Here is a 121896-nt window from a genome sequence, read left to right as displayed (position 1 = left end):
GGCTACACAATTAAGAACACCATTCCTCCTGACTTTTTTTTCCCTTCAAAATCCCACGCTTTATTCCAGTTTTAATTGGGCCTATAAATAACCTGCCGCAACAGTCATTTTAAGGCATGGGGGGGGGGGGGGGGGGACATACACACACAAACAGTGACCAACACACAGAGATAATAAATGCCATGATACAGGAGCAGGGGGAAGAGGAAGAGATGGACGTGGAGTAAGTACTGCAGTATTTACATACAGTAACTTTTTCACTGTTTCTTACGGTGGAGTCATGAACACCGGCCTTAACTGAGGCAAGTGAGGCCTGCAGTTTTTTTGGATGTTGTTGTGGGGTCTTTCGTGACCTTTTGGGGTCATTTTGGTTGACTGGCCAGTACTGGTAAGGGTCACCACAGTTCCATCTTTCACTGTTTCTTACGGTGGAGTCATGAACACCGACCTTAACTGAGGCAAGTGAGGCCTGCAGTTCTTCGGACGTTGTTGTGGGGTCTTTTGTGACCTCTTGGAGTCATTTTGGTTGGCCGGCCCCTTCTGGGAAGGACCTTAACTGAGGCAAGTGAGGCCTGCAGTTGTTTGGATGTTGCTGTGGGGTCTTTTGTGACCTCTTGGGGTCATTTTGTTTGGCTGGCCCTTCCTGGGACGGTTCACCACAGTTCCATGTTTTCACCGTTTCTTACGGTGGAGTCATGAACACCAACCTTAACTGAGGCAAGTGAGGCCTGCAGTTGTTTGGATGTTGTTGTGGGGTCTTTTGTGACCTCTTGGGGTCATTTAGGTTGGCCGGCCCCCGCTGGGAAGGACCTTAACTGAGGCAAGTGAGGCCTGCAGTTGTTTGGATGTTGTTGTGGGGTCTTTTGTGACCTCTTGGGGTCATTTTGGTTGGCCGGCCCCTTCTGGGAAGGGCCTTAACTGAGGCAAGTGAGGCCTGCAGTTCTTTGGATGTTGTTGTGGGGTCTTTTGTGACCTCTTGGGGTCATTTTGGTTGGCCGGCCCCTTCTGGGAAGGACCTTAACTGAGGCAAGTGAGGCCTGCAGTTGTTTGGATGTTGTTGTGGGGTCTTTTGTGACCTCTTGGGGTCATTTTTGTTGGCCGGCCCCTTCTGGGAAAGACCTTAACTGAGGCAAGTGAGGCCTGCAGTTGTTTGGATGTTGTTGTGGGGTCTTTTGTGACCTCTTGGGGTCATTTTGGTTGGCCGGCCCCTTCTGGGAAGGGCCTTAACTGAGGCAAGTGAGGCCTGCAGTTCTTTGGATGTTGTTGTGGGGTCTTTTGTGACCTCTTGGGGTCATTTTGGTTGGCCGGCCCCTTCTGGGAAGGACCTTAACTGAGGCAAGTGAGGCCTGCAGTTGTTTGGATGTTGTTGTGGGGTCTTTTGTGACCTCTTGGGGTCATTTTTGTTGGCCGGCCCCTTCTGGGAAAGACCTTAACTGAGGCAAGTGAGGCCTGCAGTTGTTTGGATGTTGTTGTGGGGTCTTTTGTGACCTCTTGGGGTCATTTTGGTTGGCCGGCCCCTTCTGGGAAAGACCTTAACTGAGGCAAGTGAGGCCTACAGTTGTTTGGATGATGTTGTGGGGTCTTTTGTGACCTCTTGGGGTCATTTTGGTTGGCCGGACCCTTCTGGGAAGGAGCTTAACTGAGGCAAGTGAGGCCTGCAGTTCTTTGGATGTTGTTGTGGGGTCTTTTGTGACCTCTTGGGGTCATTTAGGTTGGCCGGCCCCCGCTGGGAAGGACCTTAACTGAGGCAAGTGAGGCCTACAGTTGTTTGGATGTTTTTGTGGGGTCTTTTGTGACCTCTTGGGATAATTTTGTTTGGCCGCACTGTCCTAGGAAGGTTCACCACAGTTCCATGTTTTCACCGTTTCTTACGGTGGAGTCATGAACATCGACCTTAACTGAGGCAAGTGAGGCCTGCAGTTGTTTGGATGTTGTTGTGGGGTCTTTTGTGACCTCTTGGGGTCATTTTGGTTGGCCGGCCCCTCCTGGGAAGGACCTTAACTGAGGCAAGTGAGGCCTACAGTTGTTTGGATGATGTTGTGGGGTCTTTTGTGACCTTTTGGGGTCATTTTGGTTGGCCGCCCCCTTCTGGGAAAGACCTTAACTGAGGCAAGTGAGGCCTACAATTGTTTGGATGATGTTGTGGGGTCTTTTGTGACCTCTTGGGGTCGTTTTGGTCGGCCGGCCAGTCCTGGGAAGGTTCACCACTCTTCCATGTTTTCGCCATTTATGACTAATGGCTCTCACCGTGGTTTGCTGGAGTCCCAAAGCTTTAGATATGGCTTTATAACCTTTTCCACAATGATAGAGCTCAATTACTTTCAGTTTTTCCGATTTATAAACATGTGAAAACATGGGACGCTCACCCGCTCAAGGCAATGGGTAGACAACCTGCGCCACCGTGAGCCATTTGTCCTGTACATCTGCATGTATGTGGAGAAAGCCAGCCTGGTCGTGAAGATGTGCTAATGTTTGCGAGTACGAGACAGACACAAAGTGTAATCATTGCCATGCAGGGTGTTGCCTCTACGGGGATGTGCAGTAACATGGCGTCTAATTAAGAGTGTACTCTCCTCGGTGAGACTGGTTCCCAAAGCCCCCGGCAGCCATGATTAAAAGAGAAGCTCTCAAAGGACGGCGTGCTCTTCCAATCCACTCTAGATACTTCCTGGATGGCATCCATACGCAATCAACTATCTCATCTTGACCAGAACGGACGCTCTTTCAACTTCCCCGTTCTCAAGTACGCTCGCTTTTCTCTCTTGCTTCCTTCATCTGTTTACAGCTTCTTCTTTTTTTTTTTGTGTGTGTGTGTGTGTGTGTCTTTCGCTCACAACTTCTTCTCCCCTCAAACAGCCGTTCTCTTCCCTCCCCTTTCACTTCTCCCACCCCTCGTCTGCCAAGGCTTCACATCAAAGCCGCTGATTGGTTTCTGACTGTTCAGCAGGCAGCATTTAATCCCGCTTTGTGCGAAAAAGACCAAAAATAATCAGCATGAATATGGAAAAACCTGCTTCGGTGGTAATATCCAGCCCAGTAATATCCATATCAGTCAAACTAACTTGGCTTCATTTGACTTGCAGACAAAAGGGAAGGCCACACTTTTTCTCCAAAGTCCCCTTGGCCGGGAGTCACATTGTGTGGATAAATATACCAACTTGACAAGGTTGTTGATTCAGGCCTGACATTGAGTCATGCTCACAAAGCAACAATTTAATACTTTAATTCTCTTGTTTCCTTGGCACTATCTCCACCTTCTGATGTACAGTCCCTTCACCTTGGTTTGACTGCTCCATACAACACTGCCGCCCAAGGTTGTTTAGTGCTTTAAAAACCTCTGACTTTCACCAAGTTTGAACGATCGAGCCTGTTGGGTTTCGCTCATTAACGCCTTGTCCTTCAGTTGTGATATTAATTACAGCAGAAACAATATTTCAGCATTGCATGGCAGGAGAAATCCATTACCTCCGTAGGAAACTAATGAGAGGATAATAATCTACATGAAAGTACATGTGCTGGTAGTATCGTAACGATTGCAGAAAAAAATACGAAACCTTGGTTAGCGTCATTCAAACCAAGGCATTCAAACCAAGGCAAGTTTTCCCAAAGAAATACTCATATAGGAGTCAAGCTGGACTGCAGAACAAAATACGAAACCCTAAAGCTTGATTGAAAACATTACAATGGTGCTTTGGTTAGCGTCATTAACCTGTGCCGGAGGGTCCGACTCAAACCAAAACAGACTCAAACCAAGGCAAGTTTTCCCATAGAAATACTCGTATAGGAGTCAAACTGGACTGCAGAACAAAATACGAAACCCCAAAGCTTGACTGAAAACATTACAGTGGTGCCTTGGTTAGCGTCATTAATCTGTTCCGGAGGGTCCGACTCAAACCAAAACACACTCAAACCAAGGCAAGTTTTCCCATAGAAATACTCGTATACGAGTCAAACTGGACTGCAGAACAAAATACGAAACCGCAAAGCCTGATTGAAAACATTACAGTAATGCCTTGGTTAGCGTCATTAATCTGTTCCGGAGGGTCCGACTCAAACTAAAACAGACTCAAACCAAGGCAAGTTTTCCCATAGAAATACTCGTATACGAGTCAAACTGGACTGCAGAACAAAATACGAAACCCTAAAGCTTGATTGAAAACATTACAGTAATGCCTTGGTTAGCGTCATTAATCTGTTCCGGAGGGTCCGACTCGAACCAAAACAGACTCAAACCAAGGCAAGTTTTCCCATAGAAATACTCGTATAGGAGTCAAACTGGACTGCAGAACAAAATACGAAACCCCAAAGCTTGACTGAAAACATTACAGTGGTGCCTTGGTTAGCGTCATTAATCTGTTCCGGAGGGTCCGACTCAAACCAAAACAGACTCAAACCAAGGCAAGTTTTCCCATAGAAATACTCATATACGAGTCAAACTGGACTGCAGAACAAAATACGAAACTGCAAAGCCTGACTGAAAACATTACAGTAATGCCTTGGTTAGCGTCATTAATCTGTTCCAGAGGGTCCGACTCAAACCAAAACAGACTCAAACCAAGGCAAGTTTTCCCATAGAAATACTCATATAGGAGTCAAACTGGACTGCAGAACAAAATACGAAACCCCAAAGCTTGATTGAAAACATTACAGTGAGGCCTTGGTTAGCATCATGAATCTGTTCCGGACGGTCCGACTCAAACTAAAACAGACTCAAACCAAGGCAAGTTTTCCCATAGAAATACTCGTATAGGAGTCAAACTGGACTGCAGAACAAAATACGAAACCGCAAAGCCCGATTGAAAACATTACAGTGGTGCCTTGGTTAGCGTCATTAATCTGTTCCGGAGGGTCCGACACAAACCAAAACAGACTCAAACCAAGGCAAGTTTTCCCATAGAAATACTCATATAGGAGTCAAACTGGACTGCAGAACAAAATAGGAAACCACAAAGCCTGATTGAAAACATTACAGTAATGCCTTGGTTAGCGTCATTAATCTGTTCCGGAGGGTCCGACACAAACCAAAACAGACTCAAACCAAGGCAAGTTTTCCCATAGAAAATAATGTCAATCCAATTAATCCGTTCCAGACACCCACAAATTTGAATACAAAACATATTTTATAGACACTAATTGTAGTACCCCGCCTCTCGCCGGAAGACAGCTGGGATAGGCTCCAGCACCCCCGCGTCCCTCTTGAGTATAAGCAGTATGAATAATTGTAGTCTTACATTCATAAAATAATGCAAAAGTAATTACAAATGAATACTGGGCTGCACGGCGGTAAAGTGGTTAGCGCGCAGGCCTCACAGCTAGGAGACCCGAGTTCGATTCCACTCTCGGCCATCTCTGTGTGGAGTTTGCATGTTCTCCGCGTGCATGCGTGGGTTTTCTCCGAGTACTCCGGTTTCCTCCCACATTCCAAAAAAAAACATGCTAGGTTAATTAGCGACTCCAAATTGTCCATAGGTATGAATGTGAGTGTGAATGGTTGTTTGTCTATATGTGCCCTGTGATTGACCCTTGTGAGGATAAGCGGTAGAAAATGAATTAATGATTATTACTACTACTAGTAGTAGTAGTAGTAGGCTAGTATTAGCCTGCTTGTTGGCTTGCTTATTAGCCTGCCCTATTATATACAATTTGTCAGACATTTTTTTTGTAAAAAAAAAAATGAAAAAAATGAAAAAAAAAATCTATTAAAAATATGAAATTATTTAGGGGGTCTTAAGAACATTTTTAAAATAGGTCTAATGATGCAACTGGCTCTTAGAAGTAAAAAAAAACAAAAAAAAACATGCTAGGTTAATTAGCGACTCCAAATTGTCCATAGGTATGAATGTGAGTGTGAATGGTTGTTTGTCTATATGTGCCCTGTGATTGGCTGGCCACCAGTCCAGGGTGTACCCCGCCTCTCGCCCGAAGACAGCTGGGATAGGCTCCAGCATTCCCCCACGACCCTTGTGAGGATAAGCAATTTTGGATATTTATCAACGTTTTTTTGCGACCTGTTTTATTGTATTGTTTTACTTTAGTGAATCCTACTTTTGCCATATTGTGTCTTTTCCTGTTGCTGGTGAAATGAACAAATCATAAAGGATTTGATGATGTATAAAATGAAAGATGTACAGAAAGACTTTTGCAGATTGAGGGAGAAAAAAAAAGGGGGGATGGTGAAAAAGACATATTTCCCCATCACAGAGATTGATAAAAGGAAGATATTTCTGTAACTCCGGGCTAATTCTGCGAGTAGCGGCGGATCTCGCCAGGGATTTACAAGGCTGGCTTCAAAACAATTAGTCGGAGAATGGGAGCCATTTAAAAGACAAGGAGACAGATCTTAATACAGCTGTGGGCATTTCCCCGCGGAGGACTCATTTTTACAACCTCCTTACTGAATCTCTCTCCCAGCTCTCTGGCGCTAATACTCCAAGCCAATCTCCTCCGTCTCATTTCACACAGAAGAACCTTTTATAAAAGAGAGAAAAGGACAAAAAAAAAAAAAAAACGAGATAGCCCGAGTTGAGGAAGTTTCGGGAGGCGGAAGTACAACAGATTAAAAAGAAGCTTAAACCGTGAGACAAACAACACGGAAAAAAAAAAAAAAACACACATCCGTGAGGCTGCGAGATATTAAACATCCATCTTTTTTTATGAGGACTGTCTTCCCGCTGCCCTGTGTATGCTGAGGACCAATCAGTGAGTCCATGTGTCCGTGGGGGCCAATCAGTGTTCACACGGAAGGACTTACTCAGCATGTCCTTGCATGCAGGTAAACGACACCGCTAAACCTTTCTCATCTATGCAAGCACTCAAAGGAGAAACTGCTTCCTCTTATGCAGGTGGGGAATAATCCACTTCCTGTTAATTAATGTGTTTTGTCAACCCTGAATTTAATCTCGGGGCTACTATTACATTCATTATGAGATTATTCAAAGTAGCGGTTGCAGACATCCTGACGTGACACTATTTACAGTTACATCGTCTCACAGGAGGGTAAAGTACTTCACATTCATAACTGGATTTTTTTTTTTTCCACATGAAAATCATTGCATCGGAAGCTTCGGGTATAAAACTCTCCGCAAGCAATAACACGCTTGCGGTTATTGCACATGTGTAATAATACGGATAATACTTATAGGTGGTGTTTGTTTCTATGCTAACTTGGAGTAAAGTGAGATAATGGGGATATTTCAATGCAAGGCATATTTACAATTGACTGGGGCACTCGCACAAACTAAACAGGGGCCCCAGAAGCACCCAAAAACGGCAGAAAATACCAACGTTGAGGGGCGGTGATTTTTGACAAAAACACGTAAAAACGTGACAAAAAACATTTTTTCTGTTTTTTTCAACTTGCTTCTAACGCACTTTTCTGGTCAAAAAAAAAAAAAAAAACAGGATAAACCTCACACACACTAAACAGGGGCCCCAGAAGCACCCAAAAAGGGCATAAAATGCCAATGTTGAGGGGCACTGATTTTTGACAAAAAACGTAAAAACGTGACAAAAAACGTTTTTTTCAGTTTTTTTCAACTTGCTACTAATGTACTTTTCTGGTCAAAAAAACAGGGGAAACCTCACACACGCTCAACAGGGGCCCCAGGAGCACCCAAAAAGGGCATAAAATGACAATGTTTGAGGGCGCTGATTTTTGACAAAAAACGTAAGGGTATGTCGTTTTTTTCTGTTTTTTCAACTTGCTTCTAACGCACTTTTCTGGTCAAAAAAACAGGGGGAACCTCACACACGCTCAACAGGGGCCCCAGAAGCACCCAAAAACGGCAGAAAATGCCAATGTTCGAGAATGTCGATTTTTGACAAAAAACGTAAGGGGTTAGTTAGTATGTCGTTTTTTTTCAGTTTTCTTCAACATGCTTCTAATGCACTTTTCTGGTCAAAAAAACAGGGGAAACCTCACACATGCTCAACAGGGGCCCCCAGAAGCACCCAAAAAGGGCATAAAATGCCAATGTTGAGGGGACTGATTTTTGACAAAAAACGTAAAAACGTGACAAAAAACGTTTTTTTCTGTTTTTTTCGACTTGCTTCTAATGCACATTTCTGGTAAAAAAAAAAAAAAAAAACAAGGGAAACTTCACACATGCTCAACAGGGGCCCCAGAAGCCCCCAAAAAGGGCATAAAATGCCAATGTTCGAGGGCGGTGATTTTCTGACAAAAAACGTAAGGGGTTATTATGTTGTTTTTTTTCAGTTTTTTTCAACTTGCTTCTAATGCACTTTTCTGGTCAAAAAAACAGAGGACCCTTCACATATGCTCAACAGGGGCCCCAGAAGCACCCAAAAAGTGCATAAAATGCCAATGTTGAGGGGCGCTGATTTTTGCCGATCAGTAAGAATAATATTACAATATTACCTTAATATCATCATCAGACAGTACCACTGAGGAAAAGACAGGAAGCAGAACTGAAATGAGGATGCAGAGGTTCTCATTGGGAGTGACCAGGATGGATAGGATCAGGAAAAAGTACATCAGAGGGACATTACATGTTAAGAGGCCTTGGATATAGTAGTCATAGAGGCCAGGGTGAGGCCTCTGAGGGTAATGAGGGTAATGAGGGTAATGAGGGTAATGAGGGTAATGAGGTGAGAAAGAAGAAGACCCTAATATCACCATCCATCCATCCATCCATCAACCATCCATTTTCTATGCCGCTTATCCTCACTATGGTCGTGGGGGTATGCTTGAGCCTATCCCAGGCGGGGTGCAACCTGGACTGGTTGCCAGCCAATCACAGTACCCCAATATCTTTACTGCAGTATTTTGATTATTTATTCTCAGTATCGATTCTTTACTTGTATTCATCCTAACTACTACACAATCGGTGGGTATTTGGGGTACTGCCAGGGAATTGAACCTCGACTGTAAGAAAAGCAGCAGCATGTACTTCAGCTTCCAGGTTTTCCCCAACCGTTCTGAAACCATACCGTTTCAGGTAAAGCAGAACGCCGTATCGGTGTGGGCGGCCCCCTATAACAGCCCCAACAGACTCATCAACCCAAAGCACGACAGTAAAGTTCCACTTAAAAGCCTGGATGGACGTTGGTCCTGCTATCAGCATGAAGAAAATTGAAAAGTCTTTAAGCAAAGAGGACGGCTGTTGTCAAAGCACTCACAAATGCCCCATTCATGTCCCCGCTATTCTGATTTTAATTCAGAATGTCTGTATTATTTGCATGTTAAGGTGTCGCTCACACCGGGGAGCAATTAAATGATAAAGCGTCGCTGTTACAGGTTTATGTAAATGTCCTCCGCTTCAGGCTTGTATGGAGAAAAGGCGTGGAATTACAGCCAAAGCAAATAACTTCAGATTTGCGTTCCTATTTTAATGGCGACGGTGGCACAGAGGAAAAAGTGGAATCTTTTTTTCAGGGGTAATTTGTCATCAAATAAGAAAAAGGGTAACAAATGAAATGTATAGTATACCGAAAGTACATTATATGTGATCGACCACCTATCGGGATCGGGCGATACCAGTGAAAAAGCACAGTATCGATATCGGCCGATACCTGCTTCATAACAGCGATCCGACACTATTAGTACAGGAGGAACTTTTGTTGTGTGCGGGGCTGAGCGTTTGTGCACTAGAGATGGGATTGTTTGGCTCTTTGAGGAGAGCCGGATCTTGGTGAGTCGTTCCTTTCAAAGAGTCGTTCAAAAAAACTGTCTCATATAGCTAATTTTTATATTTATTAAGTTTTAAAAAGCCAGTCTGGCCTTAACTCGGTTTATCTTAAAAAAAATAATCACTGGGAGGAATGAATTTGGATATCCCACCAATATGAATTGGAATTATCGAGTTCGATTCCACGCTCGGGCATCTCTGTGTGGAGTTTGCATGTTCTCCGGGTACATATATTACATAAATTTTCCAAGTAGTAAATACTTTGTTCATTCAAACATTCCACCCAGCCTTGGTTAGCGTCATTAATTTGATCCACAAAGTCTGACTCTAACTGAAACAAACGCTAACCAAATAAATGTTTCCCATAAGAAATAATGTAAATCCAAATAATTGGTTCCAGAAAGGGGCTGCACGGTGGACAAGTGGTTAGCGCGCAGGCCTCACAGGAGGCTAGGAGACCGGAGTTCAATTCCACCCAGCCTTTATTAGCGTCATTAATTTGATCCAGAAGGCCCGACTCTAACTAAAACAAACGCTAACCAAATAAATGTTTCCAATAACAAATAATGTAAATCCAAATAATTGGTTCCAGAAAGGGGCTGCACGGCGGACGAGTGGTTAGCACGCAGGCCTCACAAGAAGGCGAGGAGACCCGAGTTCAATTCCACCCAGCCTTTATTAGCGTCATTAATTTGATCCACAAGGTCAGACTCTAACTGAAACAAACACTAACCAAATAAATGTTTCCCATAACAAATAATGTAAATCCAAACAATTGGTTCCAGAAAGGGGCTGCACGGTGGAGGAGTGGTTAGCGTGCAGGCCTCACAGGAGGCTGGGAGACCTGAGTTAAATTCCACCCAGCCTTGGTTAGCGTCTTTAATTTGATCCAGAAGGCCCGACTCTAACTGAAATGGACGCTAACCAAATAAATGTTTCCAATAACAAATAATGTAAATCCAAATAATTGGTTCCAGAAAAGGGCTACACAGTGGACGAGTGGTTAGCGCGCATGCCGCACAGGAGACTAGGATACCCGAGTTAAATTCCGCCCAGCGTTTATTAGCGTCATTAATTTGATCCAGAAGGTCTAACTCTAACTGAAACGGACGCTAACCAAATAAATGTTTCCAATAACAAATAATGTTCATCTAAATAATTGATTCCAGAAAGGGGCTGCTGGCGGCCGAGTGGTTAGCGCGCAGGCCTCACAGCCAGGAGACCCGAGTTCAATTCCACCCTTGGAAAAGTTTGCGAACGGTTCCCAGCTGCCACTCGGTTCCCATCGTTCATGTTAATGAGGCGTTCAAAAGAACAGATTCGTTTGTGAACGTCACAACACTATTGTGCACACTCCACAAGGCAGCGGATGGGGCTGGAGGGACCCGACAGAGGTGGAAAAACCTGCTTTTTTCAGGTTTTCAGAGAAAAATGAGTAGAAATAAGTACATTGTGAAATACAAAAGTTGCGGTTATCATCATTTTGGTAATATTCTGATAAAATAAGCTAAATAATTCTGCTAAAATAATTCCACAGCAGATTAAAAGGGACAATAGCAGACAGTCTGATTGGTGTGAAATATGTCAAACGCCAAAGCACTTGTGCCACAGGTGGGCACTTTTTTTTTTTTTTTCCCCCACTCGAGCACCGCGAGGGTCCTATGCATGCGTGCGTACAACCTTCATCTTTTCCAGCTCATCAACTCCAAAAGGTTGGCTTGGTATTTCGCTTTCAAGTCACCTCTGAAACCCAAATGAGAAAGAAGGTGATGCAGCCTCCTTGACGCACGGTAAAACGGAGAGACCGCCATTGTTCTCTGACAAGTGGCTCAGGATCAATAACGCAACCCGATCTACAGTAGAGTGATGCAGTGGAGCTGACAGCATCGGGGGCTGATTTAATTGGCTTAGTTTTCGCAGAGCCTAGAGTGGCTCCGTCCTACAGGTTTGTCCTTCTTGGTTATATTTCGCTAACTTTACGACAAGTCTGGGAGATTTTATTATTGTCTAAAAAAGCAGTGAGATTCGTTGTGTATCGATCATGACAAATCATTTTCCTTACAGATCAATTTGCCCAGTTTGCTGGAAATTCTATCGCCGAGCTATTGAATGCATCTTTGCAGCATTGCCAATAAAGTTTTCCGGCCGCAATGGATCTTTATGTAGCGAAGAAATCAAGAAGTGCATTTTGAAGCATTTGCCCAAGGCTTCTCCATTGGCGAATATATTAATAATACACAAAGTCTGTGTGTTTTTAAATCAATGGTAACATTTATAATAACACAAATCTATTTTCCCACATACAAGTCCACATGAGAAGTTTAGTAAATAGTGTGGGATGCCTTTAAGGGCCTACAGTCAAGTATCTGACCAGAACTTTGCTAGTTTCAGAAGGTCTAACGGATGAATTAATGCAAAAAAACAACCTGTCAAGTCACTCCAACTCGGTGAGCATTTATAAAATCATGAATTTTGCTTTTTCTTTGGCTTATTTTGATGTGAGAAAGTGTCTCCGATGTACCAGTAATGCCGCTTGAACAGTTTTGACTCATCTCTATGTGCTTTGTTTTCTATAAACCACTTAGTTCTAAACAGTAATGGTCATTAAACGCATCACTCACTTATAAACAACAGGTTCTTTTGTACAGTAATCCACCATTTAAGATAAGTGACTTTCTGCTATAAAATATAAATAGAATATTTTCACAACTAGAGCGCATAAAACCTGTTTACAACTTTCTAAATACAATTTTTAATATTATTAGAGCCCTGCAGACATGAACTAACAACCCTATAGTCACATTTGTTCTCGTATTACCCGATGTTCATTCATTCATTTTCTACCGCTTTTCCTCACGAGGGTCTCGGGGGAAGGGGGGGGGGGTGCTGGAGCCTATCCCAGCTGTCTTGGGATAGGCTAACCCGACCAGGTCATTTTTGACCCACTTATGGAAGGTTGGGGTAGTAACACAAAAACAAAAATTTCTTAAAATGTATAAAAGATACGTTAAAAATGTGAACGCCATGATATCAAAAACATGTTTTTTGAGGAATACCGGGAATATGAAATGATAAAAATGTTTCATTCCAAACATATTTCAAGAAAACAACCTGACCGGGTCATTTTTGACCCACTTATGGAAGGTTGGGGTAGTAAAACAAAAACAAAAATGTCTTAAAATGTATAAAAGATAAGTTAAAAATGTGAACTGCATGATATCAAAAACATGTTTTTTGAGGAATACCTGGAATATGAAATGATTAAAATTTTTCACTATGAAGATATTTCAAGAAAACAACCTGACCGGGTCATTTTTGACCCACTTATGGAAGGTTGGGGTAGTAAAACAAAAACAAAAATGTCTTAAAATGTATAAAAGATGCGTTAAAAATGTGAACTGCATAATATCAAAAACATGTTTTTTGAGGAATACCTGGAATATGAAATTATTAAAATTTTTCATTACGAAGATATTTCAAGAAAACAACCTGACCGGGTCATTTTTGACCCACTTATGCGTCTAAGGGTTAAACAAAAAGTTGCACTAAAATACAATAGCGTTTTGTGCTTTAGTGAAATTGGGTTAAGATGTTTTGTGCGAGCAAACATCCATCAATGATTCCCACAATCACCAGTAGACAAAACATTGCCTTCTTGGGAAGTGACAACGAGTGCTAAAAACGCAGATTGCGGCGATGCTGAGATGGAAAACAAAGCCAGTGAAGCAAGAGATCAATACCTCACTGCTGAGTGTTGACACCGCGGTGCCAACTGTCTCCCTTTGTTTCCTTCCTTCTTTCCACGCACGCTCAGAGATACAAGACAATAGTGGGAAAAAACACTGGAAAAACACATACACAGATTTTAAGGAGCATATTAACAGACTTTGGGATTTCATGATGACTGCATGTTAACCCTTAGATGCATAAGTGGGTCAAAAATGACCCGGTCGGGTTGTTTTCTTGAAATATCTTCATAATGAAAAATTTTAATAATTTCATATTCCAGGTATTCCTCAAAAAACATATTTTTGATATCATGCCGTTCACATTTTTAACTTATCTTTTATACATTTTAAGACATTTTTGTTTTTATGTTACTACCCCAACCTTCCATAAGTGGGTCAAAAATGACCCGGTCAGGTTGTTTTTTTGAAATATCTTCATAATGAAAAATTGTTATTTCATATTCCAGGTATTCCTCAAAAAACATGTTTTTGATATCATGCTGCTCACATTTTTAACTTATCTTTTATACATTTTAAGAAATTTTTGTTTTTGTGTTACTACCCCAACCTTCCATAAGTGGGTCAAAAATGACCCGGTCAGGTTGTTTTCTTGAAATATCTTCGTAATGAAATTTTTTTTATCATTTAATATTCCATGTATTCCTCAAAAAACATATTTTTGATATCATGTCGTTCACATTTTTAACTTATCTTTTATACATTTTAAGAAATTTTTGTTTTTATGTTACTACCCCAACCTTCCATAAGTGGGTCAAAAATGACCCGGTCAGGTTGTTTTCTTGAAATATCTTTGTAATGAAAAATTTTATCATTTCATATTCCAGGTATTCCTCAAAAAACATGTTTTTGATATCATGCCGTTCACATTTTTAACTTATCTTTTATACATTTTAAGACATTTTTGGGTTTTTTTGTTACTACCCCAACCTTCCATAAGTGGGTCAAAAATGACCCGGTCAGGTTGTTTTCTTGAAATATCTTTGTAATTAAATTTTTTTTTTATCATTTCATATTCCAGGTATTCCTCAAAAAACATATTTTTTATATCATGCCGTTCACATTTTTAACTTAACTTTATGCAACACACAATGGATACTCACATTTTCTATTGTTGTACGGGGTCATTTTCTTTTTCAAAGATGGAAAAAAGTGAAAAATTAAGATGTTTCTGACATGAAATAATTCTTGTGTGGTACTAAATATGATACTAAATATCATACAAGTGACTTTTCCTAACCAAAATAGCAAAATTGGCATAAAAAGTCCAGTCACTCATGCATCTAAGGGTTAAGGGTATACTGCATTAATGTAATAGCAAATGTTAGTACAGTGTATATTCGGTGTTGATCCCTTTTTTTGTACTGTTTGGCCTTGAAAGAATGTGCTCTACTGAATCCAATCCTGGCTACATTCTTTTTTCTGCAGTAGTTTTGGACAAAATCTCTTTTTTTATATCACCTTTTGATCTCCTGCGGTGCAACAAATAGTAAGCGTGTACGCCACATTCGCTATGTTTTCTCAGGTTACAGCAAGAGTAAGGGGATATAACCGTGCAGAGCTCACAACTGCCACCCTCAGGCGATGCTGGGAACTGTCTCGGCCTGACTTGATGATTCATGAGGTTTTATCTGCCATTGGTATGTAAGTAGTAGATAGATACATCATTCTTCTATGTGCATTGATAATGTTGGGAGGAGGAAAGTGGGGTCCATCCTGTGTGTGTGTGACAGACAGAGGGTGAGGGACGGAGAGCAAATGAGAAAGTGCAGGTTTGCAATTGTGAGGCTTATTGCACTTTCGGTTTCCGTGCTGTCAGTTTGCGTCCGTTACAACCTTGGAATTGGCATTCGAAGAGATACACACACCGACCCACCGACCACACGCAGAGACAAAAATACTACTAACCAGATTCATTCATTTTCTACTGCTTATCCTCATGAGGGTCGTGGGAGTGCTGGAGCCTATCCCAGCTGTCTTCAGGCGAAAGGCGCGGTACTACAATTAGTGTGTATAAAATATGTTTTGTATCGAAATTTGTGGGTGTCTGGATTAATGGATTAATTGGATTTGCATTATTTTCTATGGGAAAACTTGCCTTGGTTAGAGTCCGTTTTGGTTTGAGTCAGACCCTCTAGAGCAGGGGTCCCCAAACTTTTTCCAGTGAGGGCCACATGACTTTTCTTTCCTCTGAAGGGGGCCAGGGTCAGGGTCGTATGTTTGTTTATGTTCTATGACTGGGGCAAAGTGTGGTTGTAGCACGTCACAATAGGTTACCATTTCTAGTTCTATGACAGAAAAATGACCATGCTTTATTGTTCAGGGGGCCGGGACAAATGTGGAAGTGGGCCGTGTCCGGCCCCCGGGCCTTAGTTTGGGGACCACTGCTCTAGAGCCTATCCCAGCTGTCTTCAGGCGAGAGGCGGGGTACTGCAATTAGTGTCTGTAAAATATGTTTTGTATTCAAATTTGTGTGTGTCTAGATTAATGGATTAATTGGATTTACATTATTTTCTATGGGAAAACATGCCTTGGTTAGAGTCCGTTTTGGTTTGAGTCGGACCTTCTGGAGCCTATAATTAGTGTCTATTAAATATGTTTTGTATTCAAATTTGTGGGTTTCCGGAACAGACTAATTGGATTTACATTATTTTCTATGGTTTCTTGGTTAAAGTCTGTTTCGGTTTGAGTCGGACCCTCTGGAGCCTACAGTTAGTGTCTATAAAATATGTTTTGTATTCAAATTTGTGTGTGTCTAGATTAATGGATTCATTGGATTTACATTATTTTCTATGGGAAAACTTGCCTTGGTTAGAGTCCGTTTTGGTTTGAGTCAGACCCTCTTGAGCCTACAATTAGTGTCTATAAAATATGTTTTGTATTCAAATTTGTGGGTTTCTGGAACGGATCAATTGGATTTACATTATTTTCTATGGTTTCTTGGTTAGAGTCCGTTTTGGTTTGAGTCGGACCCTCTGGAGCCTACAGTTAGTGTCTATAAAATATGTTTTGTATTCAAATTTGTGGGTGTCTAGATTAATGGATTCATTGGATTTACATTATTTTCTATGGGAAAACTTGCCTTGGTTAGAATCCGTTTTGGTTTGAGTCGGACCCTCTGGCGCCTACAATTATTAATCTCAATTAACCTCAGTTAAGTTCTATTTTAATGGGGGGGGGGGGGGGGGCAATCACTTTTTCACACATAGGGCCATGTAGGTTTGGATTTTTCTTCCCTCCATTTAAAAACTGCGTTTTGTGTTTAGTTGTATTGTCATTGATTAATGTTAGGATTTTTTGATGATCTGAAAGATTAAAGTGTGACAAAAAATCAGGAATTAAAGGGCAAACACTTTTCCCCACCACTGTAAACCTCCCCCCCCCCCCCCCCCCCCCCGAAAAGAGCGGATCTACACATACAGTACATACTGTAGTAAGATGTTTCTTCTGACAGTGCCAGCCCGTTTGCTTGTGACTTATTAAACCAATTAAAATGCCTGAGATCCTGTGTGTCACTCTGGATTAACATTACTCATCACCGACATTCGTTTTCCTTGCTCTGATTTAACTGTAACACCGCACACACAAATCCCGCTTTAATTGGCAATTTAAAGGGGATGAAAATAATCAAGAAATTTAATTCCGGCAGATTTAAGGCTGTTAGCAACAAAATCTCTACGATCAAGTCGCCCCTCGTAAAAAAAAACAAACAGGAAATAATCCATTCAAGATTTGCTTTAAACTACACACACACACAATCACATGTAGTACATATTTGAACACCGAGGAAGAAACAAACACGTGCATGACACACACACACACACACACGTGTATCTCTTCTGGCAGCAGATCTACAGTGTGTGTGTGTTTGTTTGTGTGTGTTGTGTTGTGTACAAAGTAAAAAGAACAGCTTCTTGGACAAATCCAGTCTAAATAATCATCCCGTCCTGGCTGTTCAGATACCAACACTGTGTCCCATGTGGCTTCATTACTGTTGCTGCTAATTAAGCAGCTCCAAATAAACACCATCTTCAGCCTTCATTAACACAAACACAGCGGCATCAACACATGCTTCGACCGGATAGCTCCGTCCGTGCTGGCATGGATGGATATGGAAATGTGTCATACTGTATATATTGTTTTGAAATGCGAAAAATAAATAAATATATATTAGGCTAGTAGATTATTATATTGTGATACATTTAGATTTATAAGTAATGTATGAATCGGTTGATGGGAATTTGTTGCAAATGCTTCGTTTTTACTGTTAGTGGATATAAAATTCTTGGGATATTCCCTTCTTGTGAGCTCCGGGCAAATAGAAAGGCTATTTCTGCAGTCAATTTAAGACCTACCGCTGTTTTATAGCCTTTAATTGACTGTAATCAGTGATTTCCGGTCAAGGGAGGCACAACATTTGGCCATAGCTGGCCAAAAAAATGGCTGAATTAGCATATTTCCTGATCAAATTCACAAATACTCTAAGTGTACTGAATGGTGGCCCTTTTCTGAGAGAGTCGATAAATCATAATTATGAGATGACGAGATAAAAAGTCAAAATCACAAGATAACAAAGTCATAATTATGAGATATAAAGTCGAAATTATGAGAAACTACATTTTTTTAAGCTAACCTCCTTAAGAGTCAACAATGCAAAATTCATTCATTCATTTTCTAACCGTGAGGGGTGCTGGAGCCTATCCCAGCTGTCTTCGGGGGCGAGAGGCGGGGTACACCCTGGACTGGTGGCCAGCCAATCACAGGGCACATATAGACAAACAACCATTCACACTCACATTCATACCTATGGACAATTTGCAAAAAAAAAAAACCGTGAAAACATGCAAACTCCACACAGAAATGGCCGAGGGTGGAATTGAACTCGGGTCTCCTAGCTGTGAGACTTGTGCGCTAACCACTTGTCCGCCATTCAGAGGTATTTTTGGTATTTAGGTATTTTTGTGAGGGCATCAAAAGCATCAATAGCATCAAAATAGGTATTTCAGTTGTTAGCTAGCTCCTATTAACTCTTAATTTAATTTTACTCATTTAGAGTCGCCAATTAACCTAGCATGTTTTTGGAATGTGGGAGGAAACCGCAGTACCTGGAGAAAACACATGGGGAGAACATACAAACGAGGGTGGAATCGAACTCGGGTCTCCTAGCTGTGAGACGTGCGCACTACCCACTAGCATGTTTTTGGAATGTGGGAGGAAACCGGAGTACCCGGAGAAAACCCGGGAAAACATGCAAACTCCACACAGAGATGGTCGAGGGTGGAATTGAACTCGGGTCTCCTAGCTGTGAGGCTTGTGCGCTAACCACTTGTCCGCCATTCGGAAGTATTTTTGGTATTTAGGTATTTTTGTGAGGGCTATAGCATCAAAATAGGTATTTCTGTTGTTAGCTAGCTCCTATTAACTCGTAATTTAATTTGACTCACTTAGAGTCGCTAATTAACCTAGCATGTTTTTGGAATGTGGGAAGAAACCGCAGTACCCGGAGAAAACCCACGGGGAGAACATGCAAACGAGGGTGGAATCGAACTCGGGTCTCCTAGCTGTGAGGCGTGCGCGCTAACCACTCGACACCGTGCAGCCCCACAATGCAAAATGTAATTTCTTAAAATTAGTAGGTACACCATTTTTGTAACTTTAATAATGATTTGGAGTGCATGAGAAAATGGAAAGGAAAACGTATGCTCTCTTTGACCACATAGTCCTCTATTAACAAGTACTATGTTGCGTAATGTGGAACGCCAGATCGACAGGCGAATTGGTGCGGCGTCTGCAGTGATACGGACGATCAAGCTAGTTGATCTACATCTCGACCATCATCTATGGTCATGGGATTTGGGTAGTGGTCAAAAGGACAAGATCTCCGTAGGGTCCCTTAGAGGACAGTAGACCTGACGAGGTGGCTTGGGCATCTGGTTAGGATGCCTCCCAGTCACTTCCAGGCCACGTTCCCAATGGACACCTCCATTTGCTGGCTGGAACACCTCCACAAACCCCTTCCCGCCTCCCCTGGTTCAAGTCTTTGAGTTCCTATGTTGTAAAGTGTGCTTATTTGTACCTATGTTGCCAAGTTTTTTTTTTTTTTTTTTGCGAGTCCCATACTATACTCCCATACTGTATTCCCGTTTTTCTCCTTCCCTCTCCTCTGGGATTCCCAGATCATGTCAATACCGTAATGAATAGTGATTTTGTAGCAGCCGACAAGAGAGCAGACAACACCTCTAAAGATCTGCTTTAATTAATTATAATCTGCGCTTAAAGTGGAATTACAAAAGCGCAGAGTTTCCACAAATCGCGGAATTGGGCTGAATTACATCAGGAATGTTGGTGCCAAAGGCTTTGAAGTCTTGCGAGGACAAAACACACACATTCTTTTTCAAATTGTGTGTCTGCTAACACGTGTCTGCGTGTGAAATAATGAGCAGCAGATAAAACATAATTGTATGCCGAAAAACCCGGCAACTTCAATTTATTCCTCCATTATGACTCTTGAGTTCAAGACAAAGCCTAGTGGGGGGTGGGGGGTGGGGGGCTTTTGATTATGAAGCTGTTAAAAAGTGGAGCACGAGTGTAAACAACTGGAGCTCGCTAGACTGAACTTGTACATTTTCCTCCATCAAAAAACGGAATTCATTCTCGATACAAAGACAAACGGGGGCTACAAAATGTTTGGGATGTGCAAATGTTGGAGGATTGGAGTGCAGTTTTTTTTGTTTTTTTTTTGCACCAGGTTTTACTTTCACAGGGCTTGATGAAGATTATAGCAGCGATGCGGCTTAGTGGCTTAAGTGGACCGCTCTTTTCCGGTTAACCTTCCAAACGTATTTGTATTTATATGCATTTTGGATTGTTTTCTGCATGTCTAAGTATAATTGTAAAACTATTTTGTGTTAACATTTTGGCTTCCTGGAACAGATTAATTGCATTATTTATTTAATTATTATTTTTATTATTATTTTATAATTTTTTCTTTTTTTTATTTATTTTATTTTTTGTTATTAATTTTTATTATTTTTTATTTTTTTATTATTATTATTATTATTTTTATTATTATTTTTATTATTATTATTTGACCTGTCCAGCCATTGGGGCAGCTAGTACCTACAATAGTAAGGTACACCTTCCCTGTTACAGTATGTATTATTTCGCTTTATTTGATGTTTTGTTGGGTATGCAAATTTGGAGTGGCCAGATCGGAGCATGAGGGGATAGAAAAAGAAAGAAAAAAAAAACACAGGGCAGCACGGTGATAGAGTGGTTACCGCACAGACCTCACAGCTAGGAGACCAGGGTTCAATTCCACCCTCAGCCATCTCTGTGTGGAGTTTGCATGTTCTCCCCGTGCATGCGTGGGTTTTCTCCGGGTACTCCGGTTTCCTCCCACATTCCAAAAAAAACATGCTCGGTTAATTGGCGACTCCAAATTGTCCATAGGTATGAATGTGAGTGTGAATGGTTGTTTGTCTATATGTGCCCTGTGATTGGCTGGCCACCAGTCCAGGGTGTACCCCGCCTCTTGCCCCAAGACAGCTGGGATAGGCTCCAGCACCCCCCGCGACCCTCGTGAGGAAAAAGCGGTAGAAAATGAATGAATGATGTTTTTTTGGGTATGCAAATTTGGAGCGGCCGGACCGGAGCATGAGGGGATAGAAAAGAAGAAGAAAAAAACAAACATAAATTGCAAATGACGGGGCGGCACGGTGTTCGAGTGGTTACTGTGCAGACCTCACAGCTAGGAGACCAGGGTTCAATTCCACCCTCGGCCATCTTTGTGTGGAGTTTGCATGTTCTCCCCGTGCATGCGTGGGTTTTCTCCGGGTACATTCCAAAAAGCATGCTAGCTTAATTAGCGACTCCAAATTGTCCATAGGTATGAATGTGAGTGTGAATGGTTGTTTGTCTATATGTGCCCTGAAGACAGCTGGGATAGGCTCCAGCATCCCCATGAACGGCCACAGTACTGAAATGAAACAGTCAAACATATTAGTAGTAATAGTAGAAATGAAAATATTCAATTATTATTAGAGTCAGACCTTTAGAAAGAAAATTAGCGATGCTAACCAAGGTTCCACTGTACTATAATAATCAATACCCGCAGCCCTAACTCCCATGGGGCTACAAATACATCACAGATTAAAGGCGTCTCCACTTGGTTTTAGTGCAAACCCATTTCACTCCTACATCCCCGAATCCGACGAGCGAACGGTGAACGACATCCCCCCCCCAGGCCCACTCTTTCCTCCCGCACGCACAGATGAAATACGTGTGTATGGGAACACATGCAAACGTGTCCATCCCCGCTCACTCTCTGTCTCTCTTTGTCCAACTCCCACGTGTGCCCTTTAGTATTCTCCAGCAAGTCAAACTATTTTAGGTGGCCTTTAATTCTGCCTGCCGCTCGAATGACTGGAAGTCTCCAGAGAACATCACAACGTCTCTGGAAGGCTTTCAACATGAGAAGATGATCTTTGAGTTGAATATTTTGTCATGTTTTTTTTTTTTCTCTTCAAAATTGCCACACGGGGGCAAAGTGAGGTAATGAGGTAGGAGTTTCGGAGGAAGGGGGGGGGCATCGTGTGACAGGTTTGATTCATAGTCAGGCTGACAACATTGTCAACATGTAGCATGTGTTTGCGGCCAATGTGACACGGGTTTTTATCATCAAAACCCAGCGTGCATGACAGTAGGGGGGGGGGGGGGGGGGGGTTCACGTTGGCACACATTTTCAGGCACCGTGATGACCTTTTTCTGAAATAGGCCCGTGCACGAGGTTTGTCTTTTGTGGCGGTCCTAGCTTCAAGCTTGTGAGACCTCTTTTCGGGGGGGCGTGTCCCTGCATGGCGCACTTATGTCCTCACTTCCTTGTTTACATTGACAGGGATGTCGACTTGTGTGTATCATCTCTCATTATTACATATTTTCATAATTAAAGCATAAAAAACTGTTTACAACTTTCTAAATACTGTTTATAACATCATTAGAGCCCTCTCGACATGAACTAACACCCCTATAGTCACCTTTATACTCGTATTACCCAATATAGTAGACATAATAAGTATAAATAAGTAAATAAGACATAAATAAAACTGGTAGTACTGGTGTGTGTCGCTATAAATGTGTTCCGGGTTGTCATGAAAACATTGAAAATATTGAAAACGTGTTTTAAAAAAAATGTAAAGAGCACAATTCCGTTATTTATAAATGAAATAGTTTCATAGTTAAAGCATAAAAAACTGTTTACAACCTTCTAATTACCGTTTTTAACATATTAGAGCCCTCTCGACATGAACTAACACCCCTATAGTCACCTTTACACTGGTATTACCCAATGTAGTAAACATAATAAGAGTAAATAGGTAAATAAGACATAAATAAAACCTGTACTAGTGTGTGTCGCTATAAATGTGTTCCTGGTTGTCATGAAAACATTGAAAATATTGAAAACATGTTTTAAAAAAATGTAAAAAGCACAATTCCGTTATTTATGAATTAAATATTTTCATAGTTAAAGCCTAAAAAAACTGTTTCCAACCTTCTAAATACTGTTTTAAACATCATTAGAGCCCTCTCGACATGAACTAACACCCCTATAGTCACCTTTGCACTCATATTACCCAATGTAGTAGGCATAATAAGAGAAAATAATAGAGTAAATAAGACATAAATAAAACTTGTACTGGTGTGTGTCGCTATAAATGTGTTCCTGGTTGTCATGTCAACACATTGAAAACATGTTTTCAATGAATGAATGAACACTGAAAACATGTAAAAAAAAAATAAAAATTCCAATTCAGGTATTTACAAATCAAATATTTCATAATTAAAGAATAAAAACTGTTTCCAACCTTCTAAATACTGTTTTTAACATAATTAGAGCCCTCTCGACATGAACTAACACCCCTATAGTCACCTTTGCACTCATATTACCCAATGTAGTAGGCATAACAACAGTAAATAAGTCATATAAAACTCGTACTGGTGTATGTTGCTATAAATGTGTTCCTGGTTGTCATGTCAACACATTGAAAACATGTTTTAAAAATGTTTATAATTTAGTGTTTATGTTATATTTGTTTTTATGAACTTTTCCTACTGATGCCATAACTAATAATATCAGACTGTGATAGTGAATTTCTGCACAATTCTGTGATTTATATATAAATATTTTCATAATAAGCATTAAAAAATGTTTACAACTTTCTACATAGTTTTTAACATTATTAGAGCCCTCTAGACATGAACTAACAACCCTATAGCCAACTTTATACTCGTATTACCCAATATAGTAGACATAACAAGAGTAAATAAGACATAAATAAAACCCGTACTAGCGTGTGTCGCTATAAATGTGTTGGGAGATGCGTATCTGCAATAAAAGTCTGACAGTGTAGAATGCTACATAGCATTAGCACCGTCTTCTGAAGGATTTGTTTTTGTATTTCAGCCATTTTCATGCATGCAAATTATTACCATAGGCAAAAAATACATATTTTTGCACTAATAGGCCGTATTTCGTGACGGACAGCCACAAAGATGATCCTCACACGGCATCAAATGATACACAAGCGCAATAACCCAACCACTCCATTTCACTGGGCATCGACCATAAAGAAGAAACATCTGCGGCGTTCTCTGCAGATGATACCGCATCCGACATGTCTACATTCTTCCTCCCTGATACCAGCCAGCTAGCAGGCGGTACATCTCCCGCTCACCCTTTCCCAGGGTGAAAGATGGATTGACAGCGTGTGCAGGAGTCCTTGGCTGAACTGCAGAAGTGCTGATGTGGCGCCAGGCTCTCTAACAGCACGATGACGCCTCTATCCGTCTCTCTCTGTGATGCACTCTTCCTCACACGCCAACACACTGCACACAGGTGTGAGGCTCAACAACAACAACAACAACAACTTCTAGCACTTCTTGCTGGTAAACATCTGCACACAAATTTGTCCTCTAATAAGGCATAGATATTTCAGTATATTTAAAAAATTTGATTTAAAATGAGGTTTGATGGCGCTATCTGCAGGTGTGTGTGTTTCTGCGTATACTGTATATAAATATTAATAAAATTACATGTTTTTGTTGTATTTTCTTCGATTCACTTAAGAAAGTGTTTCAAAAAGAGTGGCGAAAATATACCACTTCCACACAGAATGAGAGGACAACCCTTTATCGCCATGCAGTGTGAAAGGTAATGTATTCCAATATCATGCCTTGTAACATTACTGATATCTTTCAATATTTTTTGACTAGTCAAACCACAAAACAGTAACAATAATTAATTCATTATTATTAATATTCATTATTATTTTTTTATTATCATTATTATTTTGCAACATAGTGAGGTCACCCTATTTGAACTGTAATCTAGCGGGGGAACAACTGTAATATAGTTTCTAATCCATGTTGTATTGCAAAATATATTATTATTATTAACTATTATTATAACTATAACTATTATTATTATTATATTATTATTTACTATTTATTTACTATTACTACTATTTTTCATTAGCATACTCCCTGGTTTGCACGTTTTTTTTGGTTTATGTAGTAAATGTACGCTGTGTGTGTACATCATTCATTCATTCATTTTCTACCGCTTATCCTCACGAGAGTCGCAAGGGAGTGCTGATCCGTGGGGTTCCCCATGGGTCAATCCTGGAACCCCTATTGCCTTTTGGCCAGCTAATACATTGCTTTTTTTTTTTTTTTTAAACATAACATTTTATGTGCAACTACATCAACTTGTTTACTACAAAGTGGTTTGCCCTACATATTATAAATAAAAACTTATTTCTATCTACGATTAAATGGGATTAATTCTGAGTTAACTATGGACATAATATGGACATAATTGTTAGAAAATGAAGGAGCCTATCCGAGCTGTTTTGGGGCGAGAGGCGGGGTACACACTGGACTGGTGGCCAGCCAGCCAATCACAGGGCACATATAGACAAACAACCATTCACACTCACATTCATACCTATGGACAATTTGGAGTCGCTAATTAAGCTAGCATGTTTTTTGGAATGTGGGAGGAAACCGGAGTACCCGGAGAAAACCCACGCATGCACGGGGAGAACATGCAAACTCCACACAGAGATGGCCGAGGGTGGAATTGAACTCGGGTCTCCTAGCTGTGAGCTAACCACTCGTCCACTGTGCAGCCTTTCCTTGAATTATTTCATGAATTCATTCATTTTCTACCGCTTATCCTCACGAGGGTCGCGGGGGGTGCTGGAGCCTATCCCTGCTGTCTTCGGGGGAGAGGCGGGGTACACCCTGGACTGGTGGCCAGCCAATCACAGGGCACATATAGACAAACAACCATTCACACTCACATTCATACCTATGGACAATTTGGAGTAGCTAATTAACCTAGCATGTTTTTGGAATGTGGGAGGAAACCGGAGTACCCAGAGAAAACCCATGCATGCACGAGAGATGGCCGAGGGTGGAATTGAACCCTGGTCTCCTAGCTGTGAGGTCTGCGCACGAACCACTCATCCACCGTGCCGCCCGCTATGAGTTTTTTTTTTTTTTTACTTGAATTCAGTAGTGTTTCTCACCTTTACCAAAATCCCGCAGTACTTGCACCATCTCCTGGTCGCTGCTGGTCCATTCCGCTTCCGTTGCTTTTCCAAAAAGAACATTCCTGCGCATTAACAGTGAGGCCTTTTAATCGCTGACTGGCTGCTTATCTATCAACATCTTTATTACTCCATCAAGTCTCCCATATAATCAGCATCTGTTGTCGCACACACTCGCAGCCAACCTCCAACCACCGTCGCCCTTACACACACACACACACACACACACACACACACACACACACACACACTCGCACATAGATTCACACCTACACTCAAACACAAGTTCATGCAACATCACTCAGCTGACCTGAATGATGTTGGGAGTGTGTATTTCTCCCGTGCCTGTGTTAAAGTGAGTCATCCATCCTTCCACGGCTTCATTACAGCCTGCAAGGGCAAACACTATCTCCCGCTCCTTCTGCCGCCCCAGCTGGAGGCAGAGAGATGGAGATATACAGTAGGTAGAAAGTGTGATATCACTTTGCTTTCTCTCCTTTTTTCCCTCATCTCTATATTTATCTCCTGTCTCTTCATCTATTGCTTTCTATCTAGGTTTTCAATCATTCTTTCGCTCCTCTTTGAGTGAGTGCCAGGATGTTTTCGGAAGTAAAATGTCAATATTTTGCATTTGAACCCCAAACCTAAAGAGCTGTGATGCCCCATTTTGCTCTCTTCCACAAAAGATGGAAGCCAGGGGTTAACAAAATTGTCCGGGGGGGCCAGAACATATAGTTAACATACACACTATTTTATGCTTATGATTTTCATTCATTCATTTTCTACCGCTTATCCTCACGCAGAGGGTGCTGGAGCCTATCCCAGCAACCATTCACACTCACATTCATACCTATGGACAATTTGGAGTCGCTAATTAACCTAGCATGTTTTTGGAATGTGGGAGGAGTACCCGGACACAGAGATGGCTGAGGGTGGAATTGAACTTGGGTCTCCTAGCTGCGAGGCCTGCGCGCTAACCACTCTTTTTTTTTGTAAAGTTACCTTATTTTTTCCCCACACAAATCCTGTTTACGATATTCTAGATATATTTTTTCACATTGTTAGAGCCCTCCAGACATGAAATAACACCCCTATAGTCACATTGACATTTTATGACAGAATATAGTAAATGTAATCATAAATAAGACATTCATTCATTCATTCATTTTCTACTGCTTATCCTCACAAGGGTCGTGGAGGGTTGCTGGAGCCTATCCCAGCAACCATTCCCACTCACATTCATACCTATGGACAATTTGGAGTCGCCAATTAACCTAGCATGTTTTTGGAATGTGGGAGGAAACCGGAGTACCCGGAAGAAAACCCACACATGCAAGGGGAGAACGTGCAAACTCCACACAGAGATGGCCGAGGGTGGAATTGAACTTGGGTCTCCAAGTTGTGAGGCCTGTGCGCTAACCACTCGGCTAATTAATTAATAATTTCTTTTTTGTAAAGTTACCTTATTTTTTCCCCACACAAATCCTGTTTACGATATTCTATATATATTTTTTCACATTGTCAGAGACCTCCAGACATGAAATAACACCCCTATAGTCACCTTGACATTTCTATGACCCAATATAGGAGATGTAATCATAAATAAGACATTCATTCATTTTCTACTGCTTATCTTCACGAGGGTCTCGGGGGTGCTGGAACCTATCCCAGTCCTAGTCTAACTTTATCTGTAAGTGTTATACTATCAGCTGTATGTTCTTAAACAATGTAATTTAATTTTACAGTTGTTGTTTTTTTAATAAATAAGACATCCAACTTGCAAGTCATGTTGCCAGTTAGTATGTTAAAAGTGGAAAGCAACTGGCGGGCCGGATTCAAACGCTTGGTGTGCCGCATGTGGCCCCCGGGGCCGTAGTTTGCCCACCCCTGATGTAAGCTATTACTAGCTGTATTTTAACCTCTTTTTGATGACATAGTATATTTGAGAGTAGAGCTAAATGAAAAGATTAAAAAGGTGTGACTACACGTACAATAAAAATGGCCTTCGGAAAGGCAAAGGGTTAGATTGTGTTCCGCTCGGAGGCAACTGCTTTTTTTGGAGAAAGCTCTCGTCTTAGCGATCCATAAATAATGGATCGCTAAAACCTCTTATTCTCTCCATTTTATATGGCTGGCTGTTATCAAAAATAACTGGATCCGTGGCGCATTAGCAGACTTGCACGCAACAAGAATGGCTTTCGGTGTGAGGCGGACTTACTAGGCAAAAGTTCAACTCATCGTTGTAAAGCAGGGGTCTCAAACACGCGGCCCGCGGACCAAATGTGGTCCACCGGACACTAGTTTGAGACCCCCGTCTTGATATGAAAGTTTAATGCTAGTACGGCCGGCGCAAGTTTGATATGGATGCTGTATGGTATCATGTACCCAGAAAGAATTATTACGTTTGATTAATGTTCATGTTAAAGGTTAAATAACTGTTAATAGTTATCCTCCCTATCCGTGTGGAAGTGGTAAGTTTTTGGCTATTTAAGTTTAAAGGAAATAACTTGAAGGCAACCGTTTAGGTCGCTAGCTCTCTAGTTTGCGAGTTAGCATGTGTCTCAAGACCCTGCAGTTGCGCAATATGTTGTAACTAAAAAGAGTATAAATGTGACTATAGCCGTGTTTTGTCATGTCTACAGGGCTCTAATTTTAATCTGAAAAAAATAATTTGTCTACCCACCAACTATATATGGTTTCTTAAATTTTATTTTTTTTTACTTATTACTGATTGATTGATTTTCTTTATTCTTGATTTGTTTATTTATTTTTCATCTTATTTTGTGTAGAAAAATAAAATATTTGACAACAGTGGAATGTTTTATCAGAGCTTTTCTTGTAGAAAATCGGAACCAAAGCAAAGTTTATTCATTTTTCCCTTTTTTTTTTTTTGGAAAACCTGATGCAGCCCAGTCTCACCCAGACCCTAGCTCCAGTGGCCCCCAGGTAAATTGAGTTTGAGACCCCTGTTGTAAAGCTTTGCTTCCAATGGTAAAAATGTGTAAACAAAGATGCTAGAAAAAGTGCAAACAAAAACCAGAGTTGCATAACTTGACTTGGTTTGACCTTTATTATTGAAACTTTATTCAAAGTTTGTGTCCAAGAAATGTTTGCACAATTACTTATAACGTTTCTATTGATCAGGTTCTCTTATCCCAACAACCAGATACACCCAAACCTCATTACTCTAAAAGACAGGGGGTATAGACAGAGCGGACTGATAAAGCCGGATCAATACTAGTGATCACTTGCCACTGTGACATGTATAAGCACACTGAAGAAGACAGAAGGGGTTCTTTCAACTAGTTTTGGCGACAGGAAGGACTTTGTAGGACTTTGATTGTAAACATACTTCCACTGTGCTGTAGGAAGTCATATTTGTTATAATATTGTATATTTTTAATCTACAGGGCCACAAGCGCCACCTAGAGGGCTGCAGAGTAACTTCCGTGCTGCGCCACTTACCTTTGTAGCACAGATGTAGTATTATCTATGAGACGCTCCGTTGAAGTACAGCTTCCAACCACTTGGTGGCACTGATGTGCTATAGCCAGTTGTTCAACACGCTCTAAACAAGCAGAAGAAGCCAGCAAACAGTATGGAGTTATGGATATTCAAAGTAGGATATTCAAAGTTATTGCATTGCTGCACTGAAAATAAATACTGCCATTTTTCTGAAGGTGTCACATTACACTTCCTCCATCCAGCGAGTTGGCTCCATCCTCCAGCCAATGTCACTGTAGCATCCATAAGGAAACAATTATAGTATTTGAGAACTTACATCACAGCAAAAAAAAAAGTGTCCAGAGTCGATTTAGACTGTAACACAGTCAGTTATTGTCCTTCAAAATGAAAACCCACAAATAATTAGCATAGCTCATACACGCCTTACCGTATTGTGCCTGGTGTGTATTAACCCTCAGGGAAAAACAAATGCCGGGTTAAAGCGCGGCCTTCTTCTTACGTCGCCCTCAAGTGACGTCACGACGCTCCTACCTGTTCAGTGACAGTGCGGAAATCTGAGTTTCGGGGCGGATTTGCTGGGCTACGACTTCCCCTTTTCATTCTGCTCCCACGCCCATGTTACTCAATACAACAACAACAAGTATGCAACTCCTAAAGTTAAGTTAACTTTAGTTCTGAACTTGTGTTTCCATTATGGGAGACACGGACACTACAGGGGCCTTGAGTCGCAGGAGAAGGGCAACTTTCGCGGCGGCGCGAGGAGGAGCGAGTATGCAGCCGGCGAATGGGAAGCATACGGCGGCGTTTCATCGCTCAATGACCGCTGCTGACGGTAGAGGAGTCGGCGAGCAGAGGAAAGCCGATCCCTCCTTGGAGAAGACTCGATCCAAAACAAAGAATGACAAAAATAAACGCAACAATGACATAAATGACAGGTTAAGGTGAGAAAGTGTACCATGAAGTTGTTTACACTATTATGTGTAATAGGGCGGTAAGCTAATTTTCATGTTAGCTACTTGCTATAATAATTCAGCTTTATTTATTCATTAGCTTAACAACTGGGATATTTGTCCAACTGTGTTTTTTTCTCTGTTTTAACGCCCTCAAGCTGTCACAAGCCACAGGAGTCCCTGCTGAGTTCATCCAGTGGTTTCAGTAACTACAGGGGTATTCTCAACTGGTGTGTGGTAATGCTGGTAAGATCACGGTTATAAGCACTAACCTACTCAATGATATACTGATTTTATACAATCATATTTTTTTTTGCAGTACATCTTCTTAGAAGACAACATTATGCAAGTCAGTTGTATCCCATTTTTAGATTTTTGATTTTATTAACAGGCTAACATTGGAGACCCGAGTTCGATTCCACCCTCGGCCGACTCTGTGTGGAGTTTGCACGTTTTCTCCGGGTACTCTGGTTTCGATTTTCTAAATAATAAACACTTTGTTCATTCAAACAGAGTGTCTCCTACATACTGAATGAAGGGCGGAGCCTTGGTTAGCGTCATTAATTTGATCCAGAAAGTCCAACTCTAACCAAAACGGATGCTAACCAAATAAATGTTTCCCATAAGAAATAATGTAAATTCAAAGAATTGGTTCCAGAAATGGGCTGCACGGCGGAGGAGTGGTTAGCGCGCGGGTCTCACATACAGGACACCCGAGTTCAAGTCCACCCTCGGCCGACTCTGTGTGGAGTTTGCACGTTTTCTCCGGGTACTCTGGTTTCGATTTTCTAAATAATAAACACTTTGTTCATTCAAACAGAGTGTGTCTCCTACATACTGAATGAAGGGCGGAGCCTTGGTTAGCGTCATTAATTTGATCCAGAAAGTCCAACTCTAACCGAAACGGACGCTAACCAAATAAATGTTTCCCATAACAAATAATGTAAATTCAAAGAATTGGTTCCAGAAATGGGCTGCACAGCGGAGGAGTGGTTAGCACGCGGGTCTCACATACAGGAGACCTGAGTTCAATTCCACCCTCGGCCATCTCCAGGCTCCAGCACCCACACGATCCTTGTGAGGACAGTTGCTATGATAAGAAATTCTAGTTTTGTGTTGTAGATGACAGCACATATTATTATTAGCATATTTATTATAATAAATTCATTTGTAATAAATGCTGATGTATTAGTACCAGCATTTCACTTTTTTGCCAACATTTTTCCTTTTTTTTATTTTTATTTTTTTTATATTTTTTTTTATTTAATAGCATTTATTTTTATTTTTGTTAGAGCAACATACAGATAAGAATTTCAAGCAATCTCCAGTTTTGTGTTGTAGGTGACAGCACATATTATTATTATTAGCATATTTATTGTAATGAGTTTATTTGTAATAAATTCTGATGTATTATTAGTACCAACATTTAACTTTTTTGCCAACATTTTTTCCTTTTTTAATTTTTTAATTTTTTTTTATAATTTTTTTATTTGACATTTTATTTAATTGAATTTATTTTATTATTATTATTATTTTTAGAGAACTTCAAGCAATCTCTAGTTTTGTGTTGTAGATGACAGCACATTTTATTATAATGAGTTTATTTGTAATAAATTGGATTTGTATTATTAGTACCAACATTTTTGCCAACATTTTTCCTTTTTTTTATTTTTAAATTTTTATATTTATTTTAGTTGCCATTTTATTTAATGGCATTTATTCATTTATTTTTTATAGCTACATACAGTTGCGATGGTAAGAACTTCAAGCAATCTCTAGTTTTTTATTGTGTTTTTTAAGTTTTTTAATTTTTTATTCATAATAAATTGTGATGTATTATTAGTACCAACATTTCATTTTTTTGCCAACATTTTTCCTTTAAAAAAAATTTTTTTTTAGTTCTTGACTGTAAGCAAGACACAATTGTGTTGATGCTCACTTGTGTTGCCAGCTATTTACACAATAAATATTTCATTTTCAGTGGCTAGTAAATCTCTACTGCTATACAGGCTCTACACTGACTCCTACTTTTCATTTTTATTCACTTTTGTGAGACACTGTGAGTAAATTTTGAGTTAAAGTGACTTATTATATGTTGAATCTTGTCGCTATAGATATGAAACAAGACATTGACAAAGGAGTAGCGATTATGACCTTTCGGTATTAATGGAAAATATTGACAATTTTCATTGAGTCTGTACTGCTTGATAAACACCCACTTGCGTTCAGGAACACTCAATTTATCTCTTATGTGTCAGATTTGGTCGGTTGCCAGTTGAAACTCTCTATAAATGCGCATCTTGGCAAGGTGCTCTATTTTAGATCAATATTGCTTAAACGTACCCGGAGTAAGTCTTGACGTTTAGTCAGATCTACCTCAGATAAGATCGCTCACAAACCCCCCGATTATTTACAGCTGAGGCACAATGATGGAATCCAAAAACGGCTACGTCAAGGCATTTTACGGAATTTCTTCACTCAGCTCAACAAAAAAAAAAAAAAAAAAAAAAGGGGAGTGAATATGAGAGAATAGGAGGGATGGGGATGAGGCTCCAGCAAAAGCCTGCCTGCTTGCTAATCCAGCCTTTGAACACGGATCGTTGTGTTCATCGCGAGAGGTTTTTCCTTCATTCCGACTGAACTTCTGTCCCATCCCCAGGCATTGAGCCTTTGTGTGGGGTAATGAGATATCACAATCTATTCAGAAATAGGAAAAGGGAGCCGGGGAGATAATAAGAATGACGAGAGAAAAGTACAGTAAGAAAGAAGAACAAAGAATTGAAAGAGAAAAAAAAATTTTTTTTTTTTGAATGTATCCCATTAGTGAAGAAACAACAAAAAAAAACAATTGAAAAGTGTCGCCATCTCTAACATCTCTAACGATTTATCTCGATTTCAGGTACTTAGTAATGCTCGCCTCTTCCTAGAAAACCTATTAAGGTAAGCAAGCGTATTTCTCTTATTTAATTCCATAATATTTCTTTTATTAAATCATTACTGTTTCAACGCCAGTGTTGTGTTTATTAACATAATGCTGCCAATTATTGAGGTGTGCCATAAGTTCAACTTGATTCAACAGCGCCCCTGCTGGTTGCAACCGAGTAGTGCACTCCCATTATGCCTCACAACACAGTCACTGATTGACTCTCCAATGCTTTATAATTGTATACAATATTTTTTTTTAACAGTTTTCGCTTTTGTAGATGAAATTGATAAAAATTATATTTAAATACATGTTTTTTCTGTTGGCAGGTATGGGGTTCTGGTGGACCCGATTCAAGTGGTTTCCTTATTCCTGAAGGACCCCTACAGCTGGCCAGCGCCGTGCCTGGTGATTGGTAGGTTGACATGATAGCTCAGGTTAGCCCCAAGGCAAAATTCACTATTTTTTTTTATGTTTTCATTGCTGGAGCCTATCCCAGCTGTCTTTGGGCGAGAGGCGGGGTACACCCTGGACTGGTGGCCAGCCAATCACAGGGCACATATAGACAAACAACCATTCACACTCACATTCATACCTATGGACAATTTGGAGTCGCTAATTAACCTAGCATGTTTTTGGAATGTGGGAGGAAACCGGAGTACCCGGAGAAAACCCACGCATGCACGGGGAGAACATGCAAACTCCACGCAGAGATGGCAGAGGGTGGAATTGAACTCGGGTCTCCTAGCTGCGAGGTCCACGCACTATCCACTTGCACACCGTGCAGCCTTATTAGGTACATTCATTCATCCATTCATTCATTTTCTAACGCTTATCCTCACGAGGGTCGCGGAGGTGCTGGAGCCCATCCCAGCTGTCTTTGGGTGAGAGGCGGGGTACACCCTGGACTGGTGGCCAGCCAATCACAGGGCACATATAGACAAACAACCATTCACACTCACATTCATACCTATGGACAATTTGGAGTCGCTAATTAACCTAGCATGTTTTTGGAATGTGGGAGGAAACCGGAGTACCCGGAGAAAACCCATGAATGCATTCACGGGGAGAACATGCAAACTCCACACAGAGATGGCCGAGGGTGGAATTGAACCCTGGTCTCCTAGCTGTGAGGCCGCCCTTTATTTTTTATTTTTTATTTTTTATTTTTTATTTTTTATTTTTTATTTTTTATTTTTTATTTTTTATTTTTTATTTTTTATTTTTTATTTTTTATTTTTTATTTTTATTTTTTTAGAGAGAGGGAAACAAAAACAGAAACATCAGCAACAACAATCATTATTACTGTAATAATAGCATACCAATAGCATAAAGACATCAAGGATAAATAGAAATGAGCACATATGCAGTGCTTTTGTGTGTTAGCAAAATTAATATGGCTTTTTATTATGATGGCACATGAAACTTCTCCCTAAGTTGTGACGCAGAGGCATATTTTTTTTAAAATGCTTAATACGTAAATCTGCAATGGCGCAGCTCAGCTTGTCTCCAGAGGGATGTCCACCTGCCCTATATAATCATATACTGCATAGGTAGGTATTGTACTGCAAAGAAAAGACGCCACATAAGCCACTTTTGTACCACCTGACTCATCCCCGAGTCAACTTTGTTCTCCGATACTCATCCTCCCTCCGAAGCACTTCACGACCAATTAAAATAAAAAAAAAAATCATTTTTAAAAAGTATTTGCAAGACTTTGATAGTCAGAAAATATTGGAAAAATATAACAGTGGGTTAGAAGAAAGATAATTACTGCACTGCACACCTACTGGTAATATTGATCTTTAGCTGGAGTTAACTTCTTTAAAAATGGTTTTCTTTATTTTTCTCGAGCTGCTGCATTTACATAATATAACTTTAGATTACATTATTAGATTTATTATAGATAGATATTAGATTTTTTTTTTTTTTTTTTTACTAATAATTTCATAAATGACCTCACAGCTGGAAACCAGGGTTCGATTCCACCCTCGGCCATCTCTGTGTGGAGTTTGCATGTTCTCGTGGGTTTTCTCCGGGTACTCCGGTTTCCTCCCACATTCCAAAAACATGCTAGGTTAATTAGCGACTCCAAATTGTCCATAGGTATGAATGTGAGTGTGAATGGTTGTTTGTCTATATGTGCCCTGTGATTGGCTGCATGGTCACCAGTCCAGGGTGTACCCTGCCTCTTGCCCGAAGACAGCTGGGGTAGGCTCCAGCAACCCCACCCCACGACGCTCGTGAGGATAAGCGGTAGAAAATGAATGAATGTTTTGCTGGCTGCATGGTGTCCGAGTGATTAGCACGCAGGTCTCACAGCTTGGAGACCCGAGTTCGATTCCACTCTCGGCCATCTCTGTGTGGAGTTTGCATGTTCTCCCCGTGCATGCGTGGGTTTTCTCCGGGTACTCCGGTTTCCTCCCACATTCCAAAAAAAACATGCTAGGTTAATTAGCGACTCCAGATTGTCCATAGGTATGAATGTGAGTGTGAATGGTTGTTTGTCTATATGTGCCCTGTGATTGGCTGGCCACCAGTCCAGGGTGTATCCCGCCTCTCGTCTGAAGACAGCTGGGATAGGCTCCAGCACCCCCACCCCTTGACCCTCTTGAGGAAAAAACGGTAGAAAATGAATGAATGTTTTGCTGGCTGCATGGTGTACGAGTGATTAGCACGCAGGTCTCACAGCTTGGAGACCCGAGTTCGATTCCACTCTCGGCCATCTCTGTGTGGAGTTTGCATGTTCTCCCCGTGCATGCGTGGGTTTTCTCCGAGTACTCCGGTTTCCTCCCACATTCCAAAAAAAACATGCTAGGTTAATTGGCGACTCCAAATTGTCCATAGGTATGAATGTGAGTGTGAATGGTTGTTTGTCTAAATGTGCCCTGTGATTGGCTGCATGGCCACCAGTCCAGGGTGTACCTCGCCTATTGTCCGAAGACAACTGGGATAGGCTCCAGCACCCCCTTATGAGGATAAGCGGTCGAAAACGAATGAATATTTTTGCTCACTTTTTGTCTCCCATAGCATAGCGTTATGGCCAATTAGGCAAATTAGATGATGATATCATCTACAGGCGCGCCCAATCCAACTACAAATTGCCACAAATAGATCGCAGTCCAGTGGGAAAACGACTGCATTACTAAACTGCCACATTCTAAAACTATCATAAAAAATTGACCAAATGTTTTGCAGGCAAATTCAATATCATTTCTCTATCTTCACATTTTTATTCCCAACAGTGTCCAACGTCTTCATCGTGGTGGCCCTCTACACAGAGCGACAGCTCTCAAAGGTGAGTCGGAGAAACTCTGGATTATTTAATTTGATTGCTTACACACACAGAGCTGAAAGTTTGACTGAACTTATGAATTCATAACCACCGGCTCGATTCTAGAGGGGGATTATTTTTGTACGGCTATCCATCAAAACTGACAAAGTGACGCTCCCCGTGTTTTACCAGTAAAACACGGAATTAGTTTCACCATCTGCATTTAGGGGCATTCTCAGTCATGCTGTGTCTGTTAAGAAACATTATAAGGCTTTTAAAAACTTTATCAGGTCTCCATAAAGTCCTAAAGTGGCTGTGGTTCTGGTCCGGTAAATACTCAATCACACAGTATATAAGCACCTGTAATGGCAGTATGTTGGATGTCGCTTGCTGATTTATTGCAGCCAATCACAACTGACCCCGTGTGTCTTTTTGTCCTCCTCCTGCTCAGGGTTCATTCGGCGAGCGCGTGGGCTTACTCGTTCACTTTCTTAATATGGCTGTCATGCTAACATTCCCCGCCGCTGTGGTCCTCACGGTGCCCTCGGTGACCCCAGGTAAAATGTTGTTTACTGTCGTTAAAATGCAATTTATCTTGGCCGCTTCTTCCCCAAATGAACTACTAGCCAGATAGCAGCGTGGCAGGCTAGCTGACTGGAATATTGTCATCCATCGTCTCGGAGCAGCGATACCGTCAACGCGGTAACGTGTCACAATGTGTGCGAAATAGAAAACAACGTCAAAGGGCATCGGCGTCTTTTGCCCTTCAGAGAAACAGTTGAGCCGTTTGATGGTGCTGTAAAAGACGACTCTTATAAGGCAAGTCATAATTGGAGTCGGTTAGTGGTAATGAACCAGTTGGTCATGACTGGATTGTATCCAGCTGGCAGAAAACGAGGAGAGCGGTAAAGGAGGAGAGAAGCGATGCCAAAAGAGTGTATGGTTTGCAGGACAGGGTCATCCAAGGGTCTTTGTCTTCTCTATTCATCACGCAATCCATAAAATACTTTATATATTTAAAAATAAGTTTTATATTGCATTTAAAACAGCCACAAGGTGGTAGAATTGCTTTTGATAAGAGCTCATGGAGGAGTGTAGCGTGCAAAAGGTTAGGTAAGTGTAGGTACATTTTAATGCAAAACACACACACACATATTTCAGTTTAAAATATGAAAATTGTAAATACTTCGTTGTTTTACATTTCAAACATTTATTTCTTTAATTAATGAAAACTAAAAAATGTACTGTCTCGGAAAATTTGAATATCTGAATTATTCATTCATTCATTTTCTACCGCTCTCCACACAGAGATGACCGAGGGTGGGGAAAGACAAAATAAGAAACCAAAAAGTTACCACTTCCACACAAAATAGGAGGAAAACTCATTCATTCATTCATTCATTCATTTTCTACTGCTTTCCTCACGAGGGTCGCGGGGGGGGTGCTGGAGCCTATCCCAGCTGTCTTTGGGCGAGAGGCGGGGCACACCCTGGACTGTTCGCCAGCCAATCACAGGGCACATATAGACAAACAACCATTCACACTCACATTCATACCTATGGACAATTTGGAGTCGCTAATTAACCTAGCATGTTTTTGGAATGTGGGAGGAAACCGGAGTACCCGGAGAAAACCCACGCATGCATGCACGGGGAGAACATGCAAACTCCACACAGAGATGGCCGAGGGTGGAATTGAACCCTGGTCTCCTAGCTGTGAGGTCTGCGCGCTAACCACTAGACCGCCGTGCCGCCCGTATCTGAATTATGAACATTTTAATCTTGGAAAGTCATGGTGTCACACCCTAATCGACAAATTAACTCAATTAGCGAGTTTATTTTCATTTATTATTTTTATTATTTTTTTCTGAACGAAAAATCTTGTCACATTTTAATCGTGCAAAATTGTGACACCTACTGTATGTATTCATTCGGTTCTTTTAAACATATTCTGACCTATAAATGTAGTTAAAATGTCGTATTCTCGTGTTAAAACGACGCCAAAGTTTCAAATAACGAGTTTTACGCAGTTGGAAGTGAGCTTTTAAAAAAGTTTGGGATAGCCCAAAACGCTCTGTTTTCAAAAGGCGTGGTAAAAGTGTTCATTTGTGATGTCACAGGGGGCGGACTTCGGCTGTGTTCAAAACTTATAGCATACTTACCTACTTTTTTATGTATGCGAGAAGTTCCCGGATGTATACTGCATTCGCCAGAAATGTTGATATGTATGTATCGTCAGCTTAGTACTCATACACAAATTACCCAGAATGCAACGCGACTTGACGTCACCGGGACGAGATCAGTCCAAACGGCGGTGTCAAGCACAATATATCGCGAGTTGGTTCGCTTTTTGTTTTCAAAGTAAAAGCACTGATTTATCACTATGGTTTTTTTTTTTTGTATGAGAAAAGTAAGGAGTGTTTTATTTTGTGAAATTGCTCACTTCGGCTAGCTTAAATTTTGCCGACTTCATCCAAACTAAATTGTAAACAATTGGTATTTAGACAAATAAATGGCACAATGAGCGTACTTGGAGGCGTTGCCGTAGGTGGAATAAATTAAAACAGACCGTTTTGTCAGGAAGTGCAAATCAAAGGAATAGGTGCAGATTCTGGAAAATCTAAAAAAAAGTTTTTTGTGTGTGTTATTGTGTGTAGCTGCTCTATAGAAGACCACAACTCAATACTCAGACTTTGTTATATACGGGTTGCAGATTACCTGCGCTCGGTTAACGCGGACCTATGTTTCCGGAAGTCCTCGGGAGCACATGAGAGTGTGACAGGTTGACTCTGGAACAGATAAGCTTTAAGGTTTCACTATCTTTTCCTTATATAGTCCCATTCATGTGCATTAAAATTTAGGTAGACTTAGTATTGGCTGTCCTGCATGGTTGTCATGCACGTTTTGTCACTGTGCTTTACTTGCTGCATTGCACCGCAGATACTACCTGTATACACAGAGTCGCTACCTCAGGCTAGGTACAATTGCTTTTACAAAGTTGTATGCCCTTCACCCTAATCAAGTGGCTGATGTAAATAAATTCCCCACCAAGGTCACTTTTGTCACCTCACCCCCCCCCCAAAAAAAGTTTCACACCATTACCATAATACAGTATGGCGAGTACAGATTCTTGGCATTGCTTCTGTCCTTTATTCTACGCTCTAGTGCGGGCATGTATAATTTTATGAGACATATTATGAGGTAGATAATGGGTTTCTTGTAAATGCATGGTAATTTGGTTGTTCTCTTGAATGCATTACTCCAAGATGTTGACTTGGCATTGAGATTAGTTTAATGTCCAAACACCATAAAAAAAAGGGGGGAATGTGTCGCTTCGGCTTTTTGTCCCCCCAACCCCCCCCCCCCCCCCCCCCCCCCCCCTTCCCTCCCGCCTCCCATCTTGTCCTGTCCTCTCATCTTACTGGGAGGTGAATGAGGAAAAGGTATCAGCCCATCTGTCTGTTCTCCTCCGCACTCTGCGGTTCACACCGGAAGGGCAGTAAAGGAGGGCAGGTGTGTGAGGGTACGGCCACGTGTGTGTGTGTGTATGCACGCGCGCTCGCCCGCCCGCCCGCCCGCCCGCCGCAATGGCCAATGGAAAAAGACAAAGAACAAAACTGCAGTCTTTGCTACTACGTATGCACAAAGGAGTATTGGAGTCTCTCTCTCCGGCGAATGGCTGCTTGGGGAGATGTTCAAGTTTTGAATATTATTTATAAAATTTATTATTTAATCTAATCAGTAATGTTATTTTTTGCACTACAGAATATGACTTTTACCATTTGACAAACTGCACGGTGGACGAGTGGTTAGTGCGTGGGCCTCACAGCTAGGAGACCGGAGTTCGATTCCACCCTCGGCCATCTCTGTGTGGAGTTTGCATGTTCTCCCCGAGGGTTTTCTCCAACATTCCAAAAACATGCTAGGTTAATTAGCGACTCCAAATTGTCCATCGGTATGAATGTGAGTGTGAATGGTTGTTTGTCTATATGTGCCCTGTGATTGGCTGCATGGCCACCAGTCCAGGAAAAGTGGTAGAACATGAATGAATGAATGAATATTATTTAATCGAATCAGTAATGTTATTTTTTGCACGACAAAATATGACTTTTACCATTTGACAAACTGCACGAGTGGTTAGTGCGTGGGCCTCACAGCTAGGAGACCAGAGTTCGATTCCACCCTCGGCCATCTCTGTGTGGCGTTTGCATTTTCTCCCCGAGGGTTTTCTCCGGGTACTCCGGTTTCCTCCCACATTCCAAAAACATGCTAGGTTAATTAGCGACTCCAAATTGTCCATAGGTATGAATGTGAGTGTGAATGGTTGTTTGTCTATATGTGCCCTGTGATTGGCTGCATGGCCACCAGTCCAGGGGTGTACCCCACCTCTCGCTTGAAGACAGCTGGGGTATTCTCCAGCTAGGCCCTGCGACCTTCATGAGGATAAGCGGTAAAAAATGAATGAATTAATTCATTCATTAATTAATCACACAATACACAAAAATAAACTTGATCATTTTCCCGGCCTCAATATATCGCCATGACAACGCATGTCTGTTTTCCTCGTCTCTTGCTTCCAAACAGACAGATAGGTTGTTCCATAGAACAACGGCATGAACAGAGTGAGCTCTTTTGCCAGTCGCTTTGTCTCGGTGGGGGGAGGCGGGGCCCCTAGCATACAAACACATAGCGCAAAAGAGTGTAACGTAGTAGAAATTACATTACTTTTTTTAAAAGTAATGTTAAAATCTCATCCCCATATATTCTAGTATCCATACATAATGAATCAGGGAAATTATGCTATGCCCAGATAATAAAACATATACAGTATGTATAATTAATAGGTGCAGTGGCCCATGTCCCACCCCTGCACAAAGATTTGTTAGCGAGTGAGAATAGTTGAATGGTTGTGTATGTGTGTGTCACAATGATCACCATGGTCACCTGCAAATGTCTGGAGGCCACATTAAGCCAGAGAGACAGATGGCAAACGAATAGGATCTGCTGTGATTGGACGCCAGGTGTTCTGACCTGCATCTCACCCTACTGGCAAAAGAGTCTTTATTTGTATGTGCATGTATTTGGCTGTGATAATGCATGACAAGAAGGTATGAAATGCCATGTCTTCTTCTCTTTTAGTCGGCGGCACCTTCGTGCTGGGTGCTTACACCATTCTCTTCCTTAAGCTCTACTCCTATAAGGACGTCAACATGTGGTGTCGGGAGCTGAGTAGCATGAAGGCCAAGAAGCTGGCAAGGTCACTGTCTTGTAAGTTCTTAACACACAAGCAATACATTAGCACACAATTACACGCATTCAAAGGCCTCACTATTATACAGTAACATCCTTTTGCTCATGTTGTGACAGTGACATCTGTAGGCAGGCGGTTGTTACTGCAGTTCCATGTATTCTCAACTTGTGTTGTTTTAGGCCGTAATATGGGGTAATAAGGCGGCACGGCGGTCGAGTGGTTCGTGCGTAGACCTCACAGCTAGGAGACCAGGGTTCAATTCCATGCATGTTCTCTCCGTGCATGAGTGGGTTTTCTCCGGGTACTCCGGTTTCATCCCACATTCCAAAAAAAAACCATGCTAGGTTAATTAGCGACTCCAAATTGTCCATAGGTATGAATGTGAGTGTGAATGGTTGTTTGTCTATATGTGCCCTGTGATTGGCTGGCCACCAGTCCAGGGTGTACCCCGCCTCTCGCCCCCAAAGTGAGCTGGGATAGGCTCCAGCACCCCCCACAACCCTCGTGAGGATAAGCGGTAGAAAATGAATGAATGAATGAGTTTTCCTCCTATTTTGTGTGGAAGTGGTAACTTTTTGGTTTCTTATTTTGTGTTTCCCCACCCTCGGTCATCTCTGTGTGGAGTTTGCATGTTCTCCCCCCCCCCCCCCCGTGCACGCGTGGGTTTTCTCCGGGTACTCCGGTTTCCTCCCACATTCCAAAAAAAACATGCTAGGTTAATTAGCGACTCCAAATTGTCCATAGGTATGAATGTGTATGTCATTGTATTATGTCATTATGTCATTGTATGGTCATATCAACTCGTACTTCGGTATGTGACAAAAATAAAAATATATATTTTTTAATAAAATAAAACTAAAATAAAACAAAAATAAATAATTAAAATAAAATAAATCTTAAATTATATTAGGAAAGCAGGAAGTGAACAAATGTAACAGTTACTGATTGTAAAAGTACCAGATGGAGGGGTAGGATTTAATAAGCTTTGCTTCTTCCTACTCCTTTTGGACATGTGGAACTGTGAACTGATTATGGGATGCATTCAATTGTAATCTGATGCATGTTCAAATGAAATAAAACCATAATGTGTGCTGTATCTGTATAGGTCCTTCACCACAGTATTCCAATGGAGAGGAACGTAAAGTGTGTTACCCTGGCAACCTCACCATCAGAGGTACTTGACTGCAGTTTTTGTGTGTACCTTGAGTCATTCTGTAACACGTCGGGTATGTCACTTTTACTTCCTGGTTGTGTGTCTGTAGACCTGTACTACTTTGTCTTTGCTCCGACTCTGTGCTACGAGCTCAACTTCCCTCGCTCTCCCAACATACGGATGAGTTTCCTTCTGAGAAGACTTTTTGAAATGGTGAGGAAATATCTTCTCTGTGTTTAGAATGTATTTTGTTTTAATAACAAGTTATGTATTTTTAGTTTGTTTTTCATAGTCAACTTAATGTTAGTTAATATTGTGGATCTCGAGGTTTGCACATTCAAACAATAGGTTAGCACACACTTGTGATGCTAATTTTAAGATAACAGTGATGTCACTGATGGGCGGCACGGCGGTCGAGTGGTTAGCGCGCAGCTAGGAGACCAGGGTTCAATTCCACCCTGGAGTTTTGCACATTCTCCCCGTGCATGCGTGGGTTTTCTTCCGGGTACTTCGGTTTCCTCCCACATTCCAAAAAAAAACATGCTAGGTTAATTAGCGACCCCAAATTGTCCATAGGTATGAATGTGAGTGTGAATGGTTGTTTGTCTATATGTGCCCTGTGATTGGCTGGCGACCGGTCCGGGGTGTACCCCACCTCTCGCCCCCAAAGTGAGCTGGGATAGGCTCCAGCACCCCCCACAACCCCCGTGAGGAAAGCAGTAGAAAATGAATGAATGAATGAGTTTTCCTCCTATTTTGTGTGGAAGTGGTAACTTTTTGGTTTCTTATTTTGTCTTTCCCCACCCTCGGTCATCTCTGTGTGGAGTTTGCATGTTCTCCCCGTGCATGCGTGGGTTTTTTTCCGGGTACTCCGGTTTCCTCCCACATTCCAAAAACATGCTAGGTTAATTAGCGACTCCAAATTGTCCATAGATATGAATGTGATTATGAATGGTTGTTTGTCTATATGTGCCCTGTGATTGGCTGGCCACCAGTCCAGGGTGTACCCCGCCCCTCGCCCAAAGACAGCTGGGATAGGCTCCAGCACCCTTACACGACCCTTGTGAGGAAAAAGCGGTAGAAAATGAATGAATGAATGAATATCACTGATACTAAAAACACCAAAACAAGGTTTATGTCTTAAAAATATATATTTTAAAAAATGTTTTTTGTCTTATATTAAAGATCAATACAGTACTTGTATATACTGCTTCACAACAAACAACTTAAAGTAATAATATAAAGTAATGTGTGTTTTTCCCCAGCTGTTCCTCATCCAGATGTTAGTCGGTCTTACCCAACAGGTATTTTGTCATATTTTAACTCATATTTTTAACATAAAAGTGAATCGAGGCTCCATTTAAAATCAATTCTAAGCTCTTTTCTCGTCTCCTTTGGCTCCCAGTGGATGATTCCCATCATTCAAAGCTCCATGAAGCCACTTGAGGTGAGCAATGGAGCACGGCACACAGCGACGCAGCTCTGTGTTCTTTTTAATTGCAATTTCTTATTTCTTCTTTTGTATCGTAGGAGATGGATCTATCTCGGATGACTGAGAGACTCTTACGATTGGCTGTGAGTCAGTATAGGAATATATGTATTTATTATAGCAGTTTGTTTTTAGTTGTGTTTATGCGGATCCTGGTGTGTCTTATAGGTTCCCAACCATTTGCTTTGGTTAATGTTCTTCTACTGGTTCTTCCACTCGTCTTTGAACTTCACAGCGGAGCTTCTGCGCTTCGGAGACAGACAGTTCTACAAAGACTGGTGGTAGATAATTGTCTCTGTGTTGGCTTTATTATTATTATTTTTTTTCTCTTTCTTCAATTACATTACATCGTTAACACGTGACCGAGAATGATGTTTGTGATAATAATAATAATAATAGGAGTGTAAACAGAGGACCATTTATTTGTAGTATAAATGATGTGGACAAAAGTATTGGGACGGCTGTAGGAAGATACTAATGATAAAAATGTGGTATTCCTCATCTAAGCATATCTGAATGGACCTCACGGACACTGGGAACAGAAAAGGTCCAATAATAATAATAATAATAATAATAATAATAATAATAATAATAATAATAATAATAATAATAATAATAATAATAATAATAATAATAATAATAATAATAATAATAATAATAATAATAATAATGATAATAATAATAATAATAATAATAATAATAATAATAATAATAATAATGATAATAATAATAATAATAATAATAATAATAATAATAATAATAATAATAATGATAATAATAACAACAATAATGATACAAATAATAATAATAATAATGATGATAATAATAACACTAATAATGATAAAAATAATAACAATAATAATGACAATAATAATAATAACAATAATATTGACAATAATAATAATAATAATAACAATAATAATGATAAAAATAATAATAATAATGATGATGATAATAATAACAATAATAACAATAATAATGATAAAAATAATAACAATAATAATGATAATAATAATAACAATAATAATGATACCAATAATACCAATAACAATAATAACAATAATAAGAATGATAATAGTAATAATAATATTAATAACAATAATAATAAGAATAATAATGATAAAAATAATAATAACAATAATAATGATAATAATAATAACAATAATAATAACAATAATAATAATAATGTTTGTGAGTGACTTGACTGTTTACCATGGTTGATGAAATTGTCATAGACTTAGAAATGTGTCATAATAATGAAAGTGTCATAAAAATAATAATAACAATAATAATGATAATAATAATAACAATAATAATAATGTTTGTGAGTGACTTGACTGTTTACCATGGTTGATGAAATTGTGATAGACTTAGAAATGTGTCCTAATAATGAAAGTGTCATATCCACTGATCCATTATTTAAGCCCTGTAAAGCCTCGATATCCCTTTTCGCTGACTCGTCTTTCAGGAACTCGGAGACGGTGACATATTTCTGGCAGAACTGGAACATCCCCGTTCACAAGTGGTGTCTCCGGTGAGTTATTCGCACTACTTAACTCGGGAAGACGCTGCAGTGAAATTCCTAGAAGCGAACGCGACGGGAGCGGCGGCTTTGATGCAGGCAGACTGTACATACAATAACACAATACAGGCATCAGTCACAAGTACAATGAGTGTGTGTGTGAGTGTGTGTGTGTGAGTGTGTGTGTGTTTGTTATGACGAGTTTCCTCGTGTGTTCCCGCAGGCACTTTTACAAGCCGTTGCTGAGGAGAGGATTTAGTAAGATAGTCAGCCAATCAGCCGTCTTCTTCTTGTCCGCTTTCTTCCACGAGGTAAAGAGACCATAAAAAAATGTGTAATGTAAAATTATTAATTATTAATTAAATTAAATTAAATTTATAAAAATTAAATTAAATTAATTTAATAAAATTAAATTAATTTATTATTAATTTAAAAAATGTAAAATTCGAGAAAGTCATATTTATGATGCCATTTTATTGTTTTTTTTTATATCTGTGTCTAGTATCTGGTGAGTGTCCCTCTGAGGATGTTCCGACTTTGGGCCTTTATGGGCATGATGGCTCAGGTAAGCAAATTCTGGAGTTTCTAAGTAGGTCTTTAAAAAGAAATGGGAGAGAAACAAAACAAAAAAAGAATATTAATCAATTTATATATGAAAGTGAAAGACTGTTCATCAGCTCATCAAAAGGTTCAGACCATAGATCCAAAAAAACAGGAAAAAACCCTAAAATGTTCAAAAAAAGGACTCAAAAATGAGTAGCTGCACCATTCTTTTTAAAAGCCTTTACCACACAGTCATATAGGATGCCCCCTGCAACATCTCCGCATAGCCATGTGCTGTTTGACGCCCCTGCACAACCTGAAGCTCCATTGTTACATTGAACGAAAAAAAAAAGCTTCAAGCTCCTTATACAGTAAACCTCGGATATATCGGATTCAATTGTTCCCACTGGTTTTGTCCGATATAAGCGAAATCCGTTATATGCGTATACCGGAAAATGTCCGTTTTACGCATATATCGGATTTATATCCGGTATATGCGTAAATGGGATTTTATCCGTTATAAAAAGGCACTTCCTTGACTATGTTTCCAATGTACCTGGACGCGCAGGCAACGCTGCAAACGCTGCAAATGACGTCGTATAGCGGCCTGTCACGATTCGGCGAATCGGAGCGCCACGATGCGGCCATCCGATATATGCGAGGGAAATTTAATGGAAATGCATTGGAACGGGACTGGAGATTTTGTCCGAAATAGGCGAAATCCGTTATAAAAAATCCGATATATGCAATGAATTTTTATTGGAAATGCATTACAGAAAAATTGGTTCTTTTTTATCTGTCCATTGTGAGCGAATTTCCGATATATCCGAGTCCGATATATCCGAGGTTTACTGTAGTAACATTCCAGTAATGCTGGAACGTCTGGTTTTCTTGACGGACAAAAAAAAGTATCCTCTGGAAGTGATCCTAGTATGTAATAATTATTGTACTGGTCTAGAGATAGTAGCTGACGGGAGGCAGAACTAAAGACGTTTGGATTTTCATTGGGATGGACAGCGTTAGAAATGAGCCGATCAGAGGAACATCCCACGTTTAGATGTCTGGGAGACAAGGAGACAAGGAGACAAGGTCAAGGGAGGCCAGACTGAGATGGTGTGGCCGTGTGAGAAGGAAGGATTGTGATTATATCGGTGGAAGGATGCTGAGATGGGGCTCCCTGGGAGACCAAAAGGAGGTTCTCGGGTTCTTAGATGTGATTAGAGGAGAGGACATGTATGTGATGGAGGCTGACAGACGGAAGGAGGAGGAAGATGGAAAGGAGAGGGTAACATCCGTGTCGTCCATGGCAACCACTAATGGGACAAGCTCACTGTAGAAGAAGAGGAATAATTCTATAAAATCGTGAGGCTGGGAGATTGCATAGAGACTTTTAAGGGTGGTGCAGCAGCTTGAGAAAAATGAAGAAAAACATGCAATAAAGAAGGACCGGTATATATTAAAATCTCGGAGGGGAATTTTCTACATCATCATGATGATGGTATCTTTCATAGGAGTGTAAACAGAGGACCATTTATATGTAGTATAAATGATGTGGACAAAAGTATTGGGACGGCTGTAGGAAGATACTAATGATAAAAATGTGGTATTCCTCATCTAAGCATATCTGAATGGACCTCACGGACACTGGGAACAGAAAAGGGCCAATAATAATAATAATAATAATAATAATAATAATAATAACAATAATTATAATAACAGCAATAACAATTATAATAACAACAATAACAATTATAATAATAACAATATAATAACAATTATAATATTAACGATATAATAATAACAACAATATAATAATAACATTAATAATAATAACGACACTAATAATAACAACAATAATAACAACAACAATAATAATAATAATGATAATAGTAATAACAATAAAAACAACAATAATAATAACAATAATAATTATAACAAAAATAATAATACCAACAACAATCATAATAATAATAATAACAACAATAACAATAATAAAATAATAACAATAATAATAACAACAATAATAACAACAACAACAATAATAACAACAATAATAATAATAGTAATAACAATAATAATAATAGTAATAACAATAATAATGATAATAGTAATAACAATAAAAACAACAATAATAACAATAATAATTATAACAAAAATAATAATACCAACAACAATCATAATATTAAAAAAATAATAATAACAATAATAATAATAACAATAACAATTATACCAATAATATTAAAAATAATAATAATAACAATAACAATAATAACAATAATAACAATAATCATAACAACAATAATAACAACAATAATATAATAACAATAACAATTATACCAATAATAATAACAATAATAACAACAACAACAATAATAATAACAATAATAATAATAATAATAATTCCCAATACATTTGTCCATACAGTTTATCTCTGTTACCGTGCTTTGCTGATTGGTCGGAATAAATCAGGTGGTACTACTACCTTTATTGTGAGCGAATCAACTATATAGGACTATAACTTCATTAGCATAGCATGTCAGAGACTTCTCTCCTGTTCCTAAAAAAAAAACATTTATGTTGTTTTTTTTGTTTTCTTTTTTATTCTGTCGATTAGCTTCCATTAGCCTGGCTTGTTGGTCACTACCTGCACGGCAATTACGGCAACGCTGCTGTGTGGATTTCGCTCATAATTGGCCAACCGTTCGCCGTCCTCATGTACGTCCATGACTACTACGTCCTGCACTACAGACAAGAAGCGGACTGATTGGTAGAAACACGCACTCTCAGTTCTTATACGTCATGTGGATCATCCATCGGAGCATTATTTTTTTTATACAGTTGCATATAATGTTTATAATAACACGGGCCGTCCCATTTTTTTTTTTAATTGTGAATACAAACACTGCTGTCCTCATGTATCTGCTAGCCAGCATGATATAACATTACCTTTAAGACACCTCTAACTTCTTTTACTGTACATACTGTACTACATACAGTAGGAAATCAAAAAAGAACAACATACTTGACTATTGCAGTATTTGTGCAAACAACACACCTTCAACTATGGCAGATACGATGCTATCAGTTTTTCATGGTAATACTTTTGTTTTGCATTACTTAATTTTGTTTGGGGGTCGAGCGGTTAGCATATGAAAAATGCATATTTGGGTACAAAGTTCGAATGATTGTTTTCTGAAGTGCCTTTCGTAGATATTATACTTGTGTTAAGTGGTTTTACTTTGTCCAGTGTTACTGTGACATGAGCACAAAAATGAAAAACAACGTATGCTGGTAAGTAGGGGTGACACTAGATCGGGGGGGTGGGCAAACTTTTTGACTCGCAGGCCGCTTTTGAGTATTTTACGTTTATAATTCTAACAGTCCACATTGAATTATTTGATTTTTGTCTTAATAAGACATACGACTTTCAAGTTATGTTGCCAGTTGTTGTATGTTAAAAGTTGAAATACTTAGAAAGCAACTGGTGGGCCAGATTCAAACGCTTAGTGGGCCGCATGTGGCCCCCGGGCCGTAGTTTGCCCACCCCTGCGCTAGACCTTGTGTCGCAAGATCTTGCCAGATTAAAAGGTTTCTCGTTCAGAAAAAAAAAATGTCTTGGTACTAGGAACACAATAAATGAAAAGGAACTCGATCATTTTGCCGGTTTCAATATATCGCCATGAGAAATGAAAAGGTTTTCCTCGCCTCCAAACAGGCAGGAAGAGGGTTCACTCTGTGCATTGGTTTCAGCATCTTGCCGTGTTTTTCCATAGACCAACATGAGCCATTTGTCAACCAGCTTTTGTGTTGTTGTCAAGTGTTTCTTAAAATAAATGTGAAATTTAAAAGAAAAACAAAAAAAAACTTTTTTGTGTTATCAACCATCGGACCAAAAAGTAAAACTGATAAATGTTGGTATGACACTGAAGTGGACATGCATTAAAACATACTGTGTGTGTGTGCTTGTCACCCTGACACGGGTCTGTGGGTCTGTGGATCTGCTTTTTATCACACTGACAGCGATTTAAACAGCTGGTCTTCAGCACATCACTGACATTTGGTTCAACAACGACTTTGGGGAATTTATAGTAGAGTCAAATCTAAATGAACAACCCATTCGAAATAGAATTGCTATGAGCTGTTATGAAATTGGGATTTTATTTAAGAAGTTTGCAGCAATAAATCTGCCAAACTGGTGAAATAGGTCAACAAAACTAGTATTGTGTGACTTATACTCCAGAGCGACTTATGTATGTTTTTTTTTACCTAATTATTATGCATTTTTGGCCTTGTGCGACTTATACTCCAGAGCGACTTATGTATGTTTTCTTCTACCTAAGTATGCATTTTTGGCCTTGTGCGACTTATACTCCGGAGCGACTTATGTATGTATGTTTTTTTTACCTAATTATGCATTTTTTGCCTTGTGCGACTTATACTCCGGAGCGACTTATGTATGTTTTTTTCTACCAAATTATGCATTTTTGGCCTTGTGCGACTTATACTCCGGAGCGACTTATGTACGTTTGTTTTTTTTACCGAATTATGCATTTTTGGCCTTGTGCGACTTATACTCCGCAGCGACTTATGTATGTTTTTTTCACCTAATTATGCACTTTTGGCCTTGTGCGACTAATACTCCGGAGCGACTTATGTATGTTTTTTTTCTACCTAATTATGCATTTTTGGCCTTGTGCGACTTATACTCCGGAGCGACTTATGTATGTTTTTTTTTACCTAATTATTATGCATTTTTGGCCTTGTGCGACTTATACTCCGGAGCAACTTATGTATGTTTGTTTTTTTTTACCGAATTATGCATTTTTGGCCTTGTGCGACTTATACTCCGGAGCGACTTATGTATGTTTTTTTTCTACCTAATTATGCATTTTTGGACTTGTGCGACTTATATCCGGAGCGACTTATGTATATGTTTTTTTCTACCTAATTATGCATTTTTGGCCTTGTGCGACTTATACTCCGGAGCGACTTATGTATGTTTTTTTCTACCAAATTATGCATTTTTGGCCTTGGGCGACTTATACTCCGGAGCAACTTATGTAAGTTTGTTTTTTTTACCGAATTATGCATTTTTGGCCTTGTGCGACTTATACTCCGCAGCGACTTATGTATGTTTTTTTTCTACCTAATTATGCATTTTTGGACTTGTGCGACTTATATCCGGAGCGACTTATGTATATGTTTTTTTCTACCTAATTATGCATTTTTGGCCTTGTGTGACTTATACTCCGGAGCAACTTATGTATGTTTTTTCTACCTAATTATGCATTTTTGGCCTTGTGTGACTTATACTCCGGAGCGACTTATGTATGTTTTTTTTTTTACCTAATTATGCATTTTTGGTCTTGTGCGACTTATACTCCGGAGCGACTTATGTATGTTTTTTCTACCTTAATTATAAATTTGTGACGCATGAAGACTTAAGAAGGCGGCCGCTCCACACCATCAAAGGGTGAGTTATTTTTCGTTTGTGTTCATTTTTTATTGTTTGACTTATTTCTTCCCTTCGACATTTTATAGAGTACTAAATGTAATAAGTTGGTGCATTCAATCCATCCCCAAACATTTGATCATTTTATCAAAGTGACAAAAAAAAAAAATGGAGACCAGTGAAGGACAGTCCCCATCCCATCATCAATATCGGCCTCTCATCCCTGACAAATGTATCACGTCACGCGTCATGAGAGGAGAGGCGATGAAGGAAAAGGTGCAGAGACTTTGTCCTCCGTCGTCCATCATCAACTTATTCCTGACACGGACGCAGTCATCCGCTTCTCCTTGTTTGACTCACACATCGGAACGTCATTGTTGACCCTCACACTCCCACATGCACAAATCCGTCATCCACTGATCCATCTGGCATTTTTATGTTTATACATACACACGGAGACGGAGACTGTCCACCTCTCTTAACTTCTTTTGGACGCCTCGCCCTTCACTTCTTCTCGTCCGTCCTCGTGTCCTGCGTCTTCTCTTTGTATCAGTAACAGGTTGATCCATGGCGCCCTCTCCAGACATCCGTTATGGCGGATGTTTCCGAGGAACCCTGCCAGGCTGTGAGTGATGATGATCTTCTGGACAGGAAGCCAGGAGACGCAGACCTGTCTCATTCTGTCAGGTAGATGCAGAGGAGGCCTGGGACGAGTTAGAAAATGACCTCCGACGCTTTAGCTTAGTTAGCTTTTCTTCCCGTCACTCACCCACTGGAAAAAAGTATCCCTGAGGTTGTTATAAATAGTTATGATTCTAATTTTAAGATCAATGAAGCAGAATTGTCAAAAAGGAATATTAGTTTAAAAAAATGTATTTATATATTCGGTCTGTGAAATGATTAAAAATTCTAATACGTTTTAAAATTAATCCAGCATGATTAATCAGCATTTGCGTGTCAACTATGCCCATTTTTACTGTATTCCCTAAACAAAACAAGGCAAGAAAGGTTGCGTTCAAAGACACCATGCAATTTCAGGTGTGTAGATGTATTTTCTGTAATACATTTTAAAATTAATCCAGCATGATTAATCAGCATGATTAATCAGCATGATTAATCAGCATGATTAATCAGCATTTGCGCGTGAACTATGCCTAACTGTATTTCCTAAACAAAAACGAGCCAAGAAAGGTTGCGTTCAAAGACACCATGCAATTTCAGGTGTGTAGATGTATTTTCTGTAATACATGTTAAAATTAATCCAGCATGATTAATCAGCATGATTAATCAGCATTATTAATCAGCATTTGCGCATGAACTATGCCTAACTGTATTTCCTAAACAAAAACGAGCCAAGAAAGGTTGCGTTCAAAGACACCATGCAATTTCAGGTGTGTAGATGTATTTTCTGTAATACATTTAAAAATTAATCCAGCATGATTAATCAGCATTTGCGCGTGAACTTTGCCTAACTGTATTTCCTAAACAAAAACGAGCCAAGAAAGGTTGCGTTCAAAGACACCATACAATTTCAGGTGTGTAGATGTATTTTCCATAATACATTTTAAAATTAATCCAGCATGATTAATCAGCCTTTGCATGTGAACTATGCCTAACTGTATTTCCTAAACAAAAACGAGCCAAGAAAGGTTGCGTTCAAAGACACCATGCAATTTCATGTGTGTAAATGTATTTTCTGGGTATTCCAAGCATACTTAAATGCAACAAGTTGTACTCCCGAAGCGAAGAGTCACGTTAGAGATGAATAATAATATCCAGTTATTGTTTTTTTATTTGTCTTTTAGCTAAAATAAAAGGAAATAGATACAAAACTTTAGTGAGACCAGCCATGTTTAGAGAGACATCGAGAGACAGTGCCACTGAGGAAAAGACAGGAACTGGAGGTAGCACAGATGAGGATGCTGAGGTTCTTATCGGGAGTGACCAGGATGGATAGGATCAGGAACGAGTACAATAAAAAAAAAATAAAAAAAATAACTAAAAAGCCCAGAGAAATAGAAGAAAACACTACAAAATGTTTTTTTTCCCAACTAGAAATGTTATACATTTCAGTAAATTCTAACAAACATCTGCAATTCACATGGGGCATGCGTGTCTTGATATCAAATGTAAACAGATAATCCAACTTCCTGTCTGAAGACGAACAGACGGGGCAGTGAGAGGGAGGGACGAGGTTAAGAGTGTTGTTACAAGGAGAAGAGCCACTGAATGGAGGATGGGACGCTATCTTGAAAGAAGTCACTAAAACCCAAGAACCTGCATGGAGACACGGTGATGACATCTGGATGTCGTTGTGGAGTTATGAAGATACAAAGTCACCCGCTGGGACGTTCAACAATTGGGATTGGGATCCACGATGATGGGGCCACAGAAAGAACTTGAACCGGGCTGTTTTTCCTCTCAGGTTAGTACCCATCTATTGGCAATAATGTATTCTAAAAAAGTGTACTATTGTTATTTGTATTGTATTGATATTTGTAAGACACTTAAATCAAAGTTATTGCAGCAAGAGAATGTCCAGTTTTCCTGGAGGGGGCACTCGAAATGCAATAATTTGATGGTAGACAGCGTGAGATCTTTGTTCCCTCTGTCTTTTTATAGACCCCCCCCCCCACACACACACACACACAAGCATATACAGTACAAGACTCCCACGCTGCTGGGATTTATTTGGGATGCGCTTCTCACCCCCCCCTCCCTATTTGAGATGCCTCTCAAATGTCACTTTGCAGCAACCGTTGCATCACAACGCTCTTTGATGTAAGCATAGCGAGCCGTATGACGACAGCACGCGTCAATGTCATAAATACAATATGGACTCCATTAAGGCTTTCCTGGTACCGTAATTCTATAAAGTTGCTTTCAAACTTCATGTTTCCGTTATTTATCACAGGAAAACATGAGCTTAAGTAAGGCAAATTCATCATTATATTTACATCCGTGATGCTAATTCAGTGTCACTGCAGGAAAACAGTCAGACAACCAAGCTTATTTTGGTACATTGACATTATTGTTAAAGCCTACAGCCAACACGTTTAGCGCAAATAATGGATCCTAACTATTTATATTGACTATTGGTATTTTTATAAATCATCATGCACTGCTAAAATGGAGACCTTTTATATACAAGAGTGGGAATATTTAAAAATCAGAGACATAGTCTCTCCAATCGGATGTACCCTGAACACCTCACTAGGGAGGTATCAAAAGCATGTATTTGTGGATGATCAATATTGTTTGTTTATATGCCAAAAATGCATACTTAGGTAGAAAAAAACATACATAAGTCGTTCCGGAGTATAAGTCGCACAAGGCCAAAAATGCATAATTAAGTAGAAAAAAACATACATAAGTCGCTCCGGAGTATAAGTCGCACAAGGCCAAAAATGCACAATTAGGTAGAAAAAAACATACATAAGTCGCTCCAGAGTATAAGTCGCACAAGGCCAAAAATGCATAATTGGGTAGAAAAAAACATACATAAGTCGCTCCGGAGTATATGTCGCACAAGGCCAAAATTGCATAATTAGGTAGAAAAAAACATACATAAGTCGCTCCGGAGTTTAAGTTGCACAAGGCCAAAAATGCATAATTAGGTAGAAAAAACATACATAAGTCGCACTGGAGTATAAGTCGCACAAGGCCAAAAATGCATAATTAGGTAGAAAAAAACATACATAAGTCACTCCGGAGTATATGTCGCACAAGGCCAAAATTGCATAATTAGGTAGAAAAAAACATACATAAGTCACTCCGGAGTATATGTCGCACAAGGCCAAAATTGCATAATTAGGTAGAAAAAAACATACATAAGTCGCTCCGGAGTATAAGTCGCACACGGCCAAAAATGCATAATTAGGTAGAAAAAAACATACATAAGTCGCTCCGGAGTATAAGTCGCACACGGCCAAACATTCATAATTAGGTAGAAAAAAACATACATAAGTCGCTCCGGAGTATAAGTCGCACAAGGCCAAAAATGCATAATTAGGTAGAAAAAAACATACATAAGTCGTTCCGGTGTGTAAATCGCACAAGGCCATAAATGCATAATTAGGTAGAAAAAAACATACATAAGTTGCTCCGGAGTATAAGTCGCACAAGGTCAAAAATGCATAATTAGGTAGAAAAAAACATACATAAGTCACACTGCAGTATAAGTCGCACAAGGCCAAAAATGCATAATTAGGTAGAAAAAAAACATACATAAGTCGCTCCGGAGTATAAGTCGCACACGGCCAAAATGCATAATTTGGTAGAAAAAAACATACATAAGTCGCTCCGGAGTATAAGTCGCACACGGCCAAAAATGCATAATTAGGTAGAAAAAAACATACATAAGTCGCTCCGGAGTATAAGTCGCACAAGGCCAAAAATGCATAATTAGGTAGAAAAAAATATACATAAGTCGCTCCGGAGTCTGTCACGGTTGGGCATGTCTGTGTTACAATGCGACCCCAGGATGCAGAGAGCAGGACCGAATGCAGGTAAAAATATTTATTTTTTTGCAATAATTGCAGCAGCAGGAAAAAGGCAAGTCAGGTAGCAGAAGGACAAACTATAATGATCTCAGGCAGGGAGAAGCACACACCTGAACTAAATAGACAGCACAAATTAGGGACAGGTGTGGGACATTAGGACAACCAAGGCAGACACGGGAAAACAGGAAGTCCAATACAAAATAAGAGTGTCCAATAAGGAAACCAAAGAAAGGGAACATAGACAAATTGTCACCTGGGAACCCACGCAGGGCGTGAAAAGGTCACACAAGGCCAAAAATGCATAATTAGGTAGAAAAAAATATACATAAGTTGCGCTTGAGTATAAGTCGCATTTTTTGCGGGTAATTTATTTTCCAAACTACTTAACCAAAACAGACATTACGTCATCTTGGAAGGCAAGTTCTAACATCAACGCTCCGGAGTATAAGTCGCACAAGGCCAAAAATGCATAATTAGGTAGAAAAAAAACATACATAAGTCGTTCCGGTGTGTAAATCGCACAAGGCCATAAATGCATAATTAGGTAGAAAAAAACATACATAAGTTGCTCCGGAGTATAAGTCGCACAAGGTCAAAAATGCATAATTAGGTAGAAAAAACATACATAAGTCACACTGCAGTATAAGTCGCACAAGGCCAAAAATGCATAATTAGGTAGAAAAAAAAACATAAATAAGTCGCTCCGGAGTATAAGTTGCACACGGCCAAAAATGCATAATTAGGTAGAAAAAAACATACATAAGTCGCTCCGGAGTATAAGTCGCACACGGCCAAAAATGCATAATTAGGTAGAAAAAAACATACATAAGTAGCTCCGGAGTATAAGTCGCACAATAATTAGTTAGAAAAAACATACATAAGTCGCTCCGGAGTATAAGTCGCACAAGGCCAAAAATGCATAATTAGTTAGAAAAAAACATACATAAGTCGCACTGGAGTATAAGTCGCACAAGGTCAAAAATGCATAATTAGGTAGAAAAAAACATACATAAGTCGTTCCGGTGTGTAAATCGCACAAGGCCTTATAGTTGTAAGCTATGCTAACACAATGCTTATTCAGCTACATGAAAAATAACTCTGGAGTATAAGTCGCAGGAACAGCCAACCTATGAAAAAAAGTGCGACTTATAGTCCGGGAAAATACGGTATTAAACTGTGTTAATATTTGTCATCATCATCATCATCCAGGTTCTCACTTCCATCACCAACCTCCATCATCATCATCATCTGCGTCAGTCATGGTCACCTTAATTGCAAACAGCACAGAGACTTGGACTACGGGCAACACTTCACTCCCTGAAGTAACGACCGGATCCAGTTTTGGCGACAGAAACGGGATGACAGCCTGTCTTCAAGAGCTAGCTCATTTGGACGAAGGACTTTATAATGACTTCTATGGACTTTGGATAGCATTGATGGTCATCAACTCCATCATATTACTGGTATAGGTCTCTCATTGGTGAAGGGTATTTATCATCATGTTTTATTTAGTCCCTGGTCTTGTCTTCGCAGGTGGGCATGGCGCTGAACACATTGGCTCTGTATGTGTTCTGTTTCCGCACCAAACCAAAGAGCACGTCCGTGATCTACACCATCAATCTAGCCGTGACCGACCTTCTGGTCAACCTCTCGTTGCCTACACGTATTCTGCTTTACTACAACGGAAGCGCTTGCCTCACCTGCTCCTACTTGCACATCTTCAGCTACTTTGTCAACATGTACTGCAGCATCCTCTTCCTCACCTGCATATGCGTGGACCGCTACCTTGCCATCGTTCAGGTGAGGCAAAAGCGTTACGAAGCATCTTTTTCACGAAACAGTCTCATTTCATTGTTTTTGTTTTTTTTCCCGTTAAAGGTCGAAGCATCCCGTCGGTGGCGTAACTCCGGCATGGCAAAATGCGTTTGTGTCTTGGTGTGGCTGTTCGCCATCGTGGTCACCTACTCCTTCCTGTCCGCCTTCCAGCGCACAGGGTGCTGTCTTTCTAAGCTACTCTTCCTCACCGTGACAGAGTTCTTTGTGCCCCTCGTCATCATCGTGGTGTTCACGCTGCGGATCGTGTGGGCGCTGGCGGACCGCCGCTTGATGCAGCAGAGCAGGTACTGGGGATGCTTTTTGTGAGGGGGTGGTTAGGGACCACTAGAGGTTAGGGATCACCGAATTTAGTCCTAATTAAAAACATTGTATCTCCAAATTATGTTTATTATTAAAGATGTACTGTAGCACCTCCTTTTCTGTCTAACATTCACGGTAGTAGAAAAAACATACATAAGTCACTCCGGAGTATAAGTCGCACAAGGCCAAAAATGCATAATTAGGTAGAAAAAAACATACATAAGTCGCTCCGGAGTACAAGTCGCACAAGGCCAAAAATGCATAATTAGGTAGAAAAAAACATACATAAGTCGCTCCGGAGTATAAGTCGCACAAGGCCAAAAATGCATAATTAGGTAGAAAAAAAACATACATAAGTTGCTCCGGAGTATAAGTCGCACAAGGTCAAAAATGCATAATTAGGTAGAAAAAAAACATACATAAGTCGCTCCGGAGTATAAGTCGCACAAGGCCAAAAATGCATCATCAGGTGGAAAAAAACATACATAAGTCGCTCCGGAGTATAAGTCGCACAAGGTCAAAAATGCATAATCAGGTAAAACAAAACATACATAAGTCGCTTCAGAGTATAAGTCGCACAAGGCCAAAAATGCATAATTAGGTAGAAAAAAAACATACATAAGTCGCTCCGGAGTATAAGTCGCCCAAAGCCAAAAATGCATAATTAGGTAGAAAAAAACATACATAAGTCGCTCCGGAGTGTAAGTCACACAAGGGCAAAAATGCATAATTAGGTCGAAAAAAACATACATAAGTCGCTCTGGAGTGTAAGTCACACAAGGGCAAAAATGCATAATTAGGTACAAAAAAACATACATAAGTCGCTCCAGAGTATAAGTCGCACAAGGCCAAAAATGCATAATTAGGTACAAAAAAAACATACATAAGTCGCACGAGGCCAAAAATGCATAATTCGGTAGAAAAAAACATACATAAGTCGCTCCGGAGTATAAGTCGCACAAGGTCAAAAATGCATAATTAGATACAAAAAACATACATAAGTCGCTCCGGAGTATAAGTCGCATTTTTGCGGGTAATTTATTTTCCAAACTACTTGACCAAAACAGACATTACATCATCTTGGAAGGCAAGTTCTAACATTAATAAAAGAATAGAGAACAGGCGGGATAGGTGTAGGATGTAAGATATGCTAACACAATGCTTATTAGCTACACAAAAAATAAACAAACAGAAAAGGTGTCCAGTGTTTATGTAACATAAACACTTTTTTCATTTATAAGTCGCTCTGGAGTATAAGTCGCAGGAACAGCCAACCTATGAAAAAAAGTGCGATTTATAATCCGGAAAATACGGTATCAAAATCAAAGTCGAAGCTAGTGCAAACAATTATGGTGCATTCAAGGACAATCAAACAAAGAGTGGAATGTCAGCGTTCAACAAAGTAACAGCAGTGAAGGATGAAGATGAAGCATGTCAAAATGGTGGTGTACATGTATACTGTCTTTTTTACCTGCATTATAATGTATGTATAAACTATTACTGACTTATGATGAATGGAGTGCTGCCTCGTGAATGTACGGGAGTCCATTTTATAAAGTCAGATCTTCTACTGGTTTTGTCCGTGTCCAGAAAAAGACGACGTCGGGCCGTCCAGCTGCTGACCACAGTGCTGATCATCTTCACCGTGTGCTTCACGCCGTTCCACATACGACAGGTAATGTAGGTAAAAGCTGCTATCGAATGCGAGTATCCACTAACGCCAATACGCATCACTACCGTAGGTGGTGGTGTACTTTTACCCGGACATGCCTCACCACGCCATCGTCTACCATTTAACCGTCACGCTCAGCAGTCTGAACAGCTGCATGGATCCGGTGATCTACTGCTTCGTCACAAACAACTTCCAGGTACAATCAAAAGTCAAATATGGCTACCATGTTTCACTTCACTGATAATCTGCTCACCTGTTAATTAATCGTCTATTTATTCTTAAGTTATTTAATCATAATTGTTTCCTATCCCGGCTCAGGCAACTATGAGAAATATTTTCCGGCGTGCGGAGGCAGAGCAAAGCAGCGGTGACATCATCAGCATGCATCACAGCTCCAAGGCCTCGGGAGGGCCTGCTGTCGCCGTCCCCGATGTCATCACGATGAACGTGATTTCCTCCTCACCGCCGAAAGAGTCGGAGAAAAACTCATTTTCAATTCAACATCACAGCAGGAATTCGTAGTGGGGGCCGTACCGGAAAATCGGGAACAAACCGATTCATCCATACATTTTCAATACTGCTTGTCCTCATTGGGTTCACAGGTGAGTCAGTTAGTCTCCTAACATGGTATTTACTATTGGAGTAAAAGTTATCTTAACAGCTAAGCCAGAATGCTGCTAAAATACATATGTGTCAATTGCAGAGGAAGAAAATAAACACTGTCTGGATATTTATGTATATGCAGCACTTTATAGCTTGGATTCTAACCGGAAAGTTCAAAATAATGGTCCCTTTTGTACAGCAGAGGGCGACATTGCTCCCCTTTCAGGACCACGATGTATAATATACATGCATGTAATATGTTTTTGTATTTTTTACGTAAAATTATGAATATAAAGCAATCATTTGTGATTAATTTTATTTGTTTTTTTTATATAAAGTACGATTGCAGCACATTACTTTGTTTGTCGTTTTCCGGAAGTGAACGTGCGATGATGACGTTTACACGCCTCCAATTTAGCCACGCCTCTCTTTGTTACTGTGGTAACCGGTTGAGGTTGAGGAGGGGGGTCGTATATTAGTAAGTGAAGCGCACACACATCTAGCTGGCAAAAGGTTAGCCGACTTGCTAGCCCGACACTTGGGGCTTCGCTGTCCGCGGTATCGAACACGGTTCCGGTGTGTGACGAGGGACATGGCTTCATTTTGAGAAATAACATCCTCAGGTAGGTTTCCGTACATCTTGGCGGTTTCCCTCGCGAGTGCGCGTGCTGGGTTTGGAATCCTTTCCAACCGGCGGTTAGCACTTTTGAGTTGAACGTTAGCTAGCGAGATGTCGTGTTTTTGTCATCCATCTGGACTTGACACATTGCTTTTATGCGTTTTTACGCGACCTGCCAACCTCCGGCTAAGTGTTAGGTACACGGCAGAAGAGCTAGGGGATGTTGCAACATTAACAGGTAGGACAAAGTTACGGTTAGCTTGACAAAAAAAAAAAAAAAACATGTCCAGACCGGCTAAACAATCCCCCTACACGTAAGTACCGCTAATACCATTCATTCCACACAGGGAAACAGTCATTTCCACTCTTCACGGAGTAGAATAAGGAATTTGTGTTACTCTAACACATCTGTGTTCTTCCTAAAGTGTGGTGCTTATCATAGAATGGGAAAATCTACAAAAAAAGTGACTGTTCAGGCTGCTCAGTTAGTATGGCAGCAAGTAAGCGATAATAATAATAATAGAAGAACACAATTTACACCACAAATTGAGCTGTGTTTAGTCTGTATGGGAGATGCCGCCACCGACAAATACATACAAATGGTGGTAAAGCGTAAAGGTGTGATGATAACCATAGAACCGGAAATGCAACAAAAGTGGTGCTATACAGCTGTCGTGACTGCCGGGTACGATATAGTAGCTACATCAACAGTAAAAATAATTATAGAGTAACAGACTGTCTGCTACAAATAATAATAATAAAAATAAGAATATTAAGCCGCCATAGAGCAATACGAGTTATGGCAGAGAAGGAAAGTGTAATGGTAGCCATAGAACCGGAAATACACATGTATACACTGTAGCAATAGTAATAGTAAAGGACCCCAAATTGAGCTATGTTTAGTATTTATGTGAGATGCCATGATAGAATGGTACCACTGGTGGTAAAGAAGGAAAGTGTCATGATAACCATAGAATCTGAATTTCAATTAAAAATGTATTGTATTAACTTATTTAACTTTTTTCAACAACCAACAGAATATGAATGAAGAATCTCTTAATTTAATGGCAAAGTTTCTGAATGCACATAGACAGTCTAAAAGCAAGTTAGCATGTATACCAAAAATGCATACCTCGCCTATGGGACAAAATATGGGCGCCAGGCAAAATGTGTAAACAAAGATGCCAGGAAGTGGAATAAGTGAGTTATCACACACACTGGCATGTATAGGCTAGCATGTGACAAGCTGAAGGGATCATGTATAGTGTCACGGTACACAATGGAATCCATATTTTCCCTTAATGAACCACAGCTCCTAGGTACTGGCAGGACTCGTGCAGCCGGTGACTCTGCTGATACAATTATCTTGGTACTTTTAGATACAAACTGTACACAGACTATAAAGTACCGGTACATAGTGGTGGGCAAAAGCTTTCATTTCAGTGAACTGGTTCATTCAGTAAAAAAGATCCGTTCATTTCAGTCAATTGGTCGTGAGCCTGTGATCTCCCCCTGTGCAAAGAGCTGTGTGGAGTCAGTCCGTTCACTCACGTTCATATTTGTTCCGACTCAACATCGCAAACAACACGTGATGACTTAGTGATGTGTCGGTTATGAACGAACGGGTCAAAAGAACTAGTTCTTTTTTATGAACGAGGTCACGGAGTCAGTCTCGGGACTGAACCACAGCTCCTCAGTACTGGCAGCACTCGTGCAGCCGGTGACTCTGCCGCTGCCGTGCTTGTCTGTAGGGACGATACAATTATCTTGGTACTTTTAGATACAAACTGTACACAGACTATAAAGTACCGGTACATGTGGTCGGCAAAACCGTTTATTTCAGTGAACCGGTTCATTCAGTAAAAAGATCCGTTCATTTCGGTCAATTGGTCGTGAGCCTGTGATCTCCCCCTGTGCAAAGAGCCGTGTCGAGTCAGTCCGTTCGCTCACGTTCACATTTTGTTCCGACTCAACATCGCAACAACACGTGATGACTTAGTGGTGTGTCGGTTATGAACGAACGGGTCAAAAGAACTAGTTCTTTTTTGTGAACGGAATGAACGAGGTCACCGAGTCAGTCTCGGTCTTTCAGTCAGCTAACCCCACCCACCCACAGAGCGAGTCGCGACGATAGGATGAGACAGGCAAGCACGTAGATAGTCCCGCCCTTGCAAAAGGAACGGTGAACTGACTCTCCAGCCAATCAAAAAAAAGCATTTGCAACTGAACGGGTATTTTAGGAGCGGTTCGTTCAATACTCCCTTTTGTGAGCTATACCGTGAGCTGCACTGAAACCCAAGTTGTGCGTGTCGAAGATGGCCTGAAACGAACGGAGGCGGTCTGTGCAATGCCCTGTCTGTTTCTCTGCAGGTCGCCGTCGGGAGTCTTTGTCAAGGAAACGTGCACACGCTTTGGCTCCAAGCGCCCTTTGGCACTCCCCGCACATGCTCTGCAGGCACGCACACGCAAATGTTGCACAATCTGAAAGCTCCAAACACCCTCGCGGCCACTGCAAACACAGTTACCGAATAAGTCCAACCCTCACCTTCAAAACACACACATATCCGCCCTCCAATTATCCATATTTTTTTTTTTTGGAGCTGGAGCTTCATTTTCATTTAGCACAAGTCACACCGAGGATTTCATCTGCATCATTTTTGCTGAATAAACCTGCAAAAATCATAATGGACGGAATCAGTTTTTTACCACCATCAGGCAGTTGCAGGTGTGGCGGTGTGCCCTCAATCAATGTATACTGTAGGTACTTTGTGACTGATGAATATATGGATGCTTTATATCCCCATCTAGGGAGATAATAACATTTTAACTGGACAAAGTTAAATAGACAAGCGGTAATGGAAGCACTGGCGGCTTCAGAGAAGAAGCCAATAAAGGACGCAAACAATGGCAAAAGTGAGAGAGAGCATGCGGAGGAAGCGGCGGACGAGGACGCCACGCGTACGCGGATCCCCTTGCACCGCTGGGTGATGCACGGAGCGGTGATGTTTGGCCGGGAGTTCTGCTACGCCATGGAGACTGCCTTGGTCACACCGGTGCTTCTCCAGATAGGTAAGGATTTAAATATTAAAAAAACAAACACTTGCAAAGTTTCAACACACATTTCAATTAGTGGCTCTTCAAGTTATGCGAGTCGGCTGGATGCAGCGTCATGTGACTGCAGCAAAACATAAGAATTAACCTAAGTACACAAGTATGGTCCTTGCAGGTTAAGACAGCAGATGATTATATAGGATATGTACCCATAATTATTATGGACTTAGGGGCCCACATAAAAAAAACACAACCTAATGGTGGAAATAAACATTTTTCATTTTGTCACATTAATATATTCTTAGCTAATATAACAACAAGTCAATGGCACATTGCCCCCTGAGAAAGCACTATACAGTTATTGTTTACTTTTGGTTCAATGCATGCGAAAGGTTCTGTTTACACTGCTTGCCAGGACAGAAAGAAACCTGATGTAATAAACTCACACCAGTTTATTACATCATTAATTTATTGCTACAAATAGTTAAACCATTAAAAGCCAACCCAGCCAAAGAGGTTGTTGACTATCCCCGGCATGCGTACTGCAACATGTGTCACGTTAACCTGCACGCCCAGCAATAGCTACGAGCTATGTCCGTGGCAAACCGAACAAAGGCATTTTTTCCTGGTATGTCAAGAATGTCCAGCACAGCACATTTCTCTCTCACCGTCTTTCCCCGTGTTGGCAATAGTGGGAGAAAGATCAGGTTTAAAAAAAAAATGGAAGGGGCCGTTTTCTTTTCTAATGATACAACTTTGCAACGTTATGCAAAATCCACGGAAAGTCCACGGAATGTGGATGCAGTTAGTTTCTAATTTTCCTCTAGTTTTTTTTTTTGTGTAATATACCTTTTAGGCTCATGTCAGGTGGTAGAACCGCATTTGTTAACGATACCATATGACGAGATTGTGGCTAAGGGAATACAAATTAGCTTTTCAACATTCAAGGTACCGCAAATGTGCGATATTGTGGTAAAAAGTAAATAAATATTCATGTTTTTTCCTGTGGAAACACATATATCACTCATCACAAGTCAGTAATTATTTAAAATATCCAGCATATACTGTTAGATATTTTTATCTCTTTATGTTTCACCTATGTTTTGGAAGCGTTAAAATTTCGCACTTTTTTCATCGGTCCTTGAACGCACCGTAGCTGTGTGCTCTGGCTGCACCATGACTCCGATCACGTCTGTTCATGGATCATCTTACATGATCATGTATTGACGGTGAGTACCTATACATTTTATTATTTCAATGTGTCTTAATATACTAATATATTATATTAGTTATATTATATTATTATATTCATTCATTCATTTTCTACCGCTTTTCCTCACGAGGGTCGCAGGGGTGCTGGAGCCTATCCCAGCTGTCTTCAGGCTGGACTGGTAGCCAGCCAATCACAGGGCACATATAGACAAACAACCATTCACACTCACATTCATACCTATGGACAGTTTGGAGTCGGTAATTAACCTAGCATGTTTTTGGAATGTGGGAGGAAACCGGAATACCCGGAGAAAACCCACGCATGCACGGGGAGAACATGCAAACTCGAGGGTGGAATTGAACCCTGGTCTCCTAGCTGTGAGGTCTGCGCTCTAACCACACGACCGCCGTGCCGCCTATATTATTATATAATATAGTTAAATACTAAGTGTGTTGCGGCATATTTTGGGTCACGAGTAAACAATAGCGATTGAAGAGAGAATCTTACTGATTAATAACGGTCACTTTTATTGCAAATGTTGATCTGAAATCAGACCACAGAATCGTAGTGGCAAGTTTGCAGTCCAAAAAAAAAAAAACACATTTCCTTAACCGCCATAAGGTTTTCATTTGTGCAAAGGTGCTGTTCAAACCTAAAGGGGCAAACTCGGAAGCGTCTTTGTTTGGCCTCTGCCATGCTGTGAAAGTGTAGCTAAACACGTTGACTCAGGGGGAGTGTGGGGGGGGGGGGGGGCGGAGACCTCAGCGGAGGAGGAAGGCAGCGTGGGTAACATGTTCTTCCCGTGAGAACCAGCCAGCTGACTGGCTTGGAATCCAATCGAGATGAAAACAAAGCTCCACTTCTCTAGAAGGGATGGAAAATTTTGGGTTTTTGTTGTTTTGCTGGAGCGAGAGCGCCTGGCTTTAAATCTGCCAATGTGAGCGCGGCGCATATGGCAGACTCATCACGGTCACGCTTCGTCACGATTGGTTGCTATTTCTGTTCCTATTAAACGGTCACCTCCGAGTTACTGGTTCTCTCGAGGTACCCTGGACTTTGCTTTACATCAACAGACGTGGCTTCACCTTAAATGGCTGACTCGGTTGAAGTTAATGCACAACAAAACAATGTTGAAATCGAACGTGTTTGAAAGATATCAGCTCAAAGTTGCGTCATAAAGAAGTGATTCATTGAAAGATAAACTTTTGATTAAAATACCAAGGATGCTACTATTGAACATCGCTGCCCTGTGATGGAGACCGGAACGGTAGACAAGGTTCCGTTGTCAATATGAACCGTCCTATGACTCTTGAATGAATCGTTGTATTGTGTGCGTTTCAGGCCTTCCCGAGCAGTATTACAGTCTAACGTGGTTCCTCAGTCCCGTCCTGGGTCTCTTCTTCACACCTGTGATGGGCTCAGCCAGCGACCGCTGTACACTGCGTTGGGGCCGCAGGAGGCCGTTTATACTCGCGTTGTGTGTTGGCGTCCTGCTGGGTATGGCGTTGTTTTTAAATGGATCCTTGATAGGTGGGTGAAAAGTCGCAAAGCATATTTCTGTGTGGATTGTACGCAGCCTGATCATTTTCCGTGTGTGTTTTTTTTTTTTTTTTCAGGCCTTTCCATCGGTGACCGTGCGGGAAGCCAGCCAATAGGGATCGTTCTCACTGTTTTAGGAGTGGTGGTGCTGGACTTTTGCGCTGATGCCTGTGATGGACCCATCAGAGCTTATCTTCTGGATGTGGCTGACGCAGAGGAGCAAGATATGGCGCTAAATATCCATGCCTTTTCTGCAGGTAACTTTTCCATCCATGCATGATCCAAGCATCCATCGGAAAGGCATCAATGACCTATCATGCTGTAGGAAAGGAAATATTATACAGTAAACCTCGGATATATCGGACTCGGATATATCGGAAATTCGCTCACAATGGACAGATAAAAAAGAACAGATTTTTCTGTAATGCATTTCCAATAAAAATTCATTGCATATATCGGATTTTTTATAACGGATTTCACCTATTTCGGACAAAATCTCCAGTCCCGTTCCAATGCATTTCCATTAAATTTCCCTGGCATATATCGGATGGCCGCTTCGTGGCGCTCCGATTCGCCGAATCGTGACAGGCCGCTATACGACGTCATTTGCAGCGTTTGCAGCGTTGCCTGCGCGTCCAGGTACATTGGAAACATAGTCAAGGAAGTGCCTTTTTATAACGGAGAAAATCCCATTTACGCATATACCGGATATAAATCCGATATATGCGTAAAACGGACATTTTCCGGTATACGCATATAACGGATTTCGCTTATATCGGACAAAACCAGTGGGAACAATTGAATCCGATATATCCGAGGTTTACTGTATAAACAAAACAATAGCATTCCTTTGTGAATATGTCGGGCGGCACGGTGGTCGAGTGGTGAGCGCGCAGACCTCACAGCTAGGAGACCAGGGTTCAATTCCACCCTCGGCCATGTTCTCCCCGTGCATGCGTGGGTTTTCTCCGGGTACTCCGGTTTCCTCCCACATTCCAAAAACATGCTAGGTTAATTAGCGACTCCAAATTGTCCATAGGTATGAATGTGAGTGTGAATGGTTGTTTGTCTATATGTGCCCTGTGATTGGCTGGCCACCAGTCCAGGGTGTACCCCGCCTCTGTCGCCCGAAGACAGCTGGGATAGGCTCCAGCTGATAATCATTCATTCATTTTCTATCGCTTATGTCCATAGTTAACTCAGAATTAATCCCATTTAATCGTAGATTAAATAAGTTTTTATCTATAATATGTAGGAGAAAACACTTTGTGGTAAACAAGTCGATGTAGTTGCACATCAAATTTTATATTTAAAAAAAAAAAGCTGGCCAAAATGCAATAGGGGTCCCAGGATTGACCCCTGGGGATAGGCTCCAGCAACCCCACGACCCTCGTGAGGAAAAAGCGGTAGAAAATGAATGAATGTAAATATGTCCTCTCCAGGTCTCGGCGGCGCTATTGGCTACATGCTCGGCGGTCTGGACTGGACCGGAACAGCTCTGGGTCAAGCGTTTAAGTCACAGCAGCAAGTGCTCTTCCTTTTTGCCGCCATCATCTTCATCACCTCCGTCATATTGCACATGTTTAGCATTCCCGAGAGGCGCTTTGCGCCATCGCTGCAGCGTAAAGCCACAAGGAGAAGGGAATCGAACAGCCAATCGTCCTCCAGGCCTGTTAGCCACACGCCACCTCTTCTGGACATAATCACAGAGGAGGACGCCTCTTGCAGAGAGGACGACCAATCAGATCCCGAGCCCAGGGAAATGGACTTCCTGGTTATGGAGCGAGTGCGTAGCAAAAGTGATTCGGTTCTAGCCATGCCAGACACGACAATCAAGCTGGATCCTGATCTGGACCCGACGCTCCAGCTCTTCTTTCCAGAGGTGCACCATGTGTTACCCGAAATCCAGGAGGGTCCGCAAGATTCTTTTAAACCTTCAGACGGCGGTATCGGTAATAACACACCCAGAATTCCAGACGGGATGGCGGTTGTGCATTCCGGAGATTCAGCCTTTTCCGAACTCAACGGTCACACAAATAGTCCATCCTCTCCGGGCTCAAACGTGAAACCAAAGGTGAAGGAGGTCTTTCACGTCTGGTTACGTTGCCGTGAACATCACTCATCTTTTTTTTTTTTTCCTCCCTGGAGCAGACCAAGCTGTCTAACGGCCTCAATGCAGGCACGGAGCGCTGCAATTCAAACAAAAGCCACGCCTCCAATAAACCCGGCACCCGCCTCCTCAGCGCCTCCACGTCACCGCGGCCGCACAAGCACACTTTCTACCGACAAGTAATTTCAAAATGTCTTTCAAAGTCAATTATTCATTTAAAAAACAGACTGACATTCAAATGTGTTTGATTCCTTAGCCGTCTTTCACGTTCTCGTATTACGGACGAGTGGGATCGCATCGGCACAGACTGCGACGGGCAACCGCCTCGAGCCCTCAGCCCATCACCACGTCCCGCAGTCTGAACGATCTGAGCGATCTGCAGCGGCGAGGAGACAGGAGGGACTTTCAGCTTTCCACCAGCAGTATGTCCTCGGAGGCCTCCAGCAGCGACAGCCAGTCCGACAAGGGAACCACTGTACGGCTGCTATGGCTCTCCATGTTGAAGGTTAGGACCATCCAGTAGGAAAGGATGCAAGGACATTTTCATATTCATATTATAAGATGCTAAGAAGTCGTATACTGTATATTTCAAGAAATGTGTGATATGGATGGAAAAGATTTTGTTTTTTTTTTCTAATATTTAAACTTTTGTAGGTTTTCAATATTCTGTCTATTTTATGATTTTTTTCCCCCCAAACCTAATTTTCCAAAAAATGGCAATATATATATTATGACTTCATAACAATATGTTTTTCTAATATGTTCACATTTATGCTACAATAATGACACTATTTTCACAATATTTTTTTACAACAATTTTTTTTTTCATTTGAGTTTTTTTATTCAACTATTTCCACTTTTTCGTGTAGTTATGATTTTATTCCCATAATATTTTGACTTAATTCTCATAACATTACTTTTTTCATAAACTACTTTTCTTTGAAATTTACAAATTGTTTTTGGTTTTCATAATATGATGTCTTCAAAATGATAATGTCTTTCTTCTTCTTTTTCTCATTATATTAAATTTATTAAATTTTAAATTGTATTAAATTATTGTAAATTATTATTAAATTATTTTATTAAATTTTTCAAACTTTTTTTGAAAATCTTTATTCTTGTAAAATTAATGCACTTCATTTTTTTGTCCAAATATATTTATAGCATATGCCACGGACCAATAACAAGACAGCTGGGGGCCGCAGTTTGGACACCCTTTAAATACTTTAAATATTGATTCCAAACAAGTCATGTTTTTGTTTTTTTTGCGAAATAATAATAATAATAATAATAATAATAATAATAATGTCCTTTTCATTGTGCAGATGCCAAAGCAGCTGTGGAGGCTGTGTGTGTGTCACTTGGTCACATGGTTCTCCTACATCGCCGAAGCCGTCTTCTACACCGATTTCATGGGGCAAGTCATCTACCATGGAGACCCCCAGGTACCCCCGGATGTTGTTTTCCTCTTGGATTTATCATATTTTTTGGTACCCTAACAGCTTTTGATGATGATGTAAGAACACAATATTCCGTGTGACTTGATAAATCGTTTTTTTGTTGTTGTTTTTTTAAATCGGACGGCTTTTGAAAAATGTCCGGTATTGAATGAGTCGATGTTTCCCCAGGCGCCAGTCAACTCCACAGAGTTCCAGAATTACAACAGCGGAGTCCAGATGGGGTGCTGGGGACTCGTGGTCTATGCTGCAACTGCTGCCGTCAGCTCAGGTAAAACCGCACCCGTCCCGTTAAAGCGTTTAACGTTTCCACGTTACGTAATCACCCCCAAATTGTGCAGCCATCCTTCAGAAATACCTGGATAACTTTGACCTGAGCATCAAAGTCATCTACATCGTCGGCACCCTGGGCTTCTCTATAGGTCAGACACGACGAAAGCGTAGCCGCGTGTTCAAATCCTCTTCACATACCCCTCCCGTTTCTCTAACCTCAGGAACCGCCGTCATGGCCATTTTCCCGAATGTCTACGTTGCCATGGTGATGATCAGCAGCATGGGCGTCAGCTCCATGAGCATGTCTTACTGTCCGTATGCTTTACTCGGACAGTACCATGAGATCAAAGAGGTATTCACGCGGAATTGAACACAATTTCCCGAGCGGACGTCACATCTCTTTCCTTCCTCAGTACATCCATCACAGTCCGGCCAATACGAGAAGAGGGTTCGGGATTGATTGCGCCATCTTAACATGCCAGGTGAGTCCATTTAGCTAATGGCCCGATACAGGCAGGACACGGTAGCCATGTTTACATCGGGAGTTTTTCTCTTTCCGAATGACTTTTCCGAAAACGATGGTATCCATGGAAAGGAATATTCCAATCTCTTGTCTACATGCGCCGCTATAATCAACCAGAATAGTCAATGGGGCATGCCCAGTAAAACGTAAACACCAACATCACGCGATACCGACTTCCCATTTTTCAAACAACCATTCACACTCACATTCATACCTATGGACAATTTGGAGTCGCTAATTAACCTAGCATGTTTTTGGAATGTGGGAGGAAACCGGAGTACCCGGGGAGAACATGCAAACTCCACACAGAGATGGCCGAAGGTGGAATTGAACCCTGGTCTCCTAGCTGTGAGGTCTGCGTGCTAACCACTCGACCACCGTGCATCCCTACTTGCATTAAATATGCAAAAACTGGGATTTCTAATCATGTAATGGCTCATATTTCCAAATATGACATCCCTTTACATAACATATGATTTAGTTATCGTTTTTCATAAAGAAATTTAAATCCCTACATATAGATTAACTATTTAATCTGGGATTAAATGTGATTAATTATGAGTTGGCTATGGACAAAATGAAATATTTCAACGTTTTGTAAACATTTGGGTTGGTTTCGAATAGCGACCTCGTGTCTTATGGTCTCTGTGTCCAGGTCTACATAAGCCAGATTCTGGTGGCGTCAGCATTGGGCGCCGTCATCAAGGCCGTGGGCACCGTGCGGGTCATTCCCATGGTGGCCTCCGGCAGCTCTTTCCTCGCTTTCCTGGTTGCCTGTTTCCTCGTCATTTACCCCGACGAGGAGCCCGAGAAGGACCGGGACTCGGACCGCTTGTCCGTCGAGGCGGACCAGAAAGGAGGGAAAATGGCTGACAGATTGTGTCTGCAGAAGCCGAAAGACGGAGACGGTGTGAAGAACAGGAAAAGCGTGAACAACGAGCAGATGTTGTAGAGATCACGGGAAAAACGTGGATGGATTTGCACGGATATGTCGCGTGTTCCGCTTGCGTCATCTCTACCTCAGCCCAAGGAGTTCTAACGTGGGCTCCGTTGGAACACGGCTGATAGAAGGTTTGGGCAGAAACCGGCTAAGGGGAAGCACGGATAGCACTTTGTGTCTCATTTCTCACCCTGACGATGCTGCAGTATTACACAATGCCTTCTAACCGCTCCATTGGACAATCACTTTGGCTTCCTCTAATCAACCTAATCTTAGTTTATCACTCTTTATTGCTCTCTGCTTCTACCATATCTTACTTATTGTGTGGAAATATGGGCTCATAACTATAAAAGCAATCTTCACTCGCTAAATGTACTGCAAAAAAAGGTCAGTAAGGATAATTCATAATGCCGCCTACAGAGAACATACTAAGTACTTATTTCTAAAATCACAAATACTTCATCTTCAAACAGCTAAAATAACGCATAAGGCTAAAAATAACCAATTAGCTAAAAATGTCATCCAATATTTCTCTACAAGAGAGGAGAAATATGATCTCAGGGAAGAAGTACATTTGAAACACTTTTATGCTAGGACTACGTTAAAAAGCCATAGCATTTCAGTATGTGGAATCAAACTATGGAATGGATTGAGTAAGGAAATCAAACAATGCACAACGATGAGCCAATTCAAGAAACAATACAAGCAGTTGATGTTTGCTAAATACAAGGATGAAGAGTCTTGAACCAGTCATGATGTGCTATATATATCACTATATTGACACGCACTATGGTACACATTATGTCATTGGATGCTCATATCACCTCGTACTTCGGTACGTGACATAAATAAAATAAAACAAAAATAAAACAAAAATTAAAATAAAATAAATGACTTAAATTATATTAGGAAAGCAGGAAGTGAACAAATGTAACAGTTACTGATTGTAAAAGTACCAGATGGAGGGGTAGGATTTAATAAAAATAAACTAAAATAAAACTAAAATAATTAAAACAAAATAAAATCACTAAAATTATATTAGGAAAGCAGGAAGTGAACAAATGTAACAGTTACTGATTGTAAAAGTTCCAGATGGAGGGGTAGGATTTAATAAAAATAACTTAAAATAAAACTAAAATAATTAAAACAAAATAAAATCACTAAAATTATATTAGGAAAGCAGGAAGTGAACAAATGTAACAGTTACTGATTGTAAAAGTACCAGATGGAGGGGTAGGATTTAATAAAAATAAAACTAAAATAAATCACTAAAACAAAATAAAATAAATCACTTAAATTATATTAGGAAAGCAGGAAGTGAACAAATGTAACAGTTACTAGTTGTAAAAGTACCAGATGGAGGGGTAGGATTTAATAAAAAATAAAACTAAAATAAATCATTAAAACAAAATAAAATAAATCACTTAAACTATATTAGGAAAGCAGGAAGTGAACAAATGTAACAGTTACTGATTGTAAAAGTACCAGATGGAGGGGTAGGATTTAATAAGCTTTGCTTCTTCCTACTCCTTTTGGACATGTGGAACTGTGAACTGATTATGGGATGGATTCAATTGTAATCTGATGCATGTTCAAATGAAATAGAACCGTTACCATTACCATGACCTCATGGAAAACATTTATTTCCACAGTAGCTTAATGTGCCATCGTTTTGTTTTTGTTTTGTTTTATTGACGTGTGCTATGTTGCTGAGAATCTTTCATGCTATGACTCCAGCGGCATTTAACCACAATGTGAAATGACACGCTACGCCACTCGTTTCCCGCACAATCATTATATTCCTCAAGGGACTTTCTTTTACCTCCCATCGAGAATTTGAATCATATTTTTCTGCCTTAACATAAAAAAAAATCAATCCCGAGAAATATGCAATATGGAACGGCCAACCTCTCCTCCTATGCAGGCTAATAAGGCCAAACGTTACTGGAAGTGCCTTTGACTTCAGAAGTCATTGCGGTAGCATGGTTGGCGTTCAAGTGCTAATAATGTGGTTTAATGCAGCCATCTTTCCTCCAATCAAGCGTTCCACTCAGGATAGAACTCCACTCACTTTTGTTTTTGTGCCACCAAAGCTCCTAAGGTTTCTTCTAACTAGCAGTACTACTGGAGGACACGTCAGCATCTTGTTGTGTAACTGCTGTAACAGGGTGTTGGTGGTGAAAGATCATCGCTAAAACCTGTATTCTGTTGATTGGTTTCTTTTTGCTGATGTACAGATTTTTATATACATTTTTTTTTTAGTTAATTATTAAAAAAATGCTGAATTCAGTTATAGTTGTGGGTCATTTATTGACAAATTGTTAGTCTGGCTTAGCTGTCTTGTGGACTATATTCAATAGCAAACATATTTATACTAAAACATGTATGAATATAATAGTAAAAATACACATTAAACAGCATTAAAATGTTTAATCTTATAAAAAAAAACCATTTATATTGTTATATAGCGACCAGTCAACTGAATGGTCGCAGCAACATTGGACGCTCACGCCCTCTGCTGGTCACTAGACGGAATAGCAAGTATGTTTTGTAACTACGTCACATTATGGCTGCATCTTCATGCACGTGGGTTGTGTTCAAGTGCAGCTCGATTATTTCTCAGTCGAGCCTCGCTTCAATCAGAAGATTACATACGATTAATTTTAATAACTTTCATTCTTCATAAATAAACGTAACCACTACTAAGCGTAGTACACTGGCAACATTTGTTGGTTGTAATTAGTAATTTACATGTGTTTTTATACCTTAAATATTTATACAGGGTGTGGAAAATAACAATGCTTTATTGCGGTATGATAAAAATAAACGAAAAACAGCAAATGCATTGAATTCAAGATGAATACCCACAAAGTAACTAGATACAGTACTCCAGTCCCGTAGGGGGCGGTATTACTCATTGGCTTTAGTCGACGATTAATGTTCAACAGAAGAACAGCTATTCTATGTTAATTTAAAAAATGCTCGTCAAAATAATTGATTAAAATAAAAAAAAATGGAAAGCTATTTATTTCTTTTTTTTTTAGTCCACGAGCGTCCAGAATTGACGTATTACTTCCGTCTACGTCATTTCCCCGCGACAGCCCCCTCTCGGCACACTCTTCCATGTGAAGCGCTTTTAAGCAAGTATGTCATTCATTTTTCACATGAATTGTGCCTTTTTGTGACGGCCGACGGTGCTGCGCTTCGTCGCCGGCGGCTGTTGTTTGCGAAAAGTCCCGCGAGAAGAGGCGAAAGTGCTGCTTTGGGAGCTCTTCCTCTCCGCGACAAGGTCAGCATTTGACGTTACGTGACGTTCTATGCCGGAGACTCTTGGGTGTCCCGTTTAGATAACTCCATGTCACAGTGGGACAAGATGGAGTATATGAGTTAGGAATGATTTTTATCACATTTTGTTGACGGTAATAAATCATTGTGTTGTCCTTTGCCGTTTCAGGTTTAATGTGGAATGGTGTCTTGGGTCTGCTGAATAGTGGGAACGTTCTCTCCTAAGAGCCCGGTGCCGCCTAACCTCATCACTTCACCCCGATGGCGACCCGTTTCCTGGGCAGGTACGCCCGCCTCCTGTGTCGGGCCACCTCCCAGACTCCAGCCGCCCGCCCGCCCCCATCAGCAGCCAGGATGCCTGAGCTCCAGAGGACTCGGTGTTGCGCTTTGGTGTCCAAGAGGTGGTTGTGTGACGGCAGGCTGATGCCGAAAGACGACGCTTTCCCGATGATGCCGATTCGCACGCAGTTGGATGAGACGGTGGAGAAGGCGACGGAGCCGGAGGACATTTTGATCGCGTGGGAACAACACGGCGGAAATGCTAACCAAGCTGCTAGTACTTTGTTGGCTTGGATTAAGTTGGTGCAGAAGACGCGGGTCAGGTTTTACCAAGACTCATCAGGAATGGACTCAAGGCTGCGTGACATCATGGATACGATAACGGAGCACGTAAGGAACTTTTATTCGCTAAGCGGAATCAAACACGTGCTCATAAGAGTTGTTTCTCTTCCAGACGCCGTCCGTGTGGAACAGCACCCTCGTGTCCGTCTTGCGAGCGCTCTGGGTCATGGGCGTCCCCAACTCTGATCCGGTGTTGGGTTCCATCCAAACCGAGGTCATGTGGCGAATCCGTAGGCTCAACTACAAGCAGGTGGCGTTCCTGGCCGAGTGGGGGACCGGCAGGAAGGGGCAGCAGGACGTGGCGATCGTCAACGCGGCGCTGAAACAGTTGGAGCTACGCTGGACTGAAATCTCCGATGCCAAAACCGTTAGCGCGCTCATCGCCAAGGGACAATACATGTCGCCGACGTTGATGGACAGGCTGGAGGACAAGGTAGGTCGCATTTTACGGGAAAGACTGAAGCGGTCCTTTCGCCCTAAGCCAGCTGGGATAGGCTCCAGCTCATCCCTTACGTTGGGTAAAATAAATGTAATTAAATAATATATGATCTCAACAATAAGCCTGGCACTCTCTTCAGTTGAGTAAATACAGTCCGAATGTCTGAATTCTAATATTCACCGGGATAGGCTCCAGCATCCCCGCGACTCAAGTGAGGATAAGCGGTATAGTAAAGCAATGAATGACTTCTACAGAAAATTAAATAGCACTGGTACTCTCTGCAGTTAAGTAAATCATTACAATTGAACCTCGGTTAGCAAAAATGTACACCAAAACCTCGGTTTGCGTACATTTTCTTGGTTAGTGTACAGTATGGTGACTCCATCTGTCCTTCCTTAATGTGTTTTTATTATAAACGCCCTTGTTAGCATAGTTAGCTAGCTTCAGAAAATGGGAACTGGAAGTTAAGTCACCCGTTGATGATGTCATCGGCAGTTGACTCTCAAAAATGCTACCACAAAACACGTTTTTATAGTTTTTTTGTTTTTTTTTGCATACTTCCACATGCTTAAAATATTTATAAAAATATAATATATATAAATATAATATACATATAATATATAAATATAGGAAATAAAAGTGAAAAATGTTTAAGGTTACTTTTATCTTCATTGAAGACGCAACTGTTCCCAAAGACATCGCACGGACACCTCCTTCCGGTTTTGTCATGAGTTATTTATTTTTAGTTACTGGAGAAATAACTCACAGCAAAACAGGAAGGTGTTGATTATGTCTTTGGGAAGAGTCATGAAAGAAGGTAAACTATATCGTTTATATCTAAATAAATGCTATTCTTTCTCTTATCTCGCTCGCTAGGCTTTGGAGCTCGCCGAAAGCTTTTCAGCGGAAGGAATCCGCAAAGTGTGCGTGGCTTTGGCGACCATGGGCCGCAGGTCTGTGCCCCTCCTCCGAGCGCTGTCCTACCACCTCCTGCAGAGGCCGTCGTCAGAATTCACCACGTCACTAATACTGGATATGGGCTTTGCATATGGTAGTATAATAATAATAACACGCATTTATATGAGAGATATTCATGCTTATTATTGTTTGGTGAAACATCTGCTGTTTCTCCAGGGAAGCTGAGTTTCCACCAGTCTCAGGTGTTTCAGCGAATGGCGTCGGAGTTGATGCCCAAAGTACCTGAACTGACGTCTAGTGATGTCACCCGCTTCGCAAAGTCCCTGGGCTTCCTCAAATGGCTTCATATCCCGCTCTTCGAGGCCTTTGCCGAGGTCAGAAACGCAGACGTAAAGATCAAGATGGCGGATTTTTTTTACATATGGATATTTTTCCTTCCCAGCACTACGTGGAGCACGGAGACAAGTACAGCACTCTGCAGTTGTGTAACCTGATCATGACGTTTGCCAGACTGGGATTCCAGCCTAGCAAAGGAGAACAGTTCTTTGATAAGGTACTAGCCAATATGGTATAGAGCTAACATGGACTGCGGATTATTGATGGGTATTAGCGTAGATTAATCGGTCGTTATGAAAATAAGATTTGGTGTCAATTTGTTATCTGTGGAAAGAAGACTACATCTAAACTAGCGACTATTCCGAGCCATATTGGGATTGTTGTTATTATTATTATTATTATTTTTCACTCATTCATTTTCTACTGCTTTTCCTCATGATGGTCGCGGGGGGAGGCGGGGTACACCCTGGACTGGTGGTAACCAGCCAATCACAGGGCACATATAGACAAACAACCATTCACACTCACATTCATACCTATGAATACAATTTGGAGTCGCTAATTAACCTAGCATGTTTTTGGAATGTGGAAGAAAACCGGAGTACCCGGAGAACATGCAAACTCCACACAGAGATGGCCGAGGGTGGGATTGAACTCGGGTGTCCTAGCTGTGAGGTCTGTGCGCTAACCACTCGACCACCGCGCAGCCCCCAAAAGTCAGTTTTTCATTTTCCAACACTTATCCTCACTAGGGTCACGGGGAGAACATGCAAACTCCACACAGAGATGGCCGAGGGTGGGATTGAACTCGGGTGTCCTAGCTGTGAGGTCTGTGCGCTAACCACTAGGACACCGTGCAGCCCTCAAAAGTCAGTTTCATTCATTTTCTACCACTTATCCTCACTAGGGTCACGGGGAGAACATGCAAACTCCACACAGAGATGGCCGAGGGTGGATTATTATTATTATTATTATTATCCCGTCCCTCATACAGTAACAGCAAAGCACCAATGAATATTTCTATTTTCATTCCCAAGGTTTTGATCGTTTATACTACATAATGTGCTTTGACGTTGTGTTCAGGTTCATCCCGTAATAGAGGGCTCCCTGTCAGGCCTGGAGCCCTTCCTGAGGACGGACGTTGCCTGGTCGCTGTGTGTGCTCCAGCAAGCCAGACCCCACTATCTCACCCCACTCATGCATCAGGAACACGTCACAAAGCTCTCAGGTCGGAAGCGCGTCATAACCGAGTCACGGGTACATTCCCGTTGCTGTAAATGTGATGATGTCATTTCCCACACCCACTAATCAGACGGCAGTCCTGCTCGGGTGGAGAACTACCGACTAAAGCTCCTCCACCTCGCCGCCACGCTGCACTTGGAGCATCCCGAATCCTCAGAGCCTGCAGCTACCTCATCCGTCATGAACGCTGCCGCGGCTGCTCCGGCCAGTAGCTCCTCCCTCTCGCCACTGCAGAGCAGCCTGAGAGAGGCTTTGCACGCTTTGGTGGGCGGGAGGACGGACATGCTCCGCACTGGGGTCAGCACCGTATATGGATGGACTATTGGTAAGGGGGGGGGCGACTTCCATAGTGTCCCAATATGTTGATCCATATATGGATAACTAGATGTTTCTTGTTTTTCTGCTCCAGAGGGGGAGGTGCTAATCGACTGTGACGTCAAGCCTATTGAATTATCAAAGATGACAGCTCCTCATCTTCTAAGTGGGGGAGGACAGGAGGCGCTACCCGAGGGGTCACGACGGTGAGTCCGCTCCCGTTTTATTTCGATTCCACATCTTGTATCATTAAGTCTTCATTCGTCTGAAGTCACGTTGCTTTCTGTGTTGTGTTCAGGATCGCTTTCTTGACTTGGGAATTCCCTAACTTTGGCTCCAAGAGTAAAGACCTGCTGGGGCGCTTTAGCATGATGAAGCGACACCTGCAGCTGGCTGGCTTCATCATCGTGGATGTACGTCCTTTTCTTCATCTGTACAATGTCTGCACGGTGGACGAGTGGTTAGCACGTGGCCTCACAGCTTGCAGACCCGAGTTCAATGCCACTCTCGGCCATCTCTGTGTTTAGTTTGCATGTTTTCCCGGGTACTCCGGTTTCCTCCCACATTCCAAAAACATGCTAGGTTAATTAGCGACTCCAAATTGTCCATAGGTATGAATGTGAGTGTGAATGGTTGTTTGTCTATATGTGCCCTGTGATTGGCTGGCCATCAGTCCGGGGTGTACCCCGCCTCTTGCCCGAAGACAGCTGGGATAGGCTCCAGCACCACCTCCCGCGACCCTCGTGAGGATAAGCGGGAGAAAATGAAGGAATGAATGAGTTCTCCACCTATTTTGTGTGGAAGTGGTCACTTTTTGGCTTCTTATTTTGTCTTTCCCCACCCTCTGCCATCTCTGTGTGGAGTTTGCATGTTCTCCCCGTGCATGCGTGGGTTTTCTCCGGGTACTCCGGTTTCCTCCCACATTCCAAAAACATGCTAGGTTAATTGGCCACTCCAAATTGTCCATAGGTATGAATGTGAGTGTGAATGGTTGTTTGTCTATATGTGCCCTGTGATTGGCTGGCCACCAGTCCGGGGTGTAGCCCGCCTCTCGCCCGAAGACAGCTGGGATAGGCTCCAGCTGATAATCATTCATTCATTTTCTACCGCTTATGTCCATAGTTAACTCAGAATTAATCCCATTTAATCATAGATAGAAATAAGTTTTTATCTGTAATACGTAGGGGAACCACTTTGTGGTAAACAATTCCATTTGCAACTACATCAAACTTTATGTTTAAAAAAAAAAAAGCTGCGTATTAGCTAGCCTAAAGGCAGCATGTACAGATTGAACAATAGGAGTCGCAGGATTGACCCCTGGGGAACCCCACAGATCAACCCCTTATGGTTTCAGACACCGTTACCAATTCCAACCAAGTACTTCCTGTCCACCAGATAGGATTTGAACTCATATAGAGCAGTACCAGATATTCCAACCCAGTTTCTTAACCTCTAACATGTCAACCATGTTAGAATACTGCAGACTATCCAAAAATCCAAATAAATAAACAAACACGATGCCTTTTGTGTTTCAGGTTCCGTATTACGAGTGGCTGGAGCTCAAGACGGACCGTCAGAAGTTGGCGTATCTGAAGGACAAGCTGGGCAAGGCCGTGGCCGAGGACATGGCCAAGTGAGCCGGGTAGTAAGAAGCACACGTGTTCATATTGCAGAACGGCTCGCTCTCTCTCGTCCCGGTGAAATAAAGACACATTACATATATTCGGCGTGGTTCCCGTGGCAACGTGTGGGGCTTTCCCTGTTTCCATGGAGATGGCAGCGAGAGTTCTGGAGTCAGAAATAAACCCGACAGCGAGGGCTTCAAGGTTTTAAGTTGCCGCATCTGTGAAGGACTTGTTATGATATCTCCAATTGTCCGACGTGTAGGAGCTTTCAGTGGATGCTCGTAATTCAATGAATAAAATATTTTATTGCTAATCGTTGTCGTCGTGTGTTTTTCCAGGAATTATGACTACTGTTATTGGCAAACGTGAAATTAAAGCAGAGTGATTGCCAAACTAAAACAATGACCAGCCTCTAAAGCAGTTTTTTTTTTTTTTTTTAAAGTATGACGAACTTCAGTTATATCAAGGTGGGATAGGCTCCAGCTCACCTATGATCCTGAATTCTACTGAGGTTGGGATGAGGGTCCCAAAACTTTGTCAGCAAGATTTGCATAATTCCATGTTGATATATTTGAGATCCAAAAGGACGCTCTTCGACCTAATTACTGTCGGTAAAGAACCCAAACACTTCTCTCTCCTCGGTAACAATGTCGTGGGAAGTTCTGGGTTGCTATAGCAACTGCCCTCGCTGGTCATTCTTAGTGTTGCATCCTCCTCTCTGTTTTCCATTACCACATATGCATTCTCCTCTTGTTCAAAGTAGAAACAGGAGGAGGCAGACCAGGTTGTGTGTGTGTGTGGTGTGTGTTTGGGGAGGGGGGGGGCGGTATCAAACAGATGCTCTCAGCCCTTGGGCCGTGCTCATTAGGGATGCAGTAAGAGCATTAGTATTAATTAGTTATATAAAAAGGTATATGATTCATCAGTTTCCCTTTTCAAACATGATTTGACATTTCTGTTGTTTTTGCAGTACCTTTCTTTGCAGGTGAGGGGCAGCATTGAGTCGCAGAAATCTGCTGACATCATCTCCATAAGATCCAGTCAGAGCTTGACTGGGAGAAGAAGAGGAGAGGGAGGAAGAGTTGACTGCGGATTCATATACGTATAAAAATAAGCGTATGGATATATATTGACAATGACACACACACACACACACACAACAGTAGCGTCAATGCCGCACCACAGCATCCTACTTTTCCACTCATCCACAAACACACCACAACACGTGCTGCAGGGAAGATGATGCCAGTGCTGGGTCGCCCCTCCCTCGCCCACTTCGCTCTCCATCAACCCTCCCTCTATTCCCCTCTCTCTCTCTCTCTCTCTCTCTTTCTTGTTCACCTTGTCTGTTCTGGCTTTTATTGTTGCGTCAGAGCCAGAGCCAGAAGAGAAGCATGCCGGGGGAGAGCGCTCATAGATCTGTCCCCGCCAACAAGCATCCAGGGCAGGGAGAGGAGGAGCCGGGGCTCCCTGGACCAGGTAGGAGCTCTGTGGGTTGGGGAGAGGGGGCACAAAGGAGGTAATTAATACGATTATGAATACAATTTAAGATGCTGATGTGGACCCTAAAAGATAGTTGTGATACAGCCGCATGCCCCCTCCCCCTTTTGCCCCCCCTCCCTGAAGCATCACCGCTGCCCTTAAGCCTGTGACTTGCAAAAAAATTGGGCTTGCGAAGCATGTGCGTGGATGTCATCTAGTACGTATCGCTTCTTTAACTACCCCCCCCCCCCCTTTTTCTTCAACCCCCCCAATCCCACCCTTCCACTGCCCTCGGCCCGCCGCCCCACAGTGCCTCCATGTCCTCATACGCAGGCGGCATTATCCCCATCTCCCATGCAGCGTTGTCAGCTGTCAGATGAGCGTAATGTGGCTCCGCCCTGCCTTCCCCCCACCCCCACCCCCACCCCCAGTAGCCTTAGCTGGATCATGACACAGCAATAGCATGGCCCGGCGCACACGCTGATACAACCATGCATGGGTTGAAAAATGTCCATATTCTGTCACTACGGCGTCCATTATGTGTGTGACTATAATTACAGTACAATAACTGACTTATTTTTCTAAATTGGTTGCAATTACTATAAAAAAAAGACAACAGTAAATATACGTAACTGATTTCCACTACACTTGGGCCAAGCAACACTTTAAAAATCGTTTACCCCCTCAGAATCGCAATGGTAGCGTCTCATCTGCTAGTAGGGTTGGGTACACTTTACATATTATCCTATAGTGAGATGCACAGACTTGAGTCAATAGTAACATGGGTTGGGGGGCCGGGGGTTTCGCTACGTATCCCCGTATCCTAGGAAACGAGACGGCGCTCTAAACTGGGTCCACGAGATGACGGTTTTAATCACAATTCAAACAAACTCTGCATTATTTATATTTACGTTTTCAATAATTTCTACAGGAGTACATTACATTACATTACTTTGCATTGCTCCTAACAAAGCTACCTTGTTACAATGTGTGTGTTTTTGTGTGTGTATGCTAGCGGCCCCGCCTCCCCCCACAGAGACAAAGGGATATATTCACAGAATCAATCCTCTTCCTGCCTGTTCAGAGGCGAGAGACTAGGAAAACAGACATATATATGGCGATATATGGAAACTGGCAAAATGATCCAATTAGTTTTCTTATATCATGTGACATAAGACATTTTTTTCGGAACACTAGTGACACCCCTAATAAAAAGACCAATATTACATAATTTATGAAAGAAAAGTTAACAAGTGAAAGTACAACGGATTTTGAACCCTCAACCTGTACTTTGTTGATCTTATTGTTTAATTCACCCAACCCCCACCTCAGCCCCCCCAGCTTAAAGTGCACTGACCGCCCAGTCGGGGCAAGGAAGAGAGAGTAAGGCAGCACAAATCTATTATCTATTATTTATCTATTTCAGAGACTGCAGTGGATATGCGGTAGAGTATGCTACATCAAGCTACAATATGCTACATCATTATCGTCATGCAGGCTTTCTTCACAAACAATGGTGTCTTTGAACGTCCACATGTGTAGTGCGGGAAGCATATGCACGCTCAGCAGCGTATCGCTCTTTGTTACGGGCGAGGAAGGCATGACTCAGCTCAAAACACAAACACACACACTTGGAGACAATTGTCGAGGTTGGCAATCATGCGGAGACGCTATGGGACTTGGGAAGTAGGGTGACAAGTGACAGCTTGACAATTGGGAATAGCGACTCCGGGGTGTTTCTGTCGCAGGCTGGCACGGGGCTGTGAGCCTTTTGTGTGTCAAAAAATGGCCAATCGGCATGCGGATTGAGGTCATGGCGACACTGGCCTAGTTCGAATGAAGGCACTGTTCTTTCGATGTGTTACGAAGGGATGGATTGAATGTTGGTGATTTTATGAATTCATAACTATTCATAAATAAATTACCTTTGGACATGTTTGGAAGATGGTAGCATCAAAGCACGAGAAGAAAGGATCCGGGTAAAAACATGTCATGGTAGCCTATGCCTACGGTAGCCTAAGCTAAAGACATCAGGTTTGTCGACGTGCTTTGTTCGGTTAGAGTTTGGGTTTGTCAGGGGTCCGCGCGGTGGACGAACTCCGGCGGTTAGCATGTCAAGAGATCGCGAAGACCTGATTTCGAAATTTCGCTTGGGCATCTCAGTGTGGGATTTGCATGTTTTCTCCGGGTACTCCGGGTTTCTTCGCACATTCCCTTCAGGAATCAAATGTTTGTTCAAATGTCATCCCATTGACGTGTTTTTTTTTGGTGGGGTGTGGGTTCCAGGCAAAAGCAGACGTCAGTCCACAGACTCCACGCCCAGTGACAGTGGCTCCTCCCCTTGTGACACAAGCTCGAGCCCTTCTCCAAGTACTCCTCAGAAGCTGCTCCCATCGTACACGTCCCCATTCGGACCAAGGCTATTTCACACGACACCTAATTCCTCTGCTACTCCAAGACCTCAACCTGAAGGATCTGACCATCGGCACAACCCGCTGAGGCTGTCCGGGAAGTTAGGCGGCCATGGACCTTGTGGCCGCCTTGTCCCCGTTAAGATGGAGAGAATTAAAGTTGGTGTTATGTGTGTATGGTACATTTTGGATCCCTTCAGTGGATGCACGGTGCTAATACGTGTGTATTGTTCCCAGGTACTGACTGGTTCTGAGGTGGAGAGCGACTACCCGGAGGAACAGACCATTGACACAAGGGTGGTGATGGGCCAAGAGACGCTCCTAAAACCGTCAGAGATCCTGAAAGGGATTCGCTATCCCAGGCAGTGCGTCCAGAATATCTCGTCATCTAGCTTTTCAGAGCCTCAGACAAAAGTAAACAAACTGGAAACCAACAAAGAAGAACACAAAACCCCAAACCTGGACAAACAAGATGAGCAAACAGAACCGGTAAATCCTACGACCCCATCAATTCCCGCTATTAACCGTCCCGCAGCACCCACTTCCTCTTCCTGTGTTGACGATAACGTCACAGAAAAGGAAGAGGGTCCACGTCTCTCGAATGTTGAAGTGCCTTCCCTGTCCGACCAGGCCTGCCCGGTGGCTCTGTCCTTCTCCGAGCCAGTTTACTCTGTGGACCCACTCAGAGTGGGTATGCCGTCGTCCCTCGACCCCGACTTGTACTATACCGCCCCCTCCACCCCGATTAAGGCGATGTCACGCTCCTCGCACCTTAAACATCATTCATATCCCGGCTCTCCCGCTTGCTCCCCGTCGCCTGGCTTACCCTCAGACAGCGACGACCTCTGCTCCCCTATGACCTCCCCCTCTGGGTCGTATATGACAGCAGAGGGAGGAAGCTGGGCCTCCTCTTATGCCTCCTCCACCTCCCCCTCCACGTCTCCCAACCTGTTGACTACGGAAGACGCACAGGAGGCTCGGGCTTGCTTTGTGGGCTCCTTGTCCGAGATCGGAGACGAAGGTCCGGAGCGGGATGAGGAGAGGCCATGTGACTTAGCTGTTCAACATTCCGACAGCGTAATGAATCAACGATTGGGAATAACAGGAACAGCGATACCAGAAGAGGAAGAAACTCAAAAGGAAGACGAGCCCACGATTTGCAGAGAAAGTCATCGTCCTTGCTGGGTGACTGAACATACGCCTCCCCCGAGGAGGAGCAGCAGCAGCCACACCAGTGACTCCCAAGATGACGGCGGGGAGTCTGAGGGCTCCCTGTGTCCTCTAGAGGAGGCCAGGGCAGCAAATGAGGAACATTCAAGAATAAAACCCGCCGGCCTTAAACTGCAACTGGACCCGTGCGTATCAGACAAAGATTATGAAAAGACGGCAGATCGGCAAGAGAAAGAAAAATCCGTAGCCGTGACTCCCGATACGGACAACATGGCCTCATCCAACCCTAGTCCTGACTCGCCTGTGGTCCACGTGGATTCTTTGTATCCTGGGGCGTTTGGCAGACTCGGCGCCAGCTCTTTCATGCTCTCTCAGGCATCCTGTGCTGAGGATATTCCCGAGGAAGAAAGAATGATCCCGGTTTCTCTTATCCCATTTCCTCCTCACACAAGCCTCATTTTTAAAGCTGATTCCTTTGAAATAACGCTCTTTCCCACAGAGGATGAAAATGAAATAGTGACAGACAGAAATGAAGGCAAGAACTTTGATGCGTACGCAGCAGGAGAGGAGGAAGCAGACGTGGAAGACGACGACGAAGAGGATGACAATGACTACGACGATGACGATGATGACGACATCAATGGCAATGAAACCGCCGACGGTGGTGACGATAATGAAGATACCGACGACAGTCCGGAGTCAAGTGTGGAAGCCAAAGTGGAGGTGAAAGTGGTTGAAGAAGAAGAAGAAGAGGAGGAGGAAGATGACGAAGATGGTCGCTACGTCAGTAAGACTGCGGCGGGTGCTACAGATGAGGACAGCTCAGGGTCCTTGCTTCATACGCTCTCGGACACGTCCATAAACGAGGGACTGGACGACTTCTTCTGTTTCCAAGACGATACGGATGACTCATTGGATTCAGCCTCGTATAACGGCGAGGAAGACGAACGCCTCTACAGTACCGAGCGGCATGCGCAAGCGCTGGAGTCGTCACCTTTGGATTCGCTGGAATCCACAGAAAGATCAGAATCAGAACAAGGATATGCCGTCGGAGTGGGTCAAACGGAATCACCGCCCACACCGCCGAGTGCAGATAAGTCCGCGGATAACCCTGAAACCGATTCTGGAAATGTCTCCGCCCAGGAGCCCGGATCCCTACAAACTCTAGGATCTGACAATCTTGTGGACGGAACAAAACCTGTACAAATGGACGGCAGCTTAAAACCACTTCCTTTGTCCCCTGGTAACAAAACGGAGGATGCGACTGAGACGGGAGGACATTGTAGTTCTCTTGAGGAACCCAAACACAACTCCCCTGACCCCAATACTCAAGTCGACTCTTCCTGTTCTGTTGGAAAAAACCAGAGTAGTACAATACAGGGATCAGAACATGGGGATGATAGGGAGCAGCGCAACAACGGTCCAGAAGAAGATCCCACATCTGAACCAGAAAGAGATTCCTATAAATTGCTGATTAAGCATCGCCATTATCAGACAGGAAGTCATGGAGCTGCAGGAGTTAGTCGACTAATTTCATCCCAGTGCTCCTTTAATAGACTCGACAAGCCTGAGAGAGAAGACCAGGAGAAAAAGAAGAATGGGAATGCCTCTGTAGGAATAAGAAGCACGGAGTGTAGATCCGCAGATCTGGGTTTCTCAGATTTGGGTCCAGCCACCAATGATTTAAACAAAGGTGTGCTTCCTCTGTCTTATCCTAAAGACCTGGGTACGAACCCCAGCAATATCCCCATTTCTGCATCTCCGGAGGTAATTTTTGGACTTGCAGACAACCTGGTCTTGACTCCTGAACATTGCCCCGGTGACTCCGGCCAGGAGAACCTGAGTACAGATGAGAGGGTTCTTGGAGCAGCTGGATCCCCTCACTCTCCTCTGGCAATCTCACCCAAAAGAGAAAACTCGGAAACAGATACAAGGAGGGAAATTGGTCCCGTCACGGAGATGACTGAATTACACTTGGGATCCGTGTCTGAATTTGGAGTATGGGGAGCAGGGGAGTCGCTTTCCTTGTCACTGGGGAAAAAGTACGACTTAGAAGCAGAGAGTCTTCTCGTGTGTGACGCACAAGGCCAAAGCACCCAGACTCCGGTGATCCCTAACAATGAAACCTACCAAAGATTTGCTCTTTCTTATGTTCGGGAGAGAAAAGATAACAACAAAGATGGAAAGAGACATCGGGTAGAAGATAAGGAACAAACAGGAGAAGAGACTTCCGAGTCCAATTTGGTTTGTTGGAAGTCAACTGAGGAGATCTCACAGGTAGAGCGGAGAGTCCCCGATGATGACACCAGCAACCGGGACGACGACGGGAATAACACACAGATGCAAGTAACGAGGACGGATTCAAACAATAATAACGACGCTACATTTGACTCAATGGAAGTAGAAATGTGCGAAGGACTGAATGCTCTATCGGAAGATGTGAGATCCCACTTTGACAGTGTGAAAGTCAGAGAATCCGTTTCGAATATTCCACTTGAAGAAGTGCCACGGCGGGTTTATGTAGAACAAGAAGCAGCAGGCGGTTCCGGAACCCAAACATTTTCCACAAATGGCCGACGTAGCTTGCCATTAGATAACACTAGCGTGGACGTATTGCCAGTCAATGAACATCTCAACAGAGCAACAAAGTCAAGATGTCAAACAGGTCCAGAGTGTCAGACGGTGAGCGCAGAGAGTAATCTAGTACCTTCTTTACTACATGGAACCTTTGCTTTCTTCAGTCCGAGATCCATTAAAAGTGCAAAGACGTGTTTGCAGTCGGAATCAGACATGGCAGCGGAGCCTCAAAGAATAAGGGATTGCGGTACTGATAGACTTGTTGACGAGCCAAATAATAAAGATGCCTTTAAAGACTCTAACTCAGGGATGGATGAAGAAATAAATACAAAGACAACAAAAGAGGCATGCCCAGAAGATAAAAACAAAATAGAAATACACCCCTCGCCCTTGGATAATTTTGCACACGACACTGCTAAGAATGCAATTTGCACAGACAAAACGGGTTCTACTAAGAAAGGGCGAAGACGGAAACAACACAAAGCGTTGAAGGTGGGCATGCATTCGGATTCCAGTCCGGAAACTCCCGATGATGACAAGAAAATTCCCGTTTCCAAAGAAACTCCAGCAGTGGCGATTGGGAACACTTCAAAAACAAAAACCAACAAAGTATTCTCAACCGAAAATGAAGTCGACCAAAAGATCAGAAAAGATCAGAAACGCAACTCCAAGAAATGTATCCGAGAGAACCATCATGGCGTGGTAGAAACAGACCAAAAATTGCATCAGCTGGGCGACAGACAGGAAGTGCTTGATAACAGACCCCTGTCTAACAACGCAAGAGGAATCAGAGTGGACATTAACGACAACAACATTATCGACGATGATCACAGCCCATCAACGCAGGCTTTATGCTCCTCGCCATCTCCTGTTTCGTCCTCCTCACTTTTCCACGGAGCTTCGACAGATCATGAACTCACCACGCCTGTGCAAGAATCACAACCTCTGCTATCTTCGCTAGCTACATCCCACACAACCTGTCCATCTAGTCAGCAAGCCTCATTCTGTCAATCATCTGGGATGCAGAGTAGTCCATCCGAGCCAACCCAGGAGTCATCTTCCATCCCTTCTTGCCAAAACCGATCCTTCTCACAGACTCCCAAACAAACCAAGCAAGGTTGTCCAAAGGACATAACCAAAGGTAAGAAATAAATAACCTATAATCCCATCTCGAAGAATGATCAATAAATATGTGCTTTTTAAGACTTCACCCTCGCAGAGACGGGAACGGACAGCAGCGAAGAGGATTGTGGACTCCCCCGACATAGTCGAGGGTCTGTTCTCAAAGGGAAAACCGGAAACCGACCGGAGACAACCAGTCCGTCTGATCAAAAGGAAACTCAGCCTTTCTCTTCTCATCAGCCAACCGACAAAGCGTCTGGCTGTTCAACCAACCACAGTCCAGGTTCCGTTGTGGCTTCCTGTAACGAGTCGGAGAGTGAAGGGTCAGTCCCTGAACTCGAGGAAGCCGAGCCGGTGAGACCTCTTCAACCTGAGGTGGGTGTACGGAACTGTTCAAGTACTACCGTTGGGTCACATAAGGAGAGTCAAAACATTATGAACGGTACTCAATATTTTGCAGTTCTACAACCATCCAACCATGACCACAATAATATACATATACTTTTAATACAGGTATTGTACTATATACTTCATGACTTGTAGTAAACCAATTGCACAAACGTGCATTATTTTTAGGGCTGTTGATTAAAATATTTGATTGCGATTAATCACATTTGTTTTGCCCATAGTTAACTCACAATTAATCACATTTAATCGCAGATGGAAATAAGTTTATCTATAATAAGTCGGGGAGATCTCTTCATGGTAAAAGATTCAATGTGCAACTACAACGATAATCTAATTTTATGCAAAACATTAGCATATTAGCATAATATATAATATGCTAATAATATTAGCATAAATCAAGCATATTTTTGTATGACTATTTTTCTTCATGATTAGCATATTTGCTCTTAAACTCGCCCACAAATGTTCAGGAAATACAAAATGTGAGCGAGTGAGACCTCTCGCACTAACATGCTTTGGTTTATTTGTGTCAGCTCAAAATAAGATTTGATTATTTACGATACTGGTTTTAAATTCTAAATGTTTGTTAGTAAAAAGCCTATTTAGGAACATTCAGAAAGGTTTATTATTAAAGAATTGTCTCAATGTACCTTTCCTTCATGAAACGTACAAATAAAAATTCTATGACTATTTCTATGACTATTTCCCTAAAACAGGGAAATAGTCATAGAATATTTCATCCAAATTGCAAACTCAATGTCATTTCATTTCCCTTTTAAAAAACATAGAAATTAATCATTATATTACAGTAAATATAATTTATTATAATACTCTATTTCCACAGGTTTTTTTTATTTAATTTAGTCCTACTTTTTCGACGGTCAGTGCATGTTAATCGCGCATAAAAAAATTGCCGCCATTAAAGGGAACTTCCATTAACACGTTAACTTTGACAACCCTAATTATTTCCTATATTAAGATGAGGTCTTGGGGTATACGCTACGGTACATTCATATATTTGGCCGCCACAGATATTATTATGGGCTGTACCTGTCCGTCCACACACGAACACGGACACGTCAGACTTTTCGAAAACATCCACTCTAGTAGTTTTGCATCATGGCCAACTATGCAAATTGGAACGCCAACCCAAAGCCTCATATAGAATGCAGTCTTGTGGGACACACTGACTTTTGTTCTTTCCGAATACGACCTCCTACCTCATTAATATTTTTAGTTAATTAGGCTGAGGACTTTTTTTGGGTCATTTTTCCTAAAAATAGTCTGTCCTGCCTGTCCTGCAGCTTCTCTCCTCTGCAGACGAAGTCCTGAACAGACCAAAACAGAGCCGCAGTGAGAAGAAGGCCCGTAAGGTGGGATTAAAAACACCAACCAATGCGTTCCTTGACTGTACTTTATGTAGCTGCTCTGTGTATGCGTATGTGTAGGCCATGTCTAAACTGGGTCTAAAGCCAGTCCACGGTGTGACGAGAATCACCATAAGGAAGTCCAAGAGCATCCTGTTTGTCATCAGCCGACCTGACGTATTTAAAAGCCCCGCGTCGGACATTTATATTGTATTTGGGGAAGCTAAGGTAAGTATTTTTGTTTCCTTTTGCTTGTTTCCTTTTGATAATTCCTCTTCACTATCTTCCTCCCAGATCGAGGATCTTTCCCAACAGGCTCACAAAGCTGCTGCAGAGAAATTCAAGGTGCCTGTGACCTCGACTCCCTTGGCGCCTCCTGTCCCACCCAGCCTCCGCATCAAGGAGGAGAGTGAAGAAGAAGAAGAGGAGGTAGTAGAGCGCTCACTTCTCTTTCTTTAACTTGCAACATTGTCTCTAACCGTTTAGTGTCCGTTTCCAGGTGGACGAGGGGGGTCTGGAGCAGAGGGATATCGAGCTGGTGATGGCTCAGGCTAACGTGTCTCGAGCCAAGGCCGTGCGTGCGCTGAAACACAACAAGAACGACATTGTGAACACCATCATGGTGAGCAGGGAGCGAACGGGAGGGCAGATGGCTGAATAATAAGTCACAGACAAGCAACGGGGGGGGGGGGTTGAGTGGAAGCGAAAGAATGGAGGACAATGACAAGTGGAATTTCTCCCCAATAACTCTCACATTGTACCTCTTCGGTTCTACTCTTCATCTTGTCATGACACTTTCTCTCCACTAGATGGCAGTAGAATTTCACAATGAAGTGCTGGGATGGTCCCATTTTACATTTTACTCTCCTACTTTCTTCCAGGAGCTGACTATGTGAATGGTGGGGATTATTCGAATCTCCTCCTCGACCCCTAAAGCCTGAAGACCACGCTGTATCGCTGCTACTGTATGTCGCATCTCCAAAAACCTGCTAAATCTAAATAAAGTCTGTTAGGATGCCAAGCTGTGGCTAATTGGAATCATTGCACAACAGTTAGCTAACTAAACGTACCAACAATTTATGCTTTATCTCGCTAGCTTGGGTTTTGACACACCTTTACGACACAATTATACACGGTAACGTGTGAATAAAACAAAAAATATATATATTTAAGTCATACAAATACCTCAAGTTGATTCGAATTTAAGGGCGACGGATGCGGACAGGAACAAGTTAACGGCTGTGACGAGTCACCAGTTATCGCAATGCATTCTGGGTCTTGTAGTACACAAGCATGTCACATACAGTGTTACCGTTTAGAAACATTAATTGGGGTTCAAATAAAACTTTCCCGCACTTTGATTCCGTCTTAGGGTTTAAATACAATATTACAATGTAGTAATATAATACTATCATGCAGCTATGCATCGTAAATCGTTGAATTATAAAAGTTTGACACTTGAAGGTACTAGCTAAACGTTATCTTATTCTTTATCGGTTTTTTTAACCACATAAAGAAGCCCTCTGGCGCCCCCTAGAGGAATGCATTATATTTCAGCTTATACTTCACCTTTTGTTTACTCAATGGATATTACACAAATCCACGTTTGCTGGAAACCAGCATGGGTTGAAACAGGCAAAGCAAACACTATTGTTGTCAATTTTATTAACAAAATGGATGGATTACAACATTTTTGTACTGTTTTTCCACTTTAAATACTAGTAAACAAAACACAGAAGGTATGAGTCAATATGTAAAAAAAAAAACATAGTTTCAGTTTGTACACAAATACAGATTGCAGTGAGCTCCTTATATGTTAGCAAACAGTAGTAGGCATATTTCTCTAAGCAATGTACCAATTATGTCCAAAATAGCAAAACACTCATAATTTCAGCCCAAGTGGTTCTCAAAGTCCAATGCAGGCCAGGAATGGACTCAAAAAAGGCTTTGCATCATTAAGATGGAGATCCAGGAGCTTTAGCTGGAAGGACGTTGTTGTCAAAGTGTCCCTGGTTGGTGATATTCCCAGCTGGAAAGTATCTGGCCACCACAAAGGAGGATCCGTCCGATGCTGTGGCTTTACCGACACCTAGCTTTGTACTGCTCTTCCACACCATGGCTGTGAAATGACCTAAAAGCACAATTTGTTACAAAATAAATTAAATGAGTCAATAAATGAATCTTTGTATGTTTCAACTGTATGTTGAAGCAATAGCAACCTATTAGTAGTAGTAGTTCATCATAAGGATCAGCAGAGGGCGCAATTGATTCATGTGTGCTGCTTTAATGGAAAACAAATTATTCTATTATTATTGAATATTACAAGGATTTCTTTGAAAATGCAAAGCACCGCTCTCCAGGAAGTGAAGACTTTCAGTTGAACCCTACAACAAAGCGATTCCCCTTTAAATATTTACACAATCCACCTTTAAACACCACTCTCGGTCAACGTTTTTTCCCTACATTAGTCAAGCATGAATCAGCATGACGAGCAGCCGGGAGTGAGGGTGCACTTTGCTTGACATTGAGCAGCCTAGAATGTATTTAGAAGAATTTAGAAGACGCCGGCATGAATGTGATTGGTACGTCGGTTTATACACGGCTGATCTCCGGAGTCGGACGAGTCAAATTGTGATGGAAGCGTGACATCGGCATGACAACAACCACCTCACGCATGTCTCGGTTAATGGGCGACAGAAAGAGCAGCGATTACGCAGGGTGAATACTGAGAAAGAACGGGGAAGGAAACGGGAGGAAGAAGTAGAACGGGAAGCACAGCGTTTAGTTTTGTGGAAGCATCTCGGATAACTGTTGCTATTTAGCGCTATATAAATAAACTGATTGATTTAGGTGAAGCAAAATGCTATCAACACACTCAACTCATCCTAGCATGCTCTGCTAAACTAAGCTAACCGACTTCCATGCGTGCTTGCTGACGTGTCGGATACGTTTTTACATTATTACGCCAACTGCGGCAGTGTTTCAGGTTGGCGCTGTGGCATATTGTTTTAGCTCAGGAAGGGGCGGAGTTAGCGTCTTTGAGGGATTCCACGATGATTCAACGGTCTGCTGGGGAGATAGTATTTTTGTATTTGCACAAAAATACAGTTTTTAATGGCCAATTCCGCTTTGTGTTAACACAGCCTCTCCTCCTCCGTATCGCCACGGGGATCTCCTTTGGCTCGGCGTAGCCAAGGGGTGCTCAAAGTTAACAGGCTGACTTAGCGTCTTTGAGGGATTCCACGATGATTCAACGGTCTTCTGGGGAGATAGTATTTTTATATTTGTATTTGCACAAATGTCGATTTTCACAACTGTTTTTAATGGCCTCTCCTCCTCCGTATCTCCGTGGGGATCTCTGTTTGCTCGGCGTAGCCAAGGGGTGCTCAAAGTTAACAGGCTGGGTTAGCGTCTTTGAGGGATTCAACGATGATTCAGCGGTGGGAGTATTTTTGTATTTGTATTTGCACAAATATCGATTTTCACAAGTTTTTAATGTTAACACAGCCTCTCCTCCTCCGTATCGCCACGGGGATCTCCTTTGGCTCGGCGTAGCCAAGGGGTGCTCAAAGTTAACAGGCTGACTTAGCGTCTTTGAGGGATTCCACGATGATTCAACGGTCTTCTGGGGAGATAGTATTTTTATATTTGTATTTGCACAAATGTCGATTTTCACAACTGTTTTTAATGGCCTCTCCTCCTCCGTATCTCCGTGGGGATCTCTGTTTGCTCGGCGTAGCCAAGGGGTGCTCAAAGCGAGTGTAAACAATGGAGCAAGTAGTGCGGATAAAGCACTATTAAACACTAAAAACTCTCAAAGAAAAGTGATAACTTTGTTTACGATTACACAGATGGTACGTTAGAATTCTGCAGAAGTTTCTACAGTTGCCAAAATGTAATAGTTTCTCCCACAGGAAATTTGCCACCCCTCCACATGATGAAGATAAACGAGCGGTCATCTATACCCGGCGTTCCTCCAATATGAAAAGAGTGATTAAAAGGAGGGCCTCACCAGTGCCAGACGAGAATCCAGGAGAGCTGAAGTTGTACTGTTTGACTTCATCGTACCAGCGGTCGGCCACATCCTTCCCTGCGTAGACAGCAACCTCAATTTAGAGCGCCATCACCATCAGTCATTCCGTCATCCGCCGTAATCACAATGACAGCATTGTCACTGAATCTTTTTTGATCAGCGCAAATCCCCGCGGGGTACGTTTTTATTTACAATGCTGCACTTTTGGTCACCCCCGTGCGGCACCATAGGAGATGCTTTATGACTCAGAGTGTCGCATATTTCGGTAGTGAATCACGCTGTCTGAGCTCTAAAATGGAAGAGAATAAAAAGACGGCAGTTTCTCGATAAGAAGGATGTCATTAGCGACCCGCTTGATACCTCCTCATACGAGACAGTGGTGTCCACGGGGGAAGGTTTACAGTGCAAATACTGACAGGAAATGACACGACCGGTGCTCCTCATCAATTGGGAGAATGAATTTAGCCCGGGTAGACCCGAGTTCGACTCCCCGCTTGGGCATCTCTGTGTGGACTTGCGAAAGCGAGGCTTGTGATGTAATGGTGTTAGTTAGCAAAACAATACAGAGTCAACCCCCTGCTAGCGTCATAGACCGGGGGGGATAGAGCTGATGGACAATGACATCCGGTTACGGTTTCCATGCTAACGGGGACTTTTTGTGATGCCAACACAGTTGGACTCATGCTAGTCTATGCTAGGCAACATTTTTGAGTAAATTCGACATAAACCAAAAAATACGCTAACAGAGATTACGCTGTGTTTACGTTTGATTGTAATACATCCAGGCTGCGACGAATGGTTAGCACAGCTAGAAGACCCGAGTTCGATTCCACCCTAGGCCATCTCTGTGTGGAGTTTGCATGTTCTCCCCCGTGCATGCGTGGGTTTTCTCCGGGTACTAAACATGCTAGGTTAATTGGCGACTCCAAATTGTCCATAGGTATGAATGTGAGTGTGAATGGTTGTTTGTCTATATGTGCCCTGTGATTGGCTGGCCACCAGTCAAGGGTGTACCCCCGCGACCCTCGTGAAGATAAGCAGTAGAAAATAAATGAATGAATGTAATACATCAATATGGCCACCATGACACATTGCGCTTTGGTAAATCAACTGTGACCAACTAATTAAGAAAACCAGTTTCACAGTTTGGTTTTCAGTACATTGAATACGTACCTGATTGGTCATAGGAGGCCCATGCCAGATTCTCTCCACAGGTCCCCTTGCTGGACTCCTCACTGTGTTTTAGAATGCGCGTGCTAGCCAAACTCTCAGCATAGCTTTAGCGGGACAAAGAAATACAATCTCAAACTTTGTAAAAGGGATGTCCCGAGTTGTAAATGTCACCTTTGGATGGTAAACATGCAATTAGGAATGACTGTAAAAGGCTAATAATAAGGGATATCTTCCTTTAGTACCTTTGGATTAGTTAGTGTAACACTTGGGGGGTACAAAGCCCAATATCTTCCTTTAGTGCCTGTGGATTAGTTACTGTAACACTTAGGAGGTACAAAGCCCAATATCTTCCTTTAGTACCTGTGGATTAGTTACTGTAACAGTTAGGAGGTACGAAGCCCAATATCTTCCTTTAGTACCTGTGGATTAGTTACTGTAACAGTTAGGAGGTACGAAGCCCAATATCTTCCTTTAGTACCTGTGGATTAGTTACTGAAACAATTAGGAGGTACGAAGCCCAATATCTTCCTTTAGTGCCTGTGGATTAGTTACTGTAACACTTAGGAGGTAAAAAGCCCAATATCTTCCTTTAGTACCTGTGGATTAGTTACTGTAACAGTTAGGAGGTACGAAGCCCAATATCTTCCTTTAGTACCTGTGGATTAGTTACTGTAACAGTTAGGAGGTACGAAGCCCAATATCTTCGTTTAGTACCTGTGGATGAGTTACTGTAACACTTGGGAGGTACGAAGCCAAATATCTTCCTTTAGTAACTGTGGATTAGTTACTGTAACACTTAGGAGGTAAAAAGCCCAATATCTTCCTTTAGTACCTTTGGATTAGTTACTGTAACAATTAGGAGGTACAAAGCCCAATATCTACCTTTAGTACCTGTGGATTAGTTACTGTAACACTTGGGAGGTACGAAGCCCAATATCTACCTTTAGTACCTGTGGATTAGTTACTGTAACACTTGGGAGGTACGAAGCCCAATATCTACCTTTAGTACCTGTGGATTAGTTACTGAAACAATTAGGAGGTGCAAAGCCCAATATCTTCCTTTAGTACCTGTGGATTAGTTACTGTAACAATTGGGAGGTACGAAGCCCAATATCTTCCTTTAGTACCTGTGGATTAGTTACTGAAACAATTAGGAGGTACGAAGCCCAATATCTTCCTTTAGTACCTGTGGATTAGTTACTGAAACAATTAGGAGGTACGAAGCCCAATATCTTCCTTTAGTGCCTGTGGATTAGTTACTGTAACACTTGGGAGGTAGCCAAATATCTTCCTTTAGTACCAGTGGATTAGTTAGTGTAACGCTTAGGAGGTACGAAGCCCAATATCTACCTTTAGTACCTGTGGATTAGTTACTGTAACACTTAGGAGGTACGAAGCCCAATATCTTCCTTTAGTGCCTGTGGATTAGTTACTGTAACGCTTAGGAGGTACGAAGCCCAATATCTTCCTTTAGTACCTGTGGATTAGTTACTGTAACACTTGGGAGGTACGAAGCCCAATATCTTCCTTTAGTACCTGTGGATTAGTTACTGTAACACTTGGGAGGTACGAAGCCCAATATCTTCCTTTAGTACCTGTGGATTAGTTACTGTAACACTTAGGAGGTACAAAGCCCAATATATTCCTTTAGTACCTGTGGATTAGTTACTGTAACAGTTAGGAGGTACGAAGCCCAATATCTTCCTTTAGTAACTGTGGATTAGTTACTGTAACACTTAGGAGGTAAAAAGCCCAATATCTTCCTTTAGTACCTTTGGATTAGTTACTGTAACAATTAGGAGGTACGAAGCCCAATATCTTCCTTTAGTACCTGTGGATTAGTTACTGAAACAATTAGGAGGTACGAAGCCCAATATCTTCCTTTAGTGCCTGTGGATTAGTTACTGTAGCAATTAGGAGGTGCAAAGCCCAATATCTTCCTTTAGTACCTGTGGATTAGTTACTGTAACAATTGGGAGGTACGAAGCCCAATATCTTCCTTTAGTACCTGTGGATTAGTTACTGTAACACTTGGGAGGTACGAAGCCCAATATCTTCCTTTAGTACCTGTGGATTAGTTACTGAAACAATTAGGAGGTACGAAGCCCAATATCTTCCTTTAGTACCTGTGGATTAGTTACTGTAACACTTGGGAGGTAGCCAAATATCTTCCTTTAGTACCAGTGGATTAGTTAGTGTAACGCTTAGGAGGTACGAAGCCCAATATCTACCTTTAGTACCTGTGGATTAGTTACTGTAACACTTAGGAGGTACGAAGCCCAATATCTTCCTTTAGTACCTGTGGATTAGTTACTGTAACGCTTAGGAGGTACAAAGCCCGAACTGTGATTAAAATGCTGTCACCAAGTAGCGCATTCTTATGTTGAATCTTCAAAATAAGAGCAGCACATTTTCACACAAAGAATCATTTTGTGGGTATTGGCCACGGCGGTTTGAATCCCTTTGACATTTTCCCTATATCGCCGGTGTGTATACAACATTGCGTGTGTGCGTGTGTATGTGAGCGCACCGGGTGGCCTCTCTGTTCAGTTTGCCGCTCAGCTTGAGTGGTGGAGCCTGGTGCTTCTTCCTGTGCTCGTTATGGCGCCGCAGCACCTCCTCTGCAAATTGCTTTGAGGCTGAGAGACAAGACAGACGGGAGGCAATGTCAGACATCAGCCTGGCGAAAAAGAGAGACAGGACTATTGAACACGGGCTTCAATAAATGTTATTGCGGAATCCATACAAGAGCCTTGAGTGTGGTCGTTTGGAGAACCAGACAGAGGATTCTGTGTTGCCCAAGTGTGGTGCCATCACTCACTGCTCTTTTCTCCTCCGCTCCGACACAATAGGCACATTCAAAAAGCCACAACCCCCCCCTTGCTAAACTAGTAATTTGATTTACAGCTTGCACATACTTTGAAGCGGCTCTCTCGGACGTTAATAAAGTATCTATCTTTCCACTTACCTGACTTCCCCATAGTGCAAACACAGGAAGTTGTCAGTCGGTTCGATAACGAGCTTTCTGCTGTGCTTCTGCCTTGCAGCTGTTTTCCGATGCTAATACCCCAAACCAGCTGCTTAATGCCTCATGTTTTTCGAGTCTGGCCAGCTTCTCAATTGGGTCTCATTCCTTCTTAAATTCTACCCCAGGATCAAAATGGCCCCTTTGGCGGTTTCAGCTGGGTGGTACATTCCGCTACATGTCACGCATAGCTCCACATGCCGAAGTTTGTCAAGTTGTACACATCTTCCTTGAGCGTGGCTTTATTGGCCGAGACGAGAACACACCCTTTGTGTGGCCTTCCTTTGATTGGGGAGCCCGGCGGTTTGTGACATCATCTTTGAGAGACATATGCCCATATAAGGCTGGAAGAGTTTTTTTTTTTTTTTTGTGGTTACTCTCATACTTCCCAGAGAAGAGGCCTCTATTGGTTTGTATGCATTTTTTCTTCATTATTCACTGAAGCTTTTGGATTCAGTCTCATAAATATGTTGTGAAATTAATTAAACTGATGAAAAAAAAGAAAAATTATGCAAAGGATGGGTTTTATAGAGGTCTTTTGAGAACCTTTTGAGGCAACCCCCAAAAGGTTGCAATGGTATTCCCCAATATGAAAACAAAATAATATATATTTAATCTTGTCCTAAAAAAATATTTCTTCAAAAACAGGCCCTAGTTTCAGTGTGTGGAGTTTGCATGTTCTTCCGATGCGTGACTTTTCTCTGGGTACTCCGGTTTCCTCCCACATTCCAAAAATATTCACATTCAGTTAACTGGAGACTCGAAATTGTCCATTTGTATGAGTTTGAATGGTTGTTTTTCTACTGTGTGTGCTCTGCTGAGGTTCTCATCGGGAGTGACCACGATGGATAGGATCAGGAACAGAGTACATGAGAGGGACATTACGTGTTAGAAGCCTTGGAGATAAAGTCAGAGAGGCCAAACTGAGATGGTTGGGACGGATGCAGAAGAAGACGACACTATGTGCCCTGAGTTTATGGTGACCGGTCCAGGGTGTACCCTGTCAGTTGGGATAGGCTCAAGCATATACCCTCGCGACCCAAGTGAGGTCAAGCGATGGATGGCTGGATGGACGGAGGTCATGCCCTTAAAATTACGGTTAAATTTGCGTCAATACAGTACATTAAATGTTGTCATATTCACATTACTGTGTTAAAAGTGGAGCCATTGCTGTTTTTTTCTTCCACTATACTACTTCTAAAAAGTATTTTGAATAATTTAACTAGCTGTCGCTGTAGATAAGTCACTTGCATACCGGGCTGTGCAGTCAGCGCCTCGAGCCATAAACCTCACAGAACGTCATTGAAAAAAAAAAATCTATTATTTCTCAGTATAAGTTTGTATGCACACAGTATGGAAGTTTTTCACCTTTGAATAGTACATATGTATGTAAGGTGTCTTCCTGTATTTAGTTCTGGACTACACGTGATAACCCGCACTGAAAGCTTTTCTAGATCTTCCAGATTCTGCACCTATTCCTTGCAGTGTTTCCATGGATTTTCCATGGATTTTGCCACCAAAACGGTCTGGGTAATTTTACTCAACTCCCGAGCCTCATCCAGGTCACAAATCCAATTGTTCATCGCAAGTAATTGGCTAATCAGACACAAAACACGATACATGAAGTAGGATTCAACAAGAATAACCTGAATATTTTCGTAGTTACGTCGTACCAATGTCAGGATCCCAACAGATCCTTTTTTTTCCCGTTCCTCAACTTCCTTGAGGAGTCATCTTTTACTCATACTAAGGTGTAGTTCACAATCCCGGACCCTTTCCTGACAAGACAACATCTAAATACTAGTTTTACCATTATTAGAGCCCTGTAGACACTGATGTAACACCCCTATAGTCACTTTTACACTTGTATTATCCAATATTATAGACATTCATTCATTCAGTTTCTACCGCTTTTTCCTCATGAGGGTCGCGGGGGTGCTGGAGCCCATCCCAGCTGTCTTCGGGCGAGAAGCGGGGTACACCCTGGACTGGTCGGTCGCCAGCCAATCACAGGGCACATATAGACAAACAACCATTCACACTCACATTCATATCTATGGACAATTTGGAGTCGCTAATTAACCTAGCATGTTTTTGGAATGCGGGAGGAAACCGGAGTACCCGGAGAAAACCAACGCATGCACGGGGAGAACATGCAAACTCCACACAGAGATGGCCTAGGGTGGAATCGAACTCGGGTCTCCTAGCTGTGCTAACTATTCGACGCAGCCCGGATGTATTAAATTTCAAATGTAAACACAGTGTAATCTGTTAGCATATTTTTTTTGGTTTATGTCGAATTTACTCAAAAATGTTGCCTAGCATAGACTAGCATGAGTCCAACTGTGTTGGCATCACAAAAAGTCCCCGTTAGCATGGAAACCGTAACCGGATGTCATTGTCCGTCAGCTCTATCCCCCCGGTTTATGACGCTAGCAGGGGGTTGACTCTGTAGTGCTCGGGGAGAACATGCAAACTCCACACAGAGATGGCTGAGGGTGGAATCGAACCCTGGTCCTCCTAGCTGTGAGGTCTGCGCGCTAACCACTCGACCACCGTGCCACCCCTATTATAGACATAATAGAAAATCTTAGATTTTTTTTATTTTTCTACAGTATCCAACAGTCAGAACAGAACAGTTACCTAATGGATGCCATCATGGTTTAAATGAGTAAATGTTTGAATCCCTACCCTTTTTTTCCCGCCATCTTTCAGCATGAAGTATGCTTCTTTTTGAGTGTTTTCAAGTCAGATATTCATCACTTCCAAGAAGATATAAAGAAGTGGAGTTTAAACAAAAGGATAGTGGGTATGGAAAAAAAAAAAAGCCTGGTGATAGATCACCTTGCCAGGCGTTCCTTTTGTACACACTGCACTTTGCACGAGTAGAAACGCGGTGGAAAATGACAGCTTTATTATCCCTCGGTGTAAATCAAGTGGAGCGACAGTGGCAAACATCTCCGAGGACGCTGCTGCATTTTTTTGAAGAAAAGAATGCAAAAGAATGTCAGTTCAAGCGCACTTTGTTTGGGCTTGAATTCATCAAAGCAAAAAAAATAAATAAATAAATAAGACATACACATTTAAAGCTATACAGTTATTTGTGTCTTCTTCTGTTGCTTGATTTAAACAACAAATTATGATAAATATAAAGTATATAATTTTAAAAACTAAGTCGAGAAAACATCTGAGGAGCTTTGGGTATTCTAACATCGGCCATCAAGTCAGGTTCTTTGACTCGCCCAATGAAGGTCGTTAGCATATTCATGCGTTCTTGAAGTTTTTCGCCATCGCAGCCCTTATAGACACTGAATTGCAAATGAAGTCATCATCACAGCAAGGTGCTTCACATATCAAATGGAACAGCGGGACTTGACCTTTTTTTTTTTTTTTTTTTTTTTTCCTATCGCTAGCTTGATGCTTGTCAACTCTGCGGGCGAGAAAAACAGATTTGGCAAAAAAAAATCACCGCGGCGATCGTCTCGCCACGTTTTGTATAAAGCTGTGTTTACTCTTTGTATAACAGGATGCAAATATATGCCCTTATTCAATCAGATGGTAGTTTGGAGCAGATCATTTTCATTTGGGGGGGGGGGAATTAAAAAAGTAGGTCTCCTAAAAATTATTCATGGCTGACAAAACCTGATTTAAACACAAAATTAGCATTTTGGTGTCTATTATGCTAATTTGTATTGAGGTTTCTAGATCTTCCAGATTCTGCACCTTTCTGCAGTATTTCCATGGATTTCCTGCCCCCCCCCGCCCAAGCCGTGTGTTGAATTTACTCCACCCTCGGCCCTCTTCTAGGTTGTGATTGGTGTCACTCCCGAGCATTTTGGATTTCTGGACAGCTGCCGAGCTGATTTTTTCCCGATTACACAAATTACAGCTTGATCTTCTGATTCTTCAAGATGACCAAGTGACGTTGGAGAGACATTGGACTTCAGCAATGGACTTCAGACGTGTGTTGAATTTACTCCACCCTTGGCCCTCCTCTAGGTTGTGATTGGTCACATTCCCGAGCATTTTGGACTTCTGGACAGCTGCCGAGCTGATTTTATATGATTACACAAATTACAGCTTGATCTTCTGATTCTTCAAGATGACCAAGTAACGTTGGAGAGACGTTGGACTTCAGCAATGGACTTCAGACATGTGTTGAATTTACTCCACCCTCGGCCCTCCTCTAGGTTGTGATTGGTCACACTCCCGAGCATTTTGGACTTCTGGACAGCTGCCAAGCTGATTTTTTTCCGATTACACAAATTACAGCTTGATCTTCTGATTCTTCAAGATGACCAAGTAACGTTGGAGAGACATTGGACTTCAGCAATGGACTTCAGACTCCACCCTCAGCCCTCCTCTAGGTTGCGATTGGTCACACTCCCGAGCATTTTGGACTTCTGGACAGCTGCCGAGCTGATTTTTTCCGATTACACAAATTACAGCTTGATCTTCTGATTCTTCAAGATGACCAAGTAACGTTGGAAAGATGTTGGACTTCAGCAATGGACTTCAGACGTGTGTTGCGTTTACTCCACCCTCGGCCCTCCTCTAGGTTGTGATTGGTCACACTCCCGAGCATTTTGGACTTCTGGACAGCTGCCGAGCTGATTTTTTTCCGATTACACAAATTACAGCTTGATCTTCTGATTCTTCAAGATGACCAAGTAACGTTGGAGAGACATTGGACTTCGGCAATGGACTTCAGACTCCACCCTCGGCCCTCCTCTAGGTTGTGATTGGTCATACTCCCGAGCATTTTGGACTTCTGGACAGCTGCCGAGTTGATTTTTTCCGATTACACAAATTACAGCTTGATCTTCTGATTCTTCAAGATGACCAAGAAATGTTGGAGAGACATTGGCGGATAGTCCAGCTTCAGCCATGTTCACAAAACAGACCTGTGGACCAGCATTTTTTTGTTCCTCTTACTTGCCAGGAATCAGGAACTTCAACCACTTCTGCCTGATGCTTGCCTCTTCAGAAAAGCTAAACAAAACATTGAGGTCCTCTCTTCGGTCCAAATTCAGTGACCTCTGATTCTCCCCCCTTAAGTGTGAAAGTGCTCATTATACTTTTGGTGTTATTGTAGTTACTCCAGTTGCCACCAGATGGTGCTGAATGCAAAGACACTACTAGGAGACCTGACTGACGTACTGCATTGGGCCCTCAAAGAACTGCTAATGACATCTCGGTGTCATCCATCCATTTTAGCAGACGTGATGGTCTGCATGTGACAAGTCAAGCCTCTTGCTTTCTCATTAGCTGCATGAGTTATTGTAATAGATGTCTACCCCCTTGCCCGCCTCCATCCGCATAGTGCAAGAGTTATTAGACTGGACCGCTGGACGAGGAACAATGATGACGCACCTTAATTCATACTAATTACTGCAGTTGTGATAAGTCTTATGTATATGGTGTGTATGTAAAAGTACATACAGTATATATAAATGTATAAAGACAAGATTAATTCATCTGCAGCGGCACGGCGGGTCTAGTGGTTAGCGCGCAGACCTCACAGCAAGGAGACCAGGGTTCAATTCCACTCATGCTAGTCTATGCTAGGCAACATTTTTGAGTAAATTCGTCATAAACCAAAAAAATATGCTAACAGAGATTATATAAATATGCTAACATCCAGGCTGCGGCGAATAGTTAAGCACAGCTAGGATACCCGAGTTCGATTCCACCCGAGGCCATCTCTGTGCGAAGTTTGCATGTTCTTCCCCCGTGCATGCGTGGGTTTTCTCCGGGTACTCACAGCTAGGAGACAGAGTTCAATTCCACCCTCGATCGGTATGAGTAAAATTAAGTTAAATTAGTTAATAGGAGCTAGCTAACAACAGAAATAGCTATTTTGATGCTATAGCCCTCACAAAAAAAAACCAAATACCAAAAAATACCTCCGGATGGTGGAAAAAGTGGTTAGCGCGCAGGCCTCACAGCTAGGAGACCCGAGTTCAATTCCACCCTCGGCCATCTCTGTGTGGAGTTGGCGTGTTTTCCGGGATTTTCTCCGGGTACTCCGGTTTCCTCCCACATTCCAAAAAAAAACATGCTAGGTTAATTAGCGACTCCAAATTGTCCATAGGTATGAATGTGAGTGTGAATGGTTGTTTGTCTATATGTGCCATGTGATTGGCTAGCAACCAACCAGTCCAGGGTGTACCTCGCCTCTCGCCCCCAAAAGACAGCTGGGATAGGCTCCAGCACCCCCCGTGAGGAAAAAGCGGTATAAAATGAATGAATTAATAATTAATACAAAATAACATTACAGCTGTCCTTATTACCAACACATTTTTTCATCTGTAATTCTCCTCAAAAAATTGCATAGCTTTTAATAAAACTCTCCCACCAAAAAAAAAAAAAACTGAACACTGAAATACTGAAATGATTTTCTACTGCTGTCAGAATGTGGATTTATGGTGGCAGAAATGTGAAATAACTTCCAAGTGTGGCTATAAGTGCACTTAGTTGAGTATAATTCCTCTTTAGCAGTCCCGGGAGGAAGGTGAAGACTTTTTAATAACTCCTTCCATTCACCTCCATCCTCATTAAGAGGTATGGCAGTGAAAATGGAGAAGGGGGTGTGCGGAGAGGATTGATCTCGGCACATGGAAAAGGGAAATTGAGGGGGCTGTGCTTTTTTTTTTTTTTTTTTCTTCTTCAACACATACCCCCCCCTTACTTGAACGAGTTGTTGGAACATCAAGAGGAACTTTTATGGCGTCATTTAGCGCAACTATGAAGGAGTCTCGTGGGTTAAGATGAGTTAATCACCTGCCAATCAAGCCTCCGTAGATGAGGCGTCTTAATATACAAAATCTCATCACATTTAGACGAGCCTTCAGGATGGGCAGATGAGGTTCAAGTTGGAGTGAAAGACGGATAGATAGCACGAGAGAGAGAGAAACGTAATGCCGTAAAAAGGCCATTGCAGTCAATAAAGTTTCTAATGTGCTTAAAGCAATTAGTCTGTCCGGGGAGGAGCAGAGTGCATGCAGGATATTAACCCCGGGAACCTTCTCTATCTGCTCCATAATTAAATTATCCTCACATTCTCCTCTTCCTCCTTATACACGCACACGTATTTACAGCAAGGATGCACTGAGAAGTATTAGTATTAACGATAACCATACAAAAAAATTGTATTTTGTTGCAAAATATGAACCAGAAAGGCTCCAATGTAAACGTTATTTCAACTCAAAAGGATTCTAAACTGGATTTGAAGGTGTGGGATTGTTTGGGACATTCCGGCATGAAGGTCTCCGATCCGATTGAGTACATGTATCCAATGGCGGCCATTTATCCACGCAACAAGTATTAATACTTGAAGGTAATAGATGAACTAGCAGCCTAATTAGTATAGCAGCTGTTCATAAACGGCTAAATGCAGCTTTTTTTTCCTGATGAATAAATAATCAGAGAATATAACCAAGGTTAAATCGTGGCACGCTTAAAGGGGAACTGCACTTTTGTACATCAATTACAATTCGAGGACAGGAAAATGAGTTAATAGGAGCTAGCTAACAACATAAATATCTATTTTGATGCTGTCGCCCTTACAAAAATACCTAAAAAAAACAATTGTTTCATGTATGGCTGCATGGCGGACTAGTGGTTAGTGTGCAGGCCTCACAGCTAGGAGACAGAGTTCAATTCCACCCTCGATCGGTATGAGTAATGAGTAAAATTAAGTTAAATTAGTTAATAGGAGCTAGCTAACAACAGAAATGGCTATTTTGATGCTGTAGCACTCACAAAAATACATAAAAAAGTAACAGTGTTCCATTTATGGTTGCATGGCGGACTAGTGGTTAGTGTGCAGGCCTCACAGCTAGGAGACAGAGTTCAATTCCACCCTCGATCGGTATGAGTAAAATTAAGTTAAATTAGTTAATAGGAGCTAGCTAACAACAGAAATAGCTATTTTGATGCTATACCCCTCACAAAAAATACCCAAATACCTCTGCATGGTGGACAAGTGTTTAGCGCGCAGGCCTCACAGCTAGGAGACCCGAGTTGGCATGTTTTCCGGGATTTTCTCCGGGTACTCCGGTTTCCTCCCACATTCCAAAAACATGCTAGGTTAAATTGGCGACTCCAAATTGTCCATAGGTATGAATGTGAGTGTGAATGGTTGTTTGTCTATATGTGCCCTGTGATTGGCTGTCCAGGGTGTATCGCCAGAAGACGGCTGGGATAGGCTCCAGCACCCCCTTGTGAGGATAAACGGTAGAAAATGAATGAATGAATGTTCCATTTACGTAATTAACCAAGTTACGGCGACATTATTATTGTCGCGGCTAACCGCTAACTATTTTTTATCTATCGGACGAACACGACGGCAGGCGAAGAGCTCAGAGCGGATCACCTCGCTCTCAATTTTGCAACCAAGTGTTATCTCTGTATCGATTCTGCTGTTGTTGACGGAACTAGCATTAGCTTGTATAAGTTTCCGTACTGCAATTATTACGTTATAGTCAGTGTACATGTTAATACATGATCTTGGCATGTACACCAAACCATGTATTACGGTTTTTTTTTTTTTATAGTTGAAAGTGTATCCAAATGATGTGCATTGTTGGCTAGCTCTTATTAACTCATTTTCTTGTGTTATAATGCACAGAAAAGGGAAATAAATATGTGTTTGTGTTCTATATTAACCAAGTTACGGTGACATTTTTATTGCATTGCATTATTTTGTGCATTGTTAGCTAGCTCTTATTAACTAGCTCTTATTAACTCATTTTCTTGTGTTATAATGCACAGAAAAGGGAAATAAATATGTGTTTGTGTTCTATATTAACCAAGTTACGGCGACATTATTATTGCATTGCATTATGTGCATTGTTAGCTAGCTCTTATTAACTAGCTCTTATTAACTCATTTTCTTGTGTTATAATGCACAGAAAAGGGAAATAAATATGTGTTTGTGTTTCACATAAGGACTGAATGAGTGTCCCCGACCTCACAAAAGGCATAGATGATAACCCCCCCCCCCTCCCCCAAACAATAATTATTTTTATTTCTATAACTCTCACAAGATGATTTCACCCATTCTCATTTGGCGTTTTCATTAAATTAGTTTTGTGCGTATTAGCTTTGCATATACTTCTACAACTTTTCTTCCTCCCCTGTAAGCCTTCTTTTTCTCCGGTCTTAATGTCTTATTTTTTTTTTTAAATATAAATTGTTCTGTTCAAGTGGCATAACTAATGAGCGCTTCAAGGGGCTTTAATGCTGTTTAACAGTTGTCAAGCCAAATGCGCCGTGCAGAGGCGACGCCGAATCCTGACACCACAGAGGCTAATTATTGGGTCTGAAAATGGATAATCACCCTTTAGCATTATGCATGGGACTCACTGGAGTGCCTCCCTGAAAACAGCCCAGAGGGGGATTTTGGGGTCAATATGGGCAGCAAGAGCGTTCCAGTTTTAGCACATTGCCCCCCTCTTGGCTTAATATTGCTGCTATGGAATCCATTTGTTATTTTTTTTTGACCTTGTCTTGAGTACATTATGTTTATCTGTTAAATATAGAACTATAATTGTCTGCAAGCACATTGCAGTCAGGAATATGAAAAACAAGCAATAGATTAATAAAAAAAACATTACACTTATTGAACAATAAAAAAAGCATGTCTCTCCAACCTATACCAAAATAAAAATGGCGAATATGTAGTGTACAGTAAGTGTACATATGCGTTACAATACCTTTATCTTTTGTTCAGAATCAGCTACTTATCACAGGTAACTGACGCGACTTTCTTCTCATCCACCCCCGCAGCGCCACGGAGCTTTTACTGACTGAAACTGAGTGTTTATTTACTTCTACGACTTCAAAAAAATGGTACGTTCCACTCGACGAAACTGGACCGTCATTGTAAGATACTGCTGGTCTTTGTCCCGCCCATCTCAGTGTTCTGCATGGTGATTGGATGATCGGTCTTTTTGATTGACAGTGAAATAACCGAATCAGCGATCTTGAAGTGTAAACCACCGCGGAAGTTTTTCCAAAACCAATCCAGAGACTTTACCGACTTTGTCTTTCTTAAACGTCACAACTGTTGTCAATAAATAAATAAACACATAAATAATGTAAATATATTAGCTTCCCTTCATTGAATGACCAGCAGACGCCACTGCAAGCTGCATTAGCATGCGCTGCTAAACTTAGCTAATGCTAAAGTAGTCAATGTACAGCTGGTATAACGGTGTGTATTTATTATACACTGAAAATAATACAATTAGCTGGCAACACAAAATAAATTGTGACAAAAAATAAATAAAAAGTACAAAAAATTAAGTAAAAAAATTACAAAATAAAAATATTTTTTAATTAAATTAAATATTTTAATTAAATAATTTAATACCATACATCCAAAACATTTACACAAAAATAGCAGTTTGTTGATGAATTTTCAGTTCATAGTAAATACACACTGCTATACAAGCTGTACACTGACTACTTTGATTTCTGTAGTAGATGTACAGTAATAAAAATGGTTGCTGAAAAGGTAAGGGAGGTGTATTCTCACATTGCAACAATTTGTACACTCTGAAGTCAGGCAGCATGTAAGAACTTTTTTTTTTTTTTAATGTGACATACTTTTGGTGTATTTAAAAAAATACATATTCATGAATATTTAACAGCTCAAAGAGTAACATCTGAGCAGACTATTATTATTATTATATTTTTAAACATGCATAGAGTACAGAAAATATCACAACATGTCAAGCGGTGGCTCGCGATGACAAGTAATTAATAAGTACTGCGGTATTAGTAGCAGTATCTGCCACAAACACAACTATTAAATATGAGCTACGCCAATCAAAAAAAGCCAAGTCAGGAAAGAAGTGGAAAAACCCAAGCGGCGAAAAGACTAACTCTGCAAAGCAAAGTGCTTCAATTGCAATTTTGAGCAACCCTATTACAATTTGACATTTTTAAGACAGTAACCATCTCAATTTAAGTGTGTGTTTTTTTTCTGCAAGCAGTATTGCTTTCATAAATGACTGTCAAGTTAATGCACTGAACCGCTTTTTTTTCTTTTTTCTTTTAGCTTTGGGGATCCTTCATTTCACATTTTAGCAGCCATTGCTTTTGTAGCACACGGTATCGTCTCAAAAGTACAGTACAACATGAAATTAAACTTTGATATGCAGTACTTTGGAGTAGTCAATGTACAGCTGGTATAGCAGTGTGTGTTTATTATACACTGAAAATAATACAATTAGCTGGCAACACAAAATAAATTGTGACAAAAAATAAATAAAAAGTAAAAAAAATAAAAAAATAAAAAAGTCAATTATTTTAGAAAAGCAGGAAGTGAACAAATGTAACAGTCACTGATTGTAAAAGTACCAGATGAAGTGGTAGGATTTAATAAGCTTTGCTTCTTCCTACTCCTTTTGGACATGTGGAACTGGGAACTGATTATGTGATGCATTCAATTGTAATCTGATGCATGTTCAAATGAAATTAAACCTGAAAAAAAAAATTAAAAAAAATTAAAAATACAAATTTTAATTATTTTAGAAAAGCAGGAAGTGAACAAATGTAACAGTTACTGATTGTAAAAGTACCAGACGGAGGGGTAGGTATTTAATAAGCTTTGCTTCTTCCTACTCCTTTTGGACACGTGGAACTGTGAACTGATTATGTGATGCATTCAAGTGTAAACTGATTCATGTTCAAATGAAATTAAACCATTACAACACCATAATATTGATATTTAGGGTTCAAGCAATGTGATTGTGACGTCGTTAAAAATCTGCCGTAAATAATTTCCAGAATTTATATAATTCTGGAATAATATTTAAATATTTTTTTATGAATTCTTAAATTTTGTTATTTTATTAATATTTTTTTAAGTCAACTTTGTGGTTGTGAAACATGCTTGGGGATATGATGTGGCACTTTTATACAATTGGCTATTATTTTATCATATAAGATTGCTATTCAAGCTGTACACTGATGACTTTAAAAGTACCGTATTTTCCGGATTATAGGTCGCACTTTTTTTCATAGGTTGGCTGTTCCTGCCACTTATACTCCAGAGCGACTTATTAATGAAAAAAGTGTTTATGTTACATAAACACTGGACACCTTTTCTGTTCATGTTTATTTTTTGTGTAGCTGAATAAGCATTGTGTTAGCATATCTTACACCTATTCAGCCTGTTCTCTATTCTTTTATTAATGTTAGAACTTGCCTTCCAAGATGACGTAATGTCTGTTTTGGGCAAAAATGCGACTTATGTATATATTTTTTCTACCCAATTATGCATTTTTAGCCTTGTATGACTTATACTCCAAATCGACTTATAGTCCAGAAAATACGTTATATTGAAGTTTCTTTTCTACAGTCTTGAGAAGATATCATCAAATGCTAGCTGAAAAGGTATTCACCTTTGTGAGAGAGTATAAATGTTCAAGATGCAGCTACATTTGTTTTTCTGAAGGTGAAGTTGAAAAGCACACCCAGTTTGGATATTTTAATATCTCCGTGGCCTTTTTTTTTTTTTTTTTTTTTTTATCAAAACATTCAGCGGGTGCAGTGAGAGCACACTGCATAATAATAAAATCAGCTTGTTTCTTCCTGCATGCAGAGTAAAAACATCTGTGGCATTTATATTATTCTACATACTAAATATCATAATGTGTAGAATATTGAAATGGGGGGGGGGGGGGGGGGGGTGAGCTTCTTGAGTTTCTTGATGTACTTCACCTTTAAATAGTGTTTCCAAGCAGTAACATTAGCCACATTTACATGAGTTTTTGCCCTTTACGAAAACAATGGTATCCATGGAAAGGAATATTCCAATATCTTGTTTACATTCGCCGCTATAATCAAACAGAATAGTCAATGGGGCATTCCCAACCGAAAGTGACCGAAACCAAAAAAAAAATGCAACACTTTTGTCATATATATATATATTTTTTTTTAATATATTCTGATCGATCTAGGCCACGCAGTCAGAAGATTGGGAGGACTTTGATATGAAAGTTTAATGTTATTGCGGCCCGTGCGAGTTTGATATGGATGCTGTATGGTATCATATACCCAAAAATTGTTCGATTTTTCCATAAAAATTAAGATATTTGAGAACAGTGGAATGTTTTATCAGAGCTTTTCTTGTGGAAAACCGGAACCAAAAGCACTGAAAAAGTGAAGAAGCATTGAAGACAGATGATTTTTTTCAGCAGAGTCAGTTTCATCACTATCCTCTGATTTGGCCTCATATAGTATATAGTGACATTCACGAATGAGCTGGTTCTTTTGAACGGCTCATTTGCAGGAACAATTGGAACCGAGTCGCATCCCAATGATGTCCATCGTTAGCTAGCTCACATTAACTACTTTCTGACGTTATAAATACATGTTCATGTTTAATAAATTTTAAAAAAGGTGTTTTTTTTTAATAAATGTGTCTGCACCTACTTCACCAAAACAAATTCCTAGTATAAAAACTCATAAGTCATCAGTGACCACAACATTACATCCGCATTTGTGACATTTGTCAAGCTAATGTAGCTAAAGTAGCATTGGGAGGTTATCGTGTGGCAGCAGAAGATGTAATACAGAGTGTACGTGGCTACTGTCAAGGTACGTTTCGGGATGGTACAAAAACCTTGTTACAGAGTCTGTAACAATAAGTGCATCCCAATGATGTGCATTGTTAGTTAGCTCATATTAACTACTTTCTGGCGTTATAATGTAAAGAAAAGGGAAAGAAATACATGTTCATGTTTCACAGACGGATTCTGAATGATGGGTACATTTTAAAAAAATTTGCAACTCAAACACAAACTGGTGAAATTAAAGGTTGCGAAGGGGGAAACCAACCTAAAGTGCATGTAAAAAACAACAAAAAACAAAACCCATAACTCAGTGGCTACTGTCAAGGTAAGTTTCAGGATGGTAGAAAAAACAGAATCTGTAACAATAGGTGCGTCCCGATGATGTGCATTGTTAGCTAGCTCATATTAACTACAACAGTAGATGGTAGAAAAAATAGAATCTGTAACAATAGGTGCGTCCCAATGATGTGCATTGTTAGCTAGCTCATATTAACTACAACAGTAGATGGTAGAAAAAAAATAGAATCTGTAACACTAGGTGCGTCCCGATGATGTGCATTGTTAGCTAGCTCATATTAACTACAACAGTAGATGGTAGAAAAAAAATAGAATCTGTAACAATAGGTGCGTCCCGATGATGTGCATTGTTAGCTAGCTCATATTAACTACAACAGTAGATGGTAGAAAAAATATAATCTGTAACAATAGGTGCGTCCCAATGATGTGCATTGTTAGCTAGCTCATATTAACTACAACAGTAGATGGGAGAAAAAAAATAGAATCTGTAACACTAGGTGCGTCCCAATGATGTGCATTGTTAGCTAGCTCATATTAACTACAACAGTAGATGGTAGAAAAAATATAATCTGTAACAATAGGTGCGTCCCAATGATGTGCATTGTTAGCTAGCTCATATTAACTACAACAGTAGATGGTAGAAAAAATATAATCTGTAACAATAGGTGCGTCCCAATGATGTGCATTGTTAGCTAGCTCATATTAACTACAACAGTAGATGGTAGAAAAAAAATAGAATCTGTAACAATAGGTGCGTCCCGATGATGTGCATTGTTAGCTAGCTCATATTAACTACAACAGTAGATGGTAGAAAAAATATAATCTGTAACAATAGGTGCGTCCCAATGATGTGCATTGTTAGCTAGCTCATATTAACTACAACAGTAGATGGGAGAAAAAAAATAGAATCTGTAACACTAGGTGCGTCCCAATGATGTGCATTGTTAGCTAGCTCATATTAACTACAACAGTAGATGGTAGAAAAAATATAATCTGTAACAATAGGTGCGTCCCAATGATGTGCATTGTTAGCTAGCTCATATTAACTACAACAGTAGATGGTAGAAAAAATATAATCTGTAACAATAGGTGCGTCCCAATGATGTGCATTGTTAGCTAGCTCATATTAACTACAACAGTAGATGGTAGAAAAAAAATAGAATCTGTAACAATAGGTGCGTCCCGATGATGTGCATTGTTAGCTAGCTCATATTAACTACAACAGTAGATGGTAGAAAAAAAATAGAATCTGTAACAATAGGTGCGTCCCGATGATGTGCATTGTTAGCTAGCTCATATTAACTACAACAGTAGATGGTAGAAAAAAAATAGAATCTGTAACAATAGGTGCGTCCCGATGATGTGCATTGTTAGCTAGCTCATATTAACTACAACAGTAGATGGTAGAAAAAAATAGAATCTGTAACAATAGGTGCGTCCCGATGATGTGCATTGTTAGCTAGCTCATATTAACTACAACAGTAGATGGTAGAAAAAAATAGAATCTGTAACAATAGGTGCGTCCCGATGATGTGCATTGTTAGCTAGCTCATATTAACTACAACAGTAGATGGGTAGAAAAAATAGAATCTGTAACAATAGGTGCGTCCCGATGATGTGCATTGTTAGCTAGCTCATATTAACTACAACAGTAGATGGTAGAAAAAATATAATCTGTAACAATAGGTGCGTCCCAATGATGTGCATTGTTAGCTAGCTCATATTAACTACAACAGTAGATGGTAGAAAAAAAATAGAATCTGTAACAATAGGTGCGTCCCGATGATGTGCATTGTTAGCTAGCTCATATTAACTACAACAGTAGATGGTAGAAAAAAAAATAGAATCTGTAACAATAGGTGCGTCCCGATGATGTGCATTGTTAGCTAGCTCATATTAACTACAACAGTAGATGGTAGAAAAAATATAATCTGTAACAATAGGTGCGTCCCGATGATGTGCATTGTTAGCTAGCTCATATTAAGTACAACAGTAGATGGTAGAAAAAATAGAATCTGTAACAATAGGTGCGTCCCGATGATGTGCATTGTTAGCTAGCTCATATTAACTACAACAAAGGACTGCAAATTGAACATTGTACATGCAGTGTTCGATTTTCAGAACTTTAGAGCCCACAACTGTAACACAAACTTGTGAAATTAAAGGTTGCTAAGTCGGAAACCAACCTAAACGACATATAAACCAAAACTGGGTCTTAGGTTTCTAAAAGGTACCAATCGGTGGACCAGTTTAAGGCCAAAACACAAAATCCCACACAACACAGTTCACAGTTCATTGACACTAAACACCACGAGAGTCAACTGAGGGTGTTGACTCTCACACAAAGAAGCCAGAACTGAGCGCCAAATGCTCCTTAAATACCCGCCCCCGTCCTGCTGATTACTCAGACCTTCACCTGGGAGCAAACACCACAGGTGCTTCCACTTGCTCCTAACGAACAATGCGATTTTTGTGGGAAAAAACACCAAAAAACAACAATAACTCATCAGTGATCATTCACATTTGTGACATATGTCAATGTAATGTAGCGTTGGGATTTTAACATGTGGCAGCAGAAAGTAATACCGTTTGATTCCCTTTCTTTCTCTGCTCATGGATCAGAGGTGGCCGGTGAGAACAAACAAAAAAAAAAAAGTAATAATATGAAGCAAAAAATGCATCAGCGCAGCCTTGGGGGAGCAGAATGACGGCGGCGTAAAAAGGAGGCTGCATGTGTCTAAAAAAAAAAAAAAAAAAAATCAACTATTTCTCTCGGAGACAAAAATGAGGTTGGGGAATTGGACAGAGCACCGACGTTCCGACCCTGATGAAAAACGGCTCGATGGATGTGGAGAAAGCCACCAGAAAGAAAAAGAAAAAAAAAAAAGAAATTGCAACCTAACAAGGGAATCAATCGGCGGGATTTCCAAGGCCGAGCCGCTGTTTAGACTTAAGCTGAGGAACTTCCTCGCTCTACGTCTTATGGGACTTGGCGAGTGTTTCAAGTCAAACGGCGGCAAAACGCACAACGTTCACACATACAAACAAGAAGCAGGAAGGAGGGGGGTGTTGGGGGCACGGGGACGGGGGGGGCGAGGTGGCAGACAGTCATTGTGGAGACAGATGGGGGCGGTAAATAGGGGTGTCATGGTGCTTTGATGGAAAGAGGCAGAGGAGAATTCATCCTGTGCCTCTTCCAGCTCGTGTCCTCCTGCTGACAGCATCAGGAAATAAGGCCCTCCGTGTACGTATACGCCACGGCGAATGTGTGTGTGTGTACATGCGTGTGTGAGGAAACACGGCTACCTTTCTGTACGTGTGCATGTGATTTTTTTTTTTCTTTATGTGCATTTCTCACAATATATGTGTTGTGCATCTCCTCACTTCTGGGAATTGGATGAAAGCGTTCCTATCTGGGGAGAAAAATAGCGATAAGAGTGAGAAATCCTTTCCTGTTCTTCCTGATCTTTATGTTCATATCAGGTTGGAAATGAAAATCACATCCAATCGGTGGTCAGGAAAATGTGGATGGATCCCGTAGAGAACCTGTCGAGGGGGGGGGGGGGGACTCTTGAGAAGGGCTTTATTGATAGACGAGGGGTCAATAGATGGGTGAACAGGCTAGTTCTTTAGTTGCACAGCGGTCGAGTGGTTAGCACGGAGACTTCACAGCTAGGAGACTAGGGTTCAATTCCACCCTCGGCCATCTCTGTGTGTAGTTTGCATGTTCTCCCTGTGCATGGGTTTGATCCGGGTACTCCGGTTTCCTCCCACATTCCAAAAACATGCTAGGTTAATTAGCGACTCCAAATTGTCCATAGGTATGAATGTGAGTGTGAATGGTTGTTTGTCTATATGTGCCCTGTGATTGGCTGGCTGGCCACCAGTCCAGGGTGTACCCCGACTCTCGCCCGAAGACAACTGGGATAGGCTCCAGCACCCCCCGCGGCCCTCATGAGGATAAGCGGTAGCATGATTATTACTACTACTAGTACTACTACTACTACTACTACTACTACTAGTTAGAAACCTTTCCTCAGCATCTGGAGGTGTGTGCATGATGGCGGAGAGCATAAGTGAGATTTCCAACCTCGGTCATTTTTTTTCACGTTCTGTGCCTTGTTTCTATTGGAGCAGACACGGTGCCGCGGTGAGAAAAACAACAAGAATTTCAAGTAGTAGGCTAGTAATTAGCCTGCTTATTGGCTTGCTTATTAGCCTGCTTTTGCCCTATTATATACAATTTGTCAGAATTTCCCCACTGAGGGACGAATAAAGGCATATCTATATCTTAATTTTTTTTTGTAAAAAAAAAAAAAATAATAAATTAAAAAAATTAATTAAAAATATCAAATTATTTATGGGGGCTTAATAACATTTTAAAATAGACCTAATGACACCAAAAAAAAAAATGCTAGGTTAATTGGCGACTCCAAATTGTCCATAGGACAACAATAAGATTGAACTTTCTCTATTCCTGTTCCCGGGTGCGTTCTTTCAGCGAATGCTGAGATATGACGAAACACGCAGATCCAGACGTTCTTTGATTTAAAAAAAATGGAGGCGAGCAAACAAAAAGTTTTTGATTCAAACAAAATTTCAAGACTGGAGGAAGGAAAAACTGGCAATACGGATTTAAGAAAAACTGGAGGAAGTCGGTATCACGTGATGTTGATGTTTACGTTTTACTGGGCATGCCCCATTGACTATTCTGATTGATTGTAACGACGCATGTAAACACGCGATTGGAATATTCCTTTCCATGGATACCATTGCTTTCGGAAAGGTCATTCGGAAAGGTCATTCGGAAAGACAAAACCTCGTCATGTAAACATGGCTACTGATATAAACTGTTGACAAACCCAATCTAGACTGATGTTTTGTAACTATGCAGGACAAAATAAAGGTCTTGGACAAAAAGCATCCAAACCTTCAGAGCCTTATGCCGGATTGAACAGTTCTGGAGGTTAAACTCTGTTCCACGACATCTAATCCAGTATCGGCTCCTGCTTTAATCTCCGTTGGACATCAGAGTAAAACACAAGTCCTGCCGGTAGTCAATTCATTATTCATTCATGTGGCCACAAACTGCTGATTTCTGTCACTCTGACAGTCATGTACAATTATAGTTGACTCGGGTGTCAAACCGTCACTCCATCTCACCCTCTTGGTATTTCGACCCCCCCACACAGAAGAGTCTTTGGAGTATTCCATTGGCGGCAAAGAGGCTGTCGACTGGTTCCCTGCTGGACAGCGCCATTGCCTCAATTACTGTCAATCGCAGAACGTCATACCGCCGAGCATGTAAAAGTACTGTATGATTTTTGGTGCGGCGATCAACTGCTTTTGTCTGCCGTCGAAAGAAGCGCATGCTGTAGTGTTTTAGGACGTGAGATAACGCAAGCGCTAACAATCCTCACGAGGTTGGTAATGAGACTTAATGGGACTTAATGGGAGTTAATGGGAGTTAATGGGGTTACGCTGATCAGGAGAGCATGGAGACCCCGGGTTAATGCAGCTACTAACAGGACAGACCGAAGGGAAAGACACACACACATTCCGAACACTCATTCCGGAATATAATCTTAATCCTGGAGGAAGTTTACAGGCATTCCCATTCCCATTATAATCTAATAAATAATGCTACTAATTTTGTTACTGTATAGCTTTATGTTTTGTAAACAAAATAAGGAATCTAACGAAGGAACACGGGCAAGGGAAAAAAATGTAAAAAAAAGTTGGCAATTTATTGATAACTGTCAATCACCCATCAATCATCAATTAACGAGTTAATAGGAGCTAGCTAACAACAGAAATAACTATCATAAAAATACCTAAAAAAGCAACACTGTTCCATTTATGGCTGCACAGTGGACAAGTGGTTAGCGTGCAGGTCGAACAGCTAGGAGACCCGAGTTCGATTCCAGCCTCGGTCATCTCTGTGTGGAGTTTGCATGTTCTCCCCGTGTTTTCCTCCCACATTCCAAAAACATGCTAGGTTAATTAGCGACTCCAAATTGTCCATAGGTATGAATGTGAGTGTGAATGGTTGTTTGTCTATATGTGCCCTGTGATTGGCTGCATGGCCACCAGTCCAGGGTGTACCCCGGGGCCTCTCGCTTCGAAGACAGCTGGGATAGGCTCCAGCACCCCCGCGACCCTCATGAGGATAAGCAGTAGAAAATTAATGAATGAACTGACAACGGCTGCATGCTGGTCGAGTGATTAGCGCGCAGGTCGCACAGCTAGGAGACCCGAGTTCGATTCCACCCTCGGCCATCTCTGTGTGGAGTTTGCATGTTCTCCCCGTGTTTTTCTCCGATTTCCTCCCACATTCCAAAAAAAACATGCTAGGTTAATTAGCGACTCCAAATTGTCCATAGGTATGAATGTGAGTGTGAATGGTTGTTTGTCTATATGTGCCCTGTGATTGGCTGGCCACCAGTACAGGGTGTACCCCGGGGCCTCTCGCTCCGAAGATAGCTAGGATAGGCTCCAGCATCTTTAATGTGCCTTTATTTAGGTCCAGCATGGCCCGGTTCTGTGTGTGTGGATCCTCTAGTGAAGTTTCTGAATGGTCCCACAACCCTTGTGATAATTTCCTATCCTTTATCTGTTCTACGGCGTCCAACCTCGGCAGTGATGGAGAACGATGCTCTACATCCAATAGCATCAGAAGCCATCACTGCATAATGTGAAGACTTGCAATTTTCACATTGGGATCAGATTGTGGACGCTGCAAAGTAAAGACCTTGCTCAGTTCTTCTTTGCCGGAGCTTGAAATCATTAGATTGTTCTAAAAAACCCGCCTCGGTTTTAAGAATTATACATGAGCCATCTGCAGGCATCGTGTCTTTGATTCTCTTGTCCTAAACCACTGTTAACTGTGTGTGTGTGTGTGTGTGTGTGTGTGTTTGATAAGTGTGCTCTGTCAAGTCTTGCGCGCTTAGGAACACTTAATGAGATCATCCCGAGCGTTACCTGTGAGCGGGTCTTTGATGGCATATGTTTTTTTTTTTCAAAAGAAGAGGTAGAGGTCTCGAAGGGAGGCCGAGGAGGTGAGTTCAGGTACAGTATCCATCACATACACACACACACCTACAGTTGTGTGTAGGTGTGTGTGTGTGTGTGATAGGGGGTGATATATTGAGGTGACCTGGAGAAAATAGAGAGGGCTTAGTGAGAGGGGTTGGGGGGGGGGGGGGGGGGTGCACAGCAGTGAAAAAGGAGGAGCATCAGTACAAGTGACAGGAAGCAGAAGGCGGTGCATTCATTTTTAATCGCCAGGAAAGGCAGTCGCAGGTGAAAAAAGCGAGACAGATAGTTTCTCTCACACACACACACAGCTTAAGATTGTTTCTATCAAGTCATGTTTGGTACGGTGCCTTGCATGTAAAGGGATAGTTCGGATATTTTGACATGAAAATATATATATATTTATTGTATTTGCTACTAGCAACATCACTAGCTGATTCTTGATAGCTTGTTCCGAGTGTAATACTGGCGTCAGCAAAACTTTTGGTAATGGTAATGCTAATGGTTCTATTTCATTTGAACATGCATCAGATTACAATTGAACGCATCACATAATCAGTTCACAGTTCCACATGTCCGAAAGGAGTAGGAAGAAGCAAAGCTTATTAAATCCTACCCCTCCATCTGGTACTTTTACAATCAGTAACTGTTACATTTGTTCACTTCCTGCTTTCCTAATATAGTTTAAGTTTTTTTGTTTTTTATTTTTGGCACGGCGGTCGAGTGGTTAGCGCGCAGACCTGACAGCTAGGAGACCAGGGTT

General features: G+C 41.5%; 6 protein-coding genes and 2 long non-coding RNA genes across 15 annotated transcripts; 5 read left to right on the top strand and 3 right to left on the bottom strand.

Moving 5' to 3' along the window:
* Positions 1-23543: 23543 nt before the first annotated feature.
* Positions 23544-29505, bottom strand: LOC131137158 (uncharacterized). Its single transcript, XR_009131858.1, has 3 exons — positions 29470-29505; positions 25984-26069; positions 23544-24277 (listed from the first exon to the last, which is right to left on the bottom strand). It is a non-coding gene; the product is annotated as an uncharacterized LOC131137158 (long non-coding RNA).
* Positions 29506-30006: 501 nt separating this feature from the next.
* Positions 30007-50818, top strand: dgat1b (diacylglycerol O-acyltransferase 1b). Its single transcript, XM_058084757.1, has 17 exons — positions 30007-30410; positions 30578-30665; positions 33319-33359; positions 33672-33757; positions 36588-36640; positions 37068-37173; positions 41755-41883; positions 42972-43040; positions 43129-43232; positions 44285-44323; positions 44425-44466; positions 44550-44594; positions 44677-44789; positions 45977-46042; positions 46254-46341; positions 46533-46595; positions 49188-50818. Exons 1-17 carry the CDS (start codon positions 30163-30165, stop codon positions 49335-49337), a joined length of 1530 nt encoding a protein of 509 aa, XP_057940740.1. The 5' UTR covers positions 30007-30162; the 3' UTR covers positions 49338-50818.
* A 421-nt stretch (positions 50819-51239) lies between these two features.
* gpr20 (G protein-coupled receptor 20) lies at positions 51240-61291 on the top strand. 2 transcript variants are annotated; one of them, XM_058084758.1, is made up of 8 exons: positions 51240-52712; positions 54203-54450; positions 57737-57990; positions 58061-58327; positions 58406-58647; positions 60254-60338; positions 60406-60531; positions 60654-61291. In XM_058084758.1, the coding sequence occupies exons 3-8, from the start codon at positions 57787-57789 to the stop codon at positions 60855-60857; spliced, it is 1128 nt and encodes a 375-aa protein (XP_057940741.1). In that variant the 5' UTR covers positions 51240-52712; positions 54203-54450; positions 57737-57786; the 3' UTR covers positions 60858-61291. The 2 variants fall into 2 exon arrangements, with proteins under 2 accessions (XP_057940741.1, XP_057940742.1); XM_058084759.1 differs by lacking the exon at positions 51240-52712 and having other exon boundaries at positions 53620-54450.
* Positions 61292-61382: 91 nt separating this feature from the next.
* On the top strand, positions 61383-74985 carry slc45a4b (solute carrier family 45 member 4b). 2 transcript variants are annotated; one of them, XM_058084749.1, is made up of 14 exons: positions 61383-61561; positions 63928-64282; positions 64366-64626; positions 67163-67351; positions 67438-67617; positions 68803-69434; positions 69512-69649; positions 69727-69975; positions 70796-70915; positions 71099-71198; positions 71269-71349; positions 71422-71552; positions 71614-71682; positions 72379-74985. In XM_058084749.1, the coding sequence occupies exons 3-14, from the start codon at positions 64413-64415 to the stop codon at positions 72673-72675; spliced, it is 2400 nt and encodes a 799-aa protein (XP_057940732.1). In that variant the 5' UTR covers positions 61383-61561; positions 63928-64282; positions 64366-64412; the 3' UTR covers positions 72676-74985. The 2 variants fall into 2 exon arrangements, with proteins under 2 accessions (XP_057940732.1, XP_057940733.1); XM_058084750.1 differs by lacking the exon at positions 63928-64282.
* On the bottom strand, positions 73231-93331 carry LOC131137157 (uncharacterized). Of its 2 annotated transcripts, none has more exons than XR_009131856.1 (5): positions 93167-93331; positions 92461-92564; positions 82786-82932; positions 82418-82496; positions 73231-76990 (listed from the first exon to the last, which is right to left on the bottom strand). It is a non-coding gene; the product is annotated as an uncharacterized LOC131137157 (long non-coding RNA). The 2 variants fall into 2 exon arrangements; XR_009131857.1 differs by having other exon boundaries at positions 73231-76888.
* On the top strand, positions 75722-81757 carry tbrg4 (transforming growth factor beta regulator 4). 3 transcript variants are annotated; one of them, XM_058084751.1, is made up of 11 exons: positions 75722-75952; positions 76118-76617; positions 76682-77002; positions 77885-78059; positions 78143-78300; positions 78369-78479; positions 79346-79490; positions 79575-79829; positions 79914-80025; positions 80118-80232; positions 81355-81757. In XM_058084751.1, exons 2-11 carry the CDS (start codon positions 76210-76212, stop codon positions 81454-81456), a joined length of 1902 nt encoding a protein of 633 aa, XP_057940734.1. In that variant the 5' UTR covers positions 75722-75952; positions 76118-76209; the 3' UTR covers positions 81457-81757. The 3 variants fall into 3 exon arrangements, with proteins under 3 accessions (XP_057940734.1, XP_057940735.1, XP_057940736.1); XM_058084752.1 differs by having other exon boundaries at positions 75747-75807; XM_058084753.1 differs by lacking the exon at positions 75722-75952 and adding an exon at positions 75972-76049.
* nacad (NAC alpha domain containing) lies at positions 82615-93195 on the top strand. Of its 2 annotated transcripts, XM_058084747.1 has the most exons (9): positions 82615-82923; positions 85213-85496; positions 85575-90225; positions 90289-90581; positions 91919-91987; positions 92063-92209; positions 92276-92410; positions 92481-92603; positions 92863-93195. In XM_058084747.1, the coding sequence occupies exons 1-9, from the start codon at positions 82839-82841 to the stop codon at positions 92875-92877; spliced, it is 5802 nt and encodes a 1933-aa protein (XP_057940730.1). In that variant the 5' UTR covers positions 82615-82838; the 3' UTR covers positions 92878-93195. The 2 variants fall into 2 exon arrangements, with proteins under 2 accessions (XP_057940730.1, XP_057940731.1); XM_058084748.1 differs by lacking the exon at positions 82615-82923 and having other exon boundaries at positions 85360-85507.
* Positions 93332-93634: 303 nt separating the features above from the next.
* glipr2l (GLI pathogenesis-related 2, like) lies at positions 93635-100932 on the bottom strand. Of its 2 annotated transcripts, XM_058085504.1 has the most exons (5): positions 100156-100532; positions 99718-99826; positions 97188-97291; positions 95994-96071; positions 93635-94112 (listed from the first exon to the last, which is right to left on the bottom strand). In XM_058085504.1, exons 1-5 carry the CDS (start codon positions 100166-100168, stop codon positions 93937-93939), a joined length of 480 nt encoding a protein of 159 aa, XP_057941487.1. In that variant the 5' UTR covers positions 100169-100532; the 3' UTR covers positions 93635-93936. The 2 variants fall into 2 exon arrangements, with proteins under 2 accessions (XP_057941487.1, XP_057941488.1); XM_058085505.1 differs by lacking the exon at positions 95994-96071 and having other exon boundaries at positions 100156-100932.
* Between the last annotated feature and the right edge of the window lie 20964 nt (positions 100933-121896).

Source organism: Doryrhamphus excisus, chromosome 10 (assembly GCF_030265055.1).
Source record: "Doryrhamphus excisus isolate RoL2022-K1 chromosome 10, RoL_Dexc_1.0, whole genome shotgun sequence".
Taxonomy (NCBI): Eukaryota; Metazoa; Chordata; class Actinopteri; order Syngnathiformes; family Syngnathidae; genus Doryrhamphus; species Doryrhamphus excisus.
This window is presented reverse-complemented; position numbering and strand designations above follow the sequence as displayed.

Coding starts and splice junctions, on each gene's coding strand:
- dgat1b (XM_058084757.1), top strand. CDS start 30,163: ATGGGAGACACGGACACTACAGGGGCCTTGAGTCGCAGGAGAAGGGCA. Junction 33,758..36,587: donor AGCGCCGTGCCTGGTGATTG/GTAGGTTGACAT, acceptor TATTCCCAACAG/TGTCCAACGTCTTCATCGTG. Junction 43,233..44,284: donor TGAGAAGACTTTTTGAAATG/GTGAGGAAATAT, acceptor GTTTTTCCCCAG/CTGTTCCTCATCCAGATGTT.
- gpr20 (XM_058084758.1), top strand. CDS start 57,787: ATGGTCACCTTAATTGCAAACAGCACAGAGACTTGGACTACGGGCAAC. Junction 58,648..60,253: donor CGCTTGATGCAGCAGAGCAG/GTACTGGGGATG, acceptor GTCCGTGTCCAG/AAAAAGACGACGTCGGGCCG. Junction 60,532..60,653: donor TCGTCACAAACAACTTCCAG/GTACAATCAAAA, acceptor ATCCCGGCTCAG/GCAACTATGAGAAATATTTT.
- slc45a4b (XM_058084750.1), top strand. CDS start 64,413: ATGGAAGCACTGGCGGCTTCAGAGAAGAAGCCAATAAAGGACGCAAAC. Junction 67,352..67,437: donor TTTAAATGGATCCTTGATAG/GTGGGTGAAAAG, acceptor TTTTTTTTTCAG/GCCTTTCCATCGGTGACCGT. Junction 69,435..69,511: donor GCTCAAACGTGAAACCAAAG/GTGAAGGAGGTC, acceptor TCCCTGGAGCAG/ACCAAGCTGTCTAACGGCCT.
- tbrg4 (XM_058084751.1), top strand. CDS start 76,210: ATGGCGACCCGTTTCCTGGGCAGGTACGCCCGCCTCCTGTGTCGGGCC. Junction 78,301..78,368: donor TCTTCGAGGCCTTTGCCGAG/GTCAGAAACGCA, acceptor TTTCCTTCCCAG/CACTACGTGGAGCACGGAGA. Junction 78,480..79,345: donor GAGAACAGTTCTTTGATAAG/GTACTAGCCAAT, acceptor CGTTGTGTTCAG/GTTCATCCCGTAATAGAGGG.
- nacad (XM_058084747.1), top strand. CDS start 82,839: ATGCCGGGGGAGAGCGCTCATAGATCTGTCCCCGCCAACAAGCATCCA. Junction 82,924..85,212: donor GCCGGGGCTCCCTGGACCAG/GTAGGAGCTCTG, acceptor TGTGGGTTCCAG/GCAAAAGCAGACGTCAGTCC. Junction 92,411..92,480: donor GTGAAGAAGAAGAAGAGGAG/GTAGTAGAGCGC, acceptor GTCCGTTTCCAG/GTGGACGAGGGGGGTCTGGA.
- glipr2l (XM_058085504.1), bottom strand. Junction 97,292..99,717: donor CTGAACAGAGAGGCCACCCG/GTGCGCTCACAT, acceptor GTCCCGCTAAAG/CTATGCTGAGAGTTTGGCTA. Junction 94,113..95,993: donor TGGATTCTCGTCTGGCACTG/GTGAGGCCCTCC, acceptor TTGTGCTTTTAG/GTCATTTCACAGCCATGGTG.